The sequence below is a fragment of the Rhipicephalus sanguineus genome, chromosome 2 (assembly GCF_013339695.2).
Source record: "Rhipicephalus sanguineus isolate Rsan-2018 chromosome 2, BIME_Rsan_1.4, whole genome shotgun sequence".
Taxonomy (NCBI): Eukaryota; Metazoa; Arthropoda; class Arachnida; order Ixodida; family Ixodidae; genus Rhipicephalus; species Rhipicephalus sanguineus.
The window spans coordinates 201,095,816-201,218,167 of record NC_051177.1 but is presented as its reverse complement, the minus strand read 5'-3'; the positions used below and the strand labels follow the sequence as shown (position 1 = coordinate 201,218,167).

Below are 122,352 nucleotides of genomic sequence, written 5' to 3'. Positions count from 1 at the left end.
GTATTCAACACAAGAAGCGCAGCGGCGCGGCGGCACAAGTAGCTGATTGTGTTACGGGTCGCTGCACCGTTTTCTGTGAGATCGGCGGATGCTCATGAAGAGGACTGCACAACTGTGTTAACGTGTGTGCCGCGTTGTGACTGAACTGATGGAAGTGCGATACTGCCCTCGATGCCCGTTCTTGTCGTCGCAGTTCATCAAGGTTATTAACCAGATTGGCATGGTGCACAGCGCGGGCCCAACTTCAGTGTCTTTTGTGGAATCGGCGGCTGCTCTAGTACATACTCGAACTTTTCATCCTACAAATCACCTTTGTATCGCCGACACAGGACCTTACTGGAAGGCACCGGCGGCAGTTTGCAACACCGTTCCCACGGAGGCACGAGCAATGCAGATCGACCGGATTGAATGGGCAACGAATCTTTTCACCAGGAAGCGGGCCCTGAGCCCATGGATTCAGAAAGCTTTGGCACGCGAAACGAAGAACCATTTAATGATTCTGCCGATCCAGGAACGTCAAAGCGAAAGGCCGACTTTCAGTGCTTTCTTGAAGAAGCAAAATCTGCCATATGGAGGTTTTTTTTAGTGCACTACACATCATCTAGCTTGTCTCATGCGGCTGCTCAGAAATTGTTTTCTGAACTGCAGCTGGTTTTTGAGCTCGTAATGAAGGCATATGCTAATGAAATAGCACATGCTGTGAAGACATTGGGAGCAGCCCAGGAACTTGACCTTCTGCTGTCTCGCTCGTTCGTTCCTGACTTCTTTAAAGGGCTCGACAAGAAACGTGCGAGAGACAAGTACGCCAAGGAGGCGTTTCCTTTGTTGCACAAGAGGAGCTAGTCATGGGCCAAGGTGCGAAGTACCACTATGTGCCGTTGCCGAAGCTACTTCATGTCCTCTGCAGTATCCCAGACATTGCGGCCCATTTGAAGACTCCCGAGCCTAAGAACAAGGCACCAAGTGTCTACAGGATTACACAGATGGTATGCTGTATGAGAGCACCTTCTCGCTGTGATACCACAGGACTGGGCTAGGACAGTATGATTTTGTTTATACTGACGAGATTGTGGTGGTTAATCCACTGGTGCCCAACGAGGAACCCATAAGCTTCTGGCCGTCTACTGCTGCCTACTCAATCTGCATGACATGTACAGTCGAAGCTGCAGAGCATATACCTGGTTATGCTCGTGCGTTAGTACATATCAAGACCTATGGTCTCACAACTCTGTTGCAGCCGCTGTTGACAGACCTCAACCACCTCTTCGACAAAGGCCTCGCCATGACTTAGAAGCATTAAAACAAATTTCATGGCACTATTGTATGGATTTATGGTGACAACCTGTCAATGCACCGTCTAGGAGCGTTTTCATGCTCCTTCAGTACTAGCCGGTATGCAGGTTCTGCATGGTATCCAGGAACCAGCTATCACGTCAAACATGCGAAAGCATGTGCAAAGTACGCACCACAGGCAGGCACAGACTTCAACTTCAGGCAATTGCTGTGAATGGTGCCGCAAACAAACGACTGTATGGTGTGAATGAGCCATCTGTTTTCCTCCTCAGTTGCCTTATGCTGACGTCACTCGCCAGCTGCCACCTGACCTCATGCATGATATTTAGAGGGGGGAGCAGTGTGTTTTGCGCCACATTTTGAACTCTTTGTTATCTGCTGGACTACTGTCAAGGAGAGACCTAGACGCAGTATGCAGCTTTGCGTATGGCCCAATGACAGTAAAACAAAGAAGTGGAAATCAATGTGCATTTTTGACCAGTAAAGCTGGTTTGAAAGGAACAGCATCGAGCAAGTGGTGTCTTCTGAGGTTTATTCTATTAATTTTGGGAGATAGGATTCCACCGAGGAAGTGAGGACTGGGAGCTCCTGCTGCAATACAGAAAATTGTAGACATTCTATTTGCACCTGAGATTCCTGCTGAGCGCCTAGCGTACCTTGATGTGCTCGTGCAGTCATTTGTAACAGACTTTGCCGAGCGATACGGCCCCAGTGCTGTTACACCTAAGCTGCCTACATGGTGCGCTATGGAAGGTTTCGTGCGTGAAGTGCGCCCCCTCAAAGACTTCTGGGCCATGCGCTTCCAAGCGAAGCACCAATACTTCAAAAGATGGCAGCCTGTGTAAGAACTTCAAGAACTTGACGTTCACGCTTGCTAAAAGGCATCAACTGAAGCAGAGCTTCAAACTTCATGGATTTCAACTCTATGAAGGGTGAGTACAGCACAAAGCAGACCTGCTGACTGGAACATGCTCCCAGATTGTGCCAAAGAAATACTTCCAAGAACGTTCATGAGGTACAGTATGCGACACTTGAGCGACGCAAGTACAGGTGTGGATGTGTTCTTGTGTCGCATAATGGGGAGTCTCCAGAATTTCATGAAATTCAGTCTCTTCTCATTGCGAGTGGTAAGCTGTACATCTGACTAGTGCTCTGCTTATTGACCACTTTGATCGACACAAGTATTGTTACTGTGTCACGAAGTCTCAGGAGAAAGAGCTAGCAGAGCAACAGCAGAAAAGTTTCAATATTGCCTGCTGGACCTTTACAGCGATCAGTTCATTGTCCCAAAATGGGAGGTTTGGTGACTGTGAACGAGCAGGTGTGAACAGTGCTCTGTTTGTAGTGGTAATACACTGCAGAGAACAAGCAGTTCTTAGAGCTATTTCATTATTGCCACAATGTGTGTTTTTGTTTAGACTCTCTTTTCGTCTAGCATTGGAACATATCCGTTCTTAAAATTCAACGTGTGCACAAGGATGTTTTATTGCGGCTATTGTATCTCAGGAAAAACACTGTAACATCCGTTTATGATTGACAGCTTTGTGCTATCTATATCATGTAATATTAATGTGATAATTATGCGAAATGTGAGCACAACGTTTTCATTTGACAATATAAACGAGGCAAAGGATCTGAGAAAGACATGTATGTATATACATACTCACAGATTGAAACAGGGCAATTGAGGTAAGTAACGGACATACTTTCGTTTCCGCCATCTTTAGTTTGGGTCATATCGATGTGATTTTGACTCAAACGTGTAGGTCAAAGCCAACATCATCCTATAGGCCAGATTCGTCGTAACATGAGTGGCTGTCTCTAGCAGTTGCACATACCCCTCATTTTGCTAACAAATTTGATCGTGCGTTTGAATCCGTGAGTACTGTACAGTGTTGGCAGATTGCTAACGCCTTCATGAAACACTTGGTTCTCTGATATAGCCAGTGGAAGAGGAGGAAGGCGTTTGATGTGGAAATCCGTGCGAGTTTGCCTGTGTGGTGTGTGATTCCTTATGATTAGGTAAATTATCTTTCTTTAGTACAACGTGCCATGGCTTCAACGACACTGAAGACAACAACAGTTACAGCCTACTCTTTATTTTTGGTTCTTTTTTTAACGATTTTAAAAATTTTGTTTTATTTTTCCCCCTTTTTATTGTCTGTTTTAGTGGTGAAGGTTTTAGGGTAGACGAGCAGGCCTTGGCAAAAGAGCAGCTTTGCATGCCTCGAGGATCTTGTTGCTGCGTTCTTTGCTTGTCTGTTATTGTTACAGTTGAAGCTCGATTTAACGTAGTGCTGGGGCACACTTTAGTTAATTCGGTAATTTCATAAAATCAGAAAGCGATTTCACAGTCCTTCGAAATCTCAAATGGTAATGTAGCAAAACCAAAAAACTACCACAGCACTGTTCTTGGTGGTAACCCACACATGCACGTATGAAAACTCCGCAAAGGTGGCTTGAGGGCGCCCTGACAGGCATGTCCGGGCAATGCAGGGTCAACTATGACAGGCTACCTATATGTATAATGCAGACAATAAATGCAGTGATTGTGCGTGTGCAGGCAGAATGAGAAAGGTGGAGGCAATGATCAGTGCTATATGTGGCATAAAGCATGAAATAACGAAAGCAACCACCGCCACCACTAGCACCATGCAGTGCGTAAGACCACTACCATCTGCTGCGTCCGTTGTACTGTGCATGGGTGCGGTGTGCAGCCTTGTCAAAGGAAGGCTAGGGTCATAACTAGGGCAGTAAATGTTTTTTTTGCGACAGTGTTAAGAAAGTGTGTTTGAAGAAAAACCTGTGGCGGTCGAAATTAGAAGGAAATCACAGCTTTTTCACTTAGTTATTTCAGGTTATTTCAGTTTCATGGCCAAACGAGTTGTTAGATCGGGTTGGGGGCAACATTGAAGCCTATAGGTACTTGTCGGGGAATGGAAATTTCTTCGTTACATCAGGAACTTCATAAAATCGGGTTTCGTCGTTTATTGTGGTTTAACTGTATTTCTATTTTCCTTCTGTTTGGAGGTGAAACGTTCTGAAGTAATGTAGCAGGCATCGACAAAAGATGAGCATGCGTGGCTTGAGGCGAATGAGCATGAAATTTTTTGCTGTTCTCGTTCACTCACTTGTGGTGATTGACAACAAGGGACAAGGCTCAACACAGGAATGGGCACCTAAGAGCTGAACTCGAAAAATGCCTGCCAGCTGTGGTTATAGTTTCAGCTGTAGATTCAGCTGTATTCAGCTGAATCTACAGATTCAGCTGTATAGTGAAATTGTGTTAACGTTTTAACAGCGAAGCTGTCTTGTCGAGGCTTTCATGTCCAGGGTTTATGGTAGGGTGCTCACGTCGCCTCGCATGGCGAGAGTGAAGCTCGGTAGAAGGGGAGGGCTGCGTGTGCTGCGAAAGGCGAGGGGCTTGCTGCGAGACGTGAGGTCGAGGTGCTGCAAGAGGCGAGGGTGAGGCGGAGGATGTCGAGGGGATACCTTCGAGAAATGTGCGAAGACGGGGTGACAGTGAGGTGCAGTGGAGTGTAAAATATCGTGTCGGTGTCAGTTTTCAAGAGTTTGCGCTTTCCAGATGACGAACATTTCTCATTCTCCCATGAAGACCACCCGACTGAGTGTCAGTGAGAGCTGACGCGAGAATGGGCGTGTCATCGCCAAGCCAACCGCAATGTCGGTCAAGAGAGGCCGAAGCTAAGCGCCATCGAATGGAAGACTTGAAAAAACATAGAAGTACGATATAGCCTGATGAAGGACGGCATAAGCTTCACTGTTTCAACAGTGTTCGCGAAGTGGAGCTGGCTGGCATTTTTTTTTACAGCGAAAGCTGTTATGAGATCATTTCTCCGCCGTTTTGGCGCCGTAGTTGTCCGCCGCCGCCGCCGGTGTCCGTAACCAGTATCGCTCGAAATAAGAAAAAAAACTAAATAAGAAAAATTCCAGGATTGGAACGAGGTTCGAACCTGGGCCCTCTGCGTGGGAGCCCAGTATTCAACTTCTGAGCCATGCCGGTGCTTGAAACTGCTTTGCAAAAAGGTCCTATACAGCTTCATGTCGGGAAGGAACCACATTCATATGCAATATAGCGTGGTAGAAGATTAAAATAAGCACCAAGCGTCGCACAACGCGAATTCTGTAACCAGCGTCAAACAATTGCGAATTGCGCAACGAGTAGTTGTTGAATGCTTCCAACCCCATACAAAAGGTTTCTGCCATTTCTTCGTCGTCATCAGCGCAGAATCAACAAATGCGCATAATCCCTTACATGCGTTTTAACAGGTACCAACGCTGTCTGTAGAATGACGAAAAATGGCACAGTGCCTGCTGCCCACTTCTAAAAAATTACAATTATTTATAGCGTAGTGGTTCCTCGCAAGTGCACTTGCATTGGTTGCCATGGAGCTCATAACGCATGAACCTTTCCTCGGGTCTCAGTAAATTACATGATTTATAGGTAGTGGGTCCTCGCAAGTGCACTTGCATTGGTTGCCAAGGAAGCCCATAAGCGCATGATCCATTACCTCGGGGTCTCAATAAAGTTCTTCGCCCCCCCCCCCCGTCCTCTTCCACGTCAACGTATACAGCAAACGGGAGAGGGAAATAGCGACCGGGCGTCACCCAATGCAAATTACATAACTGTGGGCCGTTTAAAGATTCCAACCATTACAAAGGGCTCAGCCATAATTCTTCATCGTCATCAGTCGTCACGTCAACAAAGTGCACATAATGCCTTACAGACGTGTAGCTGGTGCCTCGCTTCTCCATAGAATGACGAATAATGGCTTAGTGGGTGCTTCCGAACTTCACAAAAGTTTTGATTTTGTGGCGTAGTGGGTACCTTTCTAGTGTACCTGTATTGTAGCCCCAAGAGAGCTTAACGGGCTCTAAAACGCCGCTCTTCCAGCTTTCGCTGTGACTGTGCTGCGGTTTCAGCGCAGGCCTGGCGTTTTTTAGTAAAGCGATGGTTATATGCTGAGGAATTTTTTCTGGACTCATGCAATGGTGTTACCGCTGGATTGAGCAATACCATTCCATATCACGGACGCATACTCAAGTTGTGGAAGACATTGCTGTGTACAATTTGTGGAGGGCCATGGGAGACCTGAATTCCCGAGATATTCTACAAACTCCGAGAGAATGAAGGCCCCCGCATAGCAGCACGCTTAACGTGAGCAGAAAAGTTTAACGCGCTGTCAACACAAGACCAAGATCACTGATCTCATAAACCTTGCATAAGGACACAGAATTGACAGATAATTCGCGTTGTGCGACGCTTGGTGCTTATTTTAATCTTCTACCACGCTATATTGCATATGCTAATGTGGTTCCTTCCCGACATGAAGCTTGTATAGGACCTTTTGCAAAGCAGTTTCAAGCACCGGCATGGCTCAGAGGGTGAATACTGGGCTCCCACGCAGAGGGCCCAGGTTCGAACCTCGTTCCATCCTGGAATTTTTTTCTTATTTAGTTTTTTTTTTTTTTATTTCGAGCGATACTGGTTACGGACACCGGCGGCGGCGGCGGCGGACAACTACGGCGCCAAAAACGGCCGGAGAAATGATCTCATAACAGCTTTCGCTGTAAAATGACTCTAGATCTCGTTCAAATACTGCTGAATATCACTGCCATCACTTCACTGCCGACGAAATCGCTCTGATCTCTTATTTCTTTACAAGCTAGTCCACGGTATCATATCCTGCCCTGTACTTCAACTGTGTTAATTTTCGAATTCCTCGTAAGATAACCAGAGAGAACAGACCGTTTCATGTACCCGCCTGCTTCTTCCCACATTCTACCGTTCACAGAATACAAAGGTCTCTATAATGTTAATTTTCTTGATCTTGACGTTTTTCATAGTCTATCCGAGCTTTGCACTGTTTTGGACATAGTGCGGCACAATGTACAAAGTCTTCCCTTCTCAGTCTTTCCGCATAGTTGTATATATGCAATCTAATTTTTTACTCCCCGTCAATATTTCTCGTGTTCTCTTATTTTACTCCTCCCCTTTTGTGTTCATTTCTCTTTGTCTACGTGTTTTTGCTCTTTTTATTTCTGAAAACTGTCTCCATTGTATTGTTTAGTGTTATTGTTTTTTTAGTGCGCCTGCACAAAGACCTTCCGGTTGTTCCTGGCGCGATAAATAAATGATTAATTATTATCATCATTATTATTATATTATTATTATTATTATCATATTATTATTATTATTATTATATTATTATTATTATTATTATTATTATTATTATTTATTATTATTATTATTTATTTATTATTTTCTTTGCGGAAGAGTCGCCTCCCGAAAAGGCAACACCATCCGAGCTGATAACGTCAATTTGCTCTGAGTTAAACAGAAAGTGAAACTCCCGGACGCGATTGCGATAGCTGCCCTCCCGCCAAAATCAGCTAGTGACAAGGTAGAGAGAGGTGGGGAGGCAGTGGGGTTAGCTCACTGTCAGGCTCGCTGCGGGTCACCGCGATATAAATATGCGTTGCGTGATCCCTGCCGCAACCCTGCGGTCGTGGGTTTTGCTGCTTTGTACGAGAGGCTGCCGTTCAGCATAAAACCGCAAATGTATTTCTATTGCAAAAACCAGCGGCGTTCCAGTACCCCCAGCGCAATACCAGTGCGTTTTTTGGCACTAGATTGCACTGGGAACACTGGTATACGCTCGGAGTCACTGGGACTCCGGTTAACGCACTGAAAAAGAGCTGGGTCGCACTGGTAGGGGCACTGGCTTTGCCGCTGTGACGCTGGTGCTCCCTGGGAAGCGCTGGAGACGCTGGAATTCTCACAGGCGTGCGCTAGCCCATAATGGAGCCTGTACTCTTTCTGCCAGTGCCACGCGCTGGCTTTCGGTATTGTGCGCGGCGGAATGCTTTGGGATCATTGAATATCGATTGTTTGATTCGATGGTACCGATAGATGCTATCCTAAGAGGTCCCTAACATGTCACACATTCTAGCTTGGCAGAGAAAGACGATGAGATATGCGCACTATTTTCATGATGTACTACGTGATATGTGAAGTCACGGTCACTTTTAATGTTCCCTGTTGAATGTGGAGCAAAATATGTCAATAACCCAAGGCAGCCAACACTCATCATTTAGCTTTCTAGCACGCTTTTGTTTTATTCATGCAGTGCCAATAACGTCGTTATATTTGCGGAGCACGGACCAGCAAAGAATACACATTTTGTGCATGCCGCGCATGTATATCAGACTTGCATCCGTGATGTGTTGCGGTAATGACCCCATATTGTAATGTTTATAAGTCTGGAGGCGTAGGTCTGAACATACAGAGCAAATCGTTACATCGCCGTACAGTTGGAAAAAAGTAAATGAGCTCTGGCTTGGCGACCGCTCCCAACGGAGGCAAGAAAAACAGCCGTCGTTCGATATCGCCACACAGGAAACGCATCTCGGGCAATTCTTGCACTTCTACTTATTTCAGCTATACGTTAGGTAACAGTTAAAAACGTTCCGAGGCCAAACACAGAAATTTCAACCATCGCAACTCATCCCAGTGCGACTCCCAGCGAGCGTTAGGCCTAGCGTACCGGCCGAGTCCGTCTACATGCCACCGGCGCTTCTTGGTTTAAGTACACGCAATTCCAACGTGTAACAATGATTGTAACGTACAGTCTGGACATCCGTTAACCTAATTAACCATGTTTTCTTGTGTACGGTGTGCGCACAAGGAGCGGATGACCATCGATGCGACGCGGTTTCAACAACGGACACAGGCTCACCGAAAGCAGCTGCCGCCCTCGCCGGTACTTCTCTGCAGGGGCGTAGCCAGGGGGGGGGGGGAGTTGGGGGGCTTCAACCCCCCCCCCCCGCAATTTTTCAATTTGCTTGCGTATATAGGCACGCACACATACAAACGCACACACGAACATACATAAAGTATGGTTGAACCCCTCCCCCCCTCGAAAAAAATTTCCGGCTACGCCCCTGCTTCTCTGACTCATACGTTAGAACACACCTGTCAACTCGTACGCGTTAGTGAACTAACACTCCGGCATATTTTTTCAGCGAACTGTATTTGTTTTTGCGGAGCGGTTTTTTTAGTTCTAGGTATCGATATAACTGCAAATCATTACACAGGCACGCCCGCCCCGCACTAATATCGTCGCTCGCGTGAGCAAACTACTCAGTATAAATTCATGTACGCGAGTGTTTATTGAACGAGTCATCATAAAGCTTCTGTACATGTTGATCATTAGCAAGGGCAAGAAACGGCTATTAAAGATCGGCGGTAACAGCCGTCAAACTGCACCCTGCTCCTCGATCCATTTGATATTTTGCGGAGTTAAGACGGGAATTCTTAAATAAACTTAGCGCTCTTCCCATTTTGGGCATTTCATTAATTGCCGGCAACCCTTTATGTCTAATAAAGAGCAAGCCTGATTTGGAAAGTAAGATCGCGTCTTCCTTGAGAAACACTGTGTCAATTTGTTGACTAGCCCTTTTACAGCGTGGGTGAAGTGTTTCAGGGTGGCGTAGTGGTAAAACACCCAGTTGGGGATCGAGAGGTGGCGAGTTCGAATCGACGCGGTGGTTTTTTTTAATACAGCTTTTTTTATTGCGCTGATGCTTTATGTATCACTTCCTCTACTAATATATTTATGTAGGGCAGGTAGGCACCGCAGTTTTAACGCTATAGAGCCGCTTTGTGCTTGAGTCCCAGCGTCTCCCAGTAAGACGCCGCTCCAGCGGCCCAGTATCCAGCGCGACACCCACGGCATGGCACTCGACGCTGGTATAACCAGTGGCGGTGGGTTTTGAAAGGGCAAAGTCTACCAACCGTGTTCTCTCTACCGCACGTTTTTCGTGAAGCATACACGGAGCCTCGTGAAGCTTCGCTTTTTATTGCGCATTATCAGGCTATATATTTACGCCAAATGTTATACGCAAACACGCCATTTGACTTGCAATGAGATCAGCTTCATGTGCTGGCGTTCTAGTGCACCATGCCTGTTATTAGCGTGCGTATGTCTCTCTTCAGTTTACAAAAAGTAGTTTCCTTACGCCAGCCAACAAGAAAATGTGGCCCATGCATCAAATATACAGGGTGCGTGCACATATGCCTGCCGGAGAGCAACGGTTGCGCGCCGAGAGCAACTGTTGCCGTTCGTCCTTCTGTTGCTCCCTTTCAAACTGAACACTAAGCGGTTACTCCCCCAACTTCAGACATGTCAGCCATCTTGTTCCAGTTCGTCTTTTTGGGGAGCAGCAGTTGGTCTTTAGGAGTAAAAACCGCAGTTACTCCCATTTCTTCCATTTTTGGCTTAGAGTGTACGTGTTTGCATTTGTTGTTTTGTTGTGAGCCTTCATTGTGTCTATGTGAACCACTTATTTTGTAGGTTTTGCAAACCTTTACTGCATTTCATTTTCTCATCATATTATCACGTTCTGCTTTTCAGATACCGTTTTTCATGGTGCTCACGCTGAACAGGAGCGACAACCTAGCAAGCCACAAGTCTGATGCCTCCAGCCGTCACCATTCTTGGTTTATTCTTAATCATAAGGAATAAAGATTGAAACATGATACCCATTTCTGCAGTTTATTTTGCACCATATGACACTATGCACATCAGTCACACATTTTAGTTGGCTATACTCATAGAAGCATGTAAATGAGGAATACCTAAACTTCTTAATTGGAAATCACAGACCATCTTTTCGCGCTTTCTATATAACTTTGCTGAAAAATATGTGTTGTTTTGACGAGTTTTTATAAAATAATGCTAAAACTCATGTATTCTTTTTTTGCAGTGGCTAGGCAGAACGGCAAGTAATATTGGACTTGCTTGAAATGAATACTCCACTATTTTCAACAGTAGTCCCGCAAAAGTACAGCAAAGGTCAAATGAGTAGCCTAAAATACTTGTGGAGTCGCTTGACGCTTCGGTATGGGTCACTTGACTCCCGTAGGAGTGTTACCGGCAAGTGTCGTCTGACTCCCTATAAGTGGTAACGTGATCCTGCGGATGAGAGTCTTCCCACTCTTCCTAGAGGGCCAGGGGACTCTCCTAGAGTGAGCCGACCCTGACCCAACAAGAGCGCCACCGTGACTATTTAAAGCGGGTCCTAACGTGGCAAGTCGGAACTCTCCGAAAAGAGTCACGCATACTCTTTTTTTTTTAATGCGAATGCATTTCTTAGTAGGGCTATGTCAGGCGCCAGTGTCCGCGCGCTTCTCCGCTCTCACTCCCTCTCCCATAGCAACAGCTGCGGGCGCGCGCGCTTATCCTCGTCCCTAGCAACCGGAGCAGGTGGTGCGGGCGGAGTAGCGGAGAGTGAGTGGAGAGGAGGAGCGCGCTCTGGCGTGTGAGGGCGATCGCATCGCGGGAGCTCGGCGGAGCTCCCGCGCGTGTGACGAGAGTGTAGGAGAGGGTAAATGCAGTGCTTCGCCGCTCTTTCTCTCACCGTTCGCTCTCTCTCCTCACTGCGCCAACGCCTCAATGCAGTGCGTTTGAAACGCGTTTGTAGCGTTTGTGCTGCCTTGGCACAGCCTGAAAACAGCGCGTTCTAAACGCGTTTGTGCTGCATTGAAGGCGGTGGCAACATCCCTGAGGTGATTACGAACGCACGTAGGAAGTGTTCGTTGAAAGAGGCGCCCAAAAGGGAGACACTCGAGCGCGTCGATGTGTCCAGCTTTACGCCATTAAAATTACTACGCCGTGTACTCTCGGCGCAAGAACTGCATTCGCATTTCCACACGATTCCCTTGGGGAGGTGGGGGCATTTTTCTTAGAGTGTAGGATACTTTGTCTTGCTCTGGCCGCGCGATCGCGCCGGAAGTGTGGGTGTCGACATGAGCAAATGAACTACGTCAGCTTCGGTTCCTTTGTCGGGGGAGTAACTAACTGCGAGAGAGCTGTTGGTGTACAGGATGATCAAGTAATTAAAGAGACACTGAAAGTTGTGCGACTGTATTACGGTCTCTCACACAACGAGACACCGCCGAGAGTAATGTGAACGACTGCGTCACGTATTTTCAACCATGGCCTCCCTCACGAGTTCCGGCTGCGCTTTCTCGCCAGAATTAATCGCGGAGGCTAAGCTTCACATGTGCTGCTGTTGCAGACGATACGGCATACCGAACATGACGTCACCGTGTTCGCTCAGAGTCTCAAAAAGGCCTGCGGCCACAGCGGCTGTTTTAACGCGATAGGGTTAGAGAGCTCGTTTTGCAGAAATTCAGGCGTCAGCGTCAGTGTCGTTGGCTGTGAGCGAAAAATCATCATCCTGTTCGTGACCGAGAAATCGAGAAAGCTGCAAATTAAATAAATAGTGAAACCTTGGTTCCGAGTGCAATTCGAACCCAGGTCGTCTGCGTGGCAAGCAGGTGTTCTACCACGCAACCACGCCTCTGCTAGAAACTGCGCTGAAGTAAATGCAAGGAACGCAAGACGCCCGTCGAGGGCACTGACCCAGTTGAGCAGACAGTTGACACGCTGGCTAGCGAAGAAACATATATAAGAAGGGCAGCCAGAAATGTGCGAAGACTGAACATGAAGATCAAGAAACCGAACCTGCCGGCGGACGACATCAAAATCATCGTGGGCCCTAGAGCTGGCTTCTGCACCGCGACGCATCGTGCTGCTCGGATCGGCGACAGCATACGCAACGCGGCCGGACTGACGCAAGAAGAAACAAGAGGTGATATCTTCCGTCTCAACGAAAGGCACTACATAATGGTAGTGAGCACTTCATCGGATGGAAGGGCCAGAAGATACTGTGAAATCTGCAAACTACGCATGGGAGACAAAGAGTACGAAGCGAGTGCATACGCAGCGGCGCCGGAAAATACAACCAAGGGCATCATCCGTGGGATGCCCGACGAAGGCTTCCCTGACGACATAGAGAGACATCTGGTCAACGAGCAAAACCCAACGTTGTTGCACGCGAAGAGGATGGGAAAGACGGCAAACGCTATTGTCGTATTCGAAGGAAGTGTAGTGCCGCACTACATCTACTATAATGGAACGGAGCACCGTTGCGTGCTATACAAGAAACAGGACGAGACGTGCTACGCATGCGGCCGACTCGGACATCGATCCGATGTTTGCCCCAACCCACATTATAAAAGATGCAGAGGTTGTGGCTGCGATGATCCAGCGGAAGACCACCAATGCGAACCCAGATGTCGACTTTGCGGCAAGGATCACCCGACCGGAGACAGAAAATGCCACGCCAAGTACAGGACTCCTAACATAGTGAAGAAACAACTCTGGGAAAGAAGACAACGATAAGAAGAAGAAGAAACAGCCAAAGACCAAAGACACAACGAGGAAAGAGGAAACGACTTTTCGGTGCTGGAGGGAGAGAGACGAGGGCGATCCACCTCGCGCTCCCGCTCCCGCTCCCGCTCTCGGTCGCGGAACGCCAAGCGACAGCCTGCGCCCGGAGCCGGAGCCAAGGCCGGATCCAGGTCCCGGAGCAGGTCTACCACCAGTACCGGCACCACAACGACGCGAGCTACCGGAAACGGAGATAAAGACGGGCCACCCAAAGCCTTCAAGGTGGGCTGGGCAGAAAAAGCCGCCTCCTGGGCGCACGCGCGGTTCGGTACTGCCACTCCTAACAGTGTAGGGGAAAACGACATTATGATGCGAATCCAAAAACGACTGGAGCAGTTGGAGAGCGATAACACCAGATACATCAACGTAATAAAGGAACTCAGAGAAGAAAATGCCAAACTAAAGGACGAGGTAACTAGGAATTACGTAATCATCCAATTTGCGGAAAATACAGGGGAAGTACTACCTGGGGAAGAAACGGTGCCCACACCCACGAAACGCAGGGCAGTAGAAGTGGATTCGGCTCATGCCGAGAGTAAAACACAGAAAATAGAGGAAAAGAGTAGACAAAGACAGGATAGACGAGAAACTCAAGTAGAAGAAGACATAAGGACAATGCGGAAAGAAATAGAGGAGGCAAAGAACACGCGTAAGATGGAAATGGAAGGAATGCTTAGCCAGCTCACTAACGCGATGCAGCAGATAACTGCTACAATGCAGCAACAACTTACAGCCTTACAGATGAGGGTCGAAAACACAGAAAGAAGATTGCCAGCTAGCAACTGTGGGCCTGTCAAACCGACAGGGAAAGCGTACCACAGATCAGTGGAAACAGAGACTTGGGATAGCACTGGAAAACACTAACTTTCGCTGGCACCATGGCTACACACGACACGAAAACGTACATAATTTGGCAGTGGAATTGCAGAGGATACGCTAGAAAGCGGGGAAACCTGCAACAGTACCTAATTCACAAGGAGAAACCGCACGTGATACTCCTACGGGAGACTAACGTTAAGGCTAAATTATCGGATTACAGGTCATTTCACGATACCGCCCCTCGGGACAAACCGGCCGTCGCGACGCTAGTCAAACGTAACCTGACCGTAACGCAACACGAGATTAAGGCCGACACGACACCGCACTTGCTGGTTGAGATAGTACCCACGAAGAACCGGAACGACAGTCTTTTCATTCTTAACGTGTACAGCAGCCCCTGACTTAAGCACCGCTTTCGCGCGTTACTCAAGAAAGCGGCTGGCATAGCGGGTAACCGAGCTCTCCTCGTAGCGGGAGACTTTAACGCTCACCATACAGCATGGGGCTACAAATATGAAACCTTGAAAGACAAGAATCTATGGGAGGACGCGCAACAGGAAGGTCTCACTCTCGTTACTGACCCCTCTACACCTACGCGAAGAGGGAACAGCGTTTGTGCAGACACCTCACCCGACCTCGCGTTTGTTAAAAACATAGAGAACGTGTGGTGGACAAATACACAAGAGGATTTAGGCAGCGATCACGCCATTGTAGAAATTCAAGTCGACGCGGGGCCGCGCAAGACGAGAAGCAAGCGACTCAAACTTGTCGAGTGGGATAAATTCAGACAGATCAAGAAAGAGAAGATTAACTCTTCGGAAAATATCGGCGATATCAAAAGGTGGACCGAAACGCAGAAGCGGGATGTCGCGACGGCAACGCATGAGGTCCCGCCCGAGGCGAACCTCCAGGTCTTAGACAGTAAACTTTTGCACATGTGGGAGGCTAAACGTAGCCTACAAGCCCGATGGAAAACAAAATGATGCAATAAAACTTACGTAGAAAATTGCCGAACTAAATAGAGACATCGAGGAATATGCGTCACAGCTTTGCAAGTCACAGTGGGAAGAAACGTGTAACAGCATGGATAGTGAGCTGGGGTTAACCAAGGCGTGGAATCTCCTCAGATTCCTACTGGAACCAGAGGAGACAAATTGGCATCAGTCGTCGCGTCAACAAAGTGCACATAATGCCTTACAGACGTGTAGCTGGTGCCTCGCTTCTCCGCTGAATGACAAATAATGGCTTAGTAGGTGCTTCCCAACTTCACAAAATTGTGATTTATGGCGTAGTGGGTACCTTTCTAGTGTACTTGTATTGTAGCCCCAAGAGAGCTTACACGGGCTCTAGAAACGCCGCTCTTCCAGCTTTCGCTGTGACTGTGCTGCAGTTTCAGCGCAGGCCTCGCGTGCGCGGAAGGCGCAGCACTGTCACAGTGAAAGCTGGAAGAGCGGCATTTCTAGAGCCCGTTGTAAACTCTCTTGGGGCTACTACTACAATCACACTACCAAGGTAACCACTACGCCATAAATCACAATTTTTGTGAAGTTGGGAAGCACCTACTAAGCCATTATTTGTCATTCTGCGGAGAAGCTGAGCTCGAACCTGACAGCGCAACTCTGGGCCGTGCAGAGTGCCGAGTAAGCCGCTTCGAGACAACGTCTCGGAACCGCGTCCGCCGGGGGTGCCCAGTTCCACTAAAAAGACGCCGGACTCAGATCTCATTGATTTGACAATAAAGTTTCCGTTCACTGCCTTGGCCAATCGCCTTGAGTGGGTGTGAGCCATTTATAAAGGTCATCATCATCATCATCATACGCCAATCTCCATCGGCTGAGGAGAAGAAGAAGAAGAAGCCGGTCAGCGGTGAGCGTGCGGGGCTGCCCTTCTGGTAGCCTGGTGCCATAATGTTAGGCTGGGGCAAGAGGTCGACCACGCCGGGCCTGGACGTGAGCGCCAGTGGGACGTCCTCGCCTTCAAAGAAGGACGGCAGGTGAGCATACGTGTTTATGCTTTTGCCGTAATAGGAGTTGCCCCTACCTCACCTTGTCTTCGTTTGGAACGTGTAGCAGCGACCATACTTGACTGTGGTCAAGAAATCCGACACCGATCGTCCCTCATCGCGATCCAATGACCATGTGGGACACCAGTATCACAACCTTTGAATAACTTTAGTGTAAGCGCGTTTGGAAGAATTTACGTGCTAATGGGTGTTCGCGCCTCACTTTCGTTTTGATCTGGCTACCAATGTTTGATAATTTGATAATTCGCCATCTCACCTGGCGTATACCATGTTAGGCTTGCCACTATAATCTAACGTTTCCAGATATTATTAATTACTCTTTTTCTGTGGTGCTGGTTCTTAGCCGCAGCCTCCAGTGAAGTATGAATAAGTCCTATTTTATGAATTCGTATGTTGATAGGGCTTGGTTAGATGGCCACATAGGCAAGGTACATGCACTGGCGAGCACACGATTAGCTATAAAGTATGGGAATAAGAATGTCGAGCCAGCAGGGCGCGCGTTCTATATGTGTGCTGTCGACATCGTTTTGCAGGAGGATACACGGCTTCGTTTACAGGAGGTATGAAGGATATGGTGAAAGGCGTAAGAGTTGAGACAAATTCAGAAGAAGCTGTCGCCACCCTAAATGGTCCTTTTCAATTAAATGAAATGGTGCGGCCTGCTCAAGTGTATTCTGTGGTGTGTGATACTGCAGATTTTGAGTGAAGTTCTGAAGTTTTCAGGTGATTCGTTGCCTCGACTGTCAGCTGGCATTTACTTCGAAAAAGCCAATAAAACATGACAAAATTCAAGGAAAATAACTTTTCCGCCCGCAGCGCTGCTACTGTCTGGCGCAAACGGCTGAGAACTGAAGGGCGGTTGGCAATGTACGTGAAAATATAGTGAACTCTAGAGCGGTAGAAGTGGCAGCGGGTAGGCAGACAGAGCGAAAGTACCCCTGCACTTTCGGTGTCAAGAACTTGTCGAACAAATCACAAGCCGAACATTGAACCACAACAAACATATTACCCCCTCCGTGCTGTATTCATCGCAAATCATAGAGATCATTTTTCCTTAAGATGTTGCGACATTATGGCAGAGTATCATTGTGGCTCAAGTGCGGTGTAACCGTTCTGCAGCGCACTACATTGCCCATTAGGTATTCGCTGAGAGCGCACATTCGCAGGAATGCCAGAGAGGAGGAGGCCCAGGAAGTATCGCTCGTGGGCAAAGTGCAGAACTCGGATTCGGCTGTTGTGGTCGTACTTGGCGGCGCCGGACCTCAAGGAACCAGAGAATACCTCGGCTGGTACGGTGCTTGTTTCGATGTCAAAACATGACGCCGTTATCTTTACGTAACTCTTTCATACGCACGCCTTCTTAAACGAAACAAACACGGATCCCGTAAGTGTGCTGCTTCATCTAATTTAGTGCATGTATGCTTGGTTTGCGTCGCGTAAATGTATTTCGTGACGCCTTGGGCCAGTTATTGCTATGAAACCCTGCTACGTTAGCGCGTAGATTCAAGGATCAGGTTTACAGCTAAGTTTCACTTATAGTTGTCTCTTCAGTGAGAAATATACTGATGCCCGACCCACTGCGTTTCTTATTCATAGAAAAGATAGCAAAAGCCTTGATTTCCTTTCGAGCCACTTTGGCTGACTGTTTAACATCACTCGAGGAAATGTGTCTTTATGAGGCAGATTTCGTCATTTTGCGCTATTCTGTTTATGCTAAGTATACCGGTGTCTATAAAAAAGTTGCTGTTGCAATGCAGGAACGTCGTCGTACGTGTTCAAGCCTCAGCTGAACCAATGGCTCGCTATTCCACCGATGCCCGAGCCGCGAAACTACCACGCCGTTGTTTACTTCGCAGGCTGCATCTACGTTCTCGGTATATGAACACTCAACTAGCTCGTTCGGCAGTTCATTAGAAACTGGAAGGGAAGCTATTGACATTTTATATAACGGAGCATTTCATTTCTTACCTTTACTGTCATTGGCCTGTGTGGATTTTTATCTGACCCCAATACGGCTTATGAGTGTCCGCAGCTAACCACCCCTTCCGACGCGCAGGTTGCTGAGTTTCCTGTCTAGACCATTATGCGTTCAAAATTAGCGAACTCCCCTTAATAAATAAAACCTCTCCATTTATTTTTTTTTCAGGGGTTTGTGGTCTTGTGCGCCTGTTTGGTCGATCACACACTAGCAAACTGCGGCTGAATTTCGCACTAATCTCTATATTCGGAAATTTCTGTTCCGTTTTTTACTGATCTCCGCAATCGTCCACGTCTACAGGACACGCCGAGTCTACGGCGTGTACTACAGTGAAGCGGTTCGATCCCATACACAGTGTAGTATAGTGCCGCCACAAATTGGGGCAGGCCCGATAACTTATACACAAAAAATACGGCAGATACCACGCACTGTGAGAATCGATGTAATGAAATGCAGCCAGCAAGAAGCTGCCTACATCGCCTTGTTTGTCTTTGAGGCAATTATTGTCATTCATGTCATGAGATCTACTTCCCTGTATATCGCATGGTTATCATGTATACATGCATGTACAATCTGGTATATACGCCACCAATGAAACGCGTATTCGGGTTATACAATTTGATGACTTGTCATTTATGTTTGTCGCGAACTCGTGCCATGCCATACCAAATTTGGTATATACCCGGTTAACACAACGGCTGGAAGCACACGAAGACAGTTTCATGTAAATTATGTGGCACGTGGCATGCATCTCATTATTTGCATGTTAGGACAGGTCATTTATGCTCGTCACACAGTCACGGCATGCAATACCAATTTTGGTGTATATCAAGCCAGCGAACCGGCCGTAAGCGCACCATGAGCGTGGCATGTAAGTCATGTCGTACAGAAAAAGCATATCATGATTCAAGTGTGGCCAGCTAAATTTGGTGTGCACCATGTACTCACGCCGCGCAATTCCACTTCTGGTGTATATCAAGCTAGCGAAAGGGCCGCGAGCGCACCATCACCGTGAGATGCCATACATGACATGAATGTCATTATTTCTACATTACCACATGTCACTTATTTCCATCATGTAGTCGCGTCACGCAAAAACAATTTTTGTGTATATCGAGCTAGCGAAACGGCCGTAAGCGCACAATGAGCGTGGCATGTAAAGCATGTAAAGCAGGCTTTGCATGACATGCGTTTCATGATTTTCATGTTACCCCCTGTAATTATTGTTCATTTACAATCACGTCGCGCAATACCATTTTTGATGTATATCAAGCTAGCGAAACGGCCGCGAGCGTACCATGAGTGTGGCATGTAAGGCTTGTCGAACTTGACATGCATTTCATGATTTCGATGTTACCATCTGCCATGTATGTTCGTCATACAGAAGTGTCTCGTCGAAATAACTTCGCTATATATCCATTTATTTGAAAGGGCTCGAGCTTCCCGAGGCCATGTCATGTAAACCATGATGTACATGACGTGTCATGATTTGTCTGTTAGGACCTGTCAGTTCATCATGTACTCAGGTCACCGCCATACGAATTATGTTATGTATCAATTGAACGCAACAGCCGCAACAGCACTAAGACCCTTATATGTACATCGTGCCATTCATGACATGCATGCCATGGCTTTCATGCTATGATCTGTCATTTATGTTTGTAATGTAGTCACGGTATGCCATACAAACATTGGAATGCCATCCCAACGGCCAGGAGAGGTATGCCATACAAATTATGGTATGCCATACCAACGGCCAGGAGAGCACGAAATGTACCAATGATATCTGGGGTTTAACGTCCCAAAACGTTAAGAAGGGCTCCGGAAATTTCGACCACCTCGGGTTATTCCACGTGCACCTAAATCTATGTACACAGGCCTGAAACAAGTTTCACCTCTATCGAAAATGCGCCGCCGCGACCGGGGTCTCTATCCCGCGACCGTCGTGTCAGTAGTCGAGCGCCATAACCACTAGACCACAGTGGCGAGGCGAGGGCACAAAGTCGTAGTCGGATAGATAGATAGATAGAATAGAATAGATAGATAGATAGATAGATAGATAGATAGATAGATAGATAGATAGATAGATAGATAGATAGATAGATAGATAGATAGATAGATAGATAGATAGATAGATAGTAGATAGATAGATAGATAGGAGAGATAGATAGATAGATACGCTCAAAGTCGCAGAAGTTTTCTAAGAAATGCTTCGCATTTAAAATCGTCAGATGAGTTCGGTCAACTGCGAAAAATTCCCCCACAATTACGATAGCGCCTAATGCGAATTCTGAGCGCAGCTTCGTGTTGGGGCAAGGCCGACTGTTTTGGCTTTCCGCAAGGTATCGACTACAACCATAAATCTTCATTTTTGTGAAGTAAGGACGGCACCCACCAGCGCATTATTCGTCTTTATACGGATAGGCGAGGCACCCGCTACACATCTCTAAGGTATAATGTGCACATTCTTGACGCTGAGATGAATTATGGCTGAACACTGTGCAGTGGATGTGCAGCATTAAACTACACACACGTTGCGTAATTAGCATTGTACGATGATTGTTTGTTATTTTATTCTTCTGTCATGCCATATTACATATCTCAACGAGATAGCTTGCCGGACATGACGTCTGTATAGGGTCTTTTTGCAAATTACTTTCAAGCACCAGCGTGGCTACGTGATAGGAAACTTGACTGGCACGCAGAGGGCCTAGGTTCAAGGCCAATTCGATCCGGGGAATTCTTGTGATTTTATTTTTCAAGTATATTGTTTACTTTTTCATGTCTATCGGTTACGCTATCGACGGCGACGCCGATCATCCCAGGAACGGGCGGCTAAGAGCTGTGCTCTATAAAAAAAAAAACGTTCCTTCATCTTACGTGCTATCACCACGTTCTTTGTGGAACAATGATTCCTAGCCTCACGCACGAATACCTCTATCCACAGGCGGGCGTGGACCCGTGGTCACGAGCAAGGGAGGCCTAGGCCGAGCGCAGCGCTCGGTGTTCACATTCCACGTCCGTGAGAAACGATGGGATCGCGCGGCCGATATGCTGCACGCCAGGGCCTGTCACGGAGCCACTGTTGTCTACGAGAAGATCATGGTCGTTGGCGGCAAGGACGACAATGAAGAGGTAAGCGGGCCACCACTGTAGGCGCATTGGTATGCAAGAACCGCTGGCCCTGCGACATAGGCTTTAAATATAGCTTACTAACGACCTCTTGACTTCTTTTTATGGAGATCCAAAGTAAAGACGCAGTAACGGATAGAAGAACGGCGATTTGGGCTAGTTGGGTTACAGTTCATTGTTAAAAGTGTTTCCAGCGCAAGCACGTAAGTGCTAAAGGAAATGCGGTATAGTATAGGCCAGCCGGTATATAATCCTATGTTCTCAAGGCGCATTTGCTTGACGTGTTTGTTTAAGTCTTCGACTTCGCGTCAAGCGGTGCCGTAGGTCCACCTACCGAAACGTCGGCCTTTCTGATGTTTTTATGTCATGCAGCATTTAATGCGCATTCTCTTACTATTCGACGGTTGATATGCAGAATGTACACGGATGTGAAAAGGAGGCACAGAATGGCGCTACTGCAGCAGTTTATTCTTGTAGCCACGTTAGAGTTAGGAGTAACCATCGGCATAGGCATTAATCAAGCCTCTATCGAGGCATAGTATAAGCGAGACATGAAGTGCTAAAGATTCTACCAAAGCTAAGAGACTCATGCTCAGACTTTTATCAATAGAAGTTATTATGATGGCATGATGCACAAGCTGAGCTGTTATGATGGCATGCTTACACAAGCACTTCATCAGTTGCTGCTGTCGGTTGAGCCTCCTTAATCTTTCTATTAAGCTGATTACCGCTTGAGCCAGTGGTTCTGTAAGCGACGCAAGCAAACGTTGATTGCCGCGTGTTTTGTGGCGTATTGCAAGAAAAGTGGTACTCAAGGTCGTTTATCAAGATTCTTCGAACTTTTGCGCTGTGATTGACATCTACACTGATTTGACAGACCTCTAGGTCTCCTTTAAAATAATTAAACATTCCCGTTATGACTGGCCTTCTGATTCCCCATTGCCATGGTCACTCTCAGAAGAACTGAAAAGTGCTCGTGCACTGTGCATTACGTTAGCATTAAAGGGACACTAAAGCAAAACGATTTTTCTCATATTAGTAAAGTTCTCTTTCACGGTACCAAAAACGCCACCAGCGAGAAAACGCGCAAGAACAAAATGTTGGTGGCGGCGCCACCTTGAAGTTTCCGCACCATTCGCCATAACATCACATGTTTTGACGGCGCCTACTAGACAACGTAGTTCGTAATCCGTAGAAATGAAGTACATTGGCCTCGGAGGGGGCCATAGACTTGACATACCAAGTCTGGGGTAATTTTCTTGAGCCAATGGCGCCAAAATACGATCATACACATCTGAATCCTTGCCGTCACGCGGCGCGATTGCGGCGCAAAATTTAAAAATGAGACTTCGAACTTTATTTCTCCTCTATCAATAAACCTATGATGACGAAATTAATGACATTAAAGTTCTCAGAACATAATTTATCGATCTAAACTTATTCCTTGTTTCTATTTAGTGTCCATTCGGGAACCGCAGTTAGAAAAAAGGAGTCCCTTGTGTGAAGTTGAACCAGATCATGGTTTAGCGGCTACATCATAAATCCCCGCATTTATTTCTTCAAGCTTCTCTTAAAGTGAAAGTTTGTACGACCCAGCCAAATAGACTCGCTAAACACTACGAATGTATCAAATGCTCTGTATAGCAAAGAAAGGCCAGGGTACCTAAAATACTGTATCAATGGCAATCAGCTTGATCACAACCCCGGAACTGGATGCGCAGCGCCGCTAGATTTCGTATTCAAATGAAAGTATTAAGTAATACCAATCGAACCAAACATCGTCGTTTCTTTCCGCATACACACTATATACGTTTATACAGAAAATGACCATACTGCATTGAATGGACAGAAAAGAAGCGCTGATGCGCTCCCTAGGAGCTTTCCGCGTGTATCACGTCTGTTCTTTAGGATAAAGTTATCGTATTTGGAGATGATCCACTGACAAATGCTTGTATGAAGCAGACTTACGGCGTTCGGTTGTGTTTTGGCACAGCTGTCACCGTAATGTCCATCAATCAATCAAAAGTTATATATCTGAAACACAGCTTCAGAACTTCTCCAGCACGGCTACACCACACGTATCCCATGTGCGTGCGTTGACGGTATTTTGCTGTATGTGCCCGATCAGCTGGAGTGCATGGGCGGCTGGCTGTTACCGCACGTGTTTAGTACCGTGTCAAACAGCTGGTACCCTAGGTCTGAGGAAAAAAATCACAGTGTCACCGCAAGGGCGAAGCAATGAATGCTATAGCAACAAATTGTAATGTCATATGAAATAAGGCTAGTAGTCTCCTTTTAGATCCGGACTCGCGTAACTCCTACAAACGCTGGTGGAAGAGGATACGGCCGCTTCAGGGAGAGGAGCGGATTTCGCAGTCTCTTCGCGTTGAGGGCGCAGCACGTAGAACTTTGAGCTTTCCGCGCTGATGCGTGCCGAGATAGCGCGCGCCAGAGATCGTGACCGCGCCCTTACAATCAAAGTTCACACTTGCACGAGCGACCTCAATCCCCCCGTCCCTTTCCCTCCACCCAGCGCGTCCCTTCATGCTCTTTCAAGACGGGCGGGGCGTTTTCGCCCTCCTTAGCAGCTTCGACGGCTGGCTTTGCATGTTGGGGTGATTTTACCGCATGCGCCCTACGAGCAACGGAGATGGGCCGGCTCGTTTGTCATCTGATTCAGCCGCGTTCCTGTGTTACTTTTATAAAAACGATAGTTGAAGTTGGCGCTTGTCCTCGTCGTTTCTTTGTCCGCTGTGCTCGGTTTGCGCTAAGCTTTAGCATTACGTAACCTAATCCCTTCTGAATCCTTCAGTCTAAACTCTTGATCGCGTACAACCAAACCGCCACCCAACCCTTGACCCGAGCGCATATGCCCCGCGTTTGTGTCAAGGGCCCGCTCCCGTTTTCGTTCTTTCAAGGCTGCCTCCTGTTCGATGGAGCGGATCAAGTGCACTCTACCCATAGCGCAGCTGGCTTTGAACTAGGAAAATGGCGCGAACGGAGTGAGCGAACCTTCCTTTGTCTTTTCCGGAGGGAGGGAGTGCTTGTGATTGGTTGCAAAAGTGGCGTGATCCGGCGAGGCGCTTGCGAGAGTTGGCGGCTTCCGGCACGCCAGCTCTGGCTGAGGAGCTATTTTTTCTTTCACTTACAACGACAGCCCACCGACGGCGACACGGGTCGGGCAATAAAGCTTCCATTAAAAAAAACAATAAAAAGAACAATGTGTCAGCGTCTGTCGAACGCGCTAATCAGAGTAGCGTGGCCGTTGCCTGTTTAACCCTTTTTTTCGCTCCGTTATCAGCTCCACTCGCTTGTTCGGCTATATCTTTGATGCACACCAAGTGATTGCCTATTTTCTTTCTAATGTGCAAAAACCAGCTAGAACGCAAAAATAAACTCACAGGTCTCTTATCATTCGCCAAAGACGACTGCAATGCGTAATCCATCTTAATTTTCTTCTAAATCAATGAGTTGATCCTCCCCCTGCCCCGCCACGGTGTTCTAGTGGTTATGGCTCCGGCTGCGACCCGAAGGATGAGGGATCGAATCCCGGCCACGGCGGCTGCATTTTCGATGGAGGCGAAAAATGTTTGGCCCCGTTTACTTAGATTTAGGTTGCACGTTAGCGAACCCCAGGTGGTTGATATTCCGGAGCCCTCCACTACGGCGTCCCTCATATCATATCGTGGTTTTGGGAGGCTAACACCACCCGATATTATTACTGATCCTCCCCCGCCCTCCTCCCGAAAGTTTCATGCACTCACCTGGTTTTTTCACTGTCTTAGTGATCGCCCCCACCTTTGGTTACGAAATTCATGTGATGACGTCCTTCACATGACGTGAAATTATGTCACGTTATACACAAGTCACAGTGAGGTCACAAATTTGCCGATCTGTGACGTGGCGATGACGTCGTATGGTGACGTTATCAACTGATGATAACATTGTGCATCACTTGTGTTGACCGCCATGGAGGCGCACGCTGACCACCGACGGTCAATTGTCGCGTCTTATGAGGCATCTAATGCTTTCCCCTTAAGCGACACACTGCAGAGTATGGTCCGCGAATACGAATGAAGCTCAAGAATCCGATTACCACCATGACCCCGAAAACTGCTGGGTCTGCACAGGTGCCCGTCGCTTTGGCTTTGCAGTAGTCCATGTAATTTGACGTGCGTCTTCCCCTTCGTGATTGAGTTTTGTTTTCAACAGTACGAACAAATTGGAAAAAGGCAGACAGCCAGAGAACCTATTCATTTTATATCATTCATTCTATCAGACGCTGTAGCAAATATTTACAAGGAATGATTGCGCGATGGAATTTACATCTTAAGAGGACAAAGAAAACTTAAAAATCAATTTACATCTTAAGAGGACAAAGAAAACTTAAAAATCAAATGTAGGACAGTTTTCGCAGGCCAGAGCTGAACACACCCTCCTTGAAACACTGCATACGATGGTACCAACCAAGCCATTCGGTCACTTTTGCTACTTGTTTATCTATTGTCTCTTTTACATTTACTTTTTCAAAGGGGTGGTGCCACCATGTTTTGTGGCTTGCGCGTTCATGGCTGTAAGCGTTTCCTATAGCTCCATGAAGCATGAAGCCGCACCAAGATTCATGTATTCTCGCTAAATAATTTATATTGCCTTTTGATGCGGACAACTTTCGGTTTCAGTTTCTGGGCGCCGAGGTTGGGCAGTGACGTAGAAGGCTTGGTCACATGATTCCTTCACTTCACTTCACTTTTTTTTCCTTAAGACCCCCTGTAGGGGTACTACATAGGGGTGGTGTATAACAAAAAAAAAGAACTATACAACGGTGTTTTTAATGGCTTCTGCAAACATAGATGGGTTAGTGATGGCCAAATGGCGTGAGCAGGCCGTTCCAGTCTTTTGCTGCTGTTACGAAAAAGGAGGCTTGGAATGCAGTGGTCCGGGTTCGTGGTATTGCGACTTGTAACGGATGACCAGTGCGATGGGATATGCGCGGAGGGGCGTGATGTACGGTGGATGATTCAGTGAACTGAAATAAAACATGAAAAAGAGAGGTGGCACACTGTCGGCGTGAAGCAAGGGTTTTCCAGACCTGATTCCGCCTTTAGAGATGAGATGCTGATATCGTGGAATTGCAGAATGAATGAACCTGGTAGCCCGATTTTGAAGTGATTCGGTTTCTCTTATGATGTATGATTGATGAGGGCTCCAGATGGAAGATGCATACTCGAGTTTGGACCTGATAAACGATTTGTATGCAAGCGTCTTGACGTGAGGCGGAGTATGGCGTAAGTGTCGTCTGAGAAACCCGAGTGTTATTAGCAGAGGAGATGATGTTAGTAGTGTGATGACGCCAAGACAGGTCATGAGCCAAGTTGATGCCGATGTATTTGAAAGATTGAACTGATTGTATGGGAAATTTCGATGGAATAAGTGAACTCAAAAGGGTTACGGCGGCGAGAAAAGACAAAAGCTTACATTTATTAGGATTAAGTCATTACAACGGTTACCAATGTTTGTATGTTGTTAAGATCATGCGAATTAGTGTTTGGTCATGAATGTTTGGTTACTGATCGGTAGATTACGCAGTCATCGGAAACATACGAAAGTTACATGATACCATGCAATGGTAGATCGTTAGTGTAAATTAAGGACGAGAGAAGCCCTAAGACAGACCCTTGCGGGACACCTGAAGTTACAGGTGTCGGTTAGAAGAGTTATTATTAACAACACACACTTGGGCGATTAGTCAGAAAGATGTTATCCATCAAGTACGTAACGGATCTAGATTTAACAGAGATAATTTAAGAATTAGGCGTTTGTGAGGGACAGTGTCCAAATGCTTTAGCGAAATCCAGGAAAAGAGCGTCAGTCTGAACGTCGCAGTCAATGGTTTAGAATGTAAGCGTGAATGAAAATGGCCAGCTGCGTTTCACAAGAATAACCTCTTCGGAACCCGTGTTGAGAAGGATGAAAAAGTGCATTAAGTCCAAGAAGTTAGATATGGGAGTAGATGACATGTCCATGATTTTGCAGGGGATACTTGTTAAAGGTATGGGGATGGTAATTAGTGGAGAGTCTCTGTTACCTGATTTGTAGACTGAACGACCTTGCCTACTTTCAAGTCTGCTGGCAGAATGCTTGATGATAATGACTGCGAAAACCAATGTAAGGTATGCGGCACACACATGTTTAACTTTTATGAGAAGTTTTGAATTAATGTCATCCACACCTGCAGAAGAAGAACGCTTAATGTTTTCTATAATCGAAGATGCCGTCCGTAGAAAATATATCGGAGGCATAGACTCGGTGCTGCGCGCAGGTAAAGGAAAATCGGGAACTGAACTTTCATTTGTAAAAACAGAAAAAAAGGCCTCGTTAAAAAGGTTCGCGCATTCATTGTGTTGACTATATCGCCATGAGCATTTGAGAGACTAATGGTGCGCATCTCCTGAGGGTTTATCACCTCCAGAATTTGCGAGGGCTGGTTGCAAGCATTTTGGGCAACTCATCATGAAAGAACAAGTGCTTGGCGTTTCGAATGGCTCTTAGATAATCATCTTCCGCGGCGTAATATTTTCCCACAAGGAGGGAAGGTTAGACTGCTTGGCTGATCTGAAGAGGCGTTTTTCTTGTTTCTTATTTCTGAAGTCTACGTGAGAACCACGGCTTGTTTCGGTTTGCGGTGACGTTATTTTGGGATAAACTTCTCGACAGAGTGGCTAACTTATCTCTAAATATAATCCAATTCTCATCCACAGAGCGTGTATGGCTTATTCTCTCGAACTCAGGAAGAAAAGATACCAATTCATTATTGATGGCACTATAATTGCCCTTGTCGTAAAGACGGATTGTTTTGGTGACAAGATCGCGTTTTACAGGTCGAAACGAAAAAGCCGCATGGATTACCTTGTGGTCACTGACGGCACGCAGATATGTAATTGATGATAAGCTCTCTTGATGAGTAGTTAGTTAGATCCAAGATGATGGAATTGCTCCCTGTAACGCGCGTTGGTTGGGATACAAGTTGGGTTAGATTGCAATTGAGGCAGAAATCTATGAAGTCTCTTGCGGGCTCACTGCCCACAGCTGACGGAACGCTACTACTCCAATCTATTTGAGGAAAATTAAAATCGCTGAAAAGGAGTATCTCTGCTTGTGGATACTGTTTGCCAAGGTCACTCAGTTATTGTTGTGCTTATATGCGAAATCTGGGTCACTGTCGGGGGCCTATAACAAACGCCTACAAGGACAGTATGAGGGTGAGCACGGCAAACGACCCAAAGAATTTCAAGTTCAGGAGGGTCAGTCCTTGCCACCGAGCACGATAACTGTTGGTGCACAGCGATCAGAACCCCGCCTTCACGTGCGCCTGTATGGTCCTTACGATAAAGTTGAAATCCAGGTAGGTGATCTAGCACTTCTGCATCGGTATATCATTTGTCAGCCAAGTCTCGGTTATCACCAATACGTTACTGCATGATGATAAAACAAGCTCAGAAAAAGTGATGCGTTTAGGAAAAAAACTGCGCGCGTTAGCAAAGACTACCGAAAGTGACAGGCCAGATTGAGGTGTGGGGGTGTGCCCGGCAGATTTGCGCCGAGAAAATTGCTACGATGCTTCCCTTACAGTTTGCGATTGCTCATCGTAGACGTAGCGCTTGTGACCCATTAGCAGTGTTTTGTAAGTGATGGAAAAGGCAGCGACTTGGTTTTAGCAAAGGCAATCAATTGCCGACGGACGTTTTGTACACGACGTGAAAAGTCTTCACCAACACTAAAAGTGGTTCCTTTAAATTTCCTTCCATTAGAAAGCTCTCCTTTTGTTTTATGGAATGCGAATGTAACTATTACGGGGCGATGGTGGTTAGTATCCTTGCGGCGACCCAGACGATGCGCGCGCTCAATTTCTTTCGGATCAGGAAATACCCAGATGATCATGGCAGTGCTTGATGACGAGTTGTTCAACTTGGGCAAATGCTTCTGATCCAGTTGATTCAGGAAGGCCAAAATATGAGGTTATTGCGCCGAGAATGATTCTCGGCGCGTCATCCACGCGCGCTTCAAGCTTGCGCAAAAGGTCACTCGCGCGAGCGGTGTCTCTTCTAAGCGCTTCCACATCAGTACGCAAGGAAATTTTGACAGTGCCCTTCTAGATCAGTCATGCGTCTACTGAGATCTGCTATAGATTTATCGGTTGATAACAAATGAGACTAAGGTCCTGTACCTGACTGATTAATTCCGTCTGACCGGCAGACAATTTGCTGCAGTTCAGTTAGTACAGCATTAGAAGCAGGACCCGGATTGCTTTCAATATCGCCCGACATCATCACAAGGCACGAATCACACGAGAACACTCAAGTGCAACAAGAAGGTACCAAGGTACCACACAGGGCTGTGACGCACTTAGCCAGGAAGCGATCGAAACTCGGTGGGATGATGTAGCAACCGATGCCTTGCCGGTACTATAGTGAACTAGAATATATTATAGTTCACTACAGCCGGTACGTTCGTTGCGGAGGTGGCGGAGGTCCGGAGGTCACTCACGTCACTACAGCAGATCTGGTGTGACGTCACTACAACTTTCGTTGCCTTTCCTATAGAGCTACGTCAGAGTTGGCGCGCTAGCGATTGGTTTCGATTGGTAGAATGGGCATTCAGGTACACTTTGGAAATGAATTAAAATATATTCTAAACGTTTGCTGTGTCCGACCCTTCGTGGGAGTGTCCTTGCATACAGAGGAAACCCACAACAGTCTTGTTAAAGCCTCTAAATTTGATGGCACCACCCCAATAACTTATACTTTCCAATAGTCTCTTTCGTGTAGATCGCTACAGCTATATATGTGGCTGTTTTTTCACGTAGTAAAACCACGATATGATTATGAGGTAAACACTAGTTGATTACACCGGAAATTTCCACTACCAAAGGTTCTTTAACGTGTACTTAAGACTAGGAACATGTCCATCTAGCTTTTCTACGCCATCAAAATGCGACGCCGCGGCAGGGATCGAACCCAGTCTTAAAGGGTAGCAACGAGCACCGTACCACCGCGGCGGCTAACGCAATGCTGGGAGTCACAGTGAACTCAGCAAGCATTCCCTGCAATGCTGCTTGCTAAATTAATAGTGCCGATTTTTTGCGCGAGTTGATAATCGTGCGCATAGAGAGACACACGACATCGCTGAGATCCCGTGCCTGTCTTGAGGTGGTTCATTTCGTCTTCGTCTCTTCAGAGCAGCTTAGCACAGTACTCTTTTATCATACCTGCAGACAGACAACAATTTAAGTTTGGGTGGGGTAAAATAAAAAAAAATATTAGAGCATATTTCAGAATTTTCATTTCATGTCAAAACAACAGAACTGACATTCTTTTGGGTGAAAGGAATGAGACATATATATAGGGTCACGTTTCCGTCTTCAAAGCTTTCTTTTTAGATAAGAAATATCGCAAATATCTGATTCTGCGTAAGCTGCGGGAAAAAAAAACTACGTAGCATAAAAAAATAACTCGATCAGTTGTCGCTGAAGTAGGACATAAACTCAGGTCAATTCCACGAAAGATCGAAAAAGGGTGTATATTTGATGTTTCCGATTTTCCTGATAATTTTGTATGTTGTGCACATATGACTGCACAGCACGAAATCGCAGTTCGTTTTCAATAAAAATTTTTTCAACACAGGAAAATTCGACAAGTGTCGCCGGTTGACGACGACCATTTTACGAAGAGTGCGTTTTCGTAAATTCGCAATCATGCTGGCAGCTACTGAAGCTATATATTACAAATATATTCTTTTTGGCGGAAGTAGAAGTAAAGAGGAAATAGCTCTTATCATTTCATGGAATTCTGAGTAAATTATGTATTTTTAAAAAATTCACGAAAAACGCTGCGTTTTTCAAAATCAGATCAAATTTGGGACGCTATGGCTACTTCTGTGAACATCTTAGCTTGTTCATATTTGCAGTATGAATAGGCCGTTATGTGAATAATGAACCTCTGCATTTGTATTTCTCTAATAATTTTCAAAGTAGTAAATTTTCAATGCTCGAACACAAAAAAGAGAAAAGTGCTCCTCCATTCAAAAATCTATTATAAAAAAAACCCAATCTCAATTTTGTTCAAAGTCCCCCAAAATGTTCTCAAAGGACTGCAGAATGATATTATGAAAAAAACATGTTGCATCATTTTATTACAACAAAAAGCAGAAAATGTCAACATTGTGTTTCCAGAGCGTGGTAGCTACTGCGCAAAGGACATCTTTAGTAACAAGAAAATACAGTAACACGTCTTTTTTCTTTTCTGAGCTTCGCTAACAACAGTAATGATCTATGGTCGGAATTGGGAACTGTTTTGTAAAGAAAAAGACCGTTCCAATTAAATGCATTCGCGTGGTTTGCGATTTCACGCCAGTGTTAGACATCCCTCAGTCCACAGTAATGCACTTTTCAGTTGTAGCCTCCTTTTCTTTCATCTATTTCAGTTGAGTATAATTCATATCTTGAGTGCTAAAGAACGCATTCCCCTCCATGCGTCTCTTATGATGATGTGCTGTGCCAGAATTGAGAGATTGGTATAAAAAGCCAAGGTCTCTTCATGAATGGAAATGAATTTCTGGAAAGCGGGGTCGCCAAGAGGTGTGGTTTTTGTTGGCCCAAATGTGTACGTTGTCAAACCTTATGTGATCAATGCAGAGTTTAAAAAGAATCGATTACGTGAAGATTGGTGGCAGCAGTTCTGGCCACGGACAAAACACGTTTTTGTTTGCATTGCATCTGCTTTGTTTTGCATATCCTTCTTTCTCTTGAAGGAGTGCTGGCAGATCTGGTTTCCCTCTTGAATTGAGCGCGCATCCTGCTTCATGACCCTCCGCAAAAGAGTCTCGATCCGATATCTTCTACGTACGAAAAATTCTGCTGCAGCGGAATTTCTTTTTGTGCACCATGAGGCTAGTCCGTACAAAGTCTCGGCCATGGCTATAACCCCTACCCATAGCCACCTTCAGAGCGTAGCATAGTGATCGCATCAAAGTGAAGCACAATTTGGATGCTTAACTTCTATCTCAGGTGGTGTTTGGCTGACTGGCACAGCCGTACTCGTTGCTGTCGTCTGCTCAGGCGGGCGTCCATCGCGCCGCCCTTTGCACCTGTCCGCCTAACGCATGCTACCCCGTTTACACGAGTGCTTGTAGCGCGGGCCACACGACCCGCACTGTGCGGATCCAGAGACCGGGCGGGAGAGCGACGAGCGGTGAAAAATGTATCGTGTAACCAACGCAATCGACACCCCAGCTTTTTCTCGTGCATAGCGACAAAGCCTGGCAAACAATGTGTGGCTGTTGTGCTTAGGTTGCACTGCGGTACTCGCCGTTCACCACTGCCGCCATTTGCGATTTCTCACATTCTTACAATGCATGGTCGACTCAGCTACACATACTTCGCGTTTAGCTTCGTTACTTTATATAAGCGCATTTACTAAAAAACAATTATCCAGAGAAATGAAAATGTCCGTGCTGCCCGTCGACGAGGAATGTAAGTGGTGTCGCAAATGCATTAATTGGAACGATCTTTTTTTTTTCTTTACAAAACAGTTCCCACTTTCCAACAATAGATCATTACTGCTGTTTAGCGAAGCTCAGAGAAGAAAAAAGACGTGTTACTGTATTTTCTTGTTACTAGAGATGTCCTTTACGCAGTGTTCACCACGCTCTGGAAACACAATGTTTGACATTTTCTGCTTTTGTTCTAATAAAAATAATGCAACATGTTTTTTCATAATATCATTCTGCAGTCCTTTGAGAACATTTTGGGGGACTTTGAACAAAATTGAGATTGGGTTTTTTTATTATAGATTTTTGAATGGAGGAGCACTTTTCTCTTTTTGGTGTTTCGAGCATGAAAATTTACTACTTTGAATATTATTAGAGAAATACAAATGCAGAGGTTCATTATTCACATAAAAGCCTATTCATACTGCAAATATGAACAAGCTAAGATGTTCACAGAAGTAGCCATAGCGTCCCAAATTCGACTGATTTTCAAAAACGCAGCGTTTTTCGTGAATTTTAAAAATACATAATTTACTCAGAATTCCATGAAATGATAAGAGCTATTTCCTATTTACTTCTACTTCCGTCCAAAAAGAAAGATATTTGTAATATATAGCTTGAGTAGCTGCCAGCATGGTTCCGAAGTTACGAAAACGCATTCTTCGTAAAATGGTCGTCGTCAACCGGCGACACTTGTCGAATTTTGCTGTGTTGAAAAAAAAATTTATTTGAAAACGAACTGCGATTTCGTGCTGTGCAATCATATGTGCACAACATACAAAATTATCAGGAAAATCGGAAACATCAAATATACACCCTTTTTCGATCTTTCGTGGAATCGACCCTCTGAGACACATTTTTAAAGAGTTTCACCACACGGACGTGAGTGCTGAACGAAAGGCGACGCATTGAAGTAAGGAAGGCAAAGAGGGAGGCACACGAGCGCTGCCAAGAGCTTGCAGTGCTCGTGTGCGTCCCTCTTTGCCTTCCTTACTTCCATGCGTCGCCTTCTTTGAGCATTTACGTGCTTGCGCTGCAAACTCTTTACAGTGTATGTACATTAAACAACTCACCGACATCGCTTTTCTTCAAAACACACCATAACCACCAATGCTATTCTCATTAGCCCACGCTTTATACCCCGTGCACGGATTCCAAGCATAGCGCTGTGGTGCTCCACAACTGCTTGCAGATGAAGCCAGACTTTCTGTATGCTCGATGAGATGCGCTCCTTGTTTTTGAGACAACATTGGTCTTTTCGTGTCGTCACGGGTTTGTGAAGCGCTTACATTTGAAATTCTTTCTATTTCACACGCGTGTCTCGAGAACGCCCTTGGAGACACCGAGCAACCTTGCACAAGCTCGAAAGCACTCATGATGATGCGCTAAGGTATATGGGCACCTACCCACACAAGTGTGCTGCCCAAACATATCGAGGAATATAAATATTTACAATCTAAATTTATTCTATATCTGGTTACATCAATCACAGTGATTTGTTCTCAGCAAATATATTATTACAGCCTTGCCTTAAAAGCCTGCAGTGTACCTTCCATGTAGTTGTAATCCCGAGAAGACCTAGATGATTTTCTCTTGTTCGTCCGCACCCGTTGAGGCGCCAGAATTTCAAGAAATTGCGTATTTAGTCCACGACACTTACCCAGCTAACCTTTTGGCAGCTGTCGCTCAAGGCACAGGCCAACATACGTACTCACGCAGTTTAACTGGCAAAAAGTACCTTCATGCATGGCTCCGACAATTTGTGCGAGCAGGACACTTTTGGCACAGGTCACGAGAACCGCGCGTTTTAACGCGGTAGCGTTAAAGAGCTCGTTCCGCAGAAATAACCGGTGTCGGCGTCGCTAGTTGTGAGCGAAAAATTATCATCTACTCCATGACCGAAAAAAATAACTAATAAAAGGTTCGAGTGAGAATAGAACCCAGGCCGTCTGCGTGGCAAGCAGGTGTTCTACCACAGAGCCACTCCATTGCTTGGTACTTCACTGAAGTTTACTTTATTGCTTCAAAAACCTACGCGTCCTGTGTACAGGTGTGACAGTGCGAGATGCAATATCGCGTTAAAACGGGGCACAAGCGTAGGTTGCCATCGGGCGTCACACCATGTGAACTGCATGACGAGTTGGTGGTTTAATGCCGGCCACTCATTACAAAACGCACACTATACTGCGCTATTCGCTTACGAACACGTAGTGGGTGCATCGCAACTTCGAAAAGGTATCACGCGCGTAATTGCTGTTGGTTTAAAGCATACCACCTATTACAAAGGATTACAAAGGGCATACACATTAGTGGGCGTATTCTATTACACGCACGTAGTGGGTACACAGTTGTCATGAAAGGGATGTTGAAGGAGGCAGAAACCTTTACCTCTATTATTGGTAGGTCGACTGTGTGTGTGAGACCGGGCGACTGAACATAATGACAAGCGAAATAGAGCACTATGAGTATGGGGCCAGATATTGCTAACGCGTTCAACTCTTAAAGGCGAAGCTTAAGCGTCCCCCAATTTTCTTTTTTTTTTTGCGCGAGCTCTCTCCAGCACTCGCGACATTTCTCATCGAAATAAATGGACAACTACCGCCGTTTATTCATGAAATGAAAAAAGAAGTACTTCTTAGTTTTAGACATAAAAGCAGCAAGGTCAGATGTTGCAGTTTACCCCGCTCATCCTTTTGCACCGCCTTGACGATCGCTATCTACCCAGGATCCTCAACTCGGTGGAGTTGTACAACCCTGCGTCGAACACCTGGGTTTCGTACCGCCATCTTCCGCTGCCCCTCATGGCCTGCGGCGTGGGCTTCCTGGGCGGCATGGTGTACGTGGTAGGAGGTGTGACCACCAAGAAGCAGGTCTTCACCGGCATGGCGCCCGCCGAGGTCTTGTCCACCGTGCACGCCACGGACCCCAACGAGCGCACGTGAGTATACAAAGTGCCAGTCTCCACTCGTGAAAGATCTGTGGACACATCATATAGCCAGACTGAGATTGCATAAGGGCAAAATTTCAGCACTGGAGGAGGAAATCGTAGGCATGACAGTTGGGCGCCAGAAAAATAAAGTCCTTACAGCGACCTCGGTCAGCTGATGTCATAGATGAGGTGAAAATAACAAGAGTGCAGAGGAGCGCTGCTTTTGCATTCACATTGTTAAGCTCAACTTATCGAGCCTTACATAACCCAACCTAGCCTCTTTGTTTAATTACAAATAAAGGTAAATGGTTAGGAAAGACGGCAAACATGGACAAGAGTGGTAAAGCAATAATCGGGATTCTTAGGCAAGAAAATCTTGATCCTATAAATAACTGCGATAAGGCTACTCAGCGGATGCAAGGCAACAGATGTCGGCAGGTTACCCGGTGGGGCAGTAACCTAGTCTTTATTTCTTTGAATGCGTATAATGTTTCCTGCAACCACTCAACATCCAAGACACAAGCACATATATACCAAAGGGAAGCGTCTTTGTGCTGCAGTTGGGATACAATCGCGACGCGGGTGATAGTGATGGCGTGTTTGATCATTGTAATGATGACAACTTCTCCACCGGCACGTGCAGCTGGGTACGACGCCCGAGCCTCCCTGAGCCTCGCGCCTACTGCAAAGCTCTGACCATTCACCACGAACTGTGGCTCGCGGGTGGCCTCAAACCCTCCGGTCGGGACCCCACCACATTCACCGACCACGTCGATGTCCTCGCGTTCGACTCCTTGCGGGTCGATGGGAATTCCGCTTCAAACTGTCCCGTCCGCGCCACGCCGTTGCCGCCGCCAATGCCGACGACCGTGTCTACGTCATCGGAGGAATGACCTGCCTGGAGGGCACGTCTGTGGAAGACGTAGACGTGTACCACAGACAGCGGCTCTGTTTCCTCGACTGCCAGTGCCTGCCTAAAAGCTCACAGGCATGTTTGGCACTGAACTAAATACACACGTGCGGAGTATCTAATCACGAGATGAAAACGTCAACACGCAATCCTATAGCGGAAATGAGGGGGAACATCCATTAGAGCACTGCACGGGCTCGGGCCTACCCGGAAACCCGGGCCCGGCCCGGTCCGTGGGCCGGGCCCGGGTTTCTCACGGCGGGCCCGGGCCGGGCTCGGGCCGGCGGGCCCGGCCGGGCTCGGGCCTGAAGCTCCTGGCTTAGGGCCGGGCCCGGTTTGAGGGTGGCGGGCTCGGGTCGGGCCGGGCTTGGACTTTGCTGGGTTCTTAAATGGACACCGTAGTGAAGCACTGAATCGGTTTAACTGGTAAAGGGAAGTCTAAGAACTCGAATGTCATTCATTTCACGATCATAAGTTTATTATGAGACGAGAAAATCGAGGTCAAAATTCCATTTTTTTAAATTTTGCGCCGAAATCTCCGAGCGTGAGGCCACGGATTTCAAACTTTATTTGTCGTATTTGAGGACATTGGCTCTATAAAATTTCCTCAAACTTGGTATCTTAAGTCTATGGCCCCCTCAGAGGTCAACGTACTTCATTTTTAGTGATTAGGAACTACGTAGGACCCATTAGACGCCGTCAGAATCTAAGATGTCGCGGTATCTGCTTCGCGATCTTAAAGGGGGCGTCGCCACCCGCATTTATCTTTTTGCGCGTATTCTCACTTACCAAGAGTCTTGTTCCGCCAAGCGTGGTGATTAAGGAATTGCTAAAGAGTAATTTACTGATAATAGAGAAAACGTTTTCCTTTCTAGTGCCCCTTCATGTTTGTTCCACATACGTTGTGCATACATATATATATATATATATATATATATATATATATATATATATATATATATATATATATATATATATATATATATATATATATATATATATATATATATGTGTTTCACATTTTCTCTCGAAAAAAAACGCTTTTTTAAGGTGGGGCAAGCTATTTAGAGAAATTTTATTACAGACAAGTACTGAACTTCTTTTGTTCCTTGCATATGGGGCTACTTGATTTATCTTAAACAGGCGAGCTAAAAGTAGATATACCAGGCGCTTATATATTTAACATGTCGATATTCTGTGCTTTATTTTCATTCGTTATGACTTTATATCCCAAATGTTATTCTGTAATCGCAGTAATCAGTGTAATATAATAAATATATACCTGCAGCTTATCACAAGAGCGATCACAGAGCTCCAAAGTGAGAAAACGTTTTTGAAGTTTCCAGCCCTCCTCTAAAACGAAATGCCTGCACGGACTCTTGTTACATAGAATTCCTATACAGAGACATTCTTTTTCCGTGGCTTCGTCACGGCTCCCAGTGGTCATGTGACGCGAGATGGACGTGCACAGCCTGCTTGGTGCGTCCATTTCATTAACATTTGAACTTTCGCCTTTATCCGCTATGTCAGGGGTCTCAAACCCACCTCAGCTAACGGGCCGCATTCACGAAAATTTACTCCCGCAAGGGCCAGGACAGTAACGCAGCTAAAAGTGCGCGGGGGGGGGGAGGGGGGGGTAGAGGAGCTAGGTCGTACCAAATGTCAGCTAACGTTGCCATTTAAGAGAGGAGCTTTCAGATATGTAACATACGGGTCGTTTCTGAAGGGTATTTAGCGGCAGGATTCCAACAATATCGATACCTATATTCAACATGACTAAAATAAGGACGCCGATGTTGAAGTATAGAGTTTTGTTTTACGGTTAGGTATCAACACATGGTGGCCGCAGGGGATGCCTCACGACAAAAAAAACTTTAGACCTGTCATGCCTGTGTAACTTAAGAACATACTTATAAAGAAAATGAAAAAACGCCAGGCCTGCGCTGAAACCGCAGCACAGTCACAGCGAAAGCTGGAAGAGCGGCGTTTCTAGAGCCCGTTAAGCTCTCTGGGGCTACAATACAAGTACACTAGAAAGGTACCCACTACGCCATCAATCACAATTTTTGTGAAGTTGGGAAGCACCTACTAAGCCAATATTCGTCATTCTGCGGAGAAGCGAGGCACCAGCTACACGTCTTTACGCATTATGTGCACTTTGTTGACGCGACGACTGATGACGATGAAGAATTATGGCTCAGCATTTGTAATGGGTTGGAATCTTTAAACGGCCCACCAGTTATGTAATTTGCATTGGGTGACGCCCGGTCGCTATTTCCCTCTCCCGTCATGCTGTATAACATACGTTGACGTGGGAGAGAGACGGTGGGGGGGGGGGGGGCGAAGAACTTTACTGAGACCCCGAGGAAATGGATCATGCGCTCAAGGGCTTCCTTGGCAACCAATACAAGTGCACTTGCGAGGAACCCACTGCGCTATAAATCACTGTAATTTTACTGAGACCCCGAGGAAGCGGATCATCCGCTTATGGGCTTCCTTGGCAACCAATACAGGTGCACTTGCGAGGAACCCACTACGCTATAAATCATTCTAATTTTTGAGAAGTAGGGCAGCAGGCACTGTGCCATTTTTCGTCATTCTACGGAGAGCGTTGGTACCTGCTAAACGCATGTAAGGCATTATGCGCACTTTGTTGATGCTGTGCCTGATGACGATGAAGAATTATGGCAGAGCCCTTTGTAATGGGTTGGAAGCATTCAACAACCTACTCGTTGCGCCATTCGCATTGTGTGACGCCTGGTTACAGAATTCGCATTGTGCGACGCTTGGTGCTTATTTTACTCTTCTACCACGCTATATTGCATATGCTAATGTGGTTCCTTCCCGACATGAAGCCTGTATAGGACCTTTTTCCAAAGCAGTTTCAAGCACCGGCATAGCTCAGATGCTCGTAGACATCTCTTCGAGCATCTGAGCCATGCCGGTGCTTGAAACCAGAATGGTATACGGCATTGGTGAGGTGCTTATCCTTACCGCTGTTCTAGCACACAATTAAAAAATCAGTTATGTGATGTATCCGCTATAGAGGTGATTGCGAATTCTGTAGTGCCTTCTGTTCGTCATTGTGTTGCGATAAGAGCATAATCAACATATTAGTTCTTGTCTGTATTCAATTGCTTTCAAGTGCTATCCTATGTTGAATAAATACCATGAAAGAAAAAAAGAATCGGCATGGCTCAGAGGTTGAATACTGGGCTCCCACGCAGAGGGCCCAGGTTCGAACCTCGTTCTATCCTGCAATTTTTTCTTATTGCGTTTTTTTTTATTTCGAGCGATACTGGTTACGGATTCATTCCAAAAAGACAGGGCGTGCAAACAAGGACACAAGAAAGACGTTTGTGGTGTTTGCGGCGTTTGTGGTGTCCTGACTTCTTTCTTGTGTCGGCGTTTGTGGTGTCCTGACTTCTTTCTTGTGTCCTTGTTTGCACGCCCTGTCTTTTTAGAATGAATACTTACCAACTAGCTCAGCTCTCTGTTATTCTAAACTGGTTACGGACACCGGCGGCGGCGGCGGCGGACAACTACGGCGCCAAAAACGGCCGGTGAAATGATCTCATAACAGCTTTCGCTGTAAAATTGGGTCCCCTGCGCTATACAGGTATAGTGTGAGAGCTACATGGCACTGCCACAACACCGTTGGAATGTGCAGGAATAGCATAGGTTCAAAGAGCATAAGGCGTGAGGCAAAATATATTCGCTTGACGAAATATCGGGCTTTAAAAAAGACAATTACAAATTCCGTGCCGGGTGATGTCCCTTCGCCTCGAACCATAGGCATTCAATGAGTAAGCGTCGAGAAGCTAGCTTATTCGCGCCTTTATTACCAAACTGTAACGAACACCAAAAATATATCGAAATCGCTTCGTCCACCTCCTGCCAGTCCTACCCGCGTAGTGCAGTAATCACTTTCTACCAGTACAACATCGTTAGGAAGGCATAGAGCATTATGATACGGAAGAAAAGAAAAGCGCGGTGCAAGCAGCACAAACATACACGGCTGAAAACTGCAAGCAGAAGCCCTCAAAGAGGAGTTTTATAGCTGATACTGAACACTGTCACGACGTTCGGGAACGATAGAAATGAAGGGATAAGCTGCACAGCTACGTTCATTCTGCAGAGGTCCACAAAGACATCCTAAATTTGCTCCAGTGGTGGAAGTTAAGAACAACGACTGCCGACGCCTTCACATTTTGCAAGACAGAGGTGCACCCCTGCGGCTAGCGCATGCAGTGCAAGAAACTTTAGCGTGGCAGGATATGTGATACAACGGTGGATGGCGTGCTTAAAAGCCGAAATCTCTAGATAATTTGATTTCTTGCACAATAACACGTGAAGTAATAAACTATAAAATATGCCACAAAAGACTTATGGACTGTATATATAGTAGCAGCGGTGCTATATGAAATAAACATGATATATGAAAAGAATGCTACCACAAATATTTTTTTTTGTCCTTTCGGCTGCATATACGTATTTTTAAAAGTAGACGTGGTGCACACGGTTCGTATCTAGGTTAGTGTACATACGGCAAGGTAATGAACTTGGCTTTCTTCCTCCATCTTGCTGTGGCAAGGTACTGAAGACATGTGTTACATATCCAGAAGGGTGCATGATTGGCTTTGTCGTTAGAGCATGTTTTAAGTTTCAGTAAAGAGCGCAATGAGAGCGTCGTGTTTTCTCTCTCCTCTGTTATTATTGCACTTCCTATCGAAACTGAAGTGATGCTACAAATAACTTTCCTTGCTGCAATATCTGTACAAAACGCTCTTGATGATCCCCATTGCATCAGCAAAAAAAGAAAAAAAAGTTATACCATTGCCGAACAAACGTTCATTGTACCCAATATGTCCACTGAACTCTTTCCATCGTGAGCCCCTTTTTACACGAAATTACCGTAGGTTTAAGAAGAATTGTTAGCAAAATATTCGCCAGCAAAGCGTAGATATTTGCTACTTAAAACACTTTGCTGTAGATTCATTGTTCTGGCAACACCACGTATATTATTGGTTCGGGCCTCTGTCGGGCCTGATCTACCGTCGGGCCGGGCCGGGCCGGGTAGGCGAAATTTTTCTCGGGTTCGGGCCGGGCTCGGGTCGCGTATTGAATCGCCGGGCCGGGCTCCGGCGGGTAAACTTGAACGAGTTCCGGGCCCGGGCCGGGCCCGGGCCGAAAATCCCGGCCCGTGCAGTGCTCTAACATCCATTACCAGATGAAATTAATTAGAACGTTATCCCACCATCCCAGCTTTTTTTTTTATTGTCACTGTCAACATGTTAATATACATCTAAAAAAGGTTCTCGGGGGCATGGTCGAAACATCTTGGCAAAACTACATCTCCAAAAAGGTTTTTTGGCTCGATCATGCAACTGATGATCCCGCGGCTGTAAACTCCCTTCCTGCACTTATATCATTACAGCAGCCAGACAAAGGTTGATCCGAAAGTTTTTATTTTATGTGCATATTTGCACGCGCACATCAGTACAGAGAAGACGGACCCTTTGCTGCTTAAAATATATCATGGTTGCACTCATGGAAGTGCTTTTACGCACATCGGAACATTGATGCGGTGAAATTCCTTGCAGAAACACCAACTTCAAGGCGTTGGTCTTGGCCGAATAATCAGATCTGAGTTGTGAAAATCTCCCTTTCAGTTGACTCAGATTGCACGGCTGCCGCCAGATTTTCCGGTATACAGGGATCTCCACAGGATCCCCGAAAGCTTAGTGGATGCTTATTATGGAAACTCTAAAATCACAATATTGCGTTATGTTTGCGGGCAGGAAGGCAATGAAGGCAAGCTGAACATGCTTCAGAAGTTATAATGAATTCGTAGCTGACATTTGCGTCTTGCGTAGCTGCTGTCATGCAGTGATACTATAGGAAACGTCATGCGGGATAACTGGCTTTTTGTTAGCGTGAGCTAAAAAATCGCGAAAGGCGTTCCTTAGCGTTCCTTGTGTCATGTTTGAGCCACATTAGTTTGGATTGTTTGTTACGAATATGTCTCGTCCCATGCCGCTGCGAAAGTGCATACGCTCAACGCACAATGAAAGAAAGTTAACCATTTTTGTGTGACCCAGGAAAGGCGAGCATACCAGAACACGCAAGCGCGCGCAAACAAGAAGAGAGGGAGATGATCACAACAGAAGCGCTTACTTTCAACATTACTTCTTCATCTGACGAAACAGAGTTTCTGAGCACGTTCACCTGATGTCCGCATTAATGTCTTGGGACGCCATGAAAGAAAGTGCTTATACTATGAAGTTTAGTGAATAAATGATTAGTTGGAAGCAAGCGCTTCTGTTGTCATATCCTCCCTCTGTCCTTGTTTGCGTGCGCTTAGGTTGTGTGCTATGCAAAACCAACTCGCCCAAAAATCGGTGCTCTTAAGCATATCAGGTTCTGCACGCTTTCAGTTACAATCTGCTCAAGTGCTCAGTTACAATCTGCTCAAGTTCATAATGCCACAGTGCGTTTCTGTACAGGACTGGCTGCCGTAACAGTACCGCCGGACACAGCGGATGAATCTGGGCTGAAGGTAAGGCGCTGCTCATGTTTCTTTGTTTTCGTTGTTGTAAGGCTTGAGGCTTGATTGCGCGAGGATCGAGAAGATGTGCTTAAGGCAGCAGTTAACGCAAGGCTGCTGCAATGTATTGTAATTAAAGAAACTTTTAATAAAGACTCAGAGTTCCACGACACCAAATATTTTATTGCACTTTTTGTCGAGCTGCACAGTGTGCTTCGTTTGCGACCTCGTTATGTAGTGAAGTTTTTTACAAAGAACGACGTTTAATGCTGGGTATTGTGTTATGGCGGTGTGTTGCTTTCTGGCTTACAGTATTTCACGTTGCGCACATGTTACCGTAGGAATTCCGAAGTACCATGTTAGTGGACGCCTTTCATTATTATCAGTGATCGACGATAATTATTTCTAGATTTGTATACAGCGTTTGTACCGTTCTAAAGAACACGCACAAACACAGAACTATCGCCTATCATCATAAGAGTTAGCATTTAGTTTTGTTAAATACGTCAGGGAAAATCTCACACGTTATATTATAAGAAATGAAATGTAATAAAGCACCGATACCGTGCTCAATTTCAACGCCAGGAGATTTACTTACGCAACTGGGCAACTCTGCAGCCAAAGAAATAAGAAAGCACAATTTCAGGTTTTATCGGTCCTTTTCTACACGTGTTCGAGGAGCAAGCCTATACATTTCCTTGAGGATCTAATAGATCGAGACAACAAGACACAGTAATTCAATCTTATCACTGAAGCTATTCCATTCCTGACGTATCAGAGTCTTGATAAAGCATGACTCTTCTTCTCATGAGAACGCGTTATCTTTCCTCGGCTTTCTTTGCCTGCCACCAGAGCGGCGAGAGCTCAAGAGCCCCGTCATCGCTGAAACTGGAGCAGGGTGACCAGGACAAGAGCAAACGGCCGCACAAACCTCCTAAAAATTTGGTCAGTAGACGTAGCAATGGTCGCAGCTACAAGCTGCTGATGACATATTGCCACGCCCGTTTCTTGTTTTATTTTGGTGTATTCAGGTTCGACCCGCAAGGTCGGTTAGCAACGCTCGACGCAGACTGCGCCGCAGTGTTTGAGAAGCTTCGCGATCGTAGTAAATCATATTGTTAAGATCGCGCGCAACACGCGAATAGTCAAGAATATTCTAGAACTGTAGTCATGAGCTCTCTCTGTGCTGCCGTGAAACCTTGTCATGGGGTGGCGGGCTCGTCAAGCTGCCCAAAGACGGCTTTTTATTCGCTGCTCCTTTGTCTATTTTTAAATGGACAAAAATAAAGTTGATTGATTGATTGATATTCCAGAGCTTGCGCGACCACCAGTGATAAGGCTGGGAAGTTCGATGCGTGATGTATAAAACACGGCGCGTCCCAGCGATGATCAGTTTTTCGACGGCCCACGCTCTGTTCGCCGCTATCGGTGTACAGTGTGTATTGCTGTAATTCGACATTCCGTTTCCCGGCCAAAGGTTCGGCCAAATAAAGAGTTTATTCTCACACGCTGACTGCTGCCTTCGTCGATGTCACGACCCTGTAACAAGACATCAAGCTGCCTGCTCATGCATGGACTTTGCTCTGGTAGAAATTCGCCGCCAAGTTCCCGAACTGTCACCGACATCCAGCTGCTGTTACAGTCGCATTCACTGGACAGAGTTTTTAGCAATTCAATGTGAGATATGAAACCACTATTCTACATACGTCGTCCCAACTCGCCCGCCAAAATTTGAAGATTGAAAAGTGGGTCACAAGCTTATCAGGAACAAAATAATTAGTGAAACACTGGTCATTACTCGATCATATGTTTAGATTTCTCGCGTCAGCACTATGTCTCCGTCTTCAACTAATGCAGTTAAAGGAATGTAAGAGCGCAGCATGCGGAAGATATATCTCTTAAAATTGTTGTCCTTAAATACCTCAAATGTTTGGACAGCTAGACTGCCTAAGCCAACTAATTTTGCATTTAGACGCGCTTTTCCGTCTCGCTTAGGCGGAGCAGCCCACTGCGGCCTGTCCACTAATCAGATCGCTTTTTTGGGAGGGAACATAACACTCCGCCGTAAAATTTCGCTTTTTCCACTCGGCCTAGTCCACTGTCTTTTGAAAGCTCAAACTTTCCGTATTGAAGAATAGGATGACGCATTTTCTTCACGCAGTACGCGGACAAGGACCGTTCAGCCGAGGAAGTGGAAGTGCCCCCAGATGTTCGCACCAAGTTGACGCCTCGTCCCCGGCGGCCTAGAACAGACGCTGGTGACGTCGAGGAGAGCACCGAGGGTGTACGTATGAATTACATATACTGTAGGAGGGAATACGCGATATTTAAAAACGGAATGCTAGCTCATCGATTTTTTATTGCAAGATTAACTGCTTCGTTAACTGTGACAGAGAAAATTTATGTTCGTGCGTGTCACAGATGCATTAGCGGTAGCGTGATCACTAGGGGTGTACGAATAGTGAAATTTAGAACCGAATTGAATACGAATCGAGTACTATTCGAATAGCTTTCGAGTAGTAGGCAACCGTTTTCAAAGCAGCTCTAGAAAGATAATATAACCATTTTCAAAACATCCCAAGAATTTTACATTTTATTTGAAACAAATATTCACAACTTTAACAGAGGAACATGGGGATTACTTTAACCGACGAAAGTACCGCAACAATGTAAACTGAGGCAAGCTTGTATACAGGAGCAACCAGAGACTTAGAAATATTTTGTAACTGCTGGCCGAAAAACAGTAGTGATATTACAGTATTCAAGGAGGTGCTCTGGCAAATGCTTTCAAATACAACTGATGTAAAAACAATAAATGATATTCGTGAGTCAACAAAATCCTGAATGTCATGATGAAGATAGTGGATTGATGACTCTGTCACTTCGGCGACGATGGAGTTTTAAGCAAAAGCGCATTCATCTTGTGATCACTTAAGGGTCAATACTTCCGTGAAATATTTCGCTGCATGTGTCCGGGACATTCGATGACCAAAACCAGAAACGTTACCACACTCTGTTCGAACGTGTCGTTCCTTGGAGGTTTTTTCATCGGTGCGTTTTATTCGAACATTGTTGGAAAAATATTCGTTATTTCTAATACGTGCTACTCGATTTGAGTACCGAATCGAATAGAACGCTACTCGAATCGTTATTCGACATTTTCGAATATTCGCACACCTCTAGTAATCAATCAACATGAAATTTTAATGGTGAACTCTACAAGGTCTGTGAAAAGGAAGAGGAGGATACAATGTACCTGAACCCAGCAAAACGTCGTTTTTTCTACGTTAGCCCACGCTTGCACATAATCTCATAAAAGGCGTTGAACACGTGTTCATCGATAACCAATGCGCGCCTTATGGGCCGGGTGCCTCAATTCACTTATCGAGCTCTCTTCACAGGACGAGCACACAGGATAGCGGTCGTGCTTTGTGTTCTTCTGTTATCCTTGTCCATTTGCAGATTTGGTGATAATGAATGTTTACGATAAGATGCCTAATTCTGGCTAATTCCTCGCTCTCCTCGCTGACAATACTTACAGAAAGCGCGTTATACCTCGTATGTATACAGGGGTAAACGACGTCTGGAACGCTCGTCGTCCACAATACAAAAACAGGGCCTCAAATTGTATGCTGAGCTTTAGACTAGCCATTTTGAATTTAGCAGACAAAAGTAAAACACTGGCCATCAAAGAGAATGAGATACTCGATACATATTTTCCTTAACTCATTGCAGCTATTACGACGCTTATAGTTGCAACACCGCAACAATAGCAGACCCGTTTTTCTTCTTTTTAATTTTCACTTTCTGCGTAGGTTCATTCTAAGCGGCTTCGCTGTCGATTTCCTTTTCTCGTTTGTGGTGCAGGGTCATTGGCCGCCGAGTCGTATAACCCTCGACTCGAAGACCTTCCTGGGAGTGGAGACGTTGAAGGTTCGCACTCCGCTTAGTCGACCCAGCCTCCCACGCTTCTACCACTACGTCCCCACGGCGCCCGCGAACGACCCGCACAGCGGCATCACGGTTCGCGTCGATGACGACTTCAAGCGCACAAAGTGAGCACGCGTGTACACACAAGACGGGACATATTATACGAGTAATGGGAAGATCAAATTGCACGTAACGATCGATGCCTCGTAATAAAAGAAGCGTCGGTCTGATTTACCACCAAGTATCGGCGACCAAACGCACCAATATGTCACTTATACGAGGTATCAATCCTGACTGTATATATCCTCCTCTCTGAACTTTTCCGCACCTCACGCGGTTCCCTCGGGTTAGGCCAAGTTTGACCAGGCAACGATGGGATGTGATGACGTCATGGTATAATATGACGCCATGCTGACGTCACCATTCTTAGCGATCTGTGAATTCATAAATAACGTAACTATGACGTCATCAGTGGTCCCGTGATATTACTGGACGGTCTTGAGTTGATGCCGACAGCGCCAGCGGTCACTTTTCGGGATTTATGAGGAATCCAAGGCTTTTGCCTTAAGAATGTTTGCCACAATGGAACCTCTGAAGCATTACAACTGAATACTAGTCTAACACCTTAACACAGGCTGTCATAGGCAGCCTCCTTCGCTGGCTAAAGTGAAACTAATTCGCAGGGAAGTGCTTGGACTACGCGACGCCAGTGGACTTCCGGCTTTCGCCCGGAAGTTGCGGAGGGTCAAAAAGGTGCAGGACGAGACACTTCCGATCATCCTCACCTTCGGCGGTCTTGACCCGAGAGATCCGCTCAACTATGCCAACGGCAAGTTGCTTCGACAAACGCAGTAACTAACCTAACCTTAGGCTTACTGCCATTGAGGCAAGCCTGGCGTTGATTGTTGTCTTCTAATAAAATTAGGCGCTGTGGGAAACCATACGAATGTGTTGGGTATTTCAATCATTGCTTCACAGGGTGAGGAAAAAAAAAGAAATTTTATGGAGATATCACAAGCTGTAGGAGTAAATATGATGACCATCACTTTGCGGCTGATTCATTACCTAGCATTTTCCTAGTGCGTTTTAAGGTGATACAACATATATACTCCAAGCAGGTACACCTCTAAGCAAAAGAAAGTGAACTGCCCATGATATCTAAATAACAAGAATAATTGATATAGGGTGTTAATGCGGGCTTGCTGGTGCATGCTGAACTTCGGAAAAACGGCGCCTGGTCTTGTCGCTTCTTTCTTTGTGCCGTCTTAGCACTGTTTTTCCGAAGTTCAAGAATAATTGAATAGTACGCTAACATATCGCGCACATTTATCGAATATGCGTATCTACTTGTACAATATGGAGCTAAAACATGTGACTATGCATTTTTATTTTATCTACGAGAACCACAGATGGGAGGTTCCCATTAATCCGTCAATATATATGCTACCTCGTTAGAGCATTGATATCACATGAAGGCCTGCTACGTATTCTTGAATATAGTAACCATAAATAACTGATATTTTGAAACGCTTACTTTAAATGTTTTAGCACGTTTCACGTAACGTACGGGCAGCCAAACATTCAAGTAATTGTACACCTAACTCTGTAACCCGACAAACTATAAACTAACAAACTGTCTACGAATTGACAAAGTGTAAGCATAGCAGCCTAAGAATCCTCAAACACCGCTTTATCTTTTGATGCGTACTGACGTGGATGACAAGCACATTCTCCCGCATGGTGCCTGACTGAACAGGACGCGTAGTCCTCCACTACCACGTGCTCAAGAACCGCTGGGACCTGTGCGGAATGATGCCCGAGCCGCGCAGCTACCACGCCGCCGTGCTCATCGGAAAGACAGTTTACGTCACCGGTAAGACGCCGTGTCACGTGACGTCGATCGAAACATTGCAGGGTGTGTACAAGGAAAAATGTAACACCAGTTACTCAGCATGGGCGTAGTCAGAAATTTTTTGTCAGAGGGGGGGGGGGATTCAACTACGTATGTTCCTGCGTGCGTTTGTATAAGTGCGTGTACACAAGCCAAACTGAAAAACTTCGGGTGGTCTGCCCAAGTCCCGTGGCTACGCCAATGTTACTGCGCTTATGCGCCGACGTTTGAAAAAAAATGTGATCTTCCGATACGGCGCGTGTAGCCTTGGCAATACTTTGATCATTGCAGATTCCAAAATAAGTATCTATGTGTATTAGAATAAGCCTTCGTGATTACAGAAGCTATATTGTGTAACAAATAAGTTCGGATAAACTTTACATACCCCATGATGCATGAGACCCCAAGCACGGTAGCCGTTCGCAGTAGGGGAGGGGCAGAGTTGTCGTGCCCCCCTCCCCTTCGTGCTTGTCCTCATGGGGGAGCGGGATACATTCCCCGGCACGTACAGCCTCATGTCACCACGTGCATTTGGTTCATGACTTGTAAACTAAAGATGACATGTTCATGACATGTAGTAATGAACTACTCTAATAGACTTTCGAAATGTCAACTACACAGATGAAAAATTTATTTTCTGCGGCTTTCTCAATGTGCTAAGCTATCTCGGCCTCGGAACTTCCTGCCCTCTCCCTGGGCACATTGTCAGGGTCGTTACTGTTCTATTCCTGTACGGGGCCAATGGGAAACGTACGCCTCCGTGATATCCACAGACATGTAAAAGAAGGAATGCATGTGTGACGATAATATAGATATTGGAGAAAACGTGTACTAAGCGTCCACTATATTACTGAAGTATGGGCCACTTATCAATTTGATATGCAGCGTGACCTCCAGTGGCATCAGCTAAGCTTGCTGTAGAGATTAGATTAAGGATGCGCTGACAGTGCGCACGCATCACCTTCCCAGGTGGCTTTGATCCAGAAACTCGAAAGTGCGGAGAGCTGGTGGCCTGCAAGACGACGTTCGCCTACGACATCGACACAATGCAGTGGAGTCGCAAGGCCGACATGAAGACCGGTCGAGCGGCACACGGTGCGGCAGCTTTCAAGGACAAGCTCTTCGTTTTTGGCGGCAGAGGACGCCTGGGACGGTGAGTCTTAGGACATGGAATGGTGAAACACAGCATCACATTAAAAAAAAATTAGAATAAATTGCTCAGCTTGCTATGTTATCCTTCATAACACGCTAATAGAATAGGCAAATAAAAATAGGTAGTCAGTCATGATTTAAACACGCAGTTAAGACAAGCAGCGCACTGTAAGGGCCCGCTCACGCTAGCGGCACGGCAGCTCGCCGTTTGCCGTATGACGTTCTCAGGCTGCCGTGCGCAAGCGATTTCGTTCGCGCACGTCTGCCGTTCTTTGCCGTCCGCAGAATAGGTCCGAGACCCATTTTCTCGCCGTCCTCCGTCTGCCGCAGAGCGACGTGGCCAATCAGCGACGGAGGAGCGGTTGCCATGACTACGGCGCGCCGCGTCGTCTGCTTTTGGCTTTCCGTGTCGTCTGCGTCTGCCGCGGGACGCTTCGAGCTGCTTGCTCTTTTTTTCTGCGCTTTTCACGCTAGAAGTGCGTATTTCGTCCGTGTCGTTTTCCAGGCATGGTTTCAGCAATCGATAAAGCGTTTTAGTCTGTCCCGCATTAAAAAAAAAGCGTCGTGCACGATCAAATAAAGTGTCCCCAAGCTGGCGCTAGGTCAAGTGGCGCCAGCTATGGAGAATAAGAAACAACTAACAAACGCGTAATCTATGTCCCCCGAGCATTCGAAAGCGCCCTTCTCGACTCGCTAAGCCTACAGCATCGATTATTTGAGCACGGCTCTCAAAAACGGGGCCGAATCGGCACGAATACTTTGCTGTCGAAGCTTAAGGACATGAATCTAAAGCAAATGGAAGCATCAGTCCGGAGCTTACACGCTACAGAGCGCACGGCGGCCACTTGATAGATTCGAGGTGGACGACAACCGCTTTCAGCAGTGCGGCCATGTTTTTCGGAGGCTCGCCGGCGAAGCTTGCCGTGCAAGTAGGACAGCTCTCGCGAGTGCGGCGACGGCCGACGTTCTGCGGCACCGCGCCGTTGCGGCAGGCTTGCCGCTAGCGTGAGCGGGCCCTAAGGAAAACAGTAATTAGCTGCTCTGTACTTAGTGTGATGTTATGTTTGGGTTCAGGATTCGCTCCAAAAAGAATGACGCAGCACGCAGGGGGACAAGCACACGCAAGACGCCTTTACACACACAAACGGACTGAACGGACGGAGCCGATGAGGTTGCCGAGTTGAAGGCGTCGCGCGTAGACCGCGTGTGTCGATGCCGTAGCACGGTGCTGGTCTGGCCGCGTGAAGTCACGGGGTCTACTCCGCGGCCGTTGATGAAGGAACTCTGCGCCCGAGGGACCCGCTCCACGGTTGACGCCCTTGGCTCATGCGTGCTCGTGGGCCGAACCCTGAGGGTGCCCGCGCGCACCATATATTATTACACTTACATCCTTTAATCGTTTTGCTGAAGTGCGGGGTCACATGATACCGAGCGGTATCAAAGAGGGCGGCACTTACGACAGATTCACTTCCTCCAAATCAAAGCTTGATCAGTGACGCAACCAAAGCGTTGTCAATATGACCCACCATGCTGCAGCGTTCTTAACTTCGAACACTTATCCTGATGAATTGAGTATACACTCAAAACGAGAAATGTCACCAGGACCAGGGCCCGTATTCACATAAACGTGTTGCGGTAAAATTTTTCTAAGGGCCCGCTCACGCTAGCGGCACGGCAGCTCGCCGTTTGCCGTTTGACTTTCTCAGGCTGCCGTGCGCAAGCGATTTCGTTCGCGCACGTCAGTCGTTCTTTGCCGCTCGAAGAATAGGACCGAGACCTATTTCGCGCCGTTCTCTGGCTGGTGTGACTACGGCGCGCCGCGTCGTCTGCTTTCGGCTTTCCGCGTCGTGTACGTCTGCCGCGGGACGCTTCGAGCTGCTTGCTTTCTGCTCCGCGTTTCTCACGCTAGAAGTGCGGATGTCGTTCGTGTCGTTGCCAGGCGTGGTTCCAACAGTCAATAGTGCCGTTTTCCTCGCGCCCCTCAGTCATCATGAACAAATACCAACTCCCCCAACTTTTTACCGTACAAGCTGACAGTTTCACTAGTTCGCTTACTGGCGATCCTCTCAAGTCACTTCAGGCTTCAACCTCTGTTCTTTGACTTCCCAAATGCAATGAGCTATTACCTCCTTTTTGGTTTACGTCACTCCCAAACGGAGGTGCACGGCACTGAACGAAAATGACCTTCAATGACATCCCACGATGCAATAAAAACGAAAACACATTCACGTGTGCTAACTCGCGCCTTCCCTCCTATGCTGTCCCTTCCACCCGGAAGCCACATGGGGGACAGACACGCTTATACACACGTCTGTGGGAAGCACGAACAAATATGCGCAGCGTTACTACGCGTGGCGAAGCAATGAACCGAGCCGCATGGTTAGCTTCACACGTTACCCGCCTAATATTAACATGAACGCTATACAAACGAAGAAACCTTAAGGATGTAGTCAGCATTCGTTCGTTCGTTCGTTCACTGATCCGTGACTGAAGCACTCTCCAGGGAATGTTGGTAGAAAGTGAACCAAATATTGGCACGACCGGAAATAATCGGACATTTGGTAATTAGCACCTCTCCCCCGCTTCGTGTGAACAAATTTTCGGTCGCGCAATTCATAACTTTGAATTAATTAATTAATTAATTAATTCATTCATTATCGTCTTCAAGTTCCACAAAACGGCTAGTCTTCGTCACTATCTATTATCTCCGTCCCTTTGTCGACACGCTGTCCCCACTGACATCCCTTTTTGAGCTACTTCACATCAACATCAGTTTTAGGTACTACTTTGAGCGCATACTTCTGCTCCGTTCACATTCGCGCCCTAAATTAACAGCTCTGTTACCACGCAGAGCCGTGGAATCGACCGAAGAGTACGACCCTTCGTCCGACACGTGGAAAGAGTGCACGCCACTGGACGTGCCCCGCATGGCCGTAGGCTGTGCCACGGTAGCTGATGACATCTACGTGGTCGGTGGCTTGGTACCGGAGGCGGACGATCTGTACCGAGCCGTGGACAGGGTCAACATATACGACCCAAAGACACACACGTGAGTTCATGCCGCAGTTAACGATGACTGGTGGAGTTTTTTTACGTCCCAAACATGGTACGCTGAGCTGTAGGGTTATTGATCGCAAAGTGTGCTGGTACGAGACGCCATGTGGTGGATTTCATCGGAACAGTTTCGCTAACTTGATTTTCCAACGCTCATCAGTCTCTCGGTAGGCGTGGATGCCAAGATAGTAACTGCTACGAAGTACTATCATACTTCAGTCACACTGAACGTTTGAACGTCATGAGACTAGAATGAAATGAGGTGCCACAAATGGGATTCGATTCGTGGTGATGCTACATAGGAATAATGTCATTGGATCGTGTTGTCATTAGTAATAGTCAAACCAGACTATCGAGCTCGGGTAAATCATATTATACTTTATATCGAGCTATTTTCTAACACGACAATGCTTTCATGTCAATACACTTAAAAAAAAACCGGCTACATAGAAGAAGAATAGCCAGAACACTTCATACATCGAAATATCGGCAGCCTTTAAGCCCCCAAGAACTTGCTTTCCCTCACAAGAAGATGGGGTTCCCTCATTGAAGGGACTTCCCTGCATGTAATTGGAAAGGGAGCGGTGTGATTAGGAGGGCGTTGCCCGGAGCGAGAGGAAAACTACCGTTCGCCATCGCTTTCTTTCTTCCATGATTCCTCGTCGTCCCGCCCGTTGGTCCATCACGCGCGGTCGCCGTTCTAACCCCCGCGATTATCCACACCATTTCTTAACGCGATGATCTGCGTGAAAACGTAAGAGCCCGTTCTTCACCAAAAAAGCAGACGATAATACAGCACAGTCGAACGCGGAGAAAAAGAAGTCTAACGCTGCCGATACGTTCAGAATTCCAATAAGCACGCGTAGTAGGACTAAGAGCACGGTCGTCATTAGGGCGAGGGGCGGACTAGAGGCTTCCAGCGTGCGACGAATACACACAGCTGCGTATGAGGATGCTGAGGCGATGTTTAATCGATGCCGTATTTTTCTGGCGCTATAAGCTCGCACGTCCATATATCCTGCACCCCCAACTAAGATACAAGAACAAATAAATACAAAAGGAAAGATAGCACGTATTGCCTTGAAGCCGCATTGCTTGCGATATCGCGAAGCAGTGCCGTAATTTGAAAATTTTTAATATCGAAATATGCGATACATCAATCTAATTCCCGTATTTCTGCGAGTTTGATATACGCGGGTTTGATATTAATTCCAAAAGAATTGACCCGAAAAGATGCAGAAGGTAATTGCAGATAGCCTGAAACGATAATCTATCTACAATAGAATAAATAAGATGTGTCGCTTCACAAAATAAACACGTACACGTAACTTCTGTTTCCGATGTCTGGCCACGACAAGCCAGGATAACGCTTAGTCAACGGCCACAGGCGATAGAATAAGCACCAGCAATATGGCTGAATGAGGACGCTCATTGCAGCAGGAACTGCAATCGTAGAAAAAAACTCATCATCAAATAGACGCGGAACGAGACGCAGTAACGATACATAGCAGCGTATTCGATGTCGTGCTCGCTGTCGCGTTCGTGCGATGGCGGGCAGGCCGAGCCATGTGCCCCCGAGGTAAACTTCAGAACTTTCTGGAACATTTTGCCGTAGGCTGCTTTATTGTTAAAGTGGCAGGTGCCTTAAAAACGCTGAAATAATAACATTTAGATAAAGGCTTTTTGTAATTAAGTACGCTGATCACTCATTTACCTTGGCTCCGAGGTAGAGAGTACACATTCCATTCGAATTCCAAGGCAAATCAGATTGTCGATCTCATTAAATTGCTCAATAGTTGGATTCTGATTTTATTAAATATGGATGCGTGGCAGCCGAATTATCTAATTAGGTGCGAGTCCCGTATAGGGTTACGAACTCTTCAATGAAGAAAGTCGGCACGTGACGGAGGAGGAGGAAGGCAAATGGACATGGGAAGCTAGGAAGGGCACTTTTCATTCTTGCGGTATCTTTCAGAGAAATACGGCCTCTTGAAGTGGTACTTGAGCTGGCTCGGTGCAGCTCACAAGGCTTCCTGTTGCCAGATAAAGAACTCGTAAAAGTTGTCGCGATTCACGCGGAAGTTCAGCGAAAGTGGCTAAAGCCCCTCGCAGCAACCAGTAGCCACCGCAACATTGCTTAGTGCGAGCGATTCGTGCGAATTTCGTGTTCCGTGGCGTGACGCGCGTCATTGGGCGGGCGTTTGATGACATAGGGTTTCTAACTGGAATCTGGGACATATAGATGTCCCGACAGGGCACGGGCACGAGACTCGGACGCTGTGTGAAAAGTCAGGACAGTCCCGCCAAATGCGGGACGGTCGGTAACCTCAGTCCCGTACCCTTCGATTGATATCACAACGTGCAGTAGTCTGACAGGGGTCTAAGTGCTAACATGCCCGAATGATCTGTGCCGATTGAGGGAAGCAGAGCAAAGAAATATGCGAATGCGTGGTCAGAATTGGGAAGGGTATAGGAGCTGCGAAACGACGTGGTGGAGGTGGGCACTCTAGAGCTCCCCCGCAGACAAGTTCGGAACGGGCGACGCGCCCTTGCACCCTGCAGGAACTCCTCTGTCGAAAACGGGCGCTCAGCTTAAGACACCGTAGAAACTTCGAAACGGTGATCTAATTGCCTTGGTTCTTTCAGGTGGTCTGAAGGTCCACCGCTACCCAAACCGCGTGCGTTCCCCGCGGCGGCTTCCCTCGGCGACAAGCTGTGGCTGATCGGCGGCTGTTACGACAACTCGGAACCGGGACTAAATCTGGTCAGCCTGCGAGACGTCGACGTCCTCGAACCAAGCGGGTGGGTACACATGGGCTGTACTACCCATTCGAGGCACGCCGCGGCTGTCGCTGTAGCTGGTGAGTACTATGAATCTTTGATTGCGTGGTTCAGTGTTTGACATTATTCACCCATATATTTATTCGAGGAGCAAAATTATGCGTGATTGATAAAGAGACTGAATGCTTGATCAGTAGACTAGCCTATTGTCATGAATACAAAGGCGGAATCGCATTGTTTTCCGTCTGACTCGTTGACACCGCAGTTACGTCCTCATATGTAACGTCATACAGAGGAAACTGGGTTGTTTTTTCATTCTCTTTAGCAGACACTAGCATGAATGTCTTCAAGTATGGGGGTAACTGTGAAATATGCGTATCGTTTCCATTTCAATAACGTTGTAGTGACGTTAATCGAAGGACTCCCTTCCATTCATGTTTTTAAAAATAAGTCGCATGTATACCTTCTAAAAATCTAAAACAAACCTCACAACGCAATAAATTGCTTCTCTTAATATGTGCCACTTTTACCGCGATTTTAGTGTAATAATCGTGAGTGCGGCCATTACACGGAGAAAAAAAAACGCTTTTTCGTGCATGTTTACAACGCTACCTGCCTTTATTGAACTGCCGGACTCGCATGGACACGGAGAAAAAACTTCTATCGCTTTGAAGCAATTGGAAGAATGTTAATCCGCACCCTTGTCCTCCACCTACCGTTTACTCGTGGCATCCTCAATCTGGCATCTGTCCCATATGAGGTCGTCTTCCGTTTCATCGAATTTGTTGGAGATTTCCATGAACTTCAGCCCTACACTGTCTTGAGTGAATCCCCACCCCACGCTTCGAAAATCCAGTGACATACGTCTACAAGAGATGCATTCTTCAGCTAGCCAATCGGTGTTGTTTGATGGAGGGTAGCGCCGCGGAGGTAGCCGCTAAATCTCGCAGGCTGTGATTTTGGTACCCCCGAAAAAGACGTCGTCGTAATTCCCACAACACACAGCGGGTAATACTGGTAGCGTTCTGAACAATTAAAGCATAGTTTGTTGATATATATATATATATATATATATATATATATATATATATATATATATATATATATATATATATAATATATATATATATATATATATATATATGTCCACGAGACAATACTGAGCGCTCAGTATTGTCTCGCGGACTTACATTCTGTGCAAATAATGGAAGATACGCAGAATTTGCACTATTAAGGGACCTTGATAATTTTGCACGAAATTTACGCTTAGCAGAATTCTTCTCCAACCAATCACAGAATAGAAAACCAGAATTCCATCACGCCACAGGGAGACAGTGGACTCCGGACGCCCAGAGAGACAAACACTTAGATATATACCTTGAAGCGGTACAAAGGGATATTATAGAAGCTTATAAGGCTAGTGAACCCGCCACCTCTAACTTGTCTAGAAAGGAGCAAGAATCACTTTTAGCGCTAAGCAATCGTGAGGACAATGTTATAAAACCAGCTGATAAGGGAGGGCTACATCAAAGAAGGCGTACGGCAATTGCAGGACAGGAAATTCTATAAACCCCTTGATTATGACCCAACAAAACAGCACAAAGAATTCATTACTGCGACCCTCCAGGACCTCGCAAAACAGGGTGCAATAGACATCAAGCTCTGCCAATCACTCATTCCCGCTCGCGCCACACCTGGACGTTTCTACATGCTACCAAAAATACACAAAAAAGGCAACCCTGGATGACCTATAATATCAGGAACGGGGATACTTACTGAACCAATATCTAGCTACATTGATTTCTTGATTAGGGACTTCCGCCTCGGCATCCATCGTACCTGCTTGACACAAACCACTTCTTGAGAGAAATTGAAAATCTTACAATAATGGAAGGTGCTTTTTTCGTCACACTAGACGTCACGTCACTATACACAAACATACCACATGATGATGGCATTCAGGCTCTTGTGAAATCCTACAGGGAAAATGCACCGGCCTCTTCACCACGCCCGATTGCCCTTGAAACTCTAGCCAAGATCGTCCTCGAATTAAACAGCTTCGAATTCGACAACCAATATTTTCTTCAAATAATGGAACGGCGATGGGAACAAGAATGGCGCCGAACTATGCCAATATATTTATGCACGAGATCGAATCCAGTTTTCTGTCAACATATCCCACGAGCCCCGCCTTCTATAAGCGGTACCTGGATGACATCTTTCTTATTTGGACGGGCACTGAAGAACAACTAATTAAATTTATTGATGCATTTAACAACGTTCATAAAAACATTTCTTTCACGCATACTTATTCTAGAACTGAAATTAACTTTCTTGATGTTAACGTAAGGGTGGAATGGGGTAAACTGATAACTAGTGTTTACAGGAAGCCAACAGACGCACAACAATACCTCCACTTCAAGAGCTGTCATCCGCGGCATTGCAAAACCAGCATCCCATACTCCCAGGCACACCTATTTAGGAGAATATGCTCTGAAACAAAGGACTTCAAAGAGAACACGGACCGTCTACGTAACGTCCTTATAAAGCAGCATTATCCACCTCCAATCATCGACGACGCAATACAAAAAGCAGCGAATCTGAACCGCCACCAAATCCTCCACAATCAGAACAAAGTAAGTAAAGGGGAACGAAGCAACCTAATTCTTACATTAACTAGTAACGCGCCGAATGTTAACAAAATTCTCAAAAAGCATTTCAATATCATTGAACAAAGCGACCGCCTCAAAAAGCTCTTCACTGTCCCGCCGCGGGTGGTATACAGACGCCCGAAAAATGTGAGGGACTATGTAGTACACTCTAAAACAAAAAGAACAGGACAAGTTGGCTGTCATCCCTGCGGGAAAAGTAGATGTCAGGTGTGCAAGCACATGCAAACAACGACGATAGCTGAAAGTACGCATGGTAATTTTACACACACCATATATGGTGACCTTAACTGCGACTCCCCAAACGTTGTCTACCTGTTGGAATGTGGAATCTGCGCTAAACAATACGTTGGACAAACTAATACACCTTTTCCAATCAGATTCAACAACCACCGCTCGCATGTGAATACACTACCGAACCTTCCCCTTTCCAACATATTAAGTCAGAAGGTCACAGTTTTCGATTCCATTAAAGTAACACTACTCCAAGGAACTTTCCGCTCTCAGAGAGAACGTGAACAGCGTGAAGCATACTTAATACACAAATTCAACGCCGTTGAACATGGAATAAATGAACAACCGGGTGCTCTTCCTGTTTTACGTGCCTTAAAGCGCAAATAGTACATTAAATGAAACTAACATCAACCCAACAAAATACGCAGCAAAGATGCATGTGTAAGCCAATGCCTTCGGTGATCGTACCTGCAGTGTTTTTCACCCTTTCATGTGTGCCGTCTTTTACCTTCCCCTGCTTTGTATTGTGCAGCGCTTGGAAAGAGCAGCAATCGATCAATCTAAGTGGAAGCCCACCCTCCCTCTTCCTTCTTGCCCCTACCTTCTTTTTTTTTTTCCCTTCTGTAGATCCTTGACCGGAAGTCGCTCATGTCACTCAACGTGTTCGTTCTCGCTTTGGAAGCGGGCGTCGTTTATCAGACAAACGAGCAGGCTCGGCAACAAGTCAGATGGTATACAAGACTCTTTCGGCATGGCCCAAAAGTACAATACGCCGCGTGAACAGTGCCCACCGACACCCACTTAACCCCCCCCCCCCTTTTTTTTTCCTCCGGTCAGCCTGTTTGAATCGCACACCGGCTGTTTTTAACTTTAGCCGGCTCTTCGTCCAGCCCTACGGGACAGAATAGCGCGACGAATTTTAACGATGAGTAATAGCCGACGCATAAGTATAAGCTCTGTGGCGAAGCACTCCGCTGTCGGCGGCAGCGTGTTACTCCTCGCTCCTGATGGGCCCTAAGCAAACTTTTCCCCCTCCCGCTCCTTCTCTCTCTCTGTCACCTCCTTCCCCTCTCATTTGATGTCCATATAAACACGGAAATATGCACGGACATTTCGTCTTGAGAAAGGTCAGGCTCTGACCGAAACATCGACGTAATAAATGAAGTTTTCTTGAAGTGCCACTTCTCGTATATATATATATATATATATATATATATATATATATATATATATATATATATATATATATATATACGAGAATATATATATATATATATATATATATATATATATATATATATATATATATATATATATATATATACATATATATATATCATCATCATCGTCAGCCTGTCTACGCCCACTGCAGGGCAAAGGCCTCTCCCATGTTCCGCCAATCAACCCGGTCCTGTGCTTTCTGCTGCCACGTAATACCTGCAGACTTCTTAATCTCATCTACCCACCTAACTTTCTGTCTCCCCATCACGCGTTTGCCATCTCTTGGAATCCAGTGAGTTACCCGACCACCGGTTATCCTGCCGACGTGCTACGGGCCCGGACCATATCCATTTCTTCTTCTTGATTTCAACTATGATGTCCTTAACTCCCGTTTGTTCCCTGACCCACTGTGCTCTCTTCCGGTCTCTTAAGGTTACGCCTATCATTTTCCTTTCAATCGCTCGCTGCGTCGTCCTCAATTTAAGTTGAACCCTCTTTGTAAGTCTCCAGGTTTCTGCTCTGTAGGTAAGTACCGGTAAGATGCAGCTGTTATATACCTTCCTCTTGAGGGATAGTGGTAGATTACCATTCATGATTTGATAATGCTTGCCGAATGAGCCCCAACCAATCCTTATTCTATATTCTATATATATATACATACATATATATATATATATATATATATATATATATATATATATATATATATATATATATATATATATACACACACATATATATATATATAATGTTCTGGGTGCGGCCACTATACTAGTGTATACTGTGACACTTCTTTTCTGATGCTATTGTGTATAACCTGCGTTTCCAGTATTCGTGCGTACATAATGCAAATGCACGTACATATTCTTCTTCGTCTAACGGCGTTAATTCTTTAAAATTCGGGATTTCTGTTTCGTTCCAACCGAAGTTCTATGTTGATGTATGACTGGTTGTGAATATGTGTGTATGCGGGTGATGGGCGCGCTCTCAGGCTTCATGTGCTCTTACGCCGAACCCCTAGGCAACTTCGTATTGGCCATTCGGCGGATTGGCTTCGGTGGCGCATATTGGGCTTTTAACCATGCCGTTCTGTTTTAACTTGAACAAATAAACGAACGTCGGGGCGGTGGTCGTATACACATTAAAACACTTGGGTTAGTGTATTCTATGTTTCCTGACCTTTATCAGTTCACGTCACGAGATACAAAAACAAGAAAAACATTCGTTGAACAGACCAAGGTGACTGCGTCTACATGTCTTACGCAAAATAGTCTATGTTGGTTGTCTGAAATGGACTTGTTTGACGTTTCCCGTTTCATTCTCCCTCGCAGACACCAACATCTACGTCATCGGTGGCACGAGCAGCGTACTCAACGGACCAATCAAACGGCCGGAAGTGTACCTGCAGCAAGACGACCGTTACAAGTTCCCGGCCGAGTACCCGGAAGCAATGACCGGCATTTCCGCCGTGTCCGTACCTCCGATCACGGCTACGTTCAGGAGCCGGTCCCTGACGTGCATGATAACGGACGCACTGGCGGAATAGCGAGGCCGCTGTATTTTTCTAGTTCTAGCTAGAAAGCTTTTCTAGTTGTACAGCCCTAAGATTATTTTGTCGTAGAATAAATTGATCGCACCGCTACAAAGGCCTTCGCAGTCATGGTGCAAAAGCGAATATACAAAACGAACACGATAATAAGTGAAGATTTCTTGATTTCTTTGTACTACGAGATTATACACACGAATGCACGCAACAGAGCTTACGGTCGGAGCGTCAGAACGCAGAACACATCTCTCGCTCCGCTTGTGAAGTCAACTGACCGGAGCGTGAAGGTGCGTCCACTTGGCTTCGCTTTTGTTTAACAGACAAGCTTACCGCGTCTCTGCAAGGCGCGCTCCTCAAGAACGCGAAATATATGCAGATCCCTGGACTGTCCCGTGAAGCTACATCTGCGCTGGGCTCAGCGTAAGCGACGCCCAGCTAAAAGTATCTAATGTCGTTAAAATTTTCGCGGCGAACCTCAACCTCGTGCGGCGATTGTGGTTTAAATGGGTTCACGACCAATTCTCGTAGACAAAACTTTTTTCACTCTGCATATCGCACTGGTAGAGCTGAGAAGTCGGGCAATAACGTATCCGAAGTGAACACTACCTAAGCATAGAATTCACTATTGCAAGTGAAAGCATGGATACTCCCTTGCTTGGGGAATCGTTAATAGTTACTGTTGCTTTCAACGCGATGCGCGCAATTAAAAAAAAAAAACGTTAGGCGTTGCAAAATGCTGCAAAAAGACAGGTCATAATAGGAGAAAAAGTGTAAAACTCGCACGAAGAGCGCGGTTTGCACTACACCCCTGAAAGAACATTGTACGCGAGTACTTCCAGTGGACACGAGGACTTTACACAACGTACATAAAGGGGTTAATGAAGTGTGCCTTTTTTTCTTTGAACGAAGGCAGCGCGACTTAGACGAAGACAGCAGACGCAGATATACACGCCCAATCCTTTTTTTTTCAGTTTTATCACACGTGTCTTTGTACCCTAATTTTTTGGAACAGGAGGGTGCAGGAGATGTCACACTGAAATGTCTAAAGAACGCATCTCAGTTTTATCCGTCACATGCCAAGATTGAAGACGAGGAACTCAGTTTAACGCTTAGAGTAGCACACTGACAGACAAACCAATGGATGGATGGTTGTGCTGATGGACGAGAACATGGATGGACCTGGCTTGCGAAGAAGCGCGATAAACCGCCCGGATTCTGGTTGCTAGGGCTTCTTCCTTTATGATAAAGCTACTGTATATGACTCCTTTAAGACAGATCTGTTGCTCCTTTAGTAACCAGTCTTGCTCATAGGCTAGTCATCCGGGTGCCACCTTGGGGAAGCGCCGGTTCTTTCGTGCGCTAAGTGGGGTACGGAAGAATGGGAAATTATGTAGAGAATATTGTTACGGGAAGACGACAGAAGAAGGCTGTATTTACAGTACTGACACAATAACAGAGATAGGGGTGACAACCAAGATGGCGAAAGCAGCAACGAACACGTCCTCCTCCTCTTCGTCCTCTAGGTAAGCGGCACATAAGATCGGTGCGCCCGGGCAAAGACGGTCACGAGGATGGTCACTATACACACGCGTCGGTGGGTTCCGGTATGTGATAGGGCTTCAGACGGACAACGTGAACAATGTCGGTGCGGGCATGAGTCGACGAGGACTAAGACAATGGCTCGATTTCATATGTCACGTCGGTCACTTGGCGGCATACACGGTATGGTCCGGTGTACGGGAAGAGGAGCTTTTCAGAAAGCCCAACACTTCGTGCTGGAGACCAAAGGAGGACAAGAGATCCAGGAAGAAAGTGGGCGTTTCTGTGGCGGCGATCGTAGCGAAATCGTTGGCCCGCTTGCGATTCGGTTAACCGAACGCGCGCAACCTGACGTGCATGGTCGGCGCGGGCAATAGCTTCTTGATCGTACTCAGTAGGTGGGTACATGGAAGGCGGCATCACCGTGCCCATAGGCAACGCTGGATTTCGGCCGAATAAGAGAAAGAAAGGCGAATAACCAGCCGTCTCGTGCCGGGATGTGTTATACGCGAACGTGACAAAAGGCAATGTTGTGCCCTAGTCTTGGTGGTCGGCCGACACGTACATTGCTAGCATGTCGGTAATGGTCCGGCTCATCCGCTCCGTCAAGCCATTCGTCTGTGGATGGTAGGCCGGGGTTAGCTTATGTTTGGTCGAGCAAGACGTCAGGATGTCATTGATGAGCCTGGAAAGAAACTGTCTGCCACGGTCGGTCAAGAGCAGGCGCGGTGCCCCATGTTGAAGGATGACGTTATATAGCAAGACGTCTGCTATGTCGGTCGCGCAACTGGTTGGTTGGTTGGTTGGTTGATCCTAGAGGAATGGCACAACCCACCACGGGGGATCGGCCACGAATCGTGCGGCAGTAGGATGTGTGAGTGAAAAAAAAAAAAAGGGGGGGGGGGGGAGAAAAAAAAAAGGATAATTCTCAAGAGATAATTTTAGGTAAGCGAAAATGTTATTTGTGTTCGCGGTTTCCCAATTGAATGCTAAAGAGATAGAAAAAAAATGGAAGAGAAAGAGTTAGTTAAATAAAAGCATTAAATAAATAATGAACGATAAATGAAATAAATAAATCACCGGTGTGTACTAGAAATATTAGCATGGCAGTCTTTTTGATTCGTTTATATAGTTAATTACTGCCTCACATATGTCCCTGTTGCAGTGACCCAGTGCCGACGCCCCCAGGGAGAGTAATGCCGTTACGGAAAGCTCAAGCCCAAGTTTCGGAAAGGAGGTTCAAGAAATCTTTGCCTTAGATGTTGATATCTGCGACATTCTGTGAAAAATTGCTCTATGGTTTCTGCTTGCGAACAATAACAACATTGAGGGGAAGGAACAAAACCAGGCCTGTGTAAGTAAAAATTTAAAGAGGGAATTCTGCATCGCAATCTAGTTAACGTAACTTCTAATTGTCTTGTGCCACACCATGAACTATGCCATGGAAACCTAAGGTGCTGAAAGTCTGCCCCGTTTAGAACAGAAGATCGTGTGTGTTCCTCTCAAATACAAAAATATCGAAATCGTGCGATAGTATTTTGGGAGGAGGGTCTTAGAACCTTCAAGACCGGGCCCTGAATTGATGCCGCCGCTAATGTGTCCGCTGCTTCATTTAGAGTTATTCCAGTATGACCTGGTACCCAAACCAAACGGACAATACGTACATGATTGGGCATATATGTATATAATTCTGACAGGCAGCTCGATGACTTTGGTACTGTCAAAGCAGTGCAAACTGACAAAGAGTCGGTCAATATAACCACTGAAGAAATAGATGCTGGGAGTTTGCGCAATGCCAGAATAATTGCCATTAATTCTGCCTGGAATATTGGCGTAAAATCGGGCAGTCGAAGAGAAAAGGACCAGTTTAAAGCTGTTGAATAAATGCCCACTCCTGCCTTCTCATCTGCAACGGAGGCATCTGTGGCTATGACTGAACTTATCCGTAGACTCTTAAGGTGGTCGCTCAACAAGCCGTTTAAATATCTAATAGGCAATAGTTTAGCATTTTTTGGAAATATATCATCAAATTCTATTATTGTTTTATGATTGAGTACACTTGGGAAACACTTGGGAAGTGCGCGAGTAGTTGAAAACCGTGTAGCATAGTCCGTGGCAACGGCGATCCATCGATTTCCCGAGACAGACGTAGAACACGGACTAAGCAAGTCGAGGCCGACACGATGAAACGACTCATATGGGCTGTCGAGTGACTGAAGACGGCCAGCAGGCGGGAGTGTTGACTTCTTCCGGCGCTGACAAAGGAAGCACGAGGTCACGTAACGGCGTACCGACCTGTACATTCCTGGCCAGTAGAAACGACGGCGCGCACGATCGTAGGTTCGGTATAATCCGAGGTGCCCCGCTGTCGGCACATCATGAAGTTGGGCCAGAACAGTCGAACGAAAGTGTGCCGGAATCACAAGCAAGAGGTCAGGACCGTCAGGTATGAAACTGCGACAAAGCAAGGTGCCATTGCGTAGCACAAAGAGACGAAGGAACAGTCAGGAGTCGGTGAGTTGAGGCGGTCAGTGATCTTGCGGAGAGTTGGGTCACGGCGTTGCTAAGCATAGATGTTGAAGAGGTCAGTGATTGCGAGCACAGATGGAATGGTATCGTTTGCCGAAGGTTCTGGTGGGTCTACGGGATATCGAGACAGGCAGTCGGCGTCCTGATGCAAGCGGCCAGACTTGTAGACGGCAGTGTACGTGTACTCGTTAAGTCGTAATGCCCAACGACCAAGGCGACCAGTGGGATCCTTGAGAGAAGAAAGCCAGCAGAGGGCGTGGTGATCACTGACAACGGTGAAGGGCCTGCCATACCGATAAGGACGTAGTTCGCCGACGGCCCAAACAAGAGCGAGGCACTCTCTTTCTGTTATTGAATAATTTCGTTCAGCTGCGGACAGAAGGCGGCTGGCGTATGCAATAACACAATCCTGACCATGTTGAATTTGTCCGTGAACAGCGCCGATGCCATGACCACTCGCATCGGTACGTACTTCGGTAGGTGCAGAGTCGTCGAATAGAGCCAACACAGGGGGCGATGTGAGTAGGTCGACGAGATGAGAAAAAGCCGACGCTTGGCAGGACCCCAAGAGAAGGGGACGTCCTTTTTAAGAAGGCATGTGAGGGGCTGCGCAATCGCTGCAAAATATTTACCAAAGCGGCGAAAATACGAGCATAGGCCAAAAAACTAGCGAACATCCTTGGAAGAACGTGGAGTGGGGAAGTTCGTAACGGCGCGTATTTTTGCACGGTCAGGCCGTATACCCGCAGCGTCAACAAGATGGCCAAGCACGGTGATCTCGCGGCGGCCAAAGCGGCATTTTGAAGAGTTGAGCTGAAGACCTGCTCTGCGAAAAACTTGCAAAATAGCCGACAAGCGTTGTGAGTGGCTTGAGAACGTAGGTGAAAAAACGACGACATTGTCGAGGTAACAGAGGCATGTGGACCATTTGAAACCCCGAAGTAGGAAGCCCATCATGCGCTCAAATGTTGCGGGCGCGTTACACAGCCCAAAGGGCATGACTTTAACTGGTAGAGCCCATCCGGTGTAATAAAGGCCGTCTTCTCCCGACCATTTTCATCGACAGCAATTTGCCAATAGCCTGAGCGAAGGACTATGGAAGAAAAGTACCGTGCGCCATGAAGAGAATCAAGGGCGTCGTCTATTCGCGGCAAAGGGTAGACGTCCTTCTTGGTGATCTTGTTAAGGTGCCGATAGTCGATGCAGAATCGCCAGGTGTTGTCTTTCTTCTTTACAAGAACCACACGGGACGCCCAAGGACTCGACGATGGCTCGATGATGTCCTTAGCGAGCATCTTGTCGACTTCCGTTTGAATGACGCCGCGCTCGGTAGCAGACACGCGGTAAGGACGTCGATGAATGCGTCTTGCGTCCCCGGTATCAATACAGTGGGTGACCAGAGATGTTTGGCCATGCTGCGGCAAAGCGAAATCTAAAACGGCCCGGTATGACGCCAACAAAAGGCGGAGTTTCTTGCTTTGACAAGGGGAAAGGTCCGCGGCAATCATGTCGTCGAGCGGGTCATCAAGTGTTGCACTAGCAGCCGGGCTTCCTGAAGCCAGCTGTGGAGTATCAATGGCCAGGGCCACAGGGTCGTGTGAGTCTAAAGGCGATATAGTGGCCAGCGTGATACCTTCGGGAAGCAACTGCGCGCAACGTCCAAAGTTGAGGACAGGTAGGCATGCTCGGTTCGCATAAACAGTCACAAGGGAGTGAGGCAGAGCTACACGGCGCGTCAGGAGAACGTCCAAGGAAGGGGTAATCAGGTAGTCGCCATCACGTACAGGAGGGTCTGAGGTAAACGAGACGTAAGTACCTGTACCTGGGCGCAAGCGAACCAACTGGACAGCACATAAACATGCTGGCGACGCGATGGTGTGGTCAGGCATAGCAGGAAGCTCTAACTGTAAAAGGCCAGAAGAACAGTCGATAAGGGCAGAATGCGTGCTCAGAAAGTCGTGGCCGAGAATGAGGTCATGGCGGCACTCGTCCAGAACAGCAAAGAGAACTGAGGTCTTGTGGTCATCGAAGCTCACACGCGCAGTACACATTCCAAGAACACAAGGTGTACCGCCATCGGCTAAACGAACAACAAATGATGAAGCGGGCGTAAGGACCTTGCGTAGACGGCGAGAAAGGTGAGCGCTCATTACTGATAATTGGGCGCCAGTGTCGATGAGCGCCGAAACCGGTACGCCATCGACTTCTACGTCCAAAAGGTTTTGTCGGGTAGCCAGGGTCAACAGAGGATTTCCGGGTCGGTAGGCCAATGCAGCATCACCTCCGGGAGCTGCACTGGTCAGTTTTCCGAGGAGGGACGGCGAGGATATGGCGAAGGTGAGCGACGCGGCAAAGGTGACCGAGAACGTCGCTGGTGCTGCGGGGACGGCGAGCGGTCGTACGTGGGGCCGAGGTTTGGGCGTTAAGGTTCGTAGGGTCTTCGCGGGCGTAAAAAGGTGAGGATCGAGTGTCCTCTGCACGGTACGTTGCATGAGGAGACGATGACCGACGATAGCGACAATGGCGAGAAATGTGGCCTACCCCGTTGCAGTTGAAGCAGATAGGCCTGTCGTCTCGTGTGCGCCACTGGTTCGGATCACGGAACCTGGAATAGGTCGGTTGTGGGCGGTAGGATGGAACAGTGCTGACCGCGGGACGAATGAGGGCACATATGGGCTGGATGCCTGCGTTCGCCAGTTCTTCGCGCACGACGGCCTGGATCAACGACACTGTCGGGCGGGTCTCTTCGTAAGAACGGGCCTGCGGTGTGCAGGGGGGATGCTGCCTCGCGGCACAAGGCGCAAGAAGTTTTTGGTACTGGGCGGCGACTGGAGCTGGGCGTCTTCGCACGACGACGTGGCGGCGGTGTTAGGGAATCGAACAAATTGCTGCGTGACTCGACGACTCTTCGCTTCTTCAAAGCGTCGGCACTCCCTGATGATGGCGTCGATGGTGAAGCAGTCCTTGTAGACTAGTAAGTGAAATGCGTCATCGGCGATGCCTTTGAGAATGTGGCTGACTTTGTCAGTTTCGGGCATTTGGTCGTCAACTTGCCGGCACAAGGCTAAGACATCTTGGATGTACTGTCGGCCGCAAAAGTTTGCGGGATGTGCAGCGCGTGGCCGAGCGACGGAAAACTGCATTGCTGCGTCACCTACCGTGATGCGGCGGGTGCTGAGGCTATCGGCCTCGGCGATTAGCGACGGCGCGTTTAGACAACGTGCCGTTGCCGGATCTAATCGCGGAAGCTGCGGCCGATAGCCTCAACACCCGCCGCATCACGATAGGTGACGCAGCAATGCAGTTTTCCGTCGCTGGGCCACGCGCTGCACATCCCGCAAACTTTTGCGGCCGACAGTACATCATGTACGGCTCCGTCGAGGTTTGTGCACGGCACGAAACTTCTTTCTGGGCGGCGCGTTGTCGTACAATAGGCTTTCCGAAAAGGTCTTTCATTTTTTGTTTGCACATTTCCCAGCTGGTCTGTTCCTCCTCGTGCGTGTCGAACCGCACACTGGCCGTTCCCCTGAGGTAGCAACTGACGTTTGCCAGCATCCCACCGGTTGGTCTTGCTGGCGCGCTCGTAGTCGGCCAGCCACTTTTCGACGTGCACATTGTCAGTTCCGCAGAAGGTACCAAGGTCTCGGAGATGAGTCACAACGACGTGGCTGGGTTCAGTTGGCGTAACGGGGGCAGGATCAACGGGCCTGCCTGTCGACATGATGGATTGCCCAAGGAGATGCCCGCTGCGAAGTTCCGTGGTGTGCTTCGGATGTACCCAGCACCTCCACCAAAGATGCTACGGGGAGAAGACAGAAGAAGGCTCTATTTACAGTACTGACACAATAACAGAGATAGGGGTGACAACCAAGATGTAGATGTAGATGCAGATCCTGTACTGCTGGCTCACACCCACTCAGGGGGATTGGCCAAGAATCGGGTAGCTTAGAAAAAATTATTTAAAAACTAGTAATGAGAATAATTTTCTCTCTTATATAATAAAAAGATTCTTTACAAGTTATTTTGTGAGAATAATAATTTTTTTAAAGGAAACAGGTGGGTGGAATTAATTTTCATCAAATAAGAAATACATAAATATAGAAACGAAGGAAAGAAGACGATGACTCTTAAAGGGGCCCTGCGACACTTTTGCGACTGCCTTATTTAGCACCGCAAATGCGTGTAGGCATAAATGCCGAGATGAACGCAAAAAGAATTATGCAAATTGGTGCACGAAAAGTGAAGTTATTAGTCCTCAAAGTTCAAAACTCAAGCAGACGACGACGAGAAACGTTTTTTTTCGGATTTCACTCTCCCGCTGACGTCAAAGACCGGTTCCAATCACCGCGCGCGTCTTATAAAGACATACCGGAAATATCACCTCATGGTGGCCTTCACACAGTACATTGCTACCCCTCTTTTTGACGGCGTTGTTACCATGCTTAAGACAAACCACGTCCATCAGCTAGCAGACGCTCCCATGATTTGTCGTGTAGTGCACAAAATGAGTCTGGAAGACCTAACAGACCTCGAGCGCGAGCTCTTGCGACGCAGTGATTGCTTGCATGTCGTGCACGCCATTGCAAATTGAAAGTGCGTCGCTGAGCCCCGCACAACGCGAGGATGGCTCCATGGGCCCAGACGAAACGCTAACGCCCGATGACGCGGAAGGCGTCGGCCGGTAAGCGTTTAGAATTTTTTTTTTCGTTGACAGAATCGTGCCGAACTGAGCGTTGCGTGTTTCGCAGGTGCCGGTGTGGCCGGTGTCGCTCGATGCCGCAAAAGACAAAACGCGGAAGAGTATCGTTTGATTACCATTCCACAGCGCACCTAGCGTCGTGTTCGTTGTATTGAAAATATATCAGTTACAGGAATAATTTGTTTCTGGGAAAGGATAAAAAGGCGTTTTGTTCCTCTTAGGCCTCCGTAATATGGCCTAGCTACCACCATATGAATATTGCACGTCACGTGTCGCGTCAAGCCAATCAAAAACGAACGGTCTTTGTCGTCACTGTCACATGACAACACGTCACTTCCTGTAACAGAAATAGCCGATGTGTGTCGCCATAGTGCGAAATCAAGGTAGTTTATCCCGTGAATTAAAATTATAACCGCTTCGATTTCGGCGTTGCCACTTGCGCAACAATATCGGTGCATTCCACAGTACCAGAAGAACCGATGAAAAAGAGAAGTTCAAATTGTGTCGCAGGGCCCCTTTAAGGGCTCGTTTTCTTTGTTAGACACAATATTAATGAGAACTAACGGACAATAACGCCAAGGAAAGTATAGGGGGTGTTATCTGTAGTATTTAGAATATAAATGTGAAGAAAGTAAAGTGGACGAAAGATAACTTGCCGCCGGCAGGGACCGAACCTGCGACCTTCGAATAACGCGTCCTATGCTCTACCACTGAGCTACGGCGGCGGTCATCCTCCCGTCCACTTTATGGACGAATCTTGCTGTACTTTGCTTCTGGTTAACTATGGAACTTTTGAACTGTGGGTATTGTTTAAATCTTTTTGACTGTTCTATGAAATCTTGCATGGCCTCGTATACTTTCCCGTTGCTGTGCCTAAGGGTAAGTGCACCTAGAGATAGTAAATCTGAGGTTCTCAACTCTAATCCCATGATGCGTAACGGCGTTTCTAGAGATGTCTTCCGTAATGTAGAAAACTTCTGACATGAGATTAGAAAGTGTTTATTGTTTCCTCTTCCCTACAATAAGAACAAAGGGGTGATGGTGCCAAACCGGCTCTATATAAATAAAAATTTAATGATGGAATACGGCAACGCAACTTCGTAATTATAACTTCTAGATCTCTGTTATGACATGCTGAACTTTTCCAGGGTGTCATTAGATGATTAAAGTCCGGGGAATTTCTTAGAGATAAAATACTGAATTCTCGCATCATCATTTGCCTCCGAAATCTAGCCGCAACTATAAAAGCTGATGTAGGGGTAATATTAATAGCTGGTCCGTCTAACGCCGCTTTCGCTAACGTATCAGCTGTTTCATTTAGAAATAGACCTCTATGCCCAGGTACCCATACTAAACGAACATACGTTAAGTGATCAGGTGTTAGGGATTTGAACTCTTTCAATATTTTGATATCACCGGATGCCGTGAGCGCACTGCACACTGATAAAGAGTCCGTTATTATTACTGCGGAATTTATTGATGTGGGCAGTGTGCGAAGGGCCAAGAATATCACTAAAAATTCTGCAATAAAGATGGGTGTGTAATCTGGAATTCGGAGCGAAAAGGACCAGTCGAGAACAGGGCAGTATATACCGATGCCACACTTTTCCTCTCTCTGCGACGCGTCCGTCGCAATGACTACGTTTGCTTGCATTCTGTCCAGGCAGTCCTCTGGGGTAGCTCTTAACATGTTACTCGGTAGTTGTTTTGCAGTGTTAGGGAAAATGTCATCAAAGTAAATTTGAAGCGAACTTGTCGTATTACTAATCGGAATAACCTCCCTTATTCGGACGACCAGTGGATCGAGGCGAGATTGTACAAATTTTACTTGAGGTGTGTGAAATCTAGGCCAATAACAATAAAAAAATAAACACGGTTGCGCAATGAAAACTGTTTGGTTACGCCTTAAAGGGGATTCAAATGCCCTTAAATATTGTCGCGGTGCAACGCGAAGAAACAAGAAGGACAACTTGCGACAGAGAAGCAGCGTGTTCAAATCAGCTGAACAGAAAAACGTCTTCCTCGTCTTTCACACCGAAAGCTACTGTCCCACTAGCCGGAGTCTGTGAAACCTCGCCATCGTCATCGTCGTTTATGTTTATGCACGTGTCACTTGCCTCTCCTTAACAGAGCATCGCCCCGATGCTAAACCAGAACCACCGTTTTATGGAAGTGCACAGTCAGTCGGTGACATACGGTTTCATGCGTACGACATGCACAAGTTCAGGCCGGTGCTGGCGACGCCTTGTGCAATAGGGACTGTCGGGGACGACCTCGTAGGTTACGTCACTCAGCTGTCGCGATACACGATATGGCCCGAAGTATCGCCTTAACAGTTTCTCAGACAGTCCACGTTTCCGTATGGGCGTCCAAACCCACACTCGGTCGCCGGTTGCGTAGGTTACTATTCTTCGGTCGGCATTATAGCGGCCTGCATCGTAGTCTTGTTGCTGGCGGATCCGTAATCGTGCGAGCTGCCTAGCTTCTTCCGCCCGTTGAGTAAACACGTCGGCGTCCGTGTCAATGTCGTCCCATTCGTGTAGTAACATCGCATCCAACATCGTCCGTACCTCCCGTCCGTGAACGAGGCTGAATGGAGTCATGCGAGTCGTTTCTTGTTTAGCTGTATTGTACGCGAACGTGATATAGGGTAAGATTTCGTCCCAATTTTTGTGTTGGGCATCAACGTACATCGAAAGCATGTCTTCAATAGTCTTGTTTAAGCGCTCTGTTAATCCGTTCGTTTGCGGGTGGTAGGCAGTTGTCTTACGATGAGTCGTGCCACTTAACATCAAGACGTGGTCTAACAGAGCTGCCGTAAATGCGGTTCCGCGGTCTGTAATCACGACGGCTGGGGCACCATGTCGCAGTACAACATTCTCTATGAAAAATCTCGCGACTTCTGCCGCTGTGCTTCTTTGGATTGCCTTTGTTTCGGCGTACCGGGTCAGATAATCCGTTGCGACGATAACCCAGCGGTTCCCTGCAGTAGAAGTAGGGAGTGGACCCAAAATATCCATTCCGATCTGGGCAAATGGTGTTCGTGGGACTTGGACAGGTTGCAGCAGGCCGGCTGGTTTCGTCGGAGGCGACTTGCGTCGCTGGCAGTCGAGACAAGTACGAATGTGTTGCTTCACTGCTGTGGTAAGCCTTGGCCAGTAGTATCCTTGCCGAACTCTTGCCAATGTGCGCGTGTAGCCTAAGTGACCAGAAGTCACCTCGTTGTGACATGCTTGAAGCACTTCAGTACGAAGGGTTACAGGAATGACGAGCAAATAGGGAGGTCCAATCGACGAGAAGTTTCTTTTGTAAAGGACGCTGTTCCGTAAACAAAACGACGGCAATACTCGTGCAAAAACTCTGGGTGCACTCTGAGATTGTCCCTCTAAGTAATTAATTAAGCCAAGCAACTCAGGGTCGTCACGTTGTTGTTGGGCGATCGTCGACGTGTCGAGGACACCAAGGAATGCAGTTTCATCCTCATCGGGTAGAGAAGCCGACTGTATTGGTGATCGAGACAGGCAGTCGGCGTCCATATGTCGCTTCCCCGACTTGTGTACGACCGTCATATCAAATTCTTGCAGCCTCAGACTCCAACGCGCTAATCGGCCGGTGGGATCTTTAAGATTAGTCAACCAACAAAGTGAATGATGGTCGCTAATAACTTTGAAGGGGCGGCCATACAAATACGGGCGAAATTTCATGACTGCCCATACCACGGCGAGGCATTCTTTCTCTGTTGTTGAATAATTAGCCTCTGCGCGTGTTAGCGTTCTGCTTGCGTAGGCGATGACTCTTTCCGTGTCCTCTTGCCGCTGCACTAGCACAGCTCCCAGACCCACATTGCTAGCGTCAGTGTGAAGCATCGTGGGGGCTTCCTCGTCGAAGTGGGCAAGCACTGGGGGTGTTTGAAGACGTTGGCGCAGATCATTAAACGCAGCTTCCTGTTCGTCATTCCACTGAAAGGCGACGTCGTCCCTCGTGAGCCGAGTTAAAGGTGACGCAATGCGTGCGAAGTCCGCAATAAACCGTCGATAATAGGCACAAAGGCCCAGAAAGCGTCTGACAGCTTTCTTATCGGACGGTACCGGGAACTGTGCAACGGCGGCAATTTTTTCGGGATCGGGCCGAACGCCTGCGTGGCTGACGACATGACCAAGAAATGGTAGCTCTTCAAAACAGAAGTGACATTTCTCTGGCTTCAACGTGAGACCCGCGGACCTTATGGCTCGTAAAACAACTTCCAGCCTTTTGAGGTGCTCGTCAAAAGTTGCGGAAAAGACTATGACGTCGTCAAGATAAACCAAGCAGGTTTTCCACTTCAACCCCGAAAGGACGGTATCCATGAGCCTTTGAAAAGTAGCGGGCGCTGAACACAAACCGAAGGGCAAGACTTTAAATTCGTATAAACCATCTGGTGTAACAAAAGCGGTTTTCTCCCGGTCTCTTGGATCTACCTCGATTTGCCAATATCCGCTCCTCAAGTCCATTGAAGAAAAGTAGCGAGCGTGTCGAAGTCTGTCAAGCGAGTCATCGATACGTGGAAGCGGGTACACATCTTTCTTGGTCACCTGATTCAGCTTCCTGTAGTCCACGCAAAATCGCAGGGTGCCGTCCTTTTTCTTGACTAGGACTACAGGTGATGCCCAGGGGCTCTGTGATGGCTGAATCACGTCATCTTCAAGCATTTTCGCTACTTGTTGCTGTATCACTTCGCGTTCCTTGAGAGCCACACGATAGGGATTCTGGTGAATAGGTCTCGCCGTGTCTTCGGTAATTATTCGATGCATGGTTAGCGGCGTACGACCAACTCGTGATGTCGATGAAAAGCAGTCCTGGAATTCGGCTAGTAACTCAAGAAGTCTCTTTCGTTCGTCCTTTGGCAGGGTAGTACCAACGTCAAGAACGGGTGCTGATTCTTGTTTAGGCGCTTCGTCCAGTATCGATAAACAGCCTTGGACTTCTACAATATTGTCAAAGTAAGCGACGGCTGTGCCCTTTGGAAGGTGCCGGCGCTCAGCACTAAAGTTGGTGAGGAGCAAGTTTGTGCGTCCAGCAGTGACAATGACAATACTTCGTGCAACTGAAATGCCATGGCTAAAGAGCAGCGAGCTGATTTGGTCGGCAATGCCTTCGCCGTCGAACGGTGCATCCCCTGCCACCGAAACAAGAGTGCATGACCGTGGCGGGACGACCACATCATCATCAGTTAGACGCAGAGGTTTATGTGTCACCCCAGAACAATCGACTAAACCAGGGCTATTGCGGAACGTTATTAAACTGTCCGGGATGTTGATGACGGCGCCATATTCTCTCAAGAAATCCATCCCAATAATTAGGTCTTTGCAACATGAGGCGAGAACAACGAACGTCGCCACGAAAGAGGAACCACCGATGTTGATTCTCGCTGTACACCTTCCGATAGGCATCAGTAACTGGCCTCCTGCGGTCCTTAGGTGAGGTCCCGTCCACGGCGTCTTTACTTTCTTGAGGCGTACGGCGAGGTCTTCACTTATTATAGAAAAGTCGGCACCGGTATCAACTAAGGCGGTCACTTGTTGTCCGTCCACGAGAACGGCAAGGTCTGCGGTCACAGTTTCGTCGGTGTTACGTCGTGTCGGCTTTACGGCGTCCTGTGGTGAGAGTAATGGGGGCTTTTTTTCGTCGTCTTGACGGCCTGCAACCTTACCCCCGGAGGTCGCCGCCTTCAGTTTCCCCGGCGTGGGCTGGGTGACCTCCTTCCTCGGACGTCAGCAAAAGTGCGGCGGTGCGATGAAGACGAATGGGCAGGAGACGGAGAGCGTGGCCGATGTCCCAAACCCGGCTGGTAACCAGGCATGCTCTCGTCGTCGTTGGTACGGCGGTCGTCAAAATGGGGTCGAGGCGCTGGAGGTCCTTGAGAACCAGTGTCGTCGCGGCGCGATACGTAGTCGTCGTTGGCGCGTCGACTGTCAGACCAAGGCCTAAGAGGGCGAAACGAATCGACGCGGTGCCAGCAATGACGGGAAATATGGCCCACTCCTCCGCAGTTAAAACAAAGTGGACGCCTATCTACGGTGCGCCAGGCGTCTGTTTTGCGAAGCTGTGGACGTCGCAACGGCTCCTCTTGTGGCGAAGGCCATGGCATGCCAGCAGATGGCTGGTCGTATGGCGGCAGGACGGCAGGTCGCCTCGATGTATCCTCCTGCGGCGGTGGCCAAGGAATGGCGGCAGATGGCTGGCGTTACGACGATGGAACGGGTGGTGGGCGTCGAAGGGCGGCGGCGTAGCTCATGGGACGCTGATCTTGAGGAGTATCAGCCGTGGAGAATGCTTGGCGGATTTCGTCGCGGACGACTTCAACGACAGACGCTATGGGCGTTTCCGTTACCGGAGTCCGCAACTTCTGCAGCTCCTCGCGAACAATCTCTCGGATCAAGTCACGCAAGGAGCTGTGATTGTCAAACGTCATGGTGGCGGCATGAAGTTGGGCGCTGCTGGATAAACGGTCGTACTGTCGGCATCGTTGGTGAAGTGCCCGCTCGATAGCCGTAGCCTCCTTGATAAAGTCCGCCACGGTGCTTGGTGGGTTGCGCAGAAGTCCGGCGAACAACTGCTCTTTTACGCCGCGCATGAGGTAGCGCACCTTCTTATCGTCGGTCATATGTGGGTCAGCTCTACGAAAGAGACGGGCCATGTCCTCGGCGAACATCGCGACTGTTTCATTGGGTTTTTGAACCCGTAACTCTAGTAGTTGCTGGGCGCGGTCCCGTCGATCGACATTGGCGAAGGTGTCAATCATCTGCTGTTGAAAGTCGCGCCATGTTGACAGACTGCCTTCGCGGTTTTCATACCAAGTACGAGCGCTGTCGTCAAGGTAGAAATAGGCGCGGGAAAGCTTTTGCTCAGCAGACCACTGGTTGATCTTGGCAACACGTTCATAGTGCTCAAGCCAGTCTTCAACGTCTTCGTGTGCGCCACCACCAAAGCGATCAGGCACCAGTGGCTGAAAAAGCGTTACATGAGATGGGTTGGGAGGACCGCTGGCTTGCAGTACCTGTTGCGGGCTGGCGTTGGCCATTGGTAGTGGTAAGCGGCGCCGTGGAGGGTTCCGGCGAGGGGGTGAGCTCGGGAGCAAGGCCGCGCAGCCGACGACTGAAGCGATGCACGGGAGTTGCGATAGCTGCGTCCGGGCTGGATGAACGACTCCCAGAGGGAGTGTGGAGCATCAGGCAGGGTTGCGGTCCAGCACCTCCACCAGTGTCGCGGTGCAACGCGAAGAAACAAGAAGGACAACTTGCGACAGAGAAGCAGCGTGTTCAAATCAGCTGAACAGAAAAACGTCTTCCTCGTCTTTCACACCGAAAGCTACTGTCCCACTAGCCGGAGTCTGTGAAACCTCGCCATCGTCATCGTCGTTTATGTTTATGCACGTGTCAATATGTTTGTACAGCCAATATTCTGAATCTAGTGACAAGTGAGAGAATTCTAGCTTCCATATACAAAACATTATTCGCTACAAATTTAGGTAGCCCTAAGCACATGCGCAGTGCTTGCTTTTCCAGAAGAACAAGGGGACGAAGCTTATAGGCAGGTGCCCCGGAGTATAAAACACTCCCAAATTCTAGAACCGGTCGTACATACATGCGGTATATTGATAATAACGTGGCTCTACGCATTCCTGATCTCCTGTTGCTTATTCTCCGTAGGATACAGGGGCGTAGCCAGGGGGGTTGGGGGGGTTCAACCCCCCCCCCCCGCGAAATTTTTCAGTTTTGCTTGCGTATATATACACACACACATACAAACGCACGCACGAACATACATAAAGTATGGTTGAACCTTCCCCCCCCCCCCCCGAAAAAAATTTCTGGCTACGCCCCTGGTAGGATACCAACTGCCCGAACACCCTTCGCTGCGATATATTCTATGTGGTTTCGCCATAACAGCTGTCATATATCACTCCCAAATATTTTATATGTTGAACTTGTGGAATGATGTCAAGTTTGTATGATAGAGATAAATGCACTGGGTCTTTTATAGGGAATACTAGTACCGCACACTTGTTCACGTTTAGAGAGAGATGAATAGCGTCAAGCCAATGTTCTATTTCAGATAAGTACATTTGAAGGTTTCGATAGAGAGCGTGAATGTCATTAGCTGATGAGAAGAACGCTATGTCATCCGCATAGACGTACGTGTGTACGTTGTCGTTACACGGAATCGAGCTTAATAAAGTGTTGAACAAGACCGGTGACAGAACAGCCCCTTGGGGTACTCCTTTTGCCTGTTTATAATTACTTGATGAAACTCCGTTCGGAGAACAATAAAATATCCTATTACCTAGAAATTCCGTAATCAACGCTTCTAAATAATGTTGGAAGTTGATTTCTCTCAGACGACTAATTAATGCGCTGTGTTCAACACTATCGTACGCTTTTGCAATGTCCAGAGTAACTAAAGCTGCATACTGTCCTTGTCGCTGCGCCAGATGTATCCGACTTTCGAAGTCAATATGTGCTTGCCATATTGAATATCCCTTCCTGAATCCAATTTGACGTGGACGAAGGATCATTTCTCCGTCCACAAACTTCACTGTTCTAATGAGCAATGCTCTTTCTATTAACTTAACAAAATTTGACGTTAATGCAATTGGCCCGATATTGTCTAAAACATATCCTTCTCCTGGTTTTTTTAAGAACAGGTATAATTTGGCTATTTTCCATTCAGTTGGAATCCAAGCTTTTTTTATAGAATAATTTGTTATATTAAGGACATCTTCCCGTGAATCTTTGAATAAAATTTTTAACATTGCCGACGTGACTCGATCGGGGCCTGGAGCAGCAGCGGGAAGTTTCCTTATCACCTCTGATAATTCCTCCATCGATATTTCAGTAAAACTATCACCTGATTTCGGCATTAATGGAGGGGGGTGAACCTTAGCCGCAAAGCGCTTTTCCAAACCTTGCGCTATGATCTCCAATGATTGCGTCAATTCTGGTGGGGACAAAATTATGGATTCAATTTTTACTGATTGAGGAATTAGTTTCTTATGTCTGAGAAAACCAAATAGTGCTCTTTTATTATTTGATTTCGAAAGAAATTCAAAATGCTTTTCGTCATACTCCACTTTCGCTTTCGCGACTGTACGTTTTAATGTACCTGCAATGAATTTATAATCTGACCAGTTTTTAAGGCATTGATTGTGTAGTAGCTTCTTCCAGGCAGCTTTTCTACGCCTGTAATCCCGAGTGCAGTCATTCCACCAACGCGACATCGACTTTTGTTCAACTGAGTGAACCTCAAATTCCGCTTTTCTACGCCACTCCTGTAAAACAGAACAAATGCTCAATGCTTTTTGTTTTGACGTTGCTTCTGACAGAGATGCCATGGAGCATCTCAAGCTCTTTTTAAACGTACTGTAATTTATGCACGTGAGTCTCCTAGAAATTACTGATATTACCGGACATATAATCTTAAATATCACCAAAATGTGATGACTATTAGTAGCAGAATCAACGGTCGACCAAGATGAAATACAAAGGCCTGATCCCGAGAAAGTCAAATCTAGAGAAGAGACAGCCATCCCTCTGATAAAAGTAGGGATGCCTTAGTTGTGACAAGTCAGACCCTGAGACCAATCCCATAACCGAGTTCCACACGACTCTGTCCTTAAGCCCCGTGTTATATGATGGGAGTTGAAGTCACCCGCCAATAGGACATTATTACCGCTAACAGATATTACACTATCGAAAGGGTTTGTGTCGTTAACCCCTCCCGGATAATATACATTTGCTATGTAAAATGCTCTACATGAAAGAAGGCTCAATGCAATTACAAGAATTTCGAGCTCCGACGACAGAAGCTGAAGTGCTATTTGCGCCTTCTGGCAAAATCTGTTTGAAATTAACGTAAGTAACCCACCTCCTCTTGACCTTCGGTAAAGACGAAATGACCGATTGTTCTTTAAATGGTAGTGCTGATCTGGACCTAACCAAGTTTCTTGTAATAATATTATATCTGGATTTTTTTCAACAATGAGACACTGTAAATCTGTGGAAGCTGAAATATTTGAAAGACAATTCCACTGTAAAACTTTCAAAGGCTCAATGATTGGATATACCAACCGTAGAGACAATCTTCTCAAGGATGCTTTCCTTTATGACCTTGCTAGGCGGAGCCTTCTTCGTTTTAATCTCAGGCGACAAGGAAGACGATGGGTTTAGGGGGGATCGGCTACGTTTCGGGGCCCGCGAATCTAGGCGGAAGTAGTAACGAACACGTCCTCCTCCTCTTCGTCCACTAGGTAAGCGGCACATAACAATATATTGAGGAAAAACGTACGCCCAAAGCCAGTTTTCAGTTTACGTCATGCTTCTACGTAACAGGAGACGTTTTTAGGCAGGCGGTGAATCGCTGTCTTAAGTCTGTAATTTGGTGAGAGAACAAGTAAATCGAAGGGGACTGTATAGACACAGCCTAAAAGTTCACTTGGAAAGCGAAGATGACGAAGCTCAACATGCATGCAGATTGCCCTCGGCATCTCCACATTTTAACTTGGGTGTTACAGTGAAGAAAGCTAAACGCAAGCGGGCTAAAAATAAACTTTTTTATTAGGCAACCTTGCGCCCAGAAAAAGAAGTAGAAAACACAGTACAACGACAGCGGCGAGGAGAGTCGTCCTGTCACGCCACGGAGGTCTAGTGGTTAAGGTGTTAGACTGTTGACTCAAAGGTCGCGGGACCGAATCCTGGGCGAGGTAGCCGCATTTCGTTTAGGGCAAAATGATACAGGCCCGTGTACTTAGGTTTAGATGCACGTTAAACGACACCAGATGGTCGAAATTTCTGGAGCCCTCCACTACGGCGTTCCTCATAATCATATTGTCACGTGGTCGTGACGTCGAAGAAGGCAGCAGTCAGCACGTCACAGATGAAACTCTTTATTTGGCCGAACTTGTGGCCGCGAAACTGAAAGGCAAACTACAGCAATAGACTGATAGTGGCGAGCAGAGCGTCGACCGTCGATCAATTGGCAAGCGGCGAAGCGCTTCGGCATTTACACATGTGCCGTCGAATATTCCAACGTTATCGCTGGTTGTCGCGCAAGTTCTAGAATAAGCTCGAGTGTTCGCGTCTTGCGCGCAATCTTAACAAAACGGTCTACAATAATCGGTAAGCTTCCCGAACAATGAGGCGCGGTTTGCGCTGAGCGTTGCTGACAGTCTTTGTGGGCGAAAACCGAATACAGCAAAAGCGATAATAAGAAACGCACGTCGCAATGCCCCCCTCTGAAAAAGCATCGTCCCGATGCTTAACACAGAACACGAGGGGGTGGCCAATGCATACAACAAGAAATAACAATAAAGCAAGAAAGTACAATATACAATAAGTACAAGTACAGTCCTCTGATTCACTAACGCGCGTAATATGGCTTGAGGCGCACGACGTGGACGACTTCAGGTTGCGCACGGCGCCGCTGAGAGTTCTTAATGACGTCAGGGAGAACCTCGTAGTCGAGTGTGCCGAGGCGTCTAAGTACCGTGTGCGCTCCGAAGTATCGTCGGAGAAGCTTCTCACTAAGTCCCCGCGGCGTATTGGCGTCCATACCCATACACGGTCACCGGGTTGGTATTCCATGTGTCGTCGTCGAAGGCTGTAGCGGCGGCTGTCAGCCGTCTGCTGGTTCTTGATCCGTAGGCGGGCGAGCTGTCGTGCTTCTTCGGCGCGTTGCAAATAGGCAGCGACGTCGAGATTTTCTTCGTCGGTGGCCATTGGCAGGATTGCGTCGAGCGTCCTTACTGGGCTCCTTCCGTAGACCAACGTGTGAGGCGTCACCTGCGTCGTTTCTTGCACAGCGGTGTTGTATGCAAAGGTCACGTACGGAAGGATGGCATCCCACGTCTTGTGTTCGACGTCAACGTACATGGCCAGCATGTCGGCGATGGTCTTATTTAGCCGCTCGGTGAGGCCATTGGTCTGAGGGTGGTAGGCAGTGGTCCGGCGGTGGCTTGTCTCGCTGTACCTCAAGATCGCCTGAGTTAGCTCCGCAGTAAACGCCGTACCTCCGTCGGTGATGAGGACTTCTGGAGCGCCATGACGCAGAACGATGTCTTCAACGAAGAACTTCGCTACCTCGGCGGCACTGCCTCTAGGTAGGACCCTTGTTTCGGAGTAGCGGGTCAGGTAGTCGGTAGCTACGACGACCCATTTATTACCACTAGTCGACGTTGGGAACGGCCCCAGGAGGTCCATCCCGATCTGCTGGAACGGTCGGCCCGGTGGCTCGATCGGCTGAAGAAAGCCCGCTGGTCTTGTTGGCGGTGTCTTGCGTCGCTGACAGTCTCGGCATGTCCTGACGCAGCGAGTGAGGTCGGCGGCAAGGCGCGGCCAGTTGTACTTGTATTCTTGCCAGCGTTCGGGAAACACCGAGGTGTCCTGCTTTCGGGTCGTCGTGCAGGGCCTGGAGGACGTCTGGTCGCAATTCGGAAGGCACCACGAGAAGGTACTTGGCTTGATGTGGTGAGAAGTTCTTCTTTTGGAGAACGCCGTTGCGTAAGAAAAGCGACGCCAGTGCTCGCTTGAACACTTCCGGAACGACGGCGTTCTTGCCCTCCAGGTATTCCATAAAGCCTCTGAGTTCCGGATCGGATCGCTGTTGTTCAGCGAAGTCGTCGGCACTTATGGTTCCCAAGAAGTAGTCATCGTCCTGGTCGTCTTGCGGCGGCGGGTCCACGGGGGCACGAGACAGGAAGTCGGCGTCAGAGTGTTTTGTTCCGGACTTGTAAACGACGGTAATGTCGAATTCTTGAAGTCTCAAGCTCCATCGTACGTGACGACCTGAAGGGTCCTTCAAGTTAGCTAGCCAACACAGGGCGTGGTGGTCGCTCACAACTTTGAACGGCCTGCCGTAAAGGTAGGGGCGAAACTTTGATGTAGCCCAGATTATGGCAAGACACTCCTTTTCTGTCGTAGAATAGTTTGCTTCCGCCTTTGATAGCGACCGGCTAGCATAGCTGATTACCCTTTCCAGTCCATCAGTCCTCTGCACAAGAACGGCGCCGAGTCCTACATTGGTTGCGTCGGTGTGCACTTCTGTTTGGGCGTATTCGTCGAAATGCGCGAGTAACGGTGGCATCTGCAGGCGTCGTTTTAGTTCTTGAAATGCTTCCTCCTGCGGCGTTTCCCACTTGAACTCGACGTCGGTCCTGGTAAGGCTGGTAAGTGGCTCGGCGATGCGGGCAAAGTTTTTGACGAACTGCCTGTAATAGGCGCACAGGCCGAGAAATCGACGCACGCCCTTCTCGTCGGCAGGTGGCGGGAATGTAGCGATGGCGACAGTCTTCTGCGGGTCAATGCGTACTCCGGGCTTGCTTATCACGTGTCCCAAGAACAAGAGCTCCTCGTACGCAAAGCGACACTTTTCTGGCTTCAGGGTGAGTCCGGAGCTCTTTACTGCTTGAAGTACAGCTTCAAGACGCCGTAGGTGTTCGTCGAAGTTTGAGGCAAACACAACGACGTCGTCCAGGTACACGAGGAAAGTCTGCCACTTCAAGCCAGCCAGCACTATATCCATGACACGTTGGAAAGTAGCGGGTGCCGAACAGACCAAAAGGCATGACCTTGAACTCGAACAGGTCGTCTGGTGTTATGAAGGCAGTCTTTTCTCGGTCTGTCTTGTCGACTTCGATTTGCCAGTAGCCGGTCCTGAGGTCCATCGACGAAAAGTCCTTGGCTTTGTGGAGTCGATCTAGGGCGTCGTCTATACGTGGGATAGGGTACACATCCTTCTTCGTGACCTTGTTCAGGCGAGGATAGTCCACAAAAAAACGTAGGGTTCCATCCTTCTTCCTCACTAACACCACAGGTGACGCCCACGGACTCTTGGACGACTGGATGATGTCGTCGCGTAGCATTTCGTCGACCTGTTTATTGACGGCCTCGCGTTCTCGCGTCGAAACTCGTACGGTCTATGACGGATTGGTCGGGCACTGTCTTCCGTTAGAATGCGATGTTTCGCGAATGAGCTCTGTCAAATTCCTGACGACGACGAGAAGCAGTCCTTGAATTGTAGGAGCAGGGCTTTTAGCTGGTCTTGCTTGTGCTTCGGGAGGCTCGGGTTGACGTCGAAATCGGGTCGGGTTCGTCGATCCGTCGAAGCAGGTTCGGTAGCATCCAAGAGGCCGAAAGCATTGCTGGCGTCCACGAATTCGTGGATGTAGGTTCAGAAGTAGGTGCTGATCGCCCTCGATGACACCTTCAAGGTCTGCGGGTTCTTCGGTGCCGATGGAAATAATGATGCTGGAGAAAGGCGGAATGGTGACGTGTTCTATCACATTCACTACGGGGTTTTCTGGCGTCGTGTTTTCTGGCATCGCTTTTTCTGAGGTTAGTGTTATTGACTCAGACCTCAGATCGATGACGGCGCCGTGGTGGCTTAGGAAGTCCATCCCAAGTATCACATCCCTGGAGCAATGCTATAAGATTACAAAGCTCGCAGGATAAGTCCGGTTATTGATGGTGACTGTTGTAACTCCACACCGGGAGACGTACTCGTGGAACGTCTTTATTCCATCGGTTCCGTGGTAACACACTCTGACATACAGATAGCAAAAGCCCCCCATCCAAGTATACGTGAATGCACACGTCCAATCACGAAGAGGCACATACACAGAACAAACACTCAAGTCCACCAATCACAATCGCGGCACACTCTTGCACGCGCGCATGGTCCGATACAACGCCGCAGCGCGTTCGATGCAACGCCGTAAAGCGTTGGATGCAACACTCCTTCCCTCGTATTTTATGAGTGGCCATAACCCCAACGGTCCGGAGGCCGTCGACCTCGGCCGCTGCTTCTAACGGTGATCGGTAGGGAACAGTCAGGGTTGGGTGATCCTTGTGCTTGTTCCAGTGCCAGCTGGGTGTCCGATGGCTCTGATGAACTGGGCACAAGCACTTCCACAGCATGCGGCAAATCAATTTCACTAGGCTCACAGTTCCCGTCTGTTTTCAGAAAAGACCTTCGCAAATGATCAGCATGCACGTATCGCACACGTCCTCCGACACGGACCAAATACGTGCATGGCGATTTCACTCGTGTCACTTTTCCTGGTAACCATTTAATAACTTCACCTCGCACTGAGCGCACCAAAACAGCATCACCGACAGAAAAGGACCGCGGTACACCCCGTCGCTTGTCTGCAGACAATTTCACTCTTTCCGCTTTGTCTGACAGTTCACTCCTAACATTTGGTTGAAGCAATGTTAGCCCAGTCCTCAGTTTGCGTCGGAGAAAGAGCTCGGCGGGTGTTTTCCCCGTGATGGTATGGGGCGTCATGCGGTAGGAGAACAAAAAATTGTCGATTCTATGCTGCAGCGATCGGCTTTTTCCTTTCCTTTCATCGTCTAGCAGTTGTTTAAGAAGTGCTTTCTTCGTAGTTTGTACTGCTCGTTCGACCGCACCGTTTGACTGTGGGTGGTACGGTGGCGTGAGCGTGTGTTTTACACCGTTCGCTTTTAAGAAGGCCTCAAATTCAGCAGCAGTGAACTGAGGGCCGTTATCGGTAACCACCTCAGTTGGAAGCCCATGCGACGCAAACAGAGAACGTACAGCTTCCAGTAGCTGTTGTTGAATGCATGATTTTCACTTCAAGCCATTTCGAATATGCATCCACAGCAATCAAGAACATATGCCCTTCCTTAGCTGCAAAATCTAAATTTACTCTTTCCCATGCGACATCGCTTACTCGCCATTGACACAAGGGTGCTGGCTGCGTCGAAGGGAGTACAGATTGGCATGTTTTACATCGGTGTACCACTTGTTCTAGAGCATTATCTATACCTGGCCACTACACCATTGAACGTGCCACTGCTTTCATTTTGGTGATCCCCAAATGCTGCTCGTGCAAAAGAGCTAGAACCTGGGCTTCCAAACTTTCTGGTACTACGACCCTGTTGGCCCAAACAATGCAGCCATTATCAACTGCAAGATCCAACCGACGAACCCAAAATGGCTGTAGCTCATTCCGAAAGCTTTTAGGGGCGGAGCTCCTTATAGCGGCACCCGTTCGTCCCCGTCGTAGTAGTGTGTAACCAGTCTTAAAAACGAAGGGGGCGTGCACACATGAAGGCTCCCTAAAGACAATGCGCTGCGACAGTACGTGATTTGTATCGCCCTCTCCTCTCCTACGCTTCCCCCTCTTTCTCCTCTCCTACGGTCCCCCCCCCTATCTTGCCTCGCGGCGCAGCGGCGCCGACGCAGGCAGCGTCGCGGCAGCGTCTTGATTGAAAAAACCGACCGCTCGCGCTGCACAACCGTTCACTGACCACCCCGTATATATAGGCACTGGATTATGACCTCCAAGGTAGTGCGTGTGTGCGATTTCTCCTGTGCGTGATTAAACAATGAAAATTCACAGCGTACATGTAAAATTAAAGTCAGCTGCAAGTCGTCATAACTCTCATCGAACCTTTAGTATAAACGCGCCCGATCTCACGTCGGTGATGATGTACTGGGCAGAATTCACGGAAGATTCACGGTTTACCGATGAACCTCCGCAGCTTCGCCCACTCATCATCATTCACTCCGTGGATACGCTGTGATTTTTTTGGCCAACCGTGCCATATCATGTTTCGAACGCTCGTTAGGAGCCTGTCACGGTCTGTTGCGCGTTCAATATCGTTAGCTGTGAGCGGTAAGTCAGTGAGAGTGGAAAAGTAAAAAATTTCTTCAGCCAGCCCTTCAGTGTCACATAGCGGCAGGCGGGACAACGCGTCGGCATTAGCAATCGCTGTTCCCGGTTTATGCACAATTATATCGATAGTTAGCCAAGAAGGTCAGCCATCTATGCACTCTCGCGGTAGCCACAGCGCTTCCCTGCCTCTTTGGGTCAAACAGCACTGTCAGGGGCTGATGGTCTGTTACTACCTTAAACGCTCTTCCATACAGGTATTTATGGAACTTCTTTACCCCAAAGGCAATGCTCAGGGCTTCTTTTTTAATGTGCCCATAATTGCGTTCTGACGCGGTGAAAGACCTTGAGGCAAACGCTATCGGCTTCCCGACGTCATTCTCAACGTGCGACAGTACCGCTCCAACGCCATAATCCGACGCATCACATGTGATTTGAATGTCTTTGCGAACATCATACAGCTGAAGAACACTGTCATCGGTCAACAACGCTTTGCACTTATTGAATGCATCGTCACAGTTGCGTGACCAGTGCCATTTGGTCTCTGCGTAGCAACTCATGTAAAGGTTCTAAAACCATTGCCAAATTTGGCAGGAATCTGGAATAAAAATTTACCAAACCTAGAAAGGCTTTCAGTTGTGTCACATTGACTGGCTTGGGTGCGTAATTTATAGCCATCACCTTATTCCTAGTAGGATGCAGGCCATTTTTATCAATTTGGTGACCCAAATAAGTTACTTTCTCCTGTAAGAACTTGCACTTTCCGGCGTTGACCTTTAAACCGTGCTTACATAGGCGTCTGAGCACCTGCACGACTCTCTCGCGGCACTGCTCGTATGTCTCGCCAGATATGACGACATCGTCCAAGTAGCAGGCGGTTCCCGATAAGCCGACTAGGATCTGATCCATTACTGCTTGGAATACGGCAGGCGCGCACGCGACACCATAAGGGAGACGCTGAAACCTAAAAAGGCCCAAGTGCGTGTTCACCGTCAGCAATTCTTGTGCTAGCTCATCTAACTCAAGCTGTAGATAGGCCTTAGATAGGTCAATGACCGAGAAGACGGTTCCGCCTTGCAATGTCGTGAAAATATCCTCTGGCAGCGGCAGAGGCTAGTGGTCAACTTCTATTGCCGGATTGATAGTGACACGATAGTCACCGCACAGACGCAGCCCTTTATCTTCTTTCGGTACAATGACCAGGGGCGTTGCCCAAGCGCTATGCCTTACTCTGTACACGACTCCTGCTTTTTCCATGTTCGACAGTTCCTGTTCCACTTGCTCACGAAGAGCATATGACACTGGCCGCGCCTTACAAAAGACCGGCGTAACACCTTCTTTGAGCTTAATACTGGCTTTGAAGCCTTTGATAGCGCCAGAGCCTGGTTCAAACACTTCGCTGTACATTTCCGTTACAGGAACTGAATTTCTCACACTCTTCATGCATATGACTTCATGCCATCTTAATTTTAATTTTTTGCAGCCACATTTGACCAAGCGATGTTGGCATCCCAGCTTTTTCAGCATCCTTTGCTATGGCAAGTGGCAGTGAATAGCATTGATAGTAATATCGAACATCAACATCTATCACGCCTTTGATGTCGACAGGTATGCCATTGTAGGTGACTAAGTTCACATTAGCTTCTCTGAAGATAGCTGAAAGAAAAAAATCACAGCATATCCACGGAGTGAATGATAATGAGTGGGCGAAGCTGCGGAGGTTCATCGGTAAACCGTCAATCTTCCGTGAATCCTGCCCAGTACATCATCACCGACGTGAGATCGGGCGCGTTTATACTAAAGGTTCGATGAGTTATGACGACTTGCAGCTCACTTTAATTTTACATGTACGCTGTGAACTTTCATTGTCTAGAAAACCATTGCTTTAGAAAACATCTGGCGTCTTTCGTTAAGCAGCCGGCGTCTTTTCGTTTTGCTTTAGAAACATCTGGCGTTCTTTCGTTTTGCTTTTAGAAAACATATGGCGTCTTTCGTTGGTTTATTTCATCAATCAACAGCGTTTTGAACAAAATTTTTATTGTTTATTGACGCACAGGAGAAATCTCACCAGGCACTTCCTTGGAGGTAAACAATGGCTGCTAATGGGAATGAGAGACAGAAGAAATCGGCTTTTAGCTAACACTTACACTTCCACTTCTACTAACGTTTCCTACTGAGACATGCCAATGGCTGCTAATGGGGAATGAGAGACAGAAGAACTCGGCTTTTAATTAAGGCGCACGCTGCGAATTTTTTATTGTTCAACAACGCACAGGAAAAATCTCCCACCGGCACCACCTTGGAGGTGAAGATCTGGTACTAGCGTTACGACTGGTTACGCACTACTACGACTACGAGGGACGAACGGGTGCCGTCTTAAGGAGCTTCGCCCCTAAATCTTAGCGCACTCAGATTCGGACATAACCGACACAGCAGCATCTGTATCCAACTCCCATGCACTCATTTATCCCATTTATCTCCCACAATCGAGGAAACCATTGGTTTTCATTAAAAGGTTTTGTTCTCTCTCTCTCTCAAGCATAACTGTAATAGCCGGCGTTCCTGAACTTTTATCAGTGTGACACAGCGTAAGTAACTCATTTCCGGCGACATCACAATCCAGCTGTTTAACGAGTTTGGTTTTACACATTTTAGCTATGTGCCCTTTTTTCTGACATTTGTAACAAGTACTGTTAACAAATGGGCAACTTACTGGTGAATGGTGACCCGCACAGCGATGACAAGAAGCTTTAGTCTCATGCTGCACGGTCTTTTCAGTCTTTGTGAACGCACTATTCTTCGCGTTCTTGCCAGCACTTGCTTGTGGACGCCGTCCTTTTGCTTGTCCTTGCTAGTGCAAGTCGGAGACGCTCGCTGCGTTGCCTTCGCTCTTCGTAGAGCTCATCTGCTGAGTGTCTTTCGTAGCTGCTTCCATAGCCACAGCGATGTTGCAGGCGCGTTCCCAAGTCAACTCAGCGTCTGGCGTGGCTAGCAGTCGGCAGCGCACAGCGTCTGTTTGAAGGCCGGCGATTAGTCGGTCCCGTAGAGCTTCCTCTAGAAATGTGCCAAACGCACACGTCGCCGCCAATTTCTTCAGACCCACGATGAAGTCCGCAACACTTTCATGCTTCTCTCGTTCTCGTTGGTGGAAGCGATACCTTTCCGTCACCACGGAGCTTTTGGGAGCATAGTGCTTTTAAGTGCATCAACGGCAACCTCGAATGTTACTTTCGCGGGCGTCTTTGGAAGAAGCAAGCTCCTTAGCGTCCCGTAAGCCTTTTCGCTGATCGTAGTCAAGAAGACCTGCAGTTTCTTTTCTTCTACAATGTCGCTGGCCGCAATGAAGCACTCGAGACGCTCGAGGTAGACCTCGAAGTCCCCGCTGTCCGGGTCGAACTCCGGCAGCTTGCCAAGTGTAGCGCCCGATGAAGCCATCTTCAGGGTATCTTGCCGTATCCCATCCTCGTCGCCAGTTTGTTGTAACTCCACACCGGGAGACGTATTCGTGGAACGTCTTTATTCCATCAGTGGTAACACACTCTGACATACAGATAGCAAAAGCCCCCCTCCAAGTATACGTGAATGCACACGTCCAATCACGAACAGGCACATACACAGAACAAACACTCAAGTCCACCAATCACAATCGCGGCACAGTCTTGCACGCGCGCATGGTCCGATGCAACGCCGCAGCGCGTTCGATGCAACGCCGTAAAGCGTTGGATGCAACAGTGACTCTTGCAGTGCAGACTCCAGCCGGAGTTATTAGATGCCCCCAGCGGTCCGGATTTCGGGGCCTTGCCAAGCGGTTCTAACTTTCTACAACCTTGTGGCAAATGGTCCACTGACGACGGAATAGTCGGCTCCAGTGTCGACGAGAGCGGTGACGTTGTGGCCGTCGAATAGTACGTCGATGTTGCAGCAAATCCGTCGTCTTGCGTTGCGGTTAAATCGCGGCGTCGGGTTACGGCTAGGTCGGCTTTTCCCGCTGCTTCTACGTCGCGTCGACAGGTCTTCTTCAGGGACCGAGGTTTCGTAGTCAGGGCTTCGTCTGCTTCGTGTCGTGTTCTGAAGGTTTCGTCGCGGCATCGTCGTCGGCGGCGGAGGATCTTCGGTAATTCGTCGTACAGCAACCGCACCTCCACCGGTTGCTGCCCTTAGTTTTCCGGATACGGGCTAGGCGATCGGCCCCGGTTTGGGCCAGTGTACTGCCGGCGGTGCGGTGACATGTAGCGGCCGGGCGACGGCGAGCGGGAAGGTCGTCGTTCTTGCCAGTGTGTTCCGGTGAGGTAGTTGTCGATGTCGCGAGGCCGTTCGCCTGGCTGCGGGCGCGGCGCGTTGACGGCGAATCCGCGTAGCCCCATCTGTCGGTACTGGCAGCGGCGGTACGTGTGGCCGGCCTCCCCGCAATGGTAGCAGGGCGGGCGGTTGTCAGGGGCGAGCCAAACGTCGGTCTTCCTTGGCGCGTAGCGCGGGGCATGGCGCTGGGCGACAGGAGTACGGTAGGGCGTCGGTGGTGATCGCGGCGGCCGCGTCTGGCGGCCGAACTGCTGCGGCGGCGCGGCGTCTTGACGTGGGCGGGGAGGGGGGGGGGCGTTGCGTCGGGCTGCAGCAGCGTAGTTCATGGCTTGTGGCTGAGGCAGTGGCGGTTCAAGGTTGCGCAGCGACTGCTGGATTTTTGATCGAACGACCTCTGCGATCGAGTCCACTTGCGGCTGTGGTGAGCGTAATAGCTTGCGCAGTTCCTCCAGAACGATCGCTCGGATCGTTTCGCGCAGGTCGTCGGAGGCGAGTGCATGAACAGCTGGGCTGTCTTCAATCGAACGGCGATAGCACTGGCGGGTTCGTATTTCCATCGTCTTCTCAATCGTCGTCGCTTCTGAGACGAATTCTTGGACTGTCGAAGGTGGGTTCCGCATCAGACCAGCGATGAGCTCTTGCTTTAACCCTCGCATGAGGAAGCGGACTTTCTTGTCCTCGGGCATGGCAGGGTCAGCGTGGCGGAACAGCCGGGTCATTTCCTCTGCAAACATGGTCACGCTTTCATTTGGAAGTTGGACCCATGTCTCCAGCAAGGCTGCGGCCTTTTCCTTTCCGACGACGCTTGTGAACGTCTCCAGGAAAGCGCTGCGAAAGGCGTCCCAGGTTCGAAGAGTGGACTCCCGATTCTCGAACCACGTCCTTGCTGCGTCTTCCAGGTAAAAGTAGACGTGGCGCAGCTTGTCCTCGGAGTCCCAGTTGTTGAATCTTGAGACCCTTTCGAACGTCTCGAGCCAGGTCTCGGGGTCTTCATTTGGTGTTCCGTGGAAGGTCGGCGGCTCTTTGGGTGGCTGCATCACGATTGCTGCTGGGGACACCGCGGCCGTCATCGTGCCTGTTGTCTTCGTCGCCGTCGCCTTTGGCTTGTCCGGGAGGAGTCCGTACTGGGGGGGGGGGGGGGTAGTCCGTTTAGTCTGCGGCTGGCTCGATTGTCCGTGGTGGTGTCGGTGTCTTCGCCACGAATGGGGCTGGGTTCACGGCTTGAGGGGGCGTCCGGAACATGAACGGGCAGCACCGCCACCAGATGTCACGTGGTCGTGACGTCGACGAAGGCAGCAGTCAGCAGGTCACAGATGAAACTCTTCATTTGGCCGAACTTGTGGCCGGGAAACTGAAAGGCAAACTACAGCAATAGACTGATAGCGGCGAGCACAGCGTCGACCGTCGATCAACTGGCAAGCGGTGAAGCGCGTCGGCATTTATACATGTGTCGTCGAATATTCCAGCGTTATCGCTGGTTGTCGCGCAAGTTCTAGAATAAGCCTAGAAGAATTAACAAAACGGTCTACAATAATCGTGAAGCTTCTCGAACAATGAGGCGCGGTTTGCGCTGAGCGTTGCTGACAGTCTTTGTGGGCGAAAACCGAATACAGCAAGAGCGATAATAAGAAACGCACGTGTCAGTATGGTTTTGGGACGTAAAACCCCAAGTGTTGTATTAGCACAGTGTGTCCATCTTCGATAACCTGATCATATCTGAAACACGTCGGCTTTTAAACGTTACTGATCGAGTAGTGAAGCGTTGTCCCTTATGCTTGCGTCAGCTCCAGAATAAAACAGACAGATCGCGCCGTGACCGTAATCTTATCCCGCTCTGAAGCAATCGCGATGATTCTCAGGCATCTGGCGTGGCCTGCGCCGAGTGGCAACACGTGTAGCACTTTTTGTGAATGAACCCCTCTCCCCTGGAAATAATGAAACAAGCGCTCGAAGCAATATTATTATGTAGTTGTAATGGTGAAGAATTTAACAATAAAAGTGGCAGACAGCAACTCTAATTCTGCAAGCTTGTGTCTAGCAAAGCAATTGATACTCACAGTACAATGATAACGGCGACTTGTCGGCCGTCGACAGTATGATCTTCGATGAAATTCTTTGGCTTTCATACACGATTTATATTACATTCCAGTGTCATTGCTAGTGCGTAGGTAAGTCCTGGAATGCGCTCAACTAAACGCGTCGTTCATGCGATGCGAGTAAAACATCCCGAAACATTCGAACGGAAGCGTTCTCGCGCGGCTTATTTATTTATTTATTTATTTATTTATTTATTTATTTATTTATTTACCTAATAATACCTCAAATACCCCAGCTTGGGGTTTTACATGAGGGATGGGCTGTTATGTAGTGACAATGAATGATTCGATGAACAACTTGAAGGCTTGCGGGTTGGATTGGAGCACAACATCTCCGGGTAGTGCTGTGCTCTTGCTGTATTCACAAAGAAGGAGCGAAGGTGCGCAGCGGTCTGTGCCGGTGGTGGGTAGACCGCTTTGGTGTGATTCGTGCGGCAGGACGGACGATGAGCAGGCAAGATTAATGAAGGGCTAGGAGAGGAATGGTAAAACTTGTGAAAAAGGTGCAACCTAGATCTAACCCAGGTAGCACACATGGTCTAGAAAACGTTTTTTTTAGAGATAAATGGGATAAAACGGATTCTAAACCAATTTCGACGTTTTAAAAACGTCACAGAAAATCCGTATTATATCCGTTTTTGATAACGTCCAGAAAACGCATTTTTTAAGACCATTTTGGTCTGAAACGTATATTACATGACGTTTTTTCGATTCTAAACCAATTTCGACGTTTTAAAAACGTCACAGAAAATCCGTGTGATATCCGTTTTTGATAACGTCTTCAAAACGAATTTTATAAGACCATCTTGGTCTGCAATGTATATTTGAAGACGTTTGTCCGATTCTAAACCAATTTCGACGTTTTAAAAACGTCACAGAAAATCCGTATTATATCCGTTTTTGATAACGTCTAGAAAAGGCATTTTTTGAGACCATTTTGGTATAGAACGTATATTTCAAGACGTTTCTTCGATCCTAAACCAAGTTCGACGTTTTAAAAACGTCTTGTTCGTGACGTCTAGAAGACGCACTTTATAAGGCGTTTTGTCGCCCAGCAGCGGACTGCGCGCCACTTGGCCCATGCATGCATGGGCATGCATGAACCACCGCGAATTGAAATTTGAACTCCAGCCTGCGCACGCCATCTCTCATTGCGATAAAGAAAGTAACGCGCGAAAGGATAAAGGCGTATGGTGTCTACATTGCATCAGCAATAATGAAGACTTCAAAATTCGTTAACCAGTAAACTTTACGTAATTTACTGTAATTTACTCGCAGCGATAACCGTCTAACTTCCGCACGAAGGCCTTAGCGCTGACTGTATCCATCCGCGCGGCCGTTGCTTCTGCAATGTCAGTTAAACGCGCCGATTTCGCATGGGCGGTCGAGCTCACCGGTCATGCACTCTTTTGCTATATTTCGTGCTTTTGTCGTGGTTCGTGGAGGCTATAAACGCAGCTGTGAAGAAACTATACTTCGCTGCGTGTTAGACTTGTGGACCCCAATGCAAGTATGTCTGTGGTGGAGCGACTGTTACGCTGACTGACGGTTAGAGTCCCGTAAGATTCTCTGTGGAAAACTTCACTCGTCAGCTGGCGCGCGGGACGCGCTCGCAACTTCATTTCTTCTATGCTCGAGGGACGGGCGTGGTTACTTTGATGTGCGATTACTTTTCTGTGGATTTGCGGATACTGTAAACCACGGGCTTCTGACATTTTTGAAGGTAAGTTCATTTTTACTGCATTTGCGCTCAGTATTTGAGAACTATGACAAATGAAAAAGCGTGTTCCGTTGCATCACGGGCTGCATGTGTGACATTTTTCAGTAGTACGTGTTGCGGAATTTATTCAGCATACATGATAAGGCTGTCGAAACGTAAATGCACGTCATGGTTTCCGTCCATGTTCGAACGAACATGAGCGAAAATCGTAGGTATATTTGTTAACCCAATTTCAGCACAATGACTATGTTTTTTTCTTGGCCGCTTGATGAGGTAGTTTCAATATATACGTTAGCTTAAGCTACGTGTGCCGCGTAAGAAGCAGTTTTAGGATGGGGTACGCAAAGATAGCGTTCGTTGGGCGCATATGCTATTTCCGCCACTTAACGTGAGTACGCAAGAGGATGGCGTGCGACCAGGGTTGCCACTGACTTTCGAGCAAATGTCGCCAAACAACGAGCAGAAAGTCGCCAAAAGTCGCCATTTTTTTAGAAATTTCGCCAAAAAAGTCGCCATTCTAGATGTGTGCGGCATATCCTAGTAATAGGAATTTTCACTGATGTATAGCCCCGTAGAATACAGTGCCATTCAAAGCCCTTAAAGTATTTTGACATTTCTCAATGCCAGGCGCATCGCCCCTTCACCATGGGAGTGCTTGGTGCACCTGGTTCTCCGACTAGCCGCAAGATGTGCGCGGAGGCGCAAGTATGAAAGGATAAAACGCTCATGATATCCTTCCATCCCTGTCCGCTCGTTTCAAAGGTAAAAGTGTGGTAAACCTTGGGCCAAAGCCGCGAAGGCGTTGTTTGTAGACAGCTTTACATCCGCTCATATGAAAAAAAAGGATTAACAGGTTTATTGAAAGTAGTAAGACAGAATTCTTACAGGTATCGTTCATTTGTGAGTCTTATACCTTTCAGTGTGAACTGATATGATACCGGACGCCACTGTCCCTTTCGTATATATAATCACTTATATCTACCCGCGTCAATCCACTGCATTATAATTGAACAGGTAGACAATGTAAAATGTTATATAGCAATTGTTTTCACTGCACACGCTCACCGAGAACAGTAGAAAATGCCTGAATAAATATTTTTTTTATTGCACGAACACCCGCGTATCCGCCCATCTTCGCTATACGAGCTCGATTAGGGGATACTACAGCGGTGAATAGGTCGCCAAGCTATTCAGAATAGTTGGAGCTTTGGCGGAACAAATGGCCGGAACACACGACCAACCCGTCATCTAGCCCCTTCAGAAGCGAAACTTTAGCGAAGCTCTGAAGCATCTAGATGAATCTAGATTAATTGAGTTAGAAGCATCTAGATGAATTGAGGAGATACACACGAGTTACAGGACGGACATACAGAACGGCGCGTAATGTGCACCTCAAAACCCAGAAAAAAAAAAGTACAGAGAATAGTGCCGCTCATTCGTTGGGAAGGCACTGAGCTTAGGATGCATAACTCAGTGGAGACCTAAGCTGAAAATCGCCAAAAATTCGCCATGTCGCCATTCGTAATTTTAGGTCGCCACGGGCCTCTCAAATTCGCCAATTTGGCGAAAAGTAGCCACCATTGGCAACCCTGCGTGCGACGCATGCGGAGTAGCCAGTTTTACAATGGGATGCGCAGATAGCGTTTGTTATGTACTACGTAGCGTATAATGCATGCGCAATGGCGATGAACGAACGCAAAGCTTTGCGCACCCAATTTTAAAACTGCATTGTTGGAAGTTACGGCATGTGTCATCTGTTCTATTGTGTCACTGAAGTTTGTGGATGCGAGAATCTCTGCAGCGACAGCGTACTAGTTCATGGTTTCTTCCACAGTACTAGCTGCATGTAATGAGAGGCTGGTCACGCTTCTCCGTTAGTTGCGAATTTCTGAGGGCATGAGTGTCAAAGACGCGTTTCACGGGAGGAGTTCGGCATTTTTCCTCAGTGCTGCCTTGACTATCTCGATGCGCTTTCGGACTTCTGATTTATGTTTCCCCTACTCTCTTAACCTCCTCCTTTCTCGGTAAAGCCTGCAGCTCTTAGCAGAACCAAGAGGATCTCTTGCGCGTCTTTTGTGCCTGGTTAAATATAGCATGATCGCTCTCTGTCGCCGTACGGTGTTATCGAGTTTTCATCTTTTCACACCGTCCTATTTTAGGTATAATAGCAAATAATGAAATGATCTTTTCTCCTATTTATTGCAGGTGGTACTGCCCTAGATGTTAAGAAACGCACCTGGTTAAATATAGCAGGCTCGCTCTCTGTCGCCGTGCGGTGTTATCGAGTTTTCAACTTTTCACACCGTCCTATAGGTATATTAACAAATAATGAAATGATCTTTTCTACTATTTATTGCAGATGGTACTTGCCCTAGATGTTTAGAAACAAAGGCTACACCAACTAAATTATTACTTTCTTCTTTTTGATGGGCTGACTGACAGGTTTTAGTATGAAAAAAGATGGATGTAAAGAGATTGACATTTTCCTCTTTTCCTTGGAAACTTTCAAAAACAAAAGGTCACAGTTTGTAAAGCAGTTAACTTTTTTGAGCGTCTTTGTTTGTCGGCATCTTCAAGAAACCGCACTAGGGCTATTGTGCTAAAATATATTTGACGTGGAACGCTGCCCCATGCTGCTAATGGCACAACAACGTTCGTGTGTATGCTATTTGCAGTGTTCTTTGCAGACTTCCTGATGTGCCTAGTGATTTCCATCAAGTACCTGTCATGAAGCCATGTGTTCAGTCTGACTTGCCACACATTGTGATATTTTGACACTGAGAAATGTGATGTACTAAGTGCAATACCCTAATCTGCCTCTGACAATACTGAGTTTGCAGCTGTGTGCTTATTGAGTAAAAAATGGGGAGGAGTCCCAATTTCTTTAGCTCATGTGTCTTATAACATTAATTTGTTCTTTTAGCCTGACATTTTCTAATACTGGGCATCATAAAAGAATCATGTTTTTTTTATCAGGCTGGTATTTTCATATTCCTAATTTTATTTATTCATTTTAGTAAGTGGCTCATTCATTGTAATTTTTGCGGTCGTTTCGATTAGTTTTCTGTTCATACATTTTGTTTTCGCGCTACAGTTGGTTTAGTATGTTGCTGTAATTTACAGTGCTGATATTTTCTGCTAGCCATGGCACATTTAAGCTTAACTGTGTGCTCTCTAGGGATGTCAGACCATAATTTCTGTGATAAGTTTTGTACGCTGCATTTCGAAGCCTGAAACCGTTTTTCCTTTAGTAGGCACCGTTGAAACACGTATGCTGCATCCACAAATATTTTTAGCTAACGTCTAAAATGGCGCCTTTTGTTCCCAACGTCTATCTTACTTCTGTAATTATGCCAGAGCTTTTTCCAAAATTTTTTTTCAGTGAGAAATGTTCCAACAGAGGCATGTTGTAAGAACGTTCCTAAAAGTTTCATTTTGTGAGCAATACACTTCAGCAACAGTGATTTTGCAAGCAATTTACGTTCTTTTTTCATTACGCATTCTTGGCTCGGTAGGCCAAATATTATTTTCCAGTTTTGTTTTGTTCTTAGTGATTTTAATGTGCAATAACTGCAACTGCATAGAGACTATCGATCATCATTTGTGCCGCTGTATGCTATTTCAAACACATCGCCGGACTCTCCAGTGTGCCTTCAGGAGACTTGACGGTCGGCCTTTTCCCGAAGGAAAGATCTTGGGAGTCTGTCTTCATAGCAGATCAGCCCAGAAAACCACACGAGCCCTCCTGCAGTACTTCAAGGCACGAAACTGAGTGACCACCTGTGATACACTCCTCTGTGTGTGTGTTGTGAAATGTGTCTCTTTCTCTCTATTTTTACTCCCTCTTTCTCCTCCAATGAGTAGGGTAGCAAACTGGACGCTATTTAACCTCCCTGCCTATCCTCTGTTCCTTCTCTCTCTCTCTCCTTCCTACAAGAAAAAAAGTTCAGCGGAAGATGAAGCGTTGAGGAAACGTTTCATCATGAATGCTTGTCTTCGTCAGGGCCCTGACGGCAGGGGCGTAGCCAAGGGGTTGGGTGGTTCAAACCCCGCCCCCCCCCCGAAAATTTTCTATTTTGCTCGTGTTTATATACACGCACACATACAAACGCACGCACGAACATATATAAAGTATGGTTGAACCCCCCCCCCAAAAAAAAAAAAAATTTCTGGCTACGCCCCTGCCTGACGGAAACTAGTCCCCTTGTCGAGGCGTTGGCTTCAGCGACATTCCCTTTTCGACAATTTCTGTTCACTTCATCTTTGCGTTTGATTAAGTAAAGCTAATGAGTGGACGCTTACATATTGCAGAATGGCTGTGCCAGATCCTAAATTTTGTCATATTGCACTGTTAGTTGTTTGACAACAATTTTGCGAATGATGAATCATGCAACAAAAAGTGTTCTTGAAGGTTGGATACTATGTAGCTGCATTTTAATTACCGCGATATTTTGTAATCTTTTGCCGCTTCTGAGTAATATTATATAGTCGCATGCTATATCTCATTTCGTGGTTTTTACGTTTCTATGCTGTACAGGAATCGTTGCTGTTTTACATAATAAATTATGACATGACCACTTTTGTCTGTGAATATACTGAGCTCTCACTCTGTAATAATAATTACGGAATAAAGTAACTGTAATTACTATAACAGAAGGGGCTTCCTAAGAACGTGCACTAATATAATTGCATGCGCGAAAACAAAACAGCTAAAAGAAAAGAGATCCTGCATGACGTCTTAAAAACGTTTAGAAAACGTCTTTTCAAAGACGATGCAATGGGATATTTTTATTTTTAAAATGGGATTTTTTGCGACGTTTTTAAAACGTTTTCTAGATCGTCTTAAAGACGTTTAGAAAACGTCTTTTCAAAGACGATGGAATGGGATATTTTTATCTGTTTTAGAAATGGGATTTTTTGCGACGTTTTTAAAACGTTTTTAAAACGTTTTCTAGAACGTCTTAAAAACATTTTTTAGATCGTCTTAAAAACGTTTTCTAGATGGCCTTAAAAACGGATTCTAGCCGGACATTAGACGAGATGTAAAACGTTTTCTAGACCTTTAGCTTCTATTCCGTGACGTTTTCTAAACGTTTTTATCGTCTCGGATAAACGTTTATAAAACGTCAATTATCCGTTTTGTGCTACCTGGGAAGGCGTCTTAGTTCCAAGTTATCAAGATGTGCTTCGGATTTTAGTTTTGTAACACTAGTGTGGAAAGAATAATCTGAATAGATGTAGCGAGCTGCGCGGCTTTGTACTACTTCAAGTGATTTAGTAAGGTTAGTTTGATGTGGGTCCCAAGCAGGGCATGCGTATTCTAACTTGGGCCGGACGCATGTTTGATAAGCTAACGGTTTGGCTGATGGGGGAGCAAGGTGCAAGTGCCTTGGAATGTATCCTAATGTGCGGTTAGTTTCGTTAATGATGCTGGTGATGTTAGATGACCAGGAAAGAACACTGGATATGGTGATGCCGAGGAACTTGCATGAATTGACAGGAGAAATCGCAGCGTTGCACAGGGCATACTGTGCTGGAGGGAGATTCCTTCTGTGGGTAAAAGAAACTATAGCAGTGTTTTAGTAGTGTTTAGCGACATAAGCCATTTATTATACCAAGCGGTGATCTTCTCCAGGTCCTCCTGAAGTGAGCGGGTGTCATGATCGCTATGAACAGGGCGATAAGCGACGAAATCGTCTGCGAACAGACGTATGTTAGATGAAATGTTGGTGGGAAGATCATTAATATATATTTGAAAAAGGAGTGGGCCCAAGACGGTTCCTTGGGGTATGCCGAGCGATAAAGAATTTCAAAGCTGAGACGGTGAAACCAGGTTGTCACGAAAAAAAAAAAGAAGGAAAACCAGTGGGCTAGTAATCATGGCCCGCAACGTTAGAAAAAGTATTTGTGGTAATTATTTTAATAAAGCTTTTAATTTTCGACAGCTCGTACAAATTTTATCTTTATTGAGTGTGAAGTTTATTTCTAAGAATAATTTTGTTAATCATAACTATTTGCAGGCGTAATAATAATCACATAAGTAAAAGGAAATCATTAAATTAGTGGTTCTTTTTCTCCAAACAGAATAATTGCTGCTTAATTGCGTCAGCATTCTGCTGTAAGCTAGCGAACTCTTGGTCAAGCCTGATGAGATGCGCGGACATCGTGTAACCGTATATTAAACCGATACTGCCATAATCCTTTTACACGCACTCAAAAAAGTGCCGTAAAAAATTGGCAGATCCCATGCCTCCTGGGAATCGGCTTCATGCGAAGCAATCGGCGAGTAGTTTCTATGCTGCATTTTTCCGCTTTGACCCAAACGTTAAGAGGTAGATCGACGAGTTTTACAGTGAAAGCTGTTATGAGATCACAACAAGGCGCCGTAGCTGTCCGCCGCAGCCGGCGCCGGTGTCCGTAACCACTATCGTGCGAAATAAAAAAAAATATCCACGATGAACTGAAGTAGCGCTTGTGTCGTGCACTTCCTTGTGTTTTCGTGTTCCTTTTTTGCGCTGAACATGTTTAGTGTCCAGGATGGAACGAGGTTCGAACCTGGGCCGTCTGCGTGGGAGCCCAGTATTCTACCCCAGAGCCATGCCAGAGCTTGAAACAGCTTTGAAAAAGACACTATATAGGCTTCATGACGGGTAGGAACCACATTAACATATGTAATGTAGCGTAGTAGAAGAGTAAAATAACAACCAGGCGTCACACAACGCGAATTCTGTAACAAGGCGTCACACAATGCGAATTGCGCAACGAGTAGGATGCTGGATGCTTCCAACTTATTACATACCGCTCTGCCATAATTATTTATCGCCATCAGCCACAACATCAACAAAGTGCACATAATGCCTTACAGGTGGTTAGCGGGTACCACGGTTGTCCACAGAATGGCGAAGTATTGCATAGTGGCTGCTACCCTACTTCACAGAAATTATGACGATTTATAACGTAGTGGGTTCCTCGCAAGTGCACTTTTATTGGTTGCCAAGGAAGCCCATAAGGCTCCTATGATCCATTTCCTCAGGGTCTCAATAAAGTTAATTCCCTCTCTCTCTCTTTCTCACGTTAACTTACGTAATAAAGCGTGGTGGGAGAGTTTAATGACGACCTGGCGTCACACAATGCGAATTACGTAACTAGTGGATCGTTTAAAGCTTCCAACCCATTACAAAGGGCTTGGCCATAATTCTTCATCGTCATGATGATGATGATGATGATGCAAACTTTATTTCGGTCCAGAGAAGAGAGATCAACCGTCGCATCAACAAAGTGCACATGATGCCTTACAGATGGTACCTCGTTTCTCCGCAGAATGACGAATAATGTGGTGGGTGCTTCCCAACTTCACAAAAATTATGATTTGCGGCGTAGTGTGTACGTTGCTAGTGTACTTGTATTAGTAGCCACAAGAGAGTTTATAACGGGCTCTAGAAATGCCGCTCTTCCAGCTTTCGCTGTGACAGTGCTACGACTTCCGCGCAGGCCTGGCGCTTTTTGTAAGTGTAGTAGTTGCGTGCACATGGTCGCTTTACAAGGCACGTCGACAACACTGGCATAGGGTAAATTATGGTTTGACGCAGGCCCGTACTTTTTAAGGGGTGGGGGGCGCATTTGCTGAACACCTTCTCTTTGAGACAAACACGTATGTTCATTATTTATTTTTGGTAAAAACACCTACTTCACCGACATTCCGGGGCGGCGGGGGGCTCCTAGGGAACCCCCCTCCCTCCTGGCTATGGGCCTGGTCTGACGTATCGTCAGCAGTCACTTTAAAGCACAAACATCAGTATTATCGAAACGAAGAGCCCTTTACGGTGTGATGATGTGAACATCATCCGCAACTTTCGTGTTGACGCCGACATCATACGCAAGTTCGTGTTGACGCCGACGGTTACTTCAGGTTTCATAAGGCATCTAAGGTTTTTGCCTTGATAAAAATGGGCCGGGAAAGGATAGACATACGAGGTGCTGTATGTCTGTCCTTTCACATTCCGCGTTTCTTGCGCTTCACCTGTCAATGCACCGTATCAAGTAGCTCCGATCCAGGCCTTCAGTACTTATCAGCCATGTGTCGCAGAATTTTTTGTCGTTGAGGTAAAAGTAAAATTGCACCCTGCTCCTTCGCGTGGGTGGTGTATTAAGGAACACAACACCAGAATACCAATCTACCGAGAACATAGTTCACGTATTTTCAGGTTTAGCACTTTCTATATGTAGGCGCATATTAACCGGGTGTAGAATGCGGCCAATTCAAGTGGAAAACTGAAAAAAAAAAAACGTGTTCCAGCCAAAAGTTTCCCCTTCATCCGAGCATGGTGGGATCACTTGATCCAACTAAGCATGTCACAAGGAATGCAGCGGCCGTCTGTCCAGGGTCAGGCGTCGCGCCCAATACCGTGACACAAATGTTGTACTTGTAGACATGTCTTACGCATTCTGTGGAAACTGCACATTTCTCAGCCGATGTGACCGTCTCGCAGGTGGGCATACATCATATTCCCAAAAGAAAATGATCCACTCCTCTCATCATGCAACTCCCATAAGCACTCTTCCTAATACAAGCTTCGGAAATTGCCTCACATAACATCCCTGCAACGATATCACTTTGTGCACAAGTGGCGTAAGTAGGTTTTTTGTATTGACGTAACTTTTGGGAACTAATTGTTAGAGTTATGTGTGCGTTGCAGAGACGTTGCCTATGAGTTTACATGTTACACAGAAAGAATATGCCAGTTATGCAAGAATGTAAGCATACAGCATTAAACTCGTCGCAAAACCACACCCCCCCTCCTCCCCGAGTGTCATATCAGCGAGAGGTCAACGTGCCTTCTGTTTCATGGCGGCTCCGTATGACGAAACATTTGTAAAAGAAGGACTTTATTTCTTCACGCAGATTCCAACAAACGTCCGCTCTGGCCTTTGTACATTCTGAATGTTCATAAGAAGTAAACCCATAATCGTAAAAAATGTGATGTTGAAACGTTCTTAATTCATCGAAAAGTCGAAAGCAGATGACCAGCTGTCCAAGATGCGTCGATGCATGACGAATCAGGTATCGTGCCATTTGTCATATATGTGTGGCAATTTCAACGGAAATCAGTCCTGCTTACCTTTTCTCTCAGCATGGTTCCTGTCGATGCTGAGCACATTCAGCGCTTTCAGGAAAATCGAAAGGATTGCTTGCTTCTTAGTGAGGATACATCTTCAAGTTATAGAGTCACTCATATCAGTCTCGTCCTTCCTATACTGTCGTAGTCATCCCGATCTTTTTTTCTTCTTCTATTACATTCTATTCTGCAATGCCTTGTTGTGTTACCTGATGTGTTACATTTCTTCTGCCCGATCTATGTTTGGTGGGATGCCGTGAGCATCTTTTCTCTCACTATGACATAAACGGGCGATTACAGCAAGCCTTTCACATTGTTCAAAACTTTTTTTCTTCCGTCACTGCAGGAAGAGAGATTATCCATGCGGGGATGCGTATTTTCTCTGTATGCGCTTTTTACAGACTGAAACGAATCGCTCGTACTGCTCCCATTATTGAAGAATATTTTTCATCATCTCTATCCACAGCTTCCATTTACCACCAGGACTTGCCGTCGCTCTTGCATCATCTCTTTGATGAAAAGCTTATTTCAGATTGAAATTAACATGCGCTGCCGCACCACGCGAAGTAGAGCAGGTTGTCCTCAAAGGTTTCTTTTTTCTCGGCGACTGGCGCCACGTTGTTTACAATCACAATGGTAGAGGCTAACTCAATTGCTCGCCAACCTTTCAAGCTGCTCCTCCATTTCCTCCACTCGGGCGTCTATGGCCACGGTCAATCGCTCAAGCGCATTGACCGTGCGGTGAAGCTGGCCGGCAGCAGTCGCCTCGAACACGCGCAACAGTGCCTCGTCCGTACCTGACCCACTGGCTGTGGCGTTATCGCTGACGATGGAGGCGCCATCACCTTGTAGCGGGGACTCGGGAGTGTCTGAGACGGCAATCGGCAGTTTAAGTGGCCAATGTAGTGGGCGGCTAGCATATCAGTCATGACGATCTCGCCACATTTTTGACAGGGGGACACGTGGAAAGCGCACTCTTGCTCATAGTGTTCGAGAACCCCCGCTAGAGGGCCAACGAAGTCGCAGCCGTAGGACTCGTTCCAGCAGCAGGCCTTGAAAAGAGGGAAAAAAAGAGAAAAGTGAGGAGCAGGCAATGATACATCTACACGCATCTTTATTGAAAAAAAAAAGACATTCTGCCGCCGTATTTTTCAAAGCTCGATTTCTCTACCTACACCCAATCAAATAATAAAATGACGTTGTCGCACATAATAGACGAATGTTAAGAATGCAACGAATTAAAGGGCCCCTAAACCACCCAGCGGTCGAAATTTAGTTGAGGTGAGGAAGTTGTGCTCGAGTTTACAACGAGCACGTAGCCGTGAGAATTTTTCGAAACTGTGCCGTAATAGCGGAGTTACACGCGTTTGATGATCGAAACGCGGCGATCGCTTCTTTCCCTCTTTCCTACGCTACCCTCTTCCAAAACCGCTTTGCCATCCTCGCTGAGCCAGCTGAATGCCCCTCATCATCTCGCGTGGCATACGTCACCGCTGACGTGCTGTTCGAGACAGCGTCTACTTCCGGTTGCCGCGACTCCGGCGACTCCGACGCTCCAGCTCGCCGTCAACAACTCTGTGTGGTACCTGGGTGCACTGTTCGTTGACTAACCGCTGTTGCTGCCGTGCCGGCCCGTGCCCCTACGAATCGTGCCGGTATGGACCCTGTGTTGCGCGCACGCCTTCAAAGGATCGCCAACGTGATGGACCCGTACGGGGACACGCCGTGCCAGACCACCTCGGCTCGAGATGAGTTCACGGAGCTCATCAAACCGCAAGGCGTGGATGTGTAATTACGCTAGCGACTTGGCGGTTGCGTTTTAGTCTGTCCGGCATTAAAGAAAGCGTCGCGTAAAACCAAATAAAATGTCCCCAAGCTGGCGCCAGGTCAAGTGGCGCCATCTATGGAGGATTAGAAACAACTAACAAACGCGTAATCTATGTCCTCCGAGCATTCGGAAGCGCCCTTCTCCACTCGCTAAGCCTAGAGCATCGATTATTTGAGTATGGCTCTCCAAAACGGGGTTGAATCGGTACGAATACATTGCTGTCGAAGCTTAAGGACATGAGTCTAAAGCAAATGGAAGCATCAGTTCGGAGCTTACACGCTACAGAGCACACGGCGGCCACTTGATAGATTCGAGGTGGACGACAACCGCTTTTGGCACTGCGGCCATGTTTTTCGGAGGCTTGCCGCTGGCGTGAGCGGGCCCTTACGGGCCGCAGATGTTGATTCGCAAGCGGCAACACGACCAAGAACAGCAAGGTGCGCGCGAACAGCTGTTTGCAGAGTAACCGGAAGTCGTCGGTTGTCGTTCGGCCAATCGCAAGCATCGAAAGTGATAACGTCATCGAGTTTCACTGGTGATGTCGCACATGTCAGTGGCGGGAATGGCGGGGACCGGAAAGGAGAAGCTATTGTTTTTTTCGAAATTGTGGCGCGCCCGCGACCCGTAGCGCTGCGGCGTGTGGCATCGCTGATCGCGACGGCATTCTGCACGCGATGCGCTTGTTTACTTGAAATGTTTGGGAAAATGTCGGAGGGCGTTTAGGGGCCCTTTAAGGCCAACTCCGGCGATTTTTCGAGGTCGATGGATCTCAGTGAAATTCGCTGGGTACGTTCCTTTGCACGTTTCCGTCATTTACGCCAAATTACAGGCTTGAGACATGCGCAGATTGTTTGCAAATGAATTTTAAAGATTGTCTGCAAACGCCCTCCTGGCTTCCCACAATTATTGGCAACATTGCGTCTGTGACGTCAGTGTTGGCAAGGCGGCGGAAGTGACGCAGCCGAGGGCACCGCTAACTTCGGCGCTTAGGCCGCTACAGCGAGCGTCTGCTGTGCACAAGGCGACAGACAGCGTTGGTTTGGCCGGCGCTTCGCTGGTCGTCCCGGCTGTCACAGTTTTCATACTCCGCGCCGGCGTGACCGGCATGCCTTGCACGACTTCCGGTTTGTTCGTAACAACGTCTACGTCATACGTAGACAGTACACTCGGTTGGGTTTCGGTTTCGGTGTTGCGCTTTTTTGCTTATTTAAAATTATTCTCCAATTTGCCGAGTATTTCTGCTATCGGGCCCGTAACAGAAGCGTCTCAGGAACATAAGAGCACCATTACTTTGACATGGCCAAAAAATCGCCGGAGTTGGCCTTTAAGGGGAGATGCGGCTCCGAAGGCACTTTTTTAAATATTCAGCCTACACCAATGAAAGTTAGGGTGTTCGTAGTGCTTTTTATGCTTATTTCAAGTATATAATTAGTTTTCTCGTAAGTTGCATATTTTTTTGTTCTGTACCATGACAAATGTGTAAAACAAAGGCCTTGTAGCCCCCCTATTTTGATCCTTAAACTTCTATATATTTTGACAATTGATGGCTCATATTGCTTCAATTGAACTGTGGAGTGCCGAAAACTGTCCAGAAAGTGCATATAAAATAGTTACTAGACGTGAAAAATTCAAACATGGGAAGTCCATATTACCCAGACCCTAGTAAATGTTTACTTGCAAATTTTCTAATATGCATAACATAATATTGAGATTTCGAGGAGATAACTGCACTCCTCACACATTAGAAAATATTTGGGCAATATTGCCTGCAGATCTGAGCACCAGAAGTACCAAAAACAAGAGGGGCACGTTGAAAAAGTTGCCAAAAAGTGTTTTCAGAAAAACAAAGTTTAAAGTTAACATTGGATGTTTATTTATGAAAGAGGTAACTAAACCCAATCAAAATTGCACACAAAAGAGGTAAATTGTTCTTCTAGTAGCCACGGCCACTAAAATGAGCCAGCGCCGTAAGTTTCTCCTCATCTTTTTCGAACAGAGTAGCTATTGCGCGAGCTCCCGCTGCCGTAGGTTCTGCTTGCGATCGGTCCGTCACTCCCCGCCCCTACGCTGGCCTCCTCGCTAGTAGCAACTCGCCGCGACGTATACGTCATCGAAAGAATACTTTCGGGGCACTCGGTGTTCTCTCATTGCAGTTCCAGAAACCATGCCTTTGCGTTTGTAAGCTGCTTCCCGGACGCGTATTCCCGAACGGTGGCACGTTGGACACACTGCACTGATCACGAGGATGTTCAATGCTGTTATGTCAGCGATCAAGGAAGACTCTTTCTACCGTAATCTTTCTTCCTTGTCGAAAAGTCGATCTTCTCTTTGAGAGGCACTGACATACTTGAACGCCGCGGCAAACTCGTCGGAAGCATCGCCGTCGCCGTCACTAGGTCTCGCGGCAGCAGACGCACTTGCCGCTCGGCGCATGTTTGGCTTCGATTGGCGCCGGCGTCCTCGAAATTTGTTCACCGAGCGATACTTCACTGGCCGGTGACTGCACTTGCTACGGTTCTCTTCGTCCATGGTGAAAATAAATTCGTGAGAGAAACGTACAGCTGCGCAGCTCGATGAAACACGGACCCTGCAAGCAGGCTTCACAACACGCAAGGCGTGCAGCAGCCAATGGCGGTCCCCGATTCGTACCACGTGATTTAAAAGCCAGTCGCAGCGCTCGAAAAGCGCGGCAAAAGCATGTTCTCTTTATTATTTCTTGCGCTTCTGCAGCGCGGGAAACCGTGGTTATTTGAAGATCTCCTCTTGCGATCCCCAATGGAGGGCAGCCGCGCGTTATCGGCCGCGAGGCGCTAGAAGATGTCACACTTTCGGTCAAGATTAACAACAGCCACCTTGGGCTCTTTAGACGCAATTTTAACGCATTTGCAGTTCAGTCCCGACTTTGATTTTTATTTTCGGAACAGTAGAGATAGTAATCCTAACAAAACAGGTGAAAACAAAAAATCGATAATTTTTGAAAAAATTGGCGGTTTTCGACCCTCATCTCCCCTTAAGCAATTAAAATTAATATGGTAACTGTTGCATGGCTGTTTTCCCGTCCCGCCGAACATATTCTACTATTTTACATGTACGTTTCAATGAACAGTTATCGAAGAATGTAGTTGAAAATAATCCTTTCCGATATGAAAAAGTAAGATTCTGGTCCTGGACCACTAATACATATTAAAACTACATAATCAAATTATGAGACAAAACTCGCGATCATACTGGCAATTTTTAATTTTAAAATACGCTTAACGCTACCAAGCACGATATTTCATGGAGTGTGCTTATAGCACTCGTAAACGGCATTAGTGGTTGGGAAATTTTCTTGCGTGCGGTTATCTTGAATTATACCACAGTTAACTTGTCTGCAGTGTACTGTGTCAGACAAGCTCTCCTCAACCTGCGTCCAGTGGCGGCCATGAATTCTTAAGCAAACTATACAACTGCAAACTGCTCAGTTTCGTTGAAAACCCGCGCCTTCGACCACCAGAGTGTCATCTCCCCATGCTCCAATATTGAGTAGCAGGTTTCAACATTAGTGGCTGTTGTGCACTCAAAAAGAAACGGCGGTGAGCAGCTTGTGCAGGTCGAGGTTCCTTAGGCCTAACTGTTTAACATTTCGCAATTAATATATTTTTTCCCGCTAAGCACTGAGAACAAAAGTTATGGCATTGGCCTTTAGAAATCATCTAAAAATACTTGAAGTACTGAAAACCAAAACACGCATTTATTGGGGTGTGTTGACAACTTATGTAGCCTTTTCTGGACACCTATTTTTATCCTTTGAAAATGGAATTTTTGTTGCAATGACTTTGCTTTGCACTTTGACAGTTTCACACATAATTTTTGCCATATCATTTCAGTCAGAAGGTTTACGCACTCAGTCATAAAGATTGTAACACAGACTGAAAAGTAGCAATAGAGTTTGTTAAATAGGCCCTGTGACGCTTTAGCGACTGTCTTATTTACAGCTGGAATGCGTGTACTGATGAATGCCGAGACGAACACAAAAAGAATTACAAAAATTGGTGTACGAAAACTCATGTTATTAGTCATTAATGTTCAAAACTCGAGCAGACGAAAAGAAACTTTCGCATAATAATCTCCCGCTGACGTCAAAGCCCGTTTCCAATCACCGCGCACCTCTTCTACAGACATACCGGAAGTCTTGCCTCATGGTGGCCTTCACACAGTGCCTTGCCACCGCTCTTTTCGACGGCGTTACAACCATGGCTACGACGCACCACGTGCGTTGCCTAGCACCTGGTCCCATGGTTTGTCGTGTAGTGCACACAATGAGTCTGGATGATCTAACAAACCTTGAGCGCTAGATCTTGTGACATAACAATGCCCACGTGTAGTGCCGTATCCGGACACGCCATTGCAAATTGAAAGCGCGTCGCTGAGCCCCGCGCAACGCGAGGATGGCTCCGAGGGCCCGGACGAAACGCTACCGCCCAATGACGCGGAAGGCGTCGGTTCGTAAGCGTTAGGATTGTTCTTCATTAGGAGCGAAGCTCCTTAGGCTCGCACTCCTCCGCCCCGTCGAAGCTCCCTTCTTTTAAAGGGACCCCAAAACGGTTTTTTGAAGTTTTGTCAGCGTTAAGGCAAGATCATTCCCAAATCATTCACACCAGAAATTAAGCGACGCACCGTGTACTAAGGCTGCTACGGACAATTATATCTATACCCTCCTCCTCACCACTGCCTTGCACCCTCAACTCAGACACGCTGGCATCGCCGGCGATCGAAACCATCTCATGAGCGCACTCGACGGTTCGAGCTTCGCCCAGTCACGGGCGAAGCTCGAACTGGGCGAAGCCCAGTTCCGATATTGCGCGCCGACAGGTTGCTCGCAATCTCGGAGGCCCAGTGTGCCAGGCAGCACGCCGTCCGGCAACAAAGACGAGTGGTTGATAGCTGCTCCGACAGGTGCCGCCACACTACCAGTCGATCTTATTTTATTCTCTACGGCGAAACCTGCAGAAGCATGCGGGCAAACAAAAAGAATTCGAGAACGATCAACGATAAGCGTAAATTCGGGCAATGTGGTTGTGTCTAACAGGGGCAAGAGAGAGAGAGAGAGAGGTTTATTTACAGAAAGGCAGAGAGGTCGGCCTGAGCGATATTATGCTCTAGCCTGCTACTCTACACCGGGGGTGGGGAAAGGGGAGAAAAAAGAATGATGGATGACGATGGTAAGTAAGAGAGGTGAGTATGTACAGTCCCGTCTAGGTGGTGCAGTGCTATAGCCGCGCATCCAGTCCAGTGGCTTGTAGGAAAGCTGCAACCGCTCTTATGACCACAGTTGTGCTGTTGGCGTCAGGCCATGGGCCCAACACAACCTCATCAGTGAATGGCCTATTATGCACTCCTTCAGTCGAGGAAATCAGTTTCTGTCGTTCGCGTGCGTATGCTGGGCATGTACAAAATATGTGCTCAAGTGTTTCTGGCACTTGACAGTGGTCACAGTTGGGACCCGTGTCACTGCAGCCGATGATATGTGCATAACGTCTTGTGAAGGCCACACCAAGACGAATTCGGTGAATCGTACTTGTGTTGTGTCGTTTTAATTTACGAGGCATACAGAACCTCATTTCGGGGTCCCATTTGTGTAATCGCCGGTGTCGTCGCTCCGGTTTCGTCCAGTGCTCAAGTGTGAGGTCACGCATTACGTACCGAAGCAGGGCGTTCGTGTCTGGCCGTGAAAACGCAGTGCGCACTTCAGGGCCACTGGTCAAGGCTCCTTTAGCTTCGGCGTCTGCGTCTTCGTTTCCCATTATGCCGCAGTGGGCAGGAATACATTGGAAGGTGATGAGGTGGCCATTTGTTGAAGCAACCTGAAGAAGCTCCATAATGTCTATGGCTAAAATATAGTATGGACCTTATCTCATGACAGGGGCAAAGTTACAGCCGTGGACACGTGGATCGTAGCGTCGGACGGATAGCGAGAGCGCGACGCTCATTGAAGCTACGAGCTAAAATATAGTATGGCTAAAATATAGTATGGACCTTGTCTCATGACAGGGGCAAAGTTACAGCCGTGGACACGTGGATCGTAGCGTCGAACGGATAGCGAGAGCGCGACGCTCATTGAAGCTACGAGCTGAAGGCATTCCGCTCGCCAGATGCCCCACAAGCATTGCACGATGTCGCAGCTTTACAAGTCACCAACTGCTAGATATGTGGTACACAACACGGCTAGGGCAATTCATTGTGTCCAAGAAAAGAAACTTCGAGATAAACATTGTCGCTCAGCTCACGTTAACACAGAGCGCGTTGTAACACAGGCAGACAACGCTTGCTGCCCACAAGAGGTTCAGTGACGTGGACTGGACATATCCAATCAGATCAGCCGTCTGCGTGATGTCGCCCTTCCAGTACGAAATGCACTGGAAATAGGTGGTTTGAAAACTCATTTGGCTGAGCCGCTGTGATCGGTGGCGATTCGCAGCTTTAAAGCCTTTTAATAAATTACACAGTTTACGCACAGAGCTTAAATCGGTCTGTAAATGATCCTTAGAACTTGCCCTACCGGCTCAATGCGTTCGTACAAAATAGTCAAAACCGTTTCAGGGTCCCCTTAAGCATCGCTTTAGGTTGCAGTGGCCGGTGATTTAAGAGGAAATGTTTAGGCCGGGGCAGTTTGGTTCTAGCGCACCTGTGGCGAATTATAAATGAAGTAACAGGGAAAAAAACGAAAAAGAGTGTTTATCCGTCTACGGTAGATGCAGTCACCGTCGAAAATTTTCAACACATATTTTACCACTGTAGGCCCAGAATTGGCAGCTCAATTACCATACTCAAGTAGAAAACATATTCCTGCTCCAATTTCACTCATAAATTCATTTATCTTAAGTGAGATAGAACTTCATGACATCGTTTCAACTGTATTAAGTACACCCAACAATAAAGCGATAGGACTCGATGGCATAACTGTCAGGTTGCTTAAGGATAACATTGACATCCTAGGCCCAGTACTATGTCGCTTGTTCAATCATTCCATTACACAGGCACAGTATCCAGCTCCTCTGAAAATTGCCAAAGTCATTCCTATTCATAAAGACGGTGATCCGGCCGACCCTGCAAACTATAGACCAATCTCGGTTCTAAGCATATGCAATAATATTTTCGAAAAACTTATTTCCAATCAGATGAAAACATTCCTCGAAAAGTACAATGTGCTCTGCCATCAGCAACACGGCTTTCGACCACGCTTCTCGACAGCAACCGCAGTCATCACGTTATCACAAAAGATAAATATGGCTTTACATCTAAATAAACTAGTAGGTGTTGTTTTTTTAGATTTAAAGAAAGCATTCGACACAGTGGATCATAGCATATTGTTGGACAAACTTAAACATTGTGGATTTCGCGGTAAAGTGTTCGACTTCTTATCAAGTTACATGGAAGATCGATTTCAGGTCGTGACGATCAATAATATTACTTCTTCAAGACAAAACATCGCTACCGGGGTTCCACAAGGCTCAGTATTGGGTCCTCTTCTTTTTTCGTTATATATAAATGACCTGCAACAAATAATCGGCTGTGCAGAAATATTGATGTATGCAGATGATACATGCATTATAGTAACTGCGGATAATATTGCTGAACTTCAGCATAAGTTAAATGTAGAGCTAAATATTATCTCGGAGTGGTTCTTAGGTAATAAATTAACAATTAACACGAAGAAAACAAAATATGTTGTATTTCAGTCTCGATTCAAAGTAGTAGATACCACAGATTTAAACATACAGATCAATAGCATTTCGCTAGAACAGACAAGTTCTTACAAATACCTTGGAGTGGTTTTTGACAAACACCTACAATGGGAAGAACACATAAACAGTGTCTGCTCCAGATTAGCGTCTGGTTGCTACGGCTTAACACTAGCTCGTGAGTACTTTGACATCCCAGTTTTGCGACTCATGTATTTTGCTTTTATTGAAAGTCACTTGAGGTATTGTATTGACTCGTGGGGCTGGGCGTATAAAACCTTACTAAACCCAATTATTAAACTCCAAAAACGTGCAATAAGAATTATGTCTCACTCTAAGAATAACGATCACACGGCCCCATTATTCTGTCAATATCACGTATTACCATTTGAATACTTGCGACAGCTGAGCATATCACTGTGCGTTTATAAGATCGTTAGATTCAACCATCCATTCAGCTCATTCCTATTTAATTCGTCCTCGCGCTGTACTAGAAATGTAACGGCAGGTCACTTTAATCTCGCGCCATGTAACAATGTGTATGGTGAACGCATGCTTCAGTTCACAGGAATTAAGACCTGGAACAGGCTCCCAGCGGTAATCATTAACTCTGTGAACTTCCCTAGCGCCCTGAAACAATATTTTCTTTCTTTGTTAAGGATAGAGTAAATTATAAATACCTTGCTAGTTCTAAACGAATTATAAATTTTACTGCTGATACCATGCAATTACTGTCACATGATAATGTTGTATTTCTATGTAACAAAAAAGTCGTATTTCTCCTGTTTTGTTCATTTGCACTATATGTACGCATTTCGCTCTTTAACAGACATATCTTGCCTGATAAAGGTTTGATAAATATGCACTTCTTATTTTTTTTTGTATATGTCACCGTACCTTTTCAATGTATCTGTACGTAGCCCCAACCTTATTGTTTGGGACTGCAATAAATGTTAATTATAGGTTCTTTTACTTACTAAATTGATTTGTGAAATCAACAATGACATTTTTGTTCATTGCAAATGTTACAACTGCTGTTTTTTTTTCATTCTATTCCATGCTGTGTTAGGATTTCCTATATATTCTTTTTTTCGGACCTACAACTAGCCTTTGGCTACAGGTCCGGTAAGTGTTTGTTATCAGTATGTACAATATGAAATAAACAGTATCTATAAAAAAAAAAAAAAAATTCGCGGTCGAAAGAAGTAAGCTCTGTGCACAACTGGTTATAATGGTCGTCTTCACTTTCACAACCTTTATCGTGAATTGTGAACTGACAACCATCATTCTAGCGCACTACCGGCGCTTCGTCGAAGGTAGTAGCAGACGCTCTCCCCACCCGGCGCCGGCGCAAAAAGACAATGAAACGCTGCGCGCGGCGTTCCGTCGCCGCCGTCGAAGCTCCCCGCCGCATCACCACTCGCACCTCTCTCCCACCTGTCTCCCTATCCCTGAGCTGCGTGCGCCGCACACTCACTCGCACAGTCGTTCCCGCCACCGAGCGCAGCAGAAGCTCTGCCCATCCGCTCCCTACCACCCCGCCTTCATGAAAACAAGCAGCGAGATCACGCGCATAGTTGTTTGCGTCCCATTTCCAGGGAGCTTCGCTCATCGGTGGTATTTGTACACCTAACAACTGCTAGTTTTCGTTACAGCATTGTGCCGAACTGAGCGTTGCCTGTTTCGCAGCTGCCGGTGTGGCCGATATCGCCCCGTGCCACGAAATGCGAAACGCGGAAGCGTATCGTTTGATTACCATTCCCACCAGTTCCACAGCGCACCTAGCGTCGTGCCTGTTTTGAAAACACATCAGTTAGAAACAGAAGTGATTTGTTTCTCAGAAAGCATAAACAATGGATGGATGAAAGAACTTTATTGTTTGTCCGGCAGATTAACGGCCCGGGCTCAGGTCTCCCATGTCGGGACGTGAAGGCCTTGCCTCTCCGTCGCTTCACGGGCCTGCTGGACTGCCCAGAGCATAAACAAGGGTTTCATTCTTTTTAGGGCTCAGTAAAATGGCCTAGCTACCACCATATGAATATGACATGCTACTTGTCGCGTCAAGCCAATCAAAGCACACGGCCTTTGTCGTCAGTGCCACATGACGAAACGTCACCTCCCATAACAGAAATAGCCGATGTATGCCGCTGTAGTCTGAATTCAATGTTTTTATCCGGTGAAATAAAATTGTAACGGCTTCGTTTTTGGCGATGCCACTTGCGCAAAGATGTCGGCGCATTCCACAGTACTATAACAAGCCTTGAATACGACATGCTGAATTTGTGTCCCGGACCCATTTAAGGCCCCACATCCAGCACTGGTACGAAAATGCTTCTTCACTGAGTCACAACTGGAAGCCTCAGCTCAACAACACCAAGAACTAAAGAGCGATGCTGGGGAGTATGTATTTATAGGCTAACTCCAAGCGCATGCGCAGTCAGAATTAGTTTGCGAGCACGCAAACATGCACGGCAAATGTTGGAACAGTGGTAAGCGTACTGAGCTTTCTGTGTGGGCTGATGGTAAGCGTTCACACATACTGACAAAGACGGAAGTGCACCTTTTTGTGCACACCAAAACCTAACCACATGGAACTAACCATTGCTTCTTAAACTATAGGCACGTATGGCTACATAAAACAAAAATCTGCCATTTGTATTGAGCAACATATCCTGCTGCCAGTGGAGTGAAGTGTTTGTTGAGCACGATAAACCTTAGCAATAAAAGGCCAACGAGTACGATACACTCGAAAGATGCGTTTCCCTAACTTGCCGCAACTTGAGCTCATCATATTAAACATAGTAATCTGAAGTCCACTGCAAATGGAGAAGACCAAATATTTGTCGATCAGTCGCCAACAGATACTACTGAAGGGCGTTGTGCTCCTTTGAGACGCATATGCGGGAAAGTTATAATGCATCGCTCGTTACTGTGGCGGAGATGCGACAACATTCAGCATGCACGTGTTCAACTCACAAGTGCGGGTATACTGTGACATACACTCACTGGGCCAATAATGCGTAGAAGCATAAAACTCGCATCGCAATTAACCAATCACTGTAAACTTGCTCCTGTTAGCTAATTCATTTCAACATACGCTACGCAAATGAGCTAGCGCGCACAAAGTTGACTAAGTGGGGAAAATGCTCTTACGCTACCCTATAAGCCTAAATTATCACCTTTCATTCTAAAGCCACGAAACGCTTGTTTTCTGGCACTACCGACATAGTAGGCGTGGGACATTTACAATCTGTGGAACTTGCGTTGGTCGACCTTCGAGAAACTCAGAGAACATTCCTTAACGTGTACAGTTACATAGCTTAACCCACCTGCGTCGCGAAGATATGTGCGGCGAGTTCTAACTACAAATGATCTCCAAGAGCCAATATTTATCCGTACAAATTGCGAGGGATGCTCCGATCTACGTGTAAAGAAAGTCATAGGTGATAACTGTTTGTGAACTAAGTACACGCATGGGTCAACAATTCCCCACTCTTGTTGGTGGACAACGTGTGAATGAACAAGTCAAGAATCTGATACGGCAATCATGCTAGCCAATTATACCTACTGTTTACAATCATTGCTTCTGAAACAGCAGTAGATTGAGTACAGAAGGACTGAAAGCTCGGCTTGTTGAGACCGATTCGCGCGGGATGCCGAAAAAATAGGTACAAGAGAGACAAACTGAGAAGATTAGCTCAATCTTAACTAATACTCACCAGAAGCTGCTTTCGTAGACACCCAGTGGCGAGTAAACAATAGATATTGGAAGTTACAGAGAAGGCACCATAATTATCAAAGCATCCTTGCCAAGCAATGCTCCCAAAAATCAGAGGACACTGAACAGATAGTACGACGCAATCTTTGTTTGTTACCAAAATGCACTGCGTATTTGTCGACACATGCATCTCCCATGTCCTTAATTTCGAGCACTTCCAGGGTTTTCCTATTATATTTATATTCATCTGCTGATGAAATGCCGTTGAACAACCTTTCATTGTTTTCTATTTTGACTGTTCAGTTGTTTACTTCACGAGCGCAAATGTTCGCTATTTTCCATTTTGTAACTTAGTAGTGCACGTATATGTTCGCCTGTGAACGTGCAAATGTTTCTGCTGCGCTGTCTTTTTTTTTTTTTGCTCTACTGGGCCTCGTGCACTTCTCAAGCTACCCTTGTGGCTTTTCGCTCGAGCCCAATTTCCTGTATCTCACTAGAACAAACCTACTTTCGTTCATTCAAAATTCGGACGCCCGTTAGCGAACTTCTGCAGCCACAAAGTGTACGATGATCCTCTGAGTATGAGCTCATCCGCGCATTCAAGCAAGCCTGTGAAAGTGTAGTGACGGCTGGATGCGTGGCTTTACATCGTGTTCTAGATTGTTCGAGTGCGGCAAGCCTTCGTTGCGAAGAATGAACTTCGCTTTCGTTACACTGCTGAGACGGTGGGAATGCCAGCCATGCATGTGTATCCCATTTGCAAAATGCAGGCGGCTTGATCATATTTGGACCTATGAAGTTCATTGACGATAGCAAACATTCTCATCGTTCAAAAGTGTCCGACTTTGACTAATCTCACAAAATGTTAACACGAAAACGGCCACATCAGTATCCTTCGAAAGGCAACAGCTTTCTGATGTTGATAAAGGTCATTCGACGAGGGCTATGAAATCCATCAACGTACACATGTGGCTCGTTCTGCAGACATAACCATACGCATGCGCATGTTCAGTTCGATTCGCCAGAATGCAAGTCATAGCGCATCCATGGCTGTATTGGCATTCTGGACAGCGTCGTAGACTGTCTACCTTGACAGCTTCGAAGACATCATCGAGCCTAAGTCGCCGGAGGGATAGAATGCGTCTAGATGACGTCTGTGCGACGTGAAGCCACCTCGCTTCGAGAAGGGAAGGCTAAGAAAACAAAGAAACGGAATTGTTTGTTCTGTAACTTCTTTCGTGTACAAATCTTTAAAAACTGAACGTGGCTTACATAAAAGGGACACAAAAGTGAAACAGTTAGTTAATACTGATAAATGATGCTCTGAAAACTATAGTGTCGTTAATTTCTCACCATAGGTTAATTAACAGACAAGAAAGTTCATGAGAAAAGTATCGCTTTTACATTTCTCGCGCAAATTTCTAACGTTGGCGGCATCGATTTCAAGGCGTTCTTTCGCACTTTGGCCGCATTGGCACATCGAAAATTTTAGAAACTTCGTGCGTCAAGTCTCTGTCAGAAGATATTGTACTTCGTTTTCACTTATTAGGGACTGCGTAGGCCTTAGTGGACGCCTTCAATATCTATGGCGTCACGGCGACTGGTACGGGAACTTCAAGGTGGCGTCGCCACCTGCATTTTCTTTTTCCAGGTTTTCTCGGTTAACAGTCGTCTTCCCCCTGCAAGCGTGGTGTTTTTGGTATCGCGAAAGAGTAATTTACTAATACAAAAAATCACAGTTTCGCCGCAAGGGCGAAGCAATGAATGCGATAGCAAGAAACTAATGCTATACGAAGTGAGGCTCGCCAATGGATACTCTCAGTTTGAACTGCGCTCCTGTTACAAAGGCGGCCGAAGCAGCGAAGGAAACTAGCGTGCTTCAAGTGTCGAGCTGTGACACTTCATAGTTAGCGCTCATCTTCTGTTTGTTCGTTTAGCGGCGTCGTTTAGCGGCGCTCCGTAACATGAGCGCGGACATCACGGTTAAAGCTTGAAACATCCCTCTTGCCCTCACCACGAGAAAACCGCGCGAGCAGACAGCGGAAGGCCAAGGTTCTCCTTGCGCAAATATAAGAAGAAGCGAGCGAGCTCGCCGACGATTTTTAAATGCGCTCGCCGCGCTCCTAGCGCCATCTCGCTGGTAATGAAGAAACGCTTATGAGCGCCGGCCATCTCTGAGTCCGTACAGCGGCAAAGGGTGCGTGTATAACGCTCGCCGGTAGCTATGCGGAGGACCTGCGTTCCGTGGCGTAGTGGCTAGCGCCACTCGCTGCGGAGCAAGAGGTCCCTGGTTCGATTCCGCGCATCGGAAGCATTTTTCTGAATTATTTTTCTTTGGGGCTTTTATATATATATATACATACTTATACATATACAGTGCATGACGGCGACGGGGACGGACATTTTCCAGCCGAGACTGTCCATATAATTGCTATCGCAATATAAAAACGTCTTTCTCATTAGTGTCCGTCTAAGCGTCCCCGGGCAGGCGACTACACCGGTGAGATCCACGCATTCAGCTGAGCCGACATGATGCTTGGACAGCATTAGTAATTGCTGCCGTTTAGCGTCCCAAAACCACGATTTGATTACGAGAGACGCCGCACTGTAGGGCTCCGGAAATTTCCACCACCTGGGGTTATTTAACGTGCACATATATCTAAATACACGGGCCTCAAGCACTATCGGCCCCATCGAAAATGTGCCGCCGTGGCCGAGATTCGATCCCGCGACCTTCCGGTCAGCAGTCGAGCGCCATAACCACTAGACCAGCGTGGCGGGTGTTCGGACAGAAATTTAGCCAGCGGCCTTTTTGTATCCGATGCAGTTTTCCTGAAGCGATGTATGTTGCCGGTTACGTGTGATTTGTAATTTGTAACGGGAAATAATATGGCCGCTGTCCGCTTAGCTATCTATTTAGCCATCTAATGAGAGTATTGAAACACACCCTAAATATTGTAGCAAACGGCCCAAAATGATGCCTTTAAGTTTCAGTTAGCGCTACTTTACGAGTCACTTTACGTGTTGCGCCTCCGACGCGCTCGTGTGCTCACCCTTAGCGTGCTCGCTTACGTTCCTGCAATTTTCTTGATAAGTTAATACACATTTCAACGCCCACGCTTGCTAAACTCTCTCGCTGCTTTAACTGCCCATCTGACACTTAGAAGTGGTAGTGACTTCTGTATTACCTATTGGTTTACTTGAGAAGTGTAGTAGTCCTATTTGCATTATAACTTGGTCTGAGCCCGCACGGTCGCTAGGAAAGAATAACCCTGAAAGTACATTTCTTAATACGTGCCTTACTTTTGGATTAACACAAATTGTATCGGCCCCAACACGAAAGAAGGGACAATGTTCGAACACACTCGACCTCATTTTATCGTCTCATTCTGATAGTGTCTCTCCCATAGCACATCTTCCAGGATTAAGTGATTATTCTGTACTGCACGCTGAACTCGCTTGTCACCAACCCACGAGCAAAAAGATTACGAAGAAAATAACGCTTTACGATAAAGGCGATTATGATAGCAATAATACCGCGCTGACTTACTTCTACAACCAGTACATAACAGAATTTCCGAAGCGCACTGTTGAAATAAACTGGACGTCTTTTAAGAACAAACTACTAGAATTAGCGGAAACATTCATCCCAACCATTACTATAACAGAACGCCCTTCATCCCCATAGTTCAAAAGCGCACTAAAACGCCTAAACAACAAAAAGAAAAGGTTCATTCGTTTAGCCAAACGCTCAAACAGTGTCGCTTCCTGGGAAAAATATAAAACAGCGGAAATGGAGTTTGATTCATTGGCCGCAAGCGCTAAACGATCGTTTTATTCGGAAACACTGCTTTCCATGTTAAGAAACAACCAGAAGCAATTTTGGAAATACATTAACCCAAAGCCACACAAACCATTATCACCAGTTCATGACGATAATAAGCCTATTCCAAACCATAACGTAGCTCATGTACTCAACACTGCTTTTGCGAGAGTGTTCACTTCTGAGCCTTGGACTAATCTTCCTGAATGTCCCTGCCTAGACCACCCACCAATGTCCGATATAACGTTTGAAGTAAATGGCATCACCAAATTAATTGAGACGCTTAAGTTTAAGTCTTCAGCTGGCATCGACAGGATCAACTCTAAACTGCTAAAAAATACTAAACACGTCACCAGTGCCTTCCTACGTCGCATCTTTCAGCAATCCCTGTCATCTGGAGTGGTGCCGCAAGATTGGAAGGTGGGCAAGATAATTCCAGTACCAAAAAAGGTTCATCTTCATGCAATAACTATAGTCCAATTTCCCTGACCAGTGTTTGTTGGAAACTAATGGAACGTATAATCTATTCTCACGTGGTAATGTTTCTAGCATCATGTCATTACTTCAATCCTAACCAGCATGGCTTTCAGAAGGGTGTGCCTTGCGAAACACAACT

The 122,352-nt window shown here is 46.9% G+C and overlaps 3 protein-coding genes across 3 annotated transcripts in view; 2 read left to right on the top strand and 1 right to left on the bottom strand.

Moving 5' to 3' along the window:
• Window positions 1-16,339: 16,339 nt before the first annotated feature.
• LOC125756232 (alpha-scruin-like) lies at window positions 16,340-36,931 on the top strand. Its single transcript, XM_049413032.1, has 6 exons — window positions 16,340-16,425; window positions 17,622-17,749; window positions 18,213-18,329; window positions 21,381-21,568; window positions 35,785-36,047; window positions 36,682-36,931. Exons 1-6 carry the CDS (start codon window positions 16,340-16,342, stop codon window positions 36,929-36,931), a joined length of 1,032 nt encoding a protein of 343 aa, XP_049268989.1.
• Window positions 36,932-38,405: 1,474 nt separating this feature from the next.
• Window positions 38,406-61,988, top strand: LOC119382171 (beta-scruin-like). The gene is made up of 11 exons (XM_049413031.1): window positions 38,406-38,427; window positions 43,455-43,507; window positions 44,348-44,440; window positions 45,657-45,779; window positions 47,363-47,550; window positions 48,109-48,254; window positions 49,182-49,298; window positions 50,286-50,469; window positions 53,320-53,517; window positions 56,169-56,383; window positions 61,759-61,988. The coding sequence occupies exons 1-11, from the start codon at window positions 38,406-38,408 to the stop codon at window positions 61,971-61,973; spliced, it is 1,554 nt and encodes a 517-aa protein (XP_049268988.1). The 3' UTR covers window positions 61,974-61,988.
• Window positions 61,989-105,317: 43,329 nt separating this feature from the next.
• The window catches only part of LOC119381439 (TNF receptor-associated factor 6), a 19,023-nt gene continuing 1,988 nt past the window's right edge, over window positions 105,318-122,352 (bottom strand). Inside the window, exon 2 of the mRNA XM_037649257.2 lies at window positions 105,318-105,695. Coding sequence (XP_037505185.1) covers window positions 105,357-105,695 — 339 coding nt within the window. The 3' untranslated portion in view covers window positions 105,318-105,356. The remainder of the gene's footprint in view (window positions 105,696-122,352) is intronic.

What these genes read in the sequence shown, in the direction of transcription:
- LOC125756232 (XM_049413032.1), top strand. Translation starts at nt 16,340, where the DNA reads ATGTTAGGCTGGGGCAAGAGGTCGACCACGCCGGGCCTGGACGTGAGC. An exon ending in AGAATACCTCGGCTGGTACG is followed by an intron (nt 17,750 to 18,212) that starts GTGCTTGTTTCG and finishes GTTGCAATGCAG; the next exon opens with GAACGTCGTCGTACGTGTTC. An exon ending in ACGGACCCCAACGAGCGCAC is followed by an intron (nt 36,048 to 36,681) that starts GTGAGTATACAA and finishes CGGCACGTGCAG; the next exon opens with CTGGGTACGACGCCCGAGCC.
- LOC119382171 (XM_049413031.1), top strand. Translation starts at nt 38,406, where the DNA reads ATGGACGTGCACAGCCTGCTTG. An exon ending in TCGAGGAGAGCACCGAGGGT is followed by an intron (nt 45,780 to 47,362) that starts GTACGTATGAAT and finishes TTTGTGGTGCAG; the next exon opens with GGTCATTGGCCGCCGAGTCG. An exon ending in AAAGACAGTTTACGTCACCG is followed by an intron (nt 49,299 to 50,285) that starts GTAAGACGCCGT and finishes TCACCTTCCCAG; the next exon opens with GTGGCTTTGATCCAGAAACT.